The 144,179-nt window shown below is 42.0% G+C and overlaps 4 protein-coding genes across 7 annotated transcripts; 1 reads left to right on the top strand and 3 right to left on the bottom strand.

Moving 5' to 3' along the window:
* Positions 1 to 28,734: 28,734 nt before the first annotated feature.
* On the bottom strand, positions 28,735 to 47,581 carry esr1 (estrogen receptor 1; the record flags this gene model as incomplete). The annotated part of the gene is made up of 9 exons (XM_083790229.1): positions 28,735 to 29,527; positions 31,963 to 32,146; positions 33,367 to 33,500; positions 36,052 to 36,190; positions 38,401 to 38,554; positions 40,628 to 40,830; positions 42,861 to 42,977; positions 43,484 to 43,737; positions 47,136 to 47,581. 9 exons carry the CDS (start codon positions 47,579 to 47,581, stop codon positions 29,254 to 29,256), a joined length of 1,905 nt encoding a protein of 634 aa, XP_083646355.1. The 3' UTR covers positions 28,735 to 29,253.
* Positions 47,582 to 50,466: 2,885 nt separating this feature from the next.
* armt1 (acidic residue methyltransferase 1) lies at positions 50,467 to 65,075 on the bottom strand. Of its 3 annotated transcripts, none has more exons than XM_083790316.1 (7): positions 64,941 to 65,075; positions 55,379 to 55,531; positions 54,693 to 54,773; positions 54,281 to 54,386; positions 53,527 to 53,768; positions 52,795 to 52,960; positions 50,467 to 52,214 (listed from the first exon to the last, which is right to left on the bottom strand). In XM_083790316.1, exons 2-7 carry the CDS (start codon positions 55,519 to 55,521, stop codon positions 51,432 to 51,434), a joined length of 1,521 nt encoding a protein of 506 aa, XP_083646442.1. In that variant the 5' UTR covers positions 55,522 to 55,531; positions 64,941 to 65,075; the 3' UTR covers positions 50,467 to 51,431. The 3 variants fall into 3 exon arrangements, with proteins under 3 accessions (XP_083646442.1, XP_083646441.1, XP_083646443.1); XM_083790315.1 differs by having other exon boundaries at positions 55,379 to 55,540; positions 64,941 to 65,069; XM_083790317.1 differs by lacking the exon at positions 64,941 to 65,075 and having other exon boundaries at positions 55,381 to 55,494.
* zbtb2b (zinc finger and BTB domain containing 2b) lies at positions 59,720 to 66,867 on the top strand. Its single transcript, XM_083790314.1, has 3 exons — positions 59,720 to 60,097; positions 63,562 to 63,742; positions 64,171 to 66,867. The coding sequence occupies exons 2-3, from the start codon at positions 63,570 to 63,572 to the stop codon at positions 65,546 to 65,548; spliced, it is 1,551 nt and encodes a 516-aa protein (XP_083646440.1). The 5' UTR covers positions 59,720 to 60,097; positions 63,562 to 63,569; the 3' UTR covers positions 65,549 to 66,867.
* Positions 66,868 to 71,325: 4,458 nt separating this feature from the next.
* Positions 71,326 to 134,166, bottom strand: akap12b (A kinase (PRKA) anchor protein 12b). Of its 2 annotated transcripts, XM_083790310.1 has the most exons (4): positions 133,890 to 134,166; positions 101,478 to 101,553; positions 75,473 to 80,173; positions 71,326 to 74,309 (listed from the first exon to the last, which is right to left on the bottom strand). In XM_083790310.1, the coding sequence occupies exons 1-3, from the start codon at positions 134,007 to 134,009 to the stop codon at positions 75,477 to 75,479; spliced, it is 4,893 nt and encodes a 1,630-aa protein (XP_083646436.1). In that variant the 5' UTR covers positions 134,010 to 134,166; the 3' UTR covers positions 71,326 to 74,309; positions 75,473 to 75,476. The 2 variants fall into 2 exon arrangements, with proteins under 2 accessions (XP_083646436.1, XP_083646437.1); XM_083790311.1 differs by lacking the exons at positions 101,478 to 101,553; positions 133,890 to 134,166 and adding an exon at positions 84,966 to 85,253 and having other exon boundaries at positions 71,327 to 74,309.
* Positions 134,167 to 144,179: the final 10,013 nt, after the last annotated feature.

Raw genomic sequence — 144,179 nt, 5'->3', positions numbered from 1 at the left:
GCACGCCGTTTTTCATCATTTTTGAGGATTTGAAAAAAATGAAAAAAAAAAACCATGGGTTATAGCCCATCGTTTTTTGAAATTTTGAAAAAAAAAATAACCTAGTTTTTCATCATTTTTGAACATGGGCTATAGCCCATACCGTACGGCATACTATAGCACGCCGTTTTTCATCATTTTTGAGGATTTGAAAAAAATGAAAAAAAAAAAAAACATGGGTTATAGCCCATCGTTTTTTGAAATTAAAAAAAAGAAAAAAAGAACTAGTTTTTCATCATTTTTGAACATGGGCTATAGCCCATACCATACGGCATACTATAGCACGCCGTTTTTCATCGTTTTTGAGGATTTGAAAAAAAAAAAAAAAAAAAAAAACATGGGTTATAGCCCATCGTTTTTTGAAATTTTGAAAAAAGAAATAACCTCGTTTTTCATCATTTTTGAACATGGGCTATAGCCAATACCGTACGTCATACTATAGCACGCCGTTTTTCATCATTTTTGAGGATTTGAAAAAAAAGAAGAAAAAAAAAACAAACATGGGTTATAGCCCATCGTTCTTTGATTTTTTTTATTGTATAGCAGTGGCTCACAGCCTCAGCCTGATGACCTCAAAAGTCTCATATCTCCCCTGAGCCATAGGCAGTTGCTTTGGCTTAGTGGTTAAGATGTTGTCCTTCAGTGCAGGTGACCTGTGTTCGATTCCTGGGTGTTACACTCTGATGAACGTGATTCTATGTTCAACTCTTGATTCTTTCAACTTTACTATCTGAAGGCTAACATACAAAAGATCGCTTCAACAGTACAAAGAGGCAGATGTTACTGAGTGATGGTGTAGTAGGGGTTATTCCGCACAGAGAGTTCATTTTCAAATCCCACTCTTCCTAAAGTTTAATGCTAGTTATTGAGCTTCATTTACTGCTATTCTAGCAGTGGCTCACAGCCTCAGCCTCAGCCTCAGCCTGATTACCTCAAAACTCTAATTGTCGTAGTGGTTAAGATGTTGGCTTTCCACGTGGGAGACCAGGGTTCGATTCCCGGCTGTTACACTATCATATAAAAGAAGACCTCAACAGCGCTAAGAAACATCTGATTAATATGATTCTGTGTTATTTAAACTTTACTAACTGAAGGCTAACGAACAAAAGATCACTTCAAAATGACCAGGAGACTTTGCCTGAGAGTGTCTGACTGATGGTGCAATGGTCTAATCATCAGGCTTTCAGTACAGACATTCCATGTTCAAGTCCTGTTCCTCCTACAGCTCAATGCTGCAGTAATTTGAACTTTTCAAGGCTTGAATGAAAAATAAAAACTCAAAAGCACCAGGAGACATCTGCTGAATGCCCAAAGGTGCCTTGGCGTAATGGTGTGGAGCGCTTGACCCGTTGCCTCTGCTACAGACAGTTGGCAGGTTCAAGTCCCATGTCATGACATCAAGGTGCTGGAGGACTCTCTCCCCCTGTTTCCTGAGATGTAATGGTTGGGGCTTATGTCTGAAAGAACCCTGTCCAGCTAACCTTTTACCATGAAAATGTCCAATTTAACATAAATGGTAAATGGTGCATGCACAATCTCTGTAAAGCACCTTGGATAAAGGCGCTACGCGCCTTTATCCAAGGTGCTTTACAGAGATTGTGCATTACATTCACCCATTCATACACCGATGTCAGCGGAAACCATGCAAGGCACCAACTAGCACATCGGGAGCAATTAGGGGTTCAGTGTCTTGCTCAAGGACACTTTGACAGTAACTCTGGGGGAGCCCGGGTTTGAACTGGCAACCTTATGGTTACCATCCAGGCACTCTACCCCTGAGCCACTGCCGCCCCACAAGGCACCTTGGGGCATTCAGCAGATGTCTCCTGGTGCTTATGAGTTTTTATTCTAGCCTTGAAAAGTTCAAATTACTGCAGCATTGGTTGAGTATTAGTTTTGAACCAGTAACCTTTGGATTATGAACCTCAGATTTATCTTTTGAGCCACATCGGCATGTAAGGTACAATCGGGAACTTATATTTAACCAGCCGTTTAGAATTTAGATGGACAGTGAAAATGTTCTTCAGGAGAATTGAACCCGGAATGTTCTGCTTATAAAACCCAGGTTTATCGACGGTGCCACACTGGCATGTGAGGTACAATCGGGAACTTATATTTAACCATCCGTTTAGAATTTAGATGGACAGTTCTGTTTATAAACGTCTAAAACAAGTCTAAAAATAGACGTGTTTTAGACGTCTGTTTTGAGGATATGAAAAAAAACATGGGCTATAGCCCATACCGTACGGCATACTATAGCACGCCGTTTTTCATCATTTTTGAGGATTTGAAAAAAATGGAAAAAAAAAACCATGGGTTATAGCCCATCGTTTTTTGAAATTTTGAAAAAAAAAATAACCTAGTTTTTCATCATTTTTGAACATGGGCTATAGCCCATACCGTACGGCATACTATAGCACGCCGTTTTTCATCATTTTTGAGGATTTGAAAAAAATGAAAAAAAAAAAAAACATGGGTTATAGCCCATCGTTTTTTGAAATTGAAAAAAAGAAAAAAAGAACTAGTTTTTCATCATTTTTGAACATGGGCTATAGCCCATACCATACGGCATACTATAGCACGCCGTTTTTCATCGTTTTTGAGGATTTGAAAAAAAAAAAAAAAAAAAAAAACATGGGTTATAGCCCATCGTTTTTTGAAATTTTGAAAAAAGAAATAACCTCGTTTTTCATCATTTTTGAACATGGGCTATAGCCAATACCGTACGTCATACTATAGCACGCCGTTTTTCATCATTTTTGAGGATTTGAAAAAAAAGAAGAAAAAAAAAACAAACATGGGTTATAGCCCATCGTTCTTTGATTTTTTTTATTGTATAGCAGTGGCTCACAGCCTCAGCCTGATGACCTCAAAAGTCTCATATCTCCCCTGAGCCATAGGCAGTTGCTTTGGCTTAGTGGTTAAGATGTTGTCCTTCAGTGCAGGTGACCTGTGTTCGATTCCTGGGTGTTACACTCTGATGAACGTGATTCTATGTTCAACTCTTGATTCTTTCAACTTTACTATCTGAAGGCTAACATACAAAAGATCGCTTCAACAGTACAAAGAGGCAGATGTTACTGAGTGATGGTGTAGTAGGGGTTATTCCGCACAGAGAGTTCATTTTCAAATCCCACTCTTCCTAAAGTTTAATGCTAGTTATTGAGCTTCATTTACTGCTATTCTAGCAGTGGCTCACAGCCTCAGCCTCAGCCTCAGCCTGATTACCTCAAAACTCTAATTGTCGTAGTGGTTAAGATGTTGGCTTTCCACGTGGGAGACCAGGGTTCGATTCCCGGCTGTTACACTATCATATAAAAGAAGACCTCAACAGCGCTAAGAAACATCTGATTAATATGATTCTGTGTTATTTAAACTTTACTAACTGAAGGCTAACGAACAAAAGATCACTTCAAAATGACCAGGAGACTTTGCCTGAGAGTGTCTGACTGATGGTGCAATGGTCTAATCATCAGGCTTTCAGTACAGACATTCCATGTTCAAGTCCTGTTCCTCCTACAGCTCAATGCTGCAGTAATTTGAACTTTTCAAGGCTTGAATGAAAAATAAAAACTCAAAAGCACCAGGAGACATCTGCTGAATGCCCAAAGGTGCCTTGGCGTAATGGTGTGGAGCACTTGACCCGTTGCCTCTGCTACAGGCAGTTGGCAGGTTCAAGTCCCATGTCATGACATCAAGGTGCTGGAGGACTCTCTCCCCCTGTTTCCTGAGATGTAATGGTTGGGGCTTATGTCTGAAAGAACCCTGTCCAGCTAACCTTTTACCATGAAAATGTCCAATTTAACATAAATGGTAAATGGTGCATGCACAATCTCTGTAAAGCACCTTGGATAAAGGCGCGTAGCGCCTTTATCCAAGGTGCTTTACAGAGATTGTGCATTACATTCACCCATTCATACACCGATGTCAGCGGAAACCATGCAAGGCACCAACTAGCACATCGGGAGCAATTAGGGGTTCAGTGTCTTGCTCAAGGACACTTTGACAGTAACTCTGGGGGAGCCCGGGTTTGAACTGGCAACCTTATGGTTACCATCCAGGCACTCTACCCCTGAGCCACTGCCGCCCCACAAGGCACCTTGGGGCATTCAGCAGATGTCTCCTGGTGCTTATGAGTTTTTATTCTAGCCTTGAAAAGTTCAAATTACTGCAGCATTGGTTGAGTATTAGTTTTGAACCAGTAACCTTTGGATTATGAACCTCAGATTTATCTTTTGAGCCACATCGGCATGTAAGGTACAATCGGGAACTTATATTTAACCAGCCGTTTAGAATTTAGATGGACAGTGAAAATGTTCTTCAGGAGAATTGAACCCGGAATGTTCTGCTTATAAACCCCAGGTTTATCGACGGTGCCACACTGGCATGTGAGGTACAATCGGGAACTTATATTTAACCATCCGTTTAGAATTTAGATGGACAGTTCTGTTTATAAACGTCTAAAACAAGTCTAAAAATAGACGTGTTTTAGACGTCTGTTTTGAGGATATGAAAAAAAACATGGGCTATAGCCCATACCGTACGGCATACTATAGCACGCCGTTTTTCATCATTTTTGAGGATTTGAAAAAAATGAAAAAAAAAAACCATGGGTTATAGCCCATCGTTTTTTGAAATTTTGAAAAAAAAAATAACCTAGTTTTTCATCATTTTTGAACATGGGCTATAGCCCATACCGTACGGCATACTATAGCACTCCGTTTTTCATCATTTTTGAGGATTTGAAAAAAATGAAAAAAAAAAAAAACATGGGTTATAGCCCATCGTTTTTTGAAAAAAAAAAAAAAAAAAAAAAACTAGTTTTTCATCATTTTTGAACATGGGCTATAGCCCATACCATACGGCATACTATAGCACGCCGTTTTTCATCGTTTTTGAGGATTTGAAAAAAAAAAAAAAAAAAAAAAACATGGGTTATAGCCCATCGTTTTTTGAAATTTTGAAAAAAAAAATAACCTCGTTTTTAATCATTTTTGAACATGGGCTATAGCCAATACCGTACGTCATACTATAGCACGCCGTTTTTCATCATTTTTGAGGATTTGAAAAAAAAGAAGAAAAAAAAAAAAAACATGGGTTATAGCCCATCGTTTTTTGATTTTTTTTATTGTATAGCAGTGGCTCACAGCCTCAGCCTGATGACCTCAAAAGTCTCATATCTCCCCTGAGCCATAGGCAGTTGCTTTGGCTTAGTGGTTAAGATGTTGTCCTTCAGTGCAGGTGACCTGTGTTCGATTCCTGGGTGTTACACTCTGATGAACGTGATTCTATGTTCAACTCTTGATTCTTTCAACTTTACTATCTGAAGGCTAACATACAAAAGATCGCTTCAACAGTACAAAGAGGCAGATGTTACTGAGTGATGGTGTAGTAGGGGTTATTCCGCACAGAGAGTTCATTTTCAAATCCCACTCTTCCTAAAGTTTAATGCTAGTTATTGAGCTTCATTTACTGCTATTCTAGCAGTGGCTCACAGCCTCAGCCTCAGCCTCAGCCTGATTACCTCAAAACTCTAATTGTCGTAGTGGTTAAGATGTTGGCTTTCCACGTGGGAGACCAGGGTTCGATTCCCGGCTGTTACACTATCATATAAAAGAAGACCTCAACAGCGCTAAGAAACATCTGATTAATATGATTCTGTGTTATTTAAACTTTACTAACTGAAGGCTAACGAACAAAAGATCACTTCAAAATGACCAGGAGACTTTGCCTGAGAGTGTCTGACTGATGGTGCAATGGTCTAATCATCAGGCTTTCAGTACAGACATTCCATGTTCAAGTCCTGTTCCTCCTACAGCTCAATGCTGCAGTAATTTGAACTTTTCAAGGCTTGAATGAAAAATAAAAACTCAAAAGCACCAGGAGACATCTGCTGAATGCCCAAAGGTGCCTTGGCGTAATGGTGTGGAGCGCTTGACCCGTTGCCTCTGCTACAGACAGTTGGCAGGTTCCAGTCCCATGTCATGACATCAAGGTGCTGGAGGACTCTCTCCCCCTGTTTCCTGAGATGTAATGGTTGGGGCTTATGTCTGAAAGAACCCTGTCCAGCTAACCTTTTACCATGAAAATGTCCAATTTAACATAAATGGTAAATGGTGCATGCACAATCTCTGTAAAGCACCTTGGATAAAGGCGCTACGCGCCTTTATCCAAGGTGCTTTACAGAGATTGTGCATTACATTCACCCATTCATACACCGATGTCAGCGGAAACCATGCAAGGCACCAACTAGCACATCGGGAGCAATTAGGGGTTCAGTGTCTTGCTCAAGGACACTTTGACAGTAACTCTGGGGGAGCCCGGGTTTGAACTGGCAACCTTATGGTTACCATCCAGGCACTCTACCCCTGAGCCACTGCCGCCCCACAAGGCACCTTGGGGCATTCAGCAGATGTCTCCTGGTGCTTATGAGTTTTTATTCTAGCCTTGAAAAGTTCAAATTACTGCAGCATTGGTTGAGTATTAGTTTTGAACCAGTAACCTTTGGATTATGAACCTCAGATTTATCTTTTGAGCCACATCGGCATGTAAGGTACAATCGGGAACTTATATTTAACCAGCCGTTTAGAATTTAGATGGACAGTGAAAATGTTCTTCAGGAGAATTGAATCCGGAATGTTCTGCTTATAAACCCCAGGTTTATCGACGGTGCCACACTGGCATGTGAGGTACAATCGGGAACTTATATTTAACCATCCGTTTAGAATTTAGATGGACAGTTCTGTTTATAAACGTCTAAAACAAGTCTAAAAATAGACGTGTTTTAGACGTCTGTTTTGAGGATATGAAAAAAAACATGGGCTATAGCCCATACCGTACGGCATACTATAGCACGCCGTTTTTCATCATTTTTGAGGATTTGAAAAAAATGAAAAAAAAAAACCATGGGTTATAGCCCATCGTTTTTTGAAAATTTGAAAAAAAAAATAACCTAGTTTTTCATCATTTTTGAACATGGGCTATAGCCCATACCGTACGGCATACTATAGCACGCCGTTTTTCATCATTTTTGAGGATTTGAAAAAAATGAAAAAAAAAAAAAACATGGGTTATAGCCCATCGTTTTTTGAAATTAAAAAAAAGAAAAAAAGAACTAGTTTTTCATCATTTTTGAACATGGGCTATAGCCCATACCATACGGCATACTATAGCACGCCGTTTTTCATCGTTTTTGAGGATTTGAAAAAAAAAAAAAAAAAAAAAACATGGGTTATAGCCCATCGTTTTTTGAAATTTTGAAAAAAGAAATAACCTCGTTTTTCATCATTTTTGAACATGGGCTATAGCCAATACCGTACGTCATACTATAGCACGCCGTTTTTCATCATTTTTGAGGATTTGAAAAAAAAGAAGAAAAAAAAAACAAACATGGGTTATAGCCCATCGTTTTTTGATTTTTTTTATTGTATAGCAGTGGCTCACAGCCTCAGCCTGATGACCTCAAAAGTCTCATATCTCCCCTGAGCCATAGGCAGTTGCTTTGGCTTAGTGGTTAAGATGTTGTCCTTCAGTGCAGGTGACCTGTGTTCGATTCCTGGGTGTTACACTCTGATGAACGTGATTCTATGTTCAACTCTTGATTCTTTCAACTTTACTATCTGAAGGCTAACATACAAAAGATCGCTTCAACAGTACAAAGAGGCAGATGTTACTGAGTGATGGTGTAGTAGGGGTTATTCCGCACAGAGAGTTCATTTTCAAATCCCACTCTTCCTAAAGTTTAATGCTAGTTATTGAGCTTCATTTACTGCTATTCTAGCAGTGGCTCACAGCCTCAGCCTCAGCCTCAGCCTGATTACCTCAAAACTCTAATTGTCGTAGTGGTTAAGATGTTGGCTTTCCACGTGGGAGACCAGGGTTCGATTCCCGGCTGTTACACTATCATATAAAAGAAGACCTCAACAGCGCTAAGAAACATCTGATTAATATGATTCTGTGTTATTTAAACTTTACTAACTGAAGGCTAACGAACAAAAGATCACTTCAAAATGACCAGGAGACTTTGCCTGAGAGTGTCTGACTGATGGTGCAATGGTCTAATCATCAGGCTTTCAGTACAGACATTCCATGTTCAAGTCCTGTTCCTCCTACAGCTCAATGCTGCAGTAATTTGAACTTTTCAAGGCTTGAATGAAAAATAAAAACTCAAAAGCACCAGGAGACATCTGCTGAATGCCCAAAGGTGCCTTGGCGTAATGGTGTGGAGCACTTGACCCGTTGCCTCTGCTACAGGCAGTTGGCAGGTTCAAGTCCCATGTCATGACATCAAGGTGCTGGAGGACTCTCTCCCCCTGTTTCCTGAGATGTAATGGTTGGGGCTTATGTCTGAAAGAACCCTGTCCAGCTAACCTTTTACCATGAAAATGTCCAATTTAACATAAATGGTAAATGGTGCATGCACAATCTCTGTAAAGCACCTTGGATAAAGGCGCTACGCGCCTTTATCCAAGGTGCTTTACAGAGATTGTGCATTACATTCACCCATTCATACACCGATGTCAGCGGAAACCATGCAAGGCACCAACTAGCACATCGGGAGCAATTAGGGGTTCAGTGTCTTGCTCAAGGACACTTTGACAGTAACTCTGGGGGAGCCCGGGTTTGAACTGGCAACCTTATGGTTACCATCCAGGCACTCTACCCCTGAGCCACTGCCGCCCCACAAGGCACCTTGGGGCATTCAGCAGATGTCTCCTGGTGCTTATGAGTTTTTATTCTAGCCTTGAAAAGTTCAAATTACTGCAGCATTGGTTGAGTATTAGTTTTGAACCAGTAACCTTTGGATTATGAACCTCAGATTTATCTTTTGAGCCACATCGGCATGTAAGGTACAATCGGGAACTTATATTTAACCAGCCGTTTAGAATTTAGATGGACAGTGAAAATGTTCTTCAGGAGAATTGAACCCGGAATGTTCTGCTTATAAACCCCAGGTTTATCGACGGTGCCACACTGGCATGTGAGGTACAATCGGGAACTTATATTTAACCATCCGTTTAGAATTTAGATGGACAGTTCTGTTTATAAACGTCTAAAACAAGTCTAAAAATAGACGTGTTTTAGACGTCTGTTTTGAGGATATGAAAAAAAACATGGGCTATAGCCCATACCGTACGGCATACTATAGCACGCCGTTTTTCATCATTTTTGAGGATTTGAAAAAAATGAAAAAAAAAAACCATGGGTTATAGCCCATCGTTTTTTGAAATTTTGAAAAAAAAAATAACCTAGTTTTTCATCATTTTTGAACATGGGCTATAGCCCATACCGTACGGCATACTATAGCACTCCGTTTTTCATCATTTTTGAGGATTTGAAAAAAATGAAAAAAAAAAAAAACATGGGTTATAGCCCATCGTTTTTTGAAAAAAAAAAAAAAAAAAAAGAACTAGTTTTTCATCATTTTTGAACATGGGCTATAGCCCATACCATACGGCATACTATAGCACGCCGTTTTTCATCGTTTTTGAGGATTTGAAAAAAAAAAAAAAAAAAAAAAACATGGGTTATAGCCCATCGTTTTTTGAAATTTTGAAAAAAAAAATAACCTCGTTTTTCATCATTTTTGAACATGGGCTATAGCCAATACCGTACGTCATACTATAGCACGCCGTTTTTCATCATTTTTGAGGATTTGAAAAAAAAGAAGAAAAAAAAAAAAAACATGGGTTATAGCCCATCGTTTTTTGATTTTTTTTATTGTATAGCAGTGGCTCACAGCCTCAGCCTGATGACCTCAAAAGTCTCATATCTCCCCTGAGCCATAGGCAGTTGCTTTGGCTTAGTGGTTAAGATGTTGTCCTTCAGTGCAGGTGACCTGTGTTCGATTCCTGGGTGTTACACTCTGATGAACGTGATTCTATGTTCAACTCTTGATTCTTTCAACTTTACTATCTGAAGGCTAACATACAAAAGATCGCTTCAACAGTACAAAGAGGCAGATGTTACTGAGTGATGGTGTAGTAGGGGTTATTCCGCACAGAGAGTTCATTTTCAAATCCCACTCTTCCTAAAGTTTAATGCTAGTTATTGAGCTTCATTTACTGCTATTCTAGCAGTGGCTCACAGCCTCAGCCTCAGCCTCAGCCTGATTACCTCAAAACTCTAATTGTCGTAGTGGTTAAGATGTTGGCTTTCCACGTGGGAGACCAGGGTTCGATTCCCGGCTGTTACACTATCATATAAAAGAAGACCTCAACAGCGCTAAGAAACATCTGATTAATATGATTCTGTGTTATTTAAACTTTACTAACTGAAGGCTAACGAACAAAAGATCACTTCAAAATGACCAGGAGACTTTGCCTGAGAGTGTCTGACTGATGGTGCAATGGTCTAATCATCAGGCTTTCAGTACAGACATTCCATGTTCAAGTCCTGTTCCTCCTACAGCTCAATGCTGCAGTAATTTGAACTTTTCAAGGCTTGAATGAAAAATAAAAACTCAAAAGCACCAGGAGACATCTGCTGAATGCCCAAAGGTGCCTTGGCGTAATGGTGTGGAGCGCTTGACCCGTTGCCTCTGCTACAGACAGTTGGCAGGTTCAAGTCCCATGTCATGACATCAAGGTGCTGGAGGACTCTCTCCCCCTGTTTCCTGAGATGTAATGGTTGGGGCTTATGTCTGAAAGAACCCTGTCCAGCTAACCTTTTACCATGAAAATGTCCAATTTAACATAAATGGTAAATGGTGCATGCACAATCTCTGTAAAGCACCTTGGATAAAGGCGCTACGCGCCTTTATCCAAGGTGCTTTACAGAGATTGTGCATTACATTCACCCATTCATACACCGATGTCAGCGGAAACCATGCAAGGCACCAACTAGCACATCGGGAGCAATTAGGGGTTCAGTGTCTTGCTCAAGGACACTTTGACAGTAACTCTGGGGGAGCCCGGGTTTGAACTGGCAACCTTATGGTTACCATCCAGGCACTCTACCCCTGAGCCACTGCCGCCCCACAAGGCACCTTGGGGCATTCAGCAGATGTCTCCTGGTGCTTATGAGTTTTTATTCTAGCCTTGAAAAGTTCAAATTACTGCAGCATTGGTTGAGTATTAGTTTTGAACCAGTAACCTTTGGATTATGAACCTCAGATTTATCTTTTGAGCCACATCGGCATGTAAGGTACAATCGGGAACTTATATTTAACCAGCCGTTTAGAATTTAGATGGACAGTGAAAATGTTCTTCAGGAGAATTGAACCCGGAATGTTCTGCTTATAAACCCCAGGTTTATCGACGGTGCCACACTGGCATGTGAGGTACAATCGGGAACTTATATTTAACCATCCGTTTAGAATTTAGATGGACAGTTCTGTTTATAAACGTCTAAAACAAGTCTAAAAATAGACGTGTTTTAGACGTCTGTTTTGAGGATATGAAAAAAAACATGGGCTATAGCCCATACCGTACGGCATACTATAGCACGCCGTTTTTCATCATTTTTGAGGATTTGAAAAAAATGAAAAAAAAAAACCATGGGTTATAGCCCATCGTTTTTTGAAATTTTGAAAAAAAAAATAACCTAGTTTTTCATCATTTTTGAACATGGGCTATAGCCCATACCGTACGGCATACTATAGCACGCCGTTTTTCATCATTTTTGAGGATTTGAAAAAAATGAAAAAAAAAAAAAACATGGGTTATAGCCCATCGTTTTTTGAAAAAAAAAAAAAGAAAAAAAGAACTAGTTTTTCATAATTTTTGAACATGGGCTATAGCCCATACCATACGGCATACTATAGCACGCCGTTTTTCATCGTTTTTGAGGATTTGAAAAAAAAAAAAAAAAAAAAAAAACATGGGTTATAGCCCATCGTTTTTTGAAATTTTGAAAAAAGAAATAACCTCGTTTTTCATCATTTTTGAACATGGGCTATAGCCAATACCGTACGTCATACTATAGCACGCCGTTTTTCATCATTTTTGAGGATTTGAAAAAAAAGAAGAAAAAAAAAAAAAACATGGGTTATAGCCCATCGTTTTTTGATTTTTTTTATTGTATAGCAGTGGCTCACAGCCTCAGCCTGATGACCTCAAAAGTCTCATATCTCCCCTGAGCCATAGGCAGTTGCTTTGGCTTAGTGGTTAAGATGTTGTCCTTCAGTGCAGGTGACCTGTGTTCGATTCCTGGGTGTTACACTCTGATGAACGTGATTCTATGTTCAACTCTTGATTCTTTCAACTTTACTATCTGAAGGCTAACATACAAAAGATCGCTTCAACAGTACAAAGAGGCAGATGTTACTGAGTGATGGTGTAGTAGGGGTTATTCCGCACAGAGAGTTCATTTTCAAATCCCACTCTTCCTAAAGTTTAATGCTAGTTATTGAGCTTCATTTACTGCTATTCTAGCAGTGGCTCACAGCCTCAGCCTCAGCCTCAGCCTGATTACCTCAAAACTCTAATTGTCGTAGTGGTTAAGATGTTGGCTTTCCACGTGGGAGACCAGGGTTCGATTCCCGGCTGTTACACTATCATATAAAAGAAGACCTCAACAGCGCTAAGAAACATCTGATTAATATGATTCTGTGTTATTTAAACTTTACTAACTGAAGGCTAACGAACAAAAGATCACTTCAAAATGACCAGGAGACTTTGCCTGAGAGTGTCTGACTGATGGTGCAATGGTCTAATCATCAGGCTTTCAGTACAGACATTCCATGTTCAAGTCCTTTAATAAGTAATTTGAACTTTTCAAGGCTTGAATGAAAAATAAAAACTCAAAAGCACCAGGAGACATCTGCTGAATGCCCAAAGGTGCCTTGGCGTAATGGTGTGGAGCGCTTGACCCGTTGCCTCTGCTACAGACAGTTGGCAGGTTCAAGTCCCATGTCATGACATCAAGGTGCTGGAGGACTCTCTCCCCCTGTTTCCTGAGATGTAATGGTTGGGGCTTATGTCTGAAAGAACCCTGTCCAGCTAACCTTTTACCATGAAAATGTCCAATTTAACATAAATGGTAAATGGTGCATGCACAATCTCTGTAAAGCACCTTGGATAAAGGCGCTACGCGCCTTTATCCAAGGTGCTTTACAGAGATTGTGCATTACATTCACCCATTCATACACCGATGTCAGCGGAAACCATGCAAGGCACCAACTAGCACATCGGGAGCAATTAGGGGTTCAGTGTCTTGCTCAAGGACACTTTGACAGTAACTCTGGGGGAGCCCGGGTTTGAACTGGCAACCTTATGGTTACCATCCAGGCACTCTACCCCTGAGCCACTGCCGCCCCACAAGGCACCTTGGGGCATTCAGCAGATGTCTCCTGGTGCTTATGAGTTTTTATTCTAGCCTTGAAAAGTTCAAATTACTGCAGCATTGGTTGAGTATTAGTTTTGAACCAGTAACCTTTGGATTATGAACCTCAGATTTATCTTTTGAGCCACATCGGCATGTAAGGTACAATCGGGAACTTATATTTAACCAGCCGTTTAGAATTTAGATGGACAGTGAAAATGTTCTTCAGGAGAATTGAACCCGGAATGTTCTGCTTATAAACCCCAGGTTTATCAACGGTGCCACACTGGCATGTGAGGTACAATCGGGAACTTATATTTAACCATCCGTTTAGAATTTAGATGGACAGTTCTGTTTATAAACGTCTAAAACAAGTCTAAAAATAGACGTGTTTTAGACGTCTGTTTTGAGGATATGAAAAAAAACATGGGCTATAGCCCATACCGTACGGCATACTATAGCACGCCGTTTTTCATCATTTTTGAGGATTTGAAAAAAATGGAAAAAAAAAACCATGGGTTATAGCCCATCGTTTTTTGAAATTTTGAAAAAAAAAATAACCTCGTTTTTCATCATTTTTGAACATGGGCTATAGCCAATACCGTACGTCATACTATAGCACGCCGTTTTTCATCATTTTTGAGGATTTGAAAAAAAAGAAGAAAAAAAAAAAAAACATGGGTTATAGCCCATCGTTTTTTGATTTTTTTTATTGTATAGCAGTGGCTCACAGCCTCAGCCTGATGACCTCAAAAGTCTCATATCTCCCCTGAGCCATAGGCAGTTGCTTTGGCTTAGTGGTTAAGATGTTGTCCTTCAGTGCAGGTCACCTGTGTTCGATTCCTGGGTGTTACACTCTGATGAACGTGATTCTATGTTCAACTCTTGATTCTTTCAACTTTACTATCTGAAGGCTAACATACAAAAGATCGCTTCAACAGTACAAAGAGGCAGATGTTACTGAGTGATGGTGTAGTAGGGGTTATTCCGCACAGAGAGTTCATTTTCAAATCCCACTCTTCCTAAAGTTTAATGCTAGTTATTGAGCTTCATTTACTGCTATTCTAGCAGTGGCTCACAGCCTCAGCCTCAGCCTCAGCCTGATTACCTCAAAACTCTAATTGTCGTAGTGGTTAAGATGTTGGCTTTCCACGTGGGAGACCAGGGTTCGATTCCCGGCTGTTACACTATCATATAAAAGAAGACCTCAACAGCGCTAAGAAACATCTGATTAATATGATTCTGTGTTATTTAAACTTTACTAACTGAAGGCTAACGAACAAAAGATCACTTCAAAATGACCAGGAGACTTTGCCTGAGAGTGTCTGACTGATGGTGCAATGGTCTAATCATCAGGCTTTCAGTACAGACATTCCATGTTCAAGTCCTGTTCCTCCTACAGCTCAATGCTGCAGTAATTTGAACTTTTCAAGGCTTGAATGAAAAATAAAAACTCAAAAGCACCAGGAGACATCTGCTGAATGCCCAAAGGTGCCTTGGCGTAATGGTGTGGAGCGCTTGACCCGTTGCCTCTGCTACAGACAGTTGGCAGGTTCAAGTCCCATGTCATGACATCAAGGTGCTGGAGGACTCTCTCCCCCTGTTTCCTGAGATGTAATGGTTGGGGCTTATGTCTGAAAGAACCCTGTCCAGCTAACCTTTTACCATGAAAATGTCCAATTTAACATAAATGGTAAATGGTGCATGCACAATCTCTGTAAAGCACCTTGGATAAAGGCGCTACGCGCCTTTATCCAAGGTGCTTTACAGAGATTGTGCATTACATTCACCCATTCATACACCGATGTCAGCGGAAACCATGCAAGGCACCAACTAGCACATCGGGAGCAATTAGGGGTTCAGTGTCTTGCTCAAGGACACTTTGACAGTAACTCTGGGGGAGCCCGGGTTTGAACTGGCAACCTTATGGTTACCATCCAGGCACTCTACCCCTGAGCCACTGCCGCCCCACAAGGCACCTTGGGGCATTCAGCAGATGTCTCCTGGTGCTTATGAGTTTTTATTCTAGCCTTGAAAAGTTCAAATTACTGCAGCATTGGTTGAGTATTAGTTTTGAACCAGTAACCTTTGGATTATGAACCTCAGATTTATCTTTTGAGCCACATCGGCATGTAAGGTACAATCGGGAACTTATATTTAACCAGCCGTTTAGAATTTAGATGGACAGTGAAAATGTTCTTCAGGAGAATTGAACCCGGAATGTTCTGCTTATAAACCCCAGGTTTATCGACGGTGCCACACTGGCATGTGAGGTACAATCGGGAACTTATATTTAACCATCCGTTTAGAATTTAGATGGACAGTTCTGTTTATAAACGTCTAAAACAAGTCTAAAAATAGACGTGTTTTAGACGTCTGTTTTGAGGATATGAAAAAAAACATGGGCTATAGCCCATACCGTACGGCATACTATAGCACGCCGTTTTTCATCATTTTTGAGGATTTGAAAAAAATGAAAAAAAAAAACCATGGGTTATAGCCCATCGTTTTTTGAAATTTTGAAAAAAAAAATAACCTAGTTTTTCATCATTTTTGAACATGGGCTATAGCCCATACCGTACGGCATACTATAGCACGCCGTTTTTCATCATTTTTGAGGATTTGAAAAAAATGAAAAAAAAAAAAAACATGGGTTATAGCCCATCGTTTTTTGAAAAAAAAAAAAAAAAAAAAGAACTAGTTTTTCATCATTTTTGAACATGGGCTATAGCCCATACCATACGGCATACTATAGCACGCCGTTTTTCATCGTTTTTGAGGATTTGAAAAAAAAAAAAAAAAAAAAAAACATGGGTTATAGCCCATCGTTTTTTGAAATTTTGAAAAAAGAAATAACCTCGTTTTTCATCATTTTTGAACATGGGCTATAGCCAATACCGTACGTCATACTATAGCACGCCGTTTTTCATCATTTTTGAGGATTTGAAAAAAAAGAAGAAAAAAAAAAAAAACATGGGTTATAGCCCATCGTTTTTTGATTTTTTTTATTGTATAGCAGTGGCTCACAGCCTCAGCCTGATGACCTCAAAAGTCTCATATCTCCCCTGAGCCATAGGCAGTTGCTTTGGCTTAGTGGTTAAGATGTTGTCCTTCAGTGCAGGTGACCTGTGTTCGATTCCTGGGTGTTACACTCTGATGAACGTGATTCTATGTTCAACTCTTGATTCTTTCAACTTTACTATCTGAAGGCTAACATACAAAAGATCGCTTCAACAGTACAAAGAGGCAGATGTTACTGAGTGATGGTGTAGTAGGGGTTATTCCGCACAGAGAGTTCATTTTCAAATCCCACTCTTCCTAAAGTTTAATGCTAGTTATTGAGCTTCATTTACTGCTATTCTAGCAGTGGCTCACAGCCTCAGCCTCAGCCTCAGCCTGATTACCTCAAAACTCTAATTGTCGTAGTGGTTAAGATGTTGGCTTTCCACGTGGGAGACCAGGGTTCGATTCCCGGCTGTTACACTATCATATAAAAGAAGACCTCAACAGCGCTAAGAAACATCTGATTAATATGATTCTGTGTTATTTAAACTTTACTAACTGAAGGCTAACGAACAAAAGATCACTTCAAAATGACCAGGAGACTTTGCCTGAGAGTGTCTGACTGATGGTGCAATGGTCTAATCATCAGGCTTTCAGTACAGACATTCCATGTTCAAGTCCTTTAATAAGTAATTTGAACTTTTCAAGGCTTGAATGAAAAATAAAAACTCAAAAGCACCAGGAGACATCTGCTGAATGCCCAAAGGTGCCTTGGCGTAATGGTGTGGAGCGCTTGACCCGTTGCCTCTGCTACAGACAGTTGGCAGGTTCAAGTCCCATGTCATGACATCAAGGTGCTGGAGGACTCTCTCCCCCTGTTTCCTGAGATGTAATGGTTGGGGCTTATGTCTGAAAGAACCCTGTCCAGCTAACCTTTTACCATGAAAATGTCCAATTTAACATAAATGGTAAATGGTGCATGCACAATCTCTGTAAAGCACCTTGGATAAAGGCGCTACGCGCCTTTATCCAAGGTGCTTTACAGAGATTGTGCATTACATTCACCCATTCATACACCGATGTCAGCGGAAACCATGCAAGGCACCAACTAGCACATCGGGAGCAATTAGGGGTTCAGTGTCTTGCTCAAGGACACTTTGACAGTAACTCTGGGGGAGCCCGGGTTTGAACTGGCAACCTTATGGTTACCATCCAGGCACTCTACCCCTGAGCCACTGCCGCCCCACAAGGCACCTTGGGGCATTCAGCAGATGTCTCCTGGTGCTTATGAGTTTTTATTCTAGCCTTGAAAAGTTCAAATTACTGCAGCATTGGTTGAGTATTAGTTTTGAACCAGTAACCTTTGGATTATGAACCTCAGATTTATCTTTTGAGCCACATCGGCATGTAAGGTACAATCGGGAACTTATATTTAACCAGCCGTTTAGAATTTAGATGGACAGTGAAAATGTTCTTCAGGAGAATTGAACCCGGAATGTTCTGCTTATAAACCCCAGGTTTATCGACGGTGCCACACTGGCATGTGAGGTACAATCGGGAACTTATATTTAACCATCCGTTTAGAATTTAGATGGACAGTTCTGTTTATAAACGTCTAAAACAAGTCTAAAAATAGACGTGTTTTAGACGTCTGTTTTGAGGATATGAAAAAAAACATGGGCTATAGCCCATACCGTACGGCATACTATAGCACGCCGTTTTTCATCATTTTTGAGGATTTGAAAAAAATGAAAAAAAAAAACCATGGGTTATAGCCCATCGTTTTTTGAAATTTTGAAAAAAAAAATAACCTCGTTTTTCATCATTTTTGAACATGGGCTATAGCCAATACCGTACGTCATACTATAGCACGCCGTTTTTCATCATTTTTGAGGATTTAAAAAAAAAGAAGAAAAAAAAAAAAAACATGGGTTATAGCCCATCGTTTTTTGATTTTTTTTATTGTATAGCAGTGGCTCACAGCCTCAGCCTGATGACCTCAAAAGTCTCATATCTCCCCTGAGCCATAGGCAGTTGCTTTGGCTTAGTGGTTAAGATGTTGTCCTTCAGTGCAGGTCACCTGTGTTCGATTCCTGGGTGTTACACTCTGATGAACGTGATTCTATGTTCAACTCTTGATTCTTTCAACTTTACTATCTGAAGGCTAACATACAAAAGATCGCTTCAACAGTACAAAGAGGCAGATGTTACTGAGTGATGGTGTAGTAGGGGTTATTCCGCACAGAGAGTTCATTTTCAAATCCCACTCTTCCTAAAGTTTAATGCTAGTTATTGAGCTTCATTTACTGCTATTCTAGCAGTGGCTCACAGCCTCAGCCTCAGCCTCAGCCTGATTACCTCAAAACTCTAATTGTCGTAGTGGTTAAGATGTTGGCTTTCCACGTGGGAGACCAGGGTTCGATTCCCGGCTGTTACACTATCATATAAAAGAAGACCTCAACAGCGCTAAGAAACATCTGATTAATATGATTCTGTGTTATTTAAACTTTACTAACTGAAGGCTAACGAACAAAAGATCACTTCAAAATGACCAGGAGACTTTGCCTGAGAGTGTCTGACTGATGGTGCAATGGTCTAATCATCAGGCTTTCAGTACAGACATTCCATGTTCAAGTCCTGTTCCTCCTACAGCTCAATGCTGCAGTAATTTGAACTTTTCAAGGCTTGAATGAAAAATAAAAACTCAAAAGCACCAGGAGACATCTGCTGAATGCCCAAAGGTGCCTTGGCGTAATGGTGTGGAGCGCTTGACCCGTTGCCTCTGCTACAGACAGTTGGCAGGTTCAAGTCCCATGTCATGACATCAAGGTGCTGGAGGACTCTCTCCCCCTGTTTCCTGAGATGTAATGGTTGGGGCTTATGTCTGAAAGAACCCTGTCCAGCTAACCTTTTACCATGAAAATGTCCAATTTAACATAAATGGTAAATGGTGCATGCACAATCTCTGTAAAGCACCTTGGATAAAGGCGCTACGCGCCTTTATCCAAGGTGCTTTACAGAGATTGTGCATTACATTCACCCATTCATACACCGATGTCAGCGGAAACCATGCAAGGCACCAACTAGCACATCGGGAGCAATTAGGGGTTCAGTGTCTTGCTCAAGGACACTTTGACAGTAACTCTGGGGGAGCCCGGGTTTGAACTGGCAACCTTATGGTTACCATCCAGGCACTCTACCCCTGAGCCACTGCCGCCCCACAAGGCACCTTGGGGCATTCAGCAGATGTCTCCTGGTGCTTATGAGTTTTTATTCTAGCCTTGAAAAGTTCAAATTACTGCAGCATTGGTTGAGTATTAGTTTTGAACCAGTAACCTTTGGATTATGAACCTCAGATTTATCTTTTGAGCCACATCGGCATGTAAGGTACAATCGGGAACTTATATTTAACCAGCCGTTTAGAATTTAGATGGACAGTGAAAATGTTCTTCAGGAGAATTGAACCCGGAATGTTCTGCTTATAAACCCCAGGTTTATCGACGGTGCCACACTGGCATGTGAGGTACAATCGGGAACTTATATTTAACCATCCGTTTAGAATTTAGATGGACAGTTCTGTTTATAAACGTCTAAAACAAGTCTAAAAATAGACGTGTTTTAGACGTCTGTTTTGAGGATATGAAAAAAAACATGGGCTATAGCCCATACCGTACGGCATACTATAGCACGCCGTTTTTCATCATTTTCGAGGATTTGAAAAAAATGAAAAAAAAAAACCATGGGTTATAGCCCATCGTTTTTTGAAATTTTGAAAAAAAAAATAACCTAGTTTTTCATCATTTTTGAACATGGGCTATAGCCCATACCGTACGGCATACTATAGCACGCCGTTTTTCATCATTTTTGAGGATTTGAAAAAAATGAAAAAAAAAAAAAACATGGGTTATAGCCCATCGTTTTTTGAAAAAAAAAAAAAAAAAAAAGAACTAGTTTTTCATCATTTTTGAACATGGGCTATAGCCCATACCATACGGCATACTATAGCACGCCGTTTTTCATCGTTTTTGAGGATTTGAAAAAAAAAAAAAAAAAAAAAAACATGGGTTATAGCCCATCGTTTTTTGAAATTTTGAAAAAAGAAATAACCTCGTTTTTCATCATTTTTGAACATGGGCTATAGCCAATACCGTACGTCATACTATAGCACGCCGTTTTTCATCATTTTTGAGGATTTGAAAAAAAAGAAGAAAAAAAAAAAAAACATGGGTTATAGCCCATCGTTTTTTGATTTTTTTTATTGTATAGCAGTGGCTCACAGCCTCAGCCTGATGACCTCAAAAGTCTCATATCTCCCCTGAGCCATAGGCAGTTGCTTTGGCTTAGTGGTTAAGATGTTGTCCTTCAGTGCAGGTGACCTGTGTTCGATTCCTGGGTGTTACACTCTGATGAACGTGATTCTATGTTCAACTCTTGATTCTTTCAACTTTACTATCTGAAGGCTAACATACAAAAGATCGCTTCAACAGTACAAAGAGGCAGATGTTACTGAGTGATGGTGTAGTAGGGGTTATTCCGCACAGAGAGTTCATTTTCAAATCCCACTCTTCCTAAAGTTTAATGCTAGTTATTGAGCTTCATTTACTGCTATTCTAGCAGTGGCTCACAGCCTCAGCCTCAGCCTCAGCCTGATTACCTCAAAACTCTAATTGTCGTAGTGGTTAAGATGTTGGCTTTCCACGTGGGAGACCAGGGTTCGATTCCCGGCTGTTACACTATCATATAAAAGAAGACCTCAACAGCGCTAAGAAACATCTGATTAATATGATTCTGTGTTATTTAAACTTTACTAACTGAAGGCTAACGAACAAAAGATCACTTCAAAATGACCAGGAGACTTTGCCTGAGAGTGTCTGACTGATGGTGCAATGGTCTAATCATCAGGCTTTCAGTACAGACATTCCATGTTCAAGTCCTGTTCCTCCTACAGCTCAATGCTGCAGTAATTTGAACTTTTCAAGGCTTGAATGAAAAATAAAAACTCAAAAGCACCAGGAGACATCTGCTGAATGCCCAAAGGTGCCTTGGCGTAATGGTGTGGAGCACTTGACCCGTTGCCTCTGCTACAGGCAGTTGGCAGGTTCAAGTCCCATGTCATGACATCAAGGTGCTGGAGGACTCTCTCCCCCTGTTTCCTGAGATGTAATGGTTGGGGCTTATGTCTGAAAGAACCCTGTCCAGCTAACCTTTTACCATGAAAATGTCCAATTTAACATAAATGGTAAATGGTGCATGCACAATCTCTGTAAAGCACCTTGGATAAAGGCGCTACGCGCCTTTATCCAAGGTGCTTTACAGAGATTGTGCATTACATTCACCCATTCATACACCGATGTCAGCGGAAACCATGCAAGGCACCAACTAGCACATCGGGAGCAATTAGGGGTTCAGTGTCTTGCTCAAGGACACTTTGACAGTAACTCTGGGGGAGCCCGGGTTTGAACTGGCAACCTTATGGTTACCATCCAGGCACTCTACCCCTGAGCCACTGCCGCCCCACAAGGCACCTTGGGGCATTCAGCAGATGTCTCCTGGTGCTTATGAGTTTTTATTCTAGCCTTGAAAAGTTCAAATTACTGCAGCATTGGTTGAGTATTAGTTTTGAACCAGTAACCTTTGGATTATGAACCTCAGATTTATCTTTTGAGCCACATCGGCATGTAAGGTACAATCGGGAACTTATATTTAACCAGCCGTTTAGAATTTAGATGGACAGTGAAAATGTTCTTCAGGAGAATTGAACCCGGAATGTTCTGCTTATAAACCCCAGGTTTATCGACGGTGCCACACTGGCATGTGAGGTACAATCGGGAACTTATATTTAACCATCCGTTTAGAATTTAGATGGACAGTTCTGTTTATAAACGTCTAAAACAAGTCTAAAAATAGACGTGTTTTAGACGTCTGTTTTGAGGATATGAAAAAAAACAAAAAACATGGGTTATAGCCCATCGTTTTTTTAAACTTTGAAAAAAAAAAAAACTCGTTTTTCATCATTTTTGAACATGGGCTATAGCCCATACCGTACGGCATACTATACACTGACACGAAACAAGACAGGAACGCCCAAAAACGTCACAGCCGGTTTTTTAACAAGACAGGAACGCCCAAAAACATCACATCCAGGGTGTTTTACCCTGGGCAGAATTTTCTATGGCTGCCAATGCAACTTTTTCCAATCCTTAATCACATACGGCAAACACCTATGCCGATAATATCTAACTTGCGGAGGTAACGTGCCTTGTCCGCGGGCAACAGATCTTTCAACGTATGGCATTGCAAATACGTTAGATAATCGCTACTCTGCGCAATATTGTTTTGAAAATGCCGCAAATTGCATTGCAGTGAACGAGAGCAAATCACAAATCACAAATCTTACCCCGGGGGGTGGGCGGAGCCGCGGAGTCGCAGCTGACGCCCCTCCCTCCGCTCTGATGACGCGTTGTTATGTCAATGTATAGCACGCCGTTTTTCATCATTTTTGAGGATTTGAAAAAAATGAAAAAAAAAAAACATGGGTTATAGCCCATCGTTTTTTGAAATTTTGAAAAAAAAAAAATTAACCTTGTTTTTCTTCATTTTTGAACATGGGCTATAGCCCATATCGTACGGCATACTATAGCACGCCGTTTTTCATCATCTTTGAGGATTTGAAAAAAAATAAAAAATAAAGATGGGTTATAGCCCATCGTTTTATGAAAAAAAAAAAAAAATTGTCCTCGTTTTTCATCATTTTGGACCATGGGCTATAGCCCATATCGTACGGCATACTATAGCACGCCGTTTTTCATCATTTTTGAGGATTTGAAAAAAAATTAAAAATTAAAAAAAACGTTGGGTTATAGCCCATCGTTTTTTGAATTTTTGATTTTCTTTTTTGTCCTCGTTTTTCATCATTTTGGACCATGGGCTATAGCCCATATCGTACGGCATACTATAGCACGCCGTTTTTCATCATTTTTGAGCATTTGAAAAAAAATAAAAAAATAAAAAAACGATGGGTTATAGCCCATCGTTTTTTGAATTTAAAATTTTTTTCCTAGTTTTTCATCATTTTGGACCATGGGCCCATATCGTACGGCATACTATAGCACGCCGTTTTTCATCATTTTTGAGGATTTGAAAATAATAAATAATAAATAAATAATTTAATAATTTATCCTCGTTTTTCATCATTTTGTATGTAGGACTAGTGCAGCATGCCAAAGTTTGTGCTATTGCCATAGAGAATGCATTGGGCGTTTAAGTTAAATAACTCAGAAACTATAAAACATTTCAAAGTAAAAAAGTTCCAGCATGTGTCTCCACAGTAAGCTGAATAATAAAAAGTGTGAATCGAGTTTCTAGGTGAAAGTGTTTTTTGACGTGCCAATGTCTGCCATTGAGCCCCATTGTAAATTTGAAAGCACTATATTTCTAAAACTATGAAACATTTCAAAGATTCCTTTTCAGGCAAACATGTCCACCGTAAGATAAACTTAAGTAGGCTAGAATGGGGTTGCTAGGTGTAAGTATGTAGGACTAGTAGGGTAATTCTCACGAAACCAATGAAATACCATGTTTCTCATCCTCCGCAACACCCATTCTCATACACCGCCATACTTTTTTTTTTTTACCAGTCGGGTGCCCAGAGTCGGGTGCCCAGACAGTTACGCCACTGCCTGGGCAACCGCCATACTTTTAAGTATGTTGTGGTAGAGAGAACGTCTGTTTCGGTAATGATAATTTAATAATGTCAGACTATATTTTTAAATAAATCATGTTTATATTTTTTATCAACTATTAATTTAAATATTATTCATTAACTAGTTATTTTCTTTATTTCCTGTTTCATAAAAATAAAGCTTTAGAGCAAAGACTAGGCTGTCAAAATGCAGAGAGAAATCTGCTAACGCTTTCTATGAAGCCCATGCCTATAATACATTATAAAAACTATAATGCACTATAATCTATTTTTAATATGGCATAATTCAAGTAACATTATACAGTACTTCATTGTTGGACACTCACTGAATTTTTTTAATCCTCGTTTTTCATCATTTTGGACCATGGGCTATTTTTGAGGATTTGAAAAAAATGGGGAAAGAAAGATGGGTTATAGCCCATAGTTTTCTGAATTAAAAGAAATAATATTTATCCTCGTTCTTCATCATTTTGGACCATGGGCTATAGCCCATATCGTACGGCATACTATAGCATGCCGTTTTTCATCAATTTTGAGGATTTGAAAAAAATCTGTCTGCCATTGAGCCCCATTGTAAATTTGAAAGCACTATATTTCTAAAACTATGAAACATTTCAAAGATTCCTTTTCAGGCAAAAGGGGTTGCTAGGTGTAAGTATGTAGGACTAGTAGCATGCCAAAGTTTGTGCTATTGCCATAGAGAATGCATTGGGCGCAATTACACCATTACACTTATTAGTACACTATACAATATTACACTTATTACAGTCTTACACTATTACATTAATTACACTAATTACACTATTACAATAATTAGTACCAGTAAGATGCCCTGAGGGCGAGAAACGATCTCACCCTAAAGGGCATATGAACATATGGATTATGGAATGTCAGAACACGTCAGCTCCATATATGAAGCTCTAAGGGTGGCAGTGTCTTGAGTGTACAGGGTTTGATGAGGTTTGGCCATATATGGAGTGTGTCTTGACTGTACAGGGTTTGATGAGGTCAGATCAACATATGGGATGTCAGAACAGGTCAGCTCCATATATGGAGATCTATGGGTGGCAGCAGGAGCAGTGTCTTGAGTATGCAGGGTTTGATGAGGTCAGATCAACAGATGGAATTATTCTGTGTTGGCCATATATGGAGCATGTCACGAGGCGTGACGTACTGACAGGTTTTCATAGTAAACTGTGACATACAGTCGTAATTAGAGGAAGAAGAAAATTGGACCAAGGATAGAAACTTGTGGGACACTACAGGTCAAGGGAGCTTCATCTTCTGCTGGCATTTAGTAGTACTAATAGTACAAGTAAGACGCGCAAACGCGGGAAGCGAACACAGCTCGTAAAATGGCAATAACAACAATTAGAATGAATTACATACTTTAAGGTTTTCTTTTTAAAGTTCTCTTTTTTGTGTTTTTTTAAGATTTTTTTTTAAGTTAAGTGTTTTTAAAGTTTTTTTAAGTTAAGTTTTTTTGTGTTTTTTTAAGTTTAAGATTTTATTTTTAAGTTAAGTTTTTTGAAGTTAAGTGTTTTTAAAGTTTTTTTTTAAGTTAAGTTTTTTCTTTTTCATTTTAAGTTAAGTTTTTTTTTTAAGTTAAGTTTTTTTTAAGTTAAGTTGTGTGTGTGTGTGTGTGTGTGTGTGTGTGTGTGTGTGTGAGTGTGTGCGTGCGTGTGTGTTTTGTGTGATACAGCTGCGCCCTCTGGTGGCGGGTGGGTGGTGTAACAGCGGGACAGACACACACACACACACGGACACACAGACATGATCTGCAGGGTCTCATAGTTAGTGCTCAGTGCGTTCGCAAATAGTATAGAATTTTATATCACACCCAACAATGATGTAGTCTACATAAACTTGTATCAGTATAAACTCAGAACTGTACAGGTCTGATGCTGCTGACAGTTAAAACTGAATCATCAAAGTGAGAATTTAAAAGATTTATGTCCTACCCAGGATTTGAAACCAGTGTTTTGGACAAATGAATATATACAACTTGAAAGTATAGATGCTGCAAACATATGGCTGTCAAGTGAGTTACCACTACACGTGATGACTCACATGATGCAATGAGAGGCATTTATCTTACCACAGAACAAATGTGTTTTGTCCATTGTGTTGCATGGTCTTCTCTCTGTGAAACATCTGATACAGGAACACATTTGCAGCTGGTTGAACTCCCAGCGCTCTGCTTTGGGAGGTAATTATCTTACCAATGGATTTCATCCATTGCCTTGCATGCTTTTCAGTGAAAGATTAAAGCTAGATACAAACTTTGAAAAACTCGACACTCGAACCGAATTCAGCTGTATGGTCCTAGCGCCCAGGTTACCTATATGATACCTACATCAGTAGTTCTCAAACAGGATCCTCAAATTGATACCGTATATTCTTTAAAAAATTATAGAAAATTACATATTCTCAAAATTAGCAGATGAACAATGCGCTGTGAGCTTGTATACATGCTATTTCGAATAGCCAATGCAAAATTCTAAAATGACACAGATGCTTTCCCAGTTTGAATGGGTTAATTGAAAAAGGTTACACAGTATGATATTAACGTGTGCAGTGAACTCTCTATAATGAAAAGTGTTAAAAGGTGAGCTGTCGAAACCCCAGCGACTGCCGTGTTGATGATAATAGTAAATGGTGCATTTACATAGATTGTGCATTACATTAATCCATTCACACACATATTCATGCACCAATCGTGGAGGAAACCATGCAAAGCACAAACCTGCTCATGGGGAGCAATTAGGGGTTCAGAGTACACTTCGACACTAACTCTGAGGGAGACCGGGATCGTACTGGGAACATTTCGGTTACCAAGCGGCCACTCTACCCCCGACCCTGAGCCACATCATTCGAAATACTATACAGCTTGTGCAAGGAGTCAAGGACACGCTGTGATTGGCCAGTGCACTTGTGGAGGGACACCCTGCGATTGGCCAGTAGCCACTTTGAGTGTGGGAAACACTCACCAGAAAATTATTTACAATTCTGTGCCACAACTCGAACGGCCCTGAGTCGGCTAAATCGAACTCCGCAACGTTCGGCACGGCAACTTGCTCGCTTTAGCTTGCTCGGTGGTGCTTCACGTAGATCAGGTTTGCTTGATACGGCGGCGTCCGTCGCGGTCAGAATCGACCAGTTGCAGTTGTTGTAGGCGAGAGGCACTTCCGCAACAATTACAATTTAGGCATTTAGCAGACTCTCTTAATCCAGAGCGATTTACATTAAGCAAGAACAAAAGCATGGCAATACATCACATACATAAAAAGTAGTTATCATGAAACATGCGTAAGATAATAACGTAACAGTGGAATATCTATATAATGAAACTATACAAACTATACATATTATAAACTATACTATACTATACTATAAAGTGCTATGACTACATAAAATGCAATTCTAGTGCTGTCTACGTAACATGCTATAAGTCTGTATAAAAAGCTATCTAAGTCTACATAAAGTGCTACCTAAGGGGCTAGGGCAAGTGCTATGGGCCATGATGGAGTCTGAAAAGGTGGGTTTTCAGACTCCCGCGGAAGATTGGGAGTGAGGCTGCAGTTCTGATTGGGAAGTGCATTCCATAGTTTTGGAGCCAGAAGGGAGAAGTTTGGGAAGTGTGGAACGTTGTCCCGGCGGTTTTAGTGAAGGTACTTCCAGCTTCCCTGGGTTGGCTGATCTGAGTATGCGGGAGGGTTTGTAGGGTTCGATCATACTTGCAAGATATGGAGGAGCCGTACCTTTGGTTGCTTTGAATGCCAGCATCAGTTTTGTATTCTGTGCGGGCAGCGACCGGGAGCCAATGGAGGGAGCGTAGGTGGTGTATAGTATTCAGCACGTCACCCCTAAGCCACTGCCGCCCACATACTACTAATGTTGATGAGATGTCATGCAACCTCTGGTACAACCAGGTCACAGTTTTTGGCAAATTAAACTTACCAAAGTAAGTAATATACAAAGATATCCAATCCTATGCCTCACCACTAGTTTATACCATCGGTTGTACCATACGTTTCATGATACATTGTGTGATCTGGGTATGAGTGATGCATTGTGGGTCGGGATGAGTCCACTATATAAAATTGTTTAATAATAATCACTATGGCAGCATGCACAAGAAATATGATGCATATTGGCCTAATAGTTTGCATTCGTAGTTTCAGACAGACGTGTTTGCGCTCGCGCACGCACGCACGCACGAGCACACACTTGCTCTCCTACTCTCAGATATAGCTAATAGTAAATCAAAGCAGCAGTATCTGTCAAACTTGGAGCCAGTTGTAGTTCTTAACTTAACCACATCTAATATCACACTCACTGCTCACTCTTGTTCACACCAACCACACACTGTACTTGAACAAGTAAATATAGAAAAGACATCTGCTACAGGCGGAAAAACATGTAGATTGGGTTAAATTACCTGCAAACCTGCAATTATTTTATTACTTAATATGCTCCAACCTTTGGCTCTGTAACTAATTTAGGTAGTCAGAATTCACTTGTACAGAAGATAACAACTATTGTACGTTTTCCGATATCTGTATAATTAACTTGAAATTCTGTGCACATTTACAGTAAGGCACCTGACATTTGATGGCATTGGCAGTTTAAACAAAAATAAATGTACAGTCATAGTTTACACTGGTTAGCCTAATTTGCCATGTAGTGAAAACAATGCCCATAGCCCCTTGACCCAAGAAGTGCAATTTAGTGAAGGCACCACTTATAATTCCAGAAACAAACAGACACACTACATAAAGACTCACAAAAGTTAAATTAGCTGCTCTCAATTTAGAAACACTGAAGCTGACATGAAACAATATATATAACACCTGCTGTTTTGGGAACAATAAGCTGTACTGTGTGTGAACATAATTTAAAGACCAACACATAAGTCACAAAGGTTAGGAAATTCAGGATTAAAGATAGGCTGCGATGGAGCTTAGACTGTAGTGAACTAAGGCTGTCTAAGAGAATGCCATTGTTTAATAGACCAAATTGTCTCAGTAGCCAAAACTGTGAAACTCACTTAAATTACAGTCATCAAATATAAAATAACTATAGTATTTCAGTATAGTATTTCAACACCCTTGGGCCTTGTGCAATACATCTGTGTTAATTTATCAATTTGTAACACTCTGAGCGGTATTTGTAGACTCTCAGAGTAAAATTAATACACAGTCAGGTTTACACTGTGTACACATCTTGGTTTGTTCCAGTCCATCTCACTGAATGGGGGTGCAGTCGGGACGGGGAACACCATAGTGGAGTACGCCTGGGCCAGAGGCTCTGCTCTGGGTTTCAGGGCTGCCTCGGGTGGATACGGTACTGGAGCTGCTGCTGGTACCAGGAGGGGACTCTCTCTCAGGCTGTTCCCAGGGATGGACCACTCTGATTGGGTGGTGGAGACGATGAGCATCCAGCATCTCAAGGAGCAGGTCATACAGAGGCACTTTGTTCTTGCACTTCATGCTGTATAGGTGCTCCATGCCTTTGTTACTGCCATAAAGAAGACAAGGATTTATTGACTCATACACTCATATATAAATCATATGTGACCAGATTTGACGGAGAGACTGCCATTGGAATTTTCTTTGTTCTTTCACGTCATATGAAAGCAGGGAATCATATAGCTTCAAATTGACATATTGGTTTTGGAGATATGGCTTATAGAGTAATGTCTTGCAGAAAACAGCGAGTTGAGAAAACAGGCTTGAAAGGTTCACTTCTGTGGTCTCTAACATTACACCTTGCTACATGTTTAAGCATTTATTTCATATTTACATGTCGATTTCAGCTCTGACACTTATTTCAGACATGCTCTAGTACAGGGTTCCCCAATTACTTTTCCTCAAGGGCCATATTTTGACTACGGTACCAGGTTGGGGGCCGAGTCGGCACGCGCGAGGTCGAGGTCTTGCCCTGAAATTAATGTTCAGGGCAAGACCCCATTTGAAAAGGACCCTCAGTTTGACATGCAGAGGCTACTGACCCCAATTGAATGCCATTTATATCTGGGACCCCCCCCCCCCTCCCCCCCGTTTTTTTTAAACGAGTTAATAGCACAGGCAGACTCTTTACATACTAGAGTCTAGTATGTGAAGAGTCTGCCTGTGCTATTAACTCGTCCTAAAAAAAAGAAAAAGTTTTTCTCTTGTTAAAAGCTGTAATTTGCGCGATGGCAGTCTCTCAGTCAAATCTGGTCGCATATGGTCATTATCCTTAGCAACAAAAAAGGGGGGAGGGGCATAAAGAATGGACATAGAATGGTTTGCCCTTCTCAAACTCAAACTCTTTAGTCTGGCTTTAGTTTTCTCACTGAATTCCCGTGTTTCCATTACACTCAGCACACTCAGAAATGTATGGAAGCATATTATTATTAATGAATAATTATTAATAATAATAATTATTATTATATTGCTTTTTCCACTTAACTAACAGGCCAATGTCAATTTCCAGAGTTGCTTTTCAGTCTGTCGATGCAGACTAAACATCCTGCCTTTGGATTAAGTCAAAGACCTAGCATGCCAGCTTTAACTCACACTCTTTATTCCCCACCATACCGCAAACCACTGAAACAAACTAAGAATAGAGCCATGGTTATTGTCACGGGGCAACGCAAGCCCTATATACATATATACATAACACTGCTCCCTATAACATGAAAGGACTAATGTTTTAAACTTGTGTGTTGGGATTTAAATGTTCACTGATAGTTTGCTAATTTGCTCTCCTGCACTGCTGGTGGCATTTCCCTTGAGTAGGAAGGGGCCAAGTGCTATGCAGGAGAAGGGTGTTTCTTATGCTTTCTTATATTTAATCATTGAGTGTTCATGCTGATTTATACTTATAATGCTTCATGCTGATTTATACTTATAATTGTAATGCATTATTGAGAATGTTTAGGTTACTTTTATGCAAGGGATTATTTATGGGATTATTTATTATTTAAGTATTTGAGAAGAAATGTACGTGCTAATTGAGTCTGTGTCCAGGATCCACTCCTATTTAAAGGAGGCTGCAGGGACAGGCTAGTTAGTTAGATGTGGGCAATTACACAGGTAACATCCCTGAGGGAGAGCTACAGGGCCTTGTGTGATCAAGGTACAGCCTGAAGTTCTTATCCAGTTGGGTTTAGTAAATTAGTGTTTGCTCAAGTGTTTATTTCATTTCGTAATTTTTCAATTTATGGCCAGTATTTAGTTTTGCTATTTGAATTGTCTTTTGCACTGAAAACTGTCTGGAGTTTGGGAAATAAAAAACCCTTTAAATGACCATAGGGCCAATATGATAGTAAGTCAATATGATAGTATAGTGATAGTTCAATTAGATATTGTCTGTATGTCTTTTCCAAATGTTCCAATACACCAACGATCATTGCAGCTCGACCAAATCAACCTACTCAACAACCTACTGTTGTTGCTCTGGATTAAGAGCGTCTGCTAAATGCCTAAATTGTAATTGTAAATTACAAGACGAGTTTGACAAATTATCTATAAAACAGACAGAACGACTACTATTAAAAACTAAACAATACTATGAACATGAAGAGAACGCCCGGCAGACTATTATGCCATCAATTTAAACAATCTGCGATACCTGATATCTGGTTTACGCCGGGTACAACCTCCACACCCAGATTATAAATCAGAAATTGAAGGCATATCACACTGAATTAGATACTTCCCAAAGCTCCGCCAAGGTGCAGAAATTGAAATATTTATTTCCTGAAAAATGAACATTTTGGAGTTAGGTGCCCCGTTTCTGCCCGACAGCAGAGATATGATATTGACTAGGCGCGCCGCTCGGGTGTCGCTGTGGAAAAGTGCCTGCCCACCACCATGCAGCTTGTGGGTTTGTATCCACCGTGGTGCATCCGGCTTGGGAAGGCCCATGGACTATTCTGGATAAGAGGGTACCCAGTTCTTCCTCACCTCATGTGCCTTATGTGGGAGAGCAAGAGAAGCAGCTGAGCCTGTCGTCTTGACTTCTGCTGAACCGAGTATCCTGACTGGCCAATGTGATATATCAGAGCATCGGTAATGGTGTCCAACATGCTTTGCACAACTGAGCTGTTATGGAGGGGCTCCATTGTGCCTGTGCAGAAGGAGAAGGCACCTGAGAGAGGGGGAGAGAGAGAGAGAGAGAGAGAGAGAGAGAAAACTCATAACAGTATCCAACATCCTTATGTCCCTCTGTTCTGAAGAAGAGCAGCTGGGGAAACTTCTGTCCCGTGTAGCACAATTTTGTCATTATGGCTACAGCAGCGCGTAAAAGTAAATGATCCCCGAGCACACACACTCCCCCTTCAGACACACATACACATCAGATCCAGAGACAAGTATCACCTGCAATACTCGGTTTTTATGCTTCCAGACATGATGGGTTCATCTCAAATGATTATAACTATTAACTACAGATATACATTTTAGGCGATCATCTGAAATATAATTCCTCGTTCTCTGATTGGCACTGTAGACCTATTGTCTGACATGATAGAAATAGTATGTAGCACAAGTTAACAAGCATGTTGAATCAAGCATTAGGTTCGTTGAGTCAGGTCTGATCCATTCGGTTACATCTGTACACTTTGAGAGTGAAATCAACACTGAGGATTTGACTGTGTGTGCACTCATGCACTGCACGGCAGACATGAATGAAAGTACATGTAAGTGAGTAGAGTCCATATTGATGTAGTTAGTGTTGCCCACACAGTAATGAAGTGCACAACAGGCCACATCAGTTGTGTCACTGTCATCCTGGAGGCATTTCTGTCTTTTTCCATTACTCATACAGAATGCCTTTAATCTCCAAGATTAACTATGACCGTCTCCGTTGTCTCATGTTGCCAAGGGAACAGTTATTGGGTTTACTGGCGATACAGGCCATTTGAGAACACTCTGTTCGACTAATGTACTTCTGTGGCATTCGGAACTACACTCCTGTGGGCGTAGTTTGACACAGTGTGCATTATTGTTATACAGGAACACAAGCAAAATGATAAGGTGACTATGCATACAGCAGATATTAAACTAAAAGAGCAATTGTTTAGAATTAGGTATGTGGATCCACTCTCCACTGTCATATTGTCAGCATCAGCTGTCTGTGAAATAAGGCATGGGAACCCCTGGTTTAAAAGCTGGCAATATGACAGTGACAGAGTTTCATACTGTAACTCCAATTGTTTTTGCCATAGTCTCAAATAGAAAAGTGTTGGCATGCCCAAAATAGAGATGCCAGGTCGAAAGTGTTTAAATAGCCACAAATGTTTGTACAATAGTCACACACACACACACACACACACACACACACACACACACACACACAGTTTAACTCACCAGCATTGAGCAGGATGATGGCTTTGAGACAGACAAACTCCTCAGCCTTTAATTGGAGCATACGAAAGCGTGAAACTGTGGCCAATAGCATGTCAAATATTTCAGCCATGCCCTCCACACAGTCCCCTTCGCTCCTGTAACAAATGAACATAACAAAATCTGTGTAAAAAACACTTAGCCACATGATCCCTACCTCTATTGCAATTGATGGGTATGTCATAATAGGCAAAGATTCTGTGAAAACAGCTCACAACGATATATTTACTTGCTCACAACGATCAGCTACTGTCGGTGAAGAGATTTGGTGTACAGGGGAACAGCAGGGGACCAAGTATATACCACTGTCGGACCCCGGTCAACAAAGTATATAGGTTTAAATCACATGAAGTCCAGAGGGTCTGGGTAGCACAGTCATGTGAGAAAAAACGGAACGGGGGGACGCCCGATTTTCCGGCGCGGGAGGCCTTGAAGAAAGCTGAAAATCTTTTACCAGAAAGAAATAATGGCCCTGGATGTCACTGTGATTTAAACATGATGGGAGGAGATGGATAATATCCGCTGCGTGAGGCTCCAGATGAAGCCAGACGGCACAGAGCACAGAAAAGTCGTCAACGCTCACCCTCAGCATTTTAGCCATCATCATGTCCAATTCGGGAGGACACTCATATGGAGCACATTTTTACAGGTAATATTCTCTTACGTCTCTGGATCAAATGGGTCCATCACGCACAACAGAGAGTAAAAGCACCCTCTGCCTCGGTCTGTCTCTCACATCCTCTCTTTCTCTAGTTTTGGTGTGTTTACTTTGAACTGGGGGAAGAACAGGCTGTGCCTGCAAAACAACTATGTCTCCCCACACTCTGTCTCTCTTTCTCGGCTTGCCTCCCTTCCCGCTGTCTCTCCAACGTTTCCATAATTGTGCATTGAGATTTTGATTAAAATCTCTGCATTGGTTGCCAGCTCAGAAGTATAAAGCTGAGGTGATATTCCAGGTTAGAGTGGCTCTTTTCTCATCTCCATGTGGAACACATCATTACTCTCTGAAAGACCCCCATTACATAAGGCACAATGACTTACTGATGCACATAGGGATGAGAGGCATTAACCCCTCCAATGCATGACTTTTGAAGATTACGTGATATGTCAGCCAAGTCTATGGGATTTACTACTGGGTGGGGGGGGGGGCAGCGGATTTCTTCCTTCTATGCATGAGTAGTTCAAGCTGCTTCTTTTCATGGGGGGGAGTTTCCCCGGCCGGACGTAGCGCATGGAAGGAACACGTTATTCTGACAAGTTCCTTTCCCCTCCGTCAGGCGCCCCGGCTGGCCAGGGGGAGGCAGTTTAGAGACCAGGATTACTGCATGTTTTTGTGAGGGTACTACCTACCCTAGGGGACACAGGGAGAACATGCAAACTCCACACAGAAAGGCCCTTTCGCCAACACCGCCTCAGGTATGGGCACTGATGACGCGGAGGAGAGAACACGCCCCCAGCGCCCACAGCGTCCCCAGCGGGAATCGAACCCAGGATCTTCTAGCTGTGAGGCGACAGCACTACTGACTGTGCCACTGTTGAGTCTTTTTACAAATTATATATTACGTGAGGCGACAAATTATGAACAGAACCAGTATCTTTTTGTATTGGCCAGTTGTGGCTGACCACCATCTAAAATTAAATGAAGATGACAAAACGTACAAATATTTTTGCCAATCATTAAAGCAACCATTAATTGATTGATTGAATCTAAAATATCGGAGTTGGAACCTGAGACCTTGACCAGCCCCATTTTCCCGCTGGGCTTAAGAGGTTTTAAATGGCTTTACGTTATCAATAGTACTGTAATAATTACGATTAAAATCTCCATGTTCCTTGTTTACCCGGGCAGCGCTGGTTGGCAGGTATACATCAATACAATTTTATTATACCGACATGTTTGTGCCAGCATGGGTGATTAGATTTATTTCATGATCACCTATTATCTTGATTGTTTAAACATGCTATGGTCGATAACAGGCTCGATAAGCCCGAAGCTTATTTGATACCGGGTAAATTTGTTATCGAGTTTGTTCAGGTATCGGGTTTCGAGCTCCATCCCTACTCGCACGGTGCAAAATGGAGAATCTACAGTAGCTACGTTTATATGGATTGATTGATTGAAATATTTATTAACAGTTTGCAGAATTACAGTACAATTCAAGCACAACTCATGAACTCAATACAAAGACTGTTAACTGTGAGTGGACAACCCAATAAAGCATTACACATGCTTACAAGAGGGTCCACCTTGTTCAATTCATCAAAGACAGATACAGTATATTCCACTTATTCAGGCTGCTCATTCAAAATAAAAAATGCTCATTTGAACACCTCAATTAGAATAGAATACTCAATGCCGGTCTGACCCAAATAAATTTTCATCCGGGTTTGGAGGGGTGGTATAAACCGTTTGAATCGGGATATATTTAACATATAAACACTTTATTCCAAACGCTCCTGAGAGTTTGGAATACATTATTTTACACATGTCTGCCCATGTCTAAAGTTATATTCTGAATGAATGCTTTGGTCATTGTAAACGCACGAGGAACGAGGAACAGGTTCAGGTTCCATGAAAACAGTTGGGTATGAATCTCTGTTTGGAATGAATTAATTCTGAATGAATAGATATTGTCCATATTATGCTACCTGTCCAGGATGAGGTCCTGTGCGAAGATGAGCTTGCCAGGTGACTGGATGGACCTCCAGACGAGGCCGATCATCAGAACCTCCAGCCAGGAGCTCTCAAGCAGCTGCACCTGGTCATGGAGTGAGAGGTCCAGGAAACCTGAAAGGCGTGCGCATGCACGCACACGCACACGCACGCACACACACACACACACACACACACACACACACACACACACACACCATAAGTGCCTAGGCAAAATTATTTATAAAAAGTTCAAACTGATCAAACTGATGCATGCTGTAGTCATTGTACCTTTGGTGGTAACGTAGCTGCAAACGTTCTGCAAACCTTGTTGCTAGCATATAGTGCCTTATCGCTAGCACTCAGCTGTCTCAATTCACCTCTAATTACCATAATTTCTCTCTCATTGTTGCCATCTCCACATTGGACCTCTCGCAATTAAAACGGTGTGCCTTTGGGGTTTTATTGACACATGGTCCTAAATTAGAAATTACATTTAGGCTCTATGGGGTGCCTGCAAATTGGACAAACAAACCTTTCAAAGGTGATGAGTGCAATTACCACCCCAGAATGCAACAGTGTGTTTACGCGCGTGTGCACACTAGTTTTGACTTCACTCAGTTTTTTGTTTTTTTCGTTTTGACTTTTTGTTTTCAATTTCAGGTTAGTTTAAATTCTATTTAAATTTTTAAGTTTTAGTTTTCATTACTTTTTTGTAACTTTTTTCCACCCTAAAACATGATCATCATCAGGTATTATTATATAAGGAGGAAGATGTTTTTCAATAAAGCGTACAGTATTTGTGGACACACCCACCAGTTCATTAAGTATGCCTGGTTTGCCTGGCATGTGCCTGGTGGGTGGTGATGATCCACCTGAACTGAAGCCACACCCAAGTTTTATTTATTTATTTTCCCCAGGGACCACCTGCAATACCTTCGAGGACCACCAGGGGTCCGCGGACCCGGTCTAATGGACGATTTGCAATCCTTGTTCAAATCCTCCTGCCACCACGATTTTTTCAACAACCGCAGACTTTTTTATTCATTGGACAATATAATAGTTTTTGGATTAAGGTTGGTGAGGGATACATTAAAAAGACTGGATTAAGGTTGGTGAGGGATACATTAAAAAGACTGGATTAAGGTTGGTGAGGGATACATTAAAAAGACTGGATTAAGGTTGGTGAGGGATGCATTAAAAAGACTGGATTAAGGTTGGTGAGGGATGCATTAAAAAGACTGGATTAAGGTTGGTGAGGGATGCATTAAAAAGACTGGATTAAGGTTGGTGAGGGATACATTAAAAAGACTGGATTAAGGTTGGCGAGGGATACATTAAAAAAACTGGATTAAGGTTGGTGAGGGATGCATTAAAAAGACTGGATTAAGGTTGGTGAGGGATGCGTTGCTCCCGTGCTTGCGGTTATGTTTAGGTTAGAGTTAGAGATAGGGTTAGTATTCAACACAGAGCTGTACATTAATTTAAAATGTCGGTAGGGCAGAATTAACGACCCCCAGAGGGGAATAAATGTCATGGCATCAGTAGCTAAATTGAATATTAGTATTTGTGTGTGCGTGTGACGATATTTATACTTAGGTCCAAGTTTATCCATTAGAGCAGGGCTATAGTGTATAATAATTAATAAACTGTACAGTGCTGTTGTTTAAGTGTAGCGAAATTAATAGCACAGGCGAAAGATTAATAGGGTACTTGAAATACTTTGCTGCCCATTTTTTAATCACAGTCTCTGATGTAAAATAAATATATTCATATTAGAAAATGTAATATTTATCGCTCGCGACATCACATGCATTGCCGGTTACAACTAACCCGTTGGCCGGGTTAAAACTCACCTGTGGCTCACGACATGCGTGGCAGGTTAAAACTAATCTGTGGCTCCCGAGATGCATGACAGGTTAAAACTAACCCTGGTAGAATGTCACAAGCAAGGCTCTGATTGTTTTGATACAACAGAGTTAGAGTTACATTACTACCCAAAACCCAAACCCTAAACATAACCTCACAGGAAGCCACAGGTTAGTTTTAACCTGCCACGCATGTCGGGGGCCACATATTAGTTTTAACCTGCCACACATGTCGGGGGGCCACATATTCGTTTTAACCTGCCATGCATGTCAGGGGCCACATATTAGTTTTAACCTGCCACGCATGTCGGGAGCCACAGGTGAGTTTTAACCCGGCCACGGGTTAGTTGTAACCGGCCATGCGTGTGATGTCGGGAGCGATAGTGCTGTCGGAATGCCTGTCGGACTGTAAGTATGTCTAACCAACGTATGCACCCCCATTACTGTTATACTGTTGTGTGCTACATCTGCTCCCACCTGGCACCTTCTTGGCCCAGGCGATCATGTGAACCAGCTCCTTGTCAGCCATGCTGGTGAGCAGCGTCATCATGGTGACTTCTGTGTAGGGTCGGCTCACCTTCTGACGGGAGCACAACACCGGGGGCTCTGCACCCTGGAGCAGAAGCAGAACCTAGTGGGACGGGGGCAAAAAGGAGTTGAAAGAAACCACCTGAAACCTAGCGTCTGGCTATGTCATATTGGGCGAACATTCGGCAAAAATAGCAGCTATACAAGCTAACAATGCGTTGCAATGTGACGTGTTGTTGATCGGCAAAGATATTTGGGGTTGAGGGAAAAAAAGAGGCGGACCACCAGGTACAGAGCCTTGGAGCACACACCCTGCAGGGTTAAAGGCAGAGAATCAAAGCCAAACAGTTCAAGTGTCTTAACTAGGGTTGGGCGATATATCGGCAATCACATCGATATCGATATACATTTTTAATCGACATCGGTCCGATATGAACAACCGATTGATTGCGTCTGTCTAGTTCAGTGGTTCCCAAAACTTTTCACTTGAAAATATTATGCCAGGAACTCCCATAAGAGAAGACTCGGCTCTAGCAGTGTTTCTCAACCTGCTCAATTTCAAGGACCCCCCGGTTTGACATGCATTAGTCTACGGACCCCCATTTAATGGCATTTCTATCTCTGGGACAGAGATAGAAATTGTATTGTAAAATCTATGTTAATTTAACTCTGAGAGTGTCCATTTGTACACTCTCTGAGTTACAGACCCGTAATGGTCCATTTGGTTCCAAACTATATGATTTAGCTGGGGTCCCCCTAGAACTCCCTCAGGGACCCCTGGGGGTCCCCGGACCCCACTTTGGGAACCACTGGTCTAGCTGCTGCAGAAGTCTGTGTCTGACCGTCATAATGCTGTTAGTGTTTACAAAGAGTCAGGACAGCCTGACTCAGCAGGGAAGCTTACCAGGAAAAGTCGCCAACGTCATTTTCTCTACCCTGCAATTCCAGCCTGCAGATTTGTCACACTGGGTGGCAAACTGCTGTGGAAACTCTAGTGGAATACATTGGCGTCAAGTGGACAAGCATATGAACAAATACTATATCTGAATATCTGAGACATTTATAAAATAAAAGAAGGCATAACACATTATTGTCTGCTGTGTTGCTTTGTGATTTGATGTGAACACTGTGATTTTATAGAGGTTTCCTGTCTGGCAACCAAATCTCGCAATACAACCAAGACAAAAATGATACCTGCCGCTGTTTAGATGCCTCAATAAAATGATTGACTGAGCACATCGAAAAGCAAGTGATTAGAAAACAACCTGTGATGTCTTCTTTTATATTCCTGAACTGATTAAATAGTGTTTGTTCACGAGCTAGTCCAACCAGCTCCATCCCTTGCCATGTATTTCATGTAACTTCCGGTGCAAGGTTTGCCACCGATGAGTGTCACAGCGCATCCCCAGCATCCAGTTGTGACTTCACGTCTCTTCCTTTCATTACTTTCCTTGGTCAACAGTGCTTTCCTGATGTTTCCCTACCTGCTTTATATGACATGGTAGCCAGCCACACATACATACATTGTTGAACAGCAAATTGTGCTAAATACTGTATTTATTCATGATGGTAGTATCAGTATACTGCCTGCTTGCTTTTGTGGTAAACTAATCACCAAAACAAACAGGGATGGCATGGCATGTGCGTCTTTGGCCAGGGTTGCCAGATTTTGTGCTGAGAGAGAAACAAGCAATCAGGTCTATGAAAATAAGTCTAAAATAAGCAACTAGGGGCCACACTGGCCCCCAATATTTTAAAGCAACTTTAGAGACCCAACACAGATCACAGACATACACTGCCCAGTTCATTGAGGGGAAAATATGAAAGCTGAATTAATAATAAATAGCTTAACATAAAAACAAACTAAAATAATGACATCCAAGTGCATCGTTTGGGAGCCGACAGACATCAACGACAGATCTGTTACATGTCTGCTCATGAGGGGCCGCAACAGCACAAGCCGAAAAAAAAGCTCAACACAATCAGTCGCGGGCATGTGCAAGAAATGAGCATGCGCGTGACAATTTCACAGAAACGCGCCCACGTAAATACGCTTGGGTTGTCGCCCCTCGACTCCTCCGCTCATAAAAAAAGCGCAGGTCTCATTGAAAATTAATTACTAGTCACGTTAATCACTGCCCATCTGAAAAGAGCTTCAGTGTGTTTGCGGTGGCACCTGGTCAGGGGCCATGAGGATTTCTGAAGCTCTTCCCCCTCTTCCTTCTCCCTCCGCTCTTCCTCTTGGGCTGTTGTATCTCCTCTCGTCCAGAAGGGGCCCTGAGGCTCTGTTCTCTACCTCTCTAGAGGGCTTTTCTCTCTCAACAGTGCCACTCCGCCGCTTGTCACGTCGCATACGACTCCCACGGTCTTTTCGCATACCTGCAATGTGGTGATAAGACATTCACCATATATATATTGTCCCTTTCAGGTGGAAACCTTGTATGTCCAAAACTGTTACTTTTCAGAAAATGAAAGGCCAGACACACTTAACCATGTTCAGTTTCATAGTCAAACTTAAAAACATGGTGAAAATAGCCGATCTATAAGCTCACAACACGCGTTATGAGCTTGTAGATTGGCTAATTTTGCTAACTTTGGGTGACACTCTTGGAGTCTTGTATGGTACAGTAGGGCATTGATTTACGAAAACATTAAAAATTAAATACAAACTAGAAAAAGTGCCCCCCCCCCCCCACAGGTCTCCACCAGGCCAGGTCAGGTTGTGGCCTCCTGGTGGCGCTATAATAAGCCAATGTGAAAAGGGTGCCATTTCTTCTTACGCCTTTGATGGCAATTGGATGATTTGAGGCATTTTGTTCCAAAAATGTGTTTTGCAAAAATCCACCTGTTGGTGGCACCATAACAGGCCAATGTGAAAAGGGTGGGACATATTCCTCAGCCTAGTAGGAAAGTCGCGTTCATGATTTGAGGCTTTTTGTTCAAAACGGGCCAATCCTGCAAACTTTGAAAGCCAATGTTAGCCAATTAGGATGGAATATGAAATATCGGACAGATCCATCTTGAGCACATGACTATAGAGATACGCCACTCCTGGTGGCGCTATAAAAGACCGTTCTGGAAAATGTGGGGTAGAGGTTCATCGTTGGCATCTAGGGAGTGTGTGTGTAAATTGTGGCATCGACCGGGTTAACAGTGCCAGAGATTAGCTGTACACAGACGGACGGACACACGGACCGACGGACCGACAGACGCATGCACGCACGCACGGACGGAGTGCAAAACATACTCTCTCCCCATGCCTTCGGCCTGGTGGAGACAATAAAATGTTGAAATACGGAGATTAGTTTCCGTCCGACAGCAATGATAGGCCTACGCATATTAGAGACAAGAAGTAACATACGTGTGAGCACACAGGCATAGTACAAATGCACATGAACCACTACATGAATACTAACCTCGTGTCACCAGGCTTTCCACCTTGGAGTTTAGGAAAGCTTGGTCTGTGTTACTTTGTCGTGTGAGCGGATGATATCTTACGTCATGTTGTAGTCATTGTTTTATAGTCATCAGGCCGGAACCCTCAAACCAGAACTTACTTTCCCTCAAATCAGAAAGAACAATACCTTCCCAATAAAAGCGTAGTTTCGCTGATTTCTAAAATACAAAATAAATATAATTGTGAGTGTGCTTTCCAGAGACTATTTAGCGTCTGTATACCTTTGTCATCCCACGGGGACATTCAATTCTCATCGCAGGCTATGAGAGCCTGAGTCACGCTTTTATTTGGAATGTATTATTCTTCCTGAGGACTACACAACAATGAGTACAACATGACGTAAGATATCATCTGCTCTCGACCGGATCATAAACCCAAAAAGGAATGCTGCCCAGGCTACATGAATACAACTACTTATCAGGCCTCCACTGTAACACCCCCACAGCCCACGCATAACTTTGCATCCTGTCCTTGCCGTAGTATCAAAAGTGTATTTAGATTGCTATGTGATTCAAGAGGTATGAAAAACAAAAGTCTGGGTGTGGGCTAATAGGTCGTTGAACTCCAGGAAACCCACTTCAATCAAGGCCACATTAAAGTTAGTCTCAAGCTCTTCTGAATTCAGCAACCGGTAAGCAGGACTGCAATAATGGCAGAATGCTCCATAGATGGCAATTGAACACAAGCAAATGAGGACATTTGTCATCATCCAATCCAACTATTCTATAGAGAATAGAGATAATGATTGTGAGCGATGTGAGCAAGGACTTTTTGGGGTGTTATCCTTTTAGACCAAGTGTTTGACTATCCATCAGTCCATCATTGTCCATCATTTACGTTGACTCGACATATAAAAAAAACATTTGCTTCTCAATTATTTGGAATGAACAATAACAAAAACAATACAATAATCGCTAACAACATAATGGATAGTTGCAGCCCTACTACCCACCTCCTTTCATCATGCCCACTTCACAGCACTTCCTAAGACGACATGCCTGACAGCTCTTCCTTCGGTTTCTGTCAATGGTGCACTGATTGGTTGCTGGGCACATATAGTCATTGTGACCTAAAAAGAGAAATAGCATAATAGCATAATTACCACATAATAGTGCCACATCCAGTCCATCACTCCGAGTAGATTCATGTAATGTAATATGTCATTAGTATGCAGGAACAGTAGTCCAAACCCTTTACAACAACAAAAAAACATTGTATCTGTGCACAATCATTACCAGAGACCGTTGCGACTGTGACTAGTCTTTTGATGGATAAATCCCAAATGTATATATTATTTACATTTCAGAGCATTGCAAGATGATGCACATGAAGCTTTTATGTGCAAAAGAATGTTACATTGAGGTTCCACACCATGTTCTTTGAAAGGTTATATAACACACTATAACAATGACTTTTACAAGGACAGGTAAAAAAAAGTAAGTATGCTGTAACAGTGCACACAGGCTGCAGACATTCAGGTAGTGATTTTTCCTTATTCTACAATGATGAAATGGTTTCAGAATGGAAAACCATTCATCAGAGATGATAAAGAAGTAGTTATAAATCTCGGCCTACCTTGGATGCTCCTCTTGAAGAAGGCCTTACAGCCCTCACAGGACCACACACCATAGTGGTATCCAGAGGCATAGTCACTGCAGACAGCACAGTAGCGTGTCTCTTTGACCATCTCAAATGCCACTGCCCCCGACCCTGAGCCCGCTCCTGGCCCTGGCACTGACCCCACAGCACTGTACGCCTCTGGGCTGTCCGTGGAGCCACAGACGTCCTCCCTTGATGCAGGTTGAAGACTGGACCCTGGGACGATGGGCCTGACACAGTGGATCACATTGTAAATCATTTCATCATTTCACACAATCAAAAAGAACTGCCAAAAAATGGTGGGAAAAAATGCATGCTTAAAAGAAAGGGGTCATTCTCTGACTACTTCCCCTTCAGAATACAGCTTTGATGTGGTAACAGTTTTTGGGCAATTATGGTAACTGGTTGTGACAGCTTCATCGTGAGTAAACAGAGTATGGCTGAACACGGATTGTTGTTTTTTCAACAGCTGCTTCAAGCCCAGGAGTTTTGCTCAGAATTGTATTGAACCCCTTGAGATGCAGCATCTCATTTTAGAGGGGGTCCCATACACAGGGAAAAACATTACATACAGTACAGTGCAGTTACACAAATAGACAGTGCACAATAGACAATACAGACATGTACAGATACAGTTAGCTTGCTCATCCTTGTTGTGACTTTGTACTATCATGGTGTTGTTGCCTAGTGCTGGGCCACCTGTAATTCTTCAGTGTGAGGAAAGAGCCCTTGCATTTGATTGGAATCATGTGCAGTTCTATCCTGAGGGAGAACAGAAGATGCGTCATGTTAGAAGGTTAGGGAGCTGGTCAACGATGAGGGTGGTGAGCTTGTAGATCGGCCATTTACAATAAACATGCGTGCGTGCGTGTGTTTTCTCTGTCATCATTTTCAACACCTCAAAGAAAGCCTGGTGACGTCAACCCTATTTAATTGGGACATCCACAGAGGTTTAAGCCCAGCTGCAAAGATGGAACCGACCACAGTCCGGTCGAGCTTCTAGTAAGAATAAGAATAATTATTATAATAATAATACAATGTTTCATGGTCATGTGTGACTCTGTATTTCTGATAATAATGTGTCTGTAATTTCCCTTCAGTTACATTCTTTGATCTAAATCCAGATACAGTACTCTATCGTGAGACAGTTGTCTTCACAGTCTGTTCAACACCCACATCAAGAACAACACATAGCACATAAGACCAAGACGATACAAAAACATGAGGATCCCACTGCATACAGAACCATCCTCTATCATACATGTACGATGTATACAGAACCAATGCTGCGATGGCTGAGGGGACAAAACTGAAACACATATTTTTCCATTGGTGTATGGATAATAGTAGGTTTTAACTCTGAATTGTATCTAAGACTAGTAAACTTTAATATAATTTGCTGGGGTCCCCAGCAAATTACAAGTTAATTGATACTAATAGAGAATGTACCAATAGTTTCACCGTTATCTGTACTTACTTACAATGCATAGACATACCTTATATCATGAAATATTTCAAATTAACCTGTTTAATTTTATAATTTTAATGATTTATACATTTTTACCCAGATATGTGTATTTACCCATAGAATGCTCAGACATAGAATGATTGTACAAATCTGTAGAATATTTTTTTGAGCGTCACTAGCCCCTCCTATGTCCAGCTTTTAGTGTGTGTGCACAAACACACACACACAAACATTGTGTAACACAAACATTGATGACGAAGGTGAGGACGCAAATTGTGATTGGCCGGAATGATGTATGATGATGTACGATGATAAAAGCGCCTCTCACTTCACACAGATTTCTCTCTGTCTCCACAAGGCCGAAGGCATGGGGAGAGAGTATGTTTTGCACTCCGTCCGTCCGTGTGTGTGTGTGTGTGTGTGTGTGTGTGTGTGTGTGTGTGTGTCCGTCCATCCGTCTGTTACTAGCCAATCTCTGGCACCGTTAACCCGGTCGATGCCACATTTTGTACACACACTCCCTAGATTTGCACACACTCTCCCTTTTTTGAACGTTTTGAACAAAAAGCCTCAAATCATGAACGGAGTTACGGAGCATGTAATTTACGTGACATCTTTCACTGACTTTCCTACTAGGCTTTCACATTGGCCTGTTATAGCGCCACCAACAGGTGGATTTTTGCAAAACACATTTTTGGAACAAAATGCCTCAAATCATCCAATTGCCATCCAAGGCATAAGAAGAAATGGCACCCTTTTCACATTGGCCTATTATAGCGCCACCAGGAGGCCACAACCTGACCTGCCCTGGTGGAGACCTGTGCCCAGAGGGGCACTTTTTGTAGTTTAATCATGTCTTGGAGCTCTGCGATTTTGACACCCCTTTGAGATAAATAAAGATATAATAAAATACTTTTGACATTAGTCATCTGCACTGGGTCTGGCCGAGTATTCTTTCTTGTATATATTATTATATGTCTTTAAATGTCTGGATGAACTGGTATTCACTCTTATTATCTGGATAATAACAGTGAATAATGAATGAATAATTATGCAAAGTTTATCTACATTGAATTAATTCATCATTAATTAAGAGTGAATGCAAGTAAATAATCTATGAGCAACCCAAAAATGACTTCATCCTCCATTAGTGACGGGAGATCATGAGATGTGAACATTTGATGCAAATAGTTTTCACTTGAAAACCGTCAATTATGACAGGCGACCACACACACGCACGCACAAATTAGTGTGTTTTTTGAGAGTGGCAGAGACAAGAGTAATATTTTCCACCCAAGTCAGAAAACAAGCTGTTTGTGCTTCTGTTGTTCTTTTCTCAAGATCCTTATCAAAGTCCTTAATCACTGGCATTAGGACCTGGCCAGGGTTGATCCTTTCATTAAGATAATGATAATATTTTGTAACCGGAGATAAATTACAAAAAAGGAATGTTATATACATACAGTATATACAATGTATATTATACAATAGTTTTTATGAGGAATAGGAGTTTACAAAATAGGTACTAGGTAGTTTAAATTAGTGGAAAGATTTTGCATTATAATACATTATTGTTTGTGTATTAGTCTATGAATTGTATAATCATGTTACAATGAATATCATTTTAGATGTATACTTACATATTGATTGATTGAAGTATTTATTAACAGTTTGTAGAATTACAGTAAATTTCAAGCACAACTCAATACAAAAACTTGGGGGGGAAACAGATTTACCCTTTGTGAGCTACCATATCATTGACGACATGACGTCATGAACCAGAAATATTTTGTCTTGATTTCATTGTCTGTAGCATTTATATAATCAACAAAACACTGTGCCGAAAACGGATTAAACAACTCAGTTCATTTCTGGCAGTGGCATCCATTACCATTCAGCAGAGACAAATGAATGGGGTCAGAATAACTTTCCCTTCTACTCCTACTGTACATCATTTCTAAATTTAGTTCATTTCAAGTTCATTTTCTATTTGAAATGATGTGTGTGTGTGTGTGTGTGTGTGTGTGTGTGTGTGTGTGTGTGTGTGTGTGTGTGTGTGTGTGTGTGTGTGTGTGTGTGTGTGTGTGTGTGTGTGTGTGTGTGTGTGTGTCTTCTGCTGTTGACTCAAGAGGAATGTTGAAGAGGAATGTACAAACTTACCTATAGATGGGTGTTGAGGTGGTCTCCAGATAGTAGGGCTGGCTAATCAGCCCCGGGTTGCCAGGTGGATGCAGAAAGGGGCTGAGCTGGGGGCTGGAGGGTACAAACACAAGTGGACTGGTAGGCCCACTTCCCAGGGACTGAAGGCTGCCATCTGAGGGCGGTCCGTGGGCATCCGAGGGGGCAGAGAAGTAGCCAGTGGTGGAGTGGCTATAGAGAGGAGCCGTGGTGGCGTAATCATACGCCCCTTCCAGGAAGTCCACAGCAGCAGCCCCTCCCGGTCCCCGGCTCTCCTCGGGGTACATGTCGCTGAGGGGGGCGCGTGGCTGCGGTGAGAGTCTCGGGGGGGAAGGGGTCTCCAGCGCTGAAGCAGCTGGGTTGGTCCTGAGACGGAGCACTGGTCCGCGAGGCTGCCTGCGCTGCACCGGGCTCTGGCTGGGTAACATCACAGCACGACAGCTCTGATAAGCTGCATGCTTTACACTGGCTCACCCAATCGTGGGAGGGGGAAAATGAGAGAGGAGTGTTGCTCTCCCCGTCTATTTCTCACTATCTCACTGCTTTATTCTCTCGCCTTCCCTTGTGTTTGTCTCCCCATAGCAGCCTGTTGGGCTGTATAGTTGAAGGTGAGCTCTGGACCTCACCTTCACTCAGTCTTTGCCATATGCCTTAATGACAAGTTATTTCCCTACATTTCCACTACTTGGGGGAAAAGACAAATCTAAAGACTCCTCCCAGCTTGCATATAGACCTTTTCTTTTCTTTTTTAGGAGCAGAGCCTTTACTCTATTTTTTGTTTTGCTCTATCACATAACTGGTGTGGGAGGAAAGCAAGGCATAGAGTCCAAAAAGGAGAGCAAGATACATATCCTATCATTTCATTCCCGTCTTCTGTAAACATAGTAGCTTTTTGTTTTTTATTTTCCACAAAAACACAGTTAGTGCAGACAGCAAGGTTGAAAGCCCCTCTCTGAATACGTATCATTCATTTAGCGGATAGTTGGCGCACTACAGGAATAATTAATGACCAGCCCAAGTCCCGGTAGCCAGACTTATCGAATACACCTGAGACTTTCACACAAATCAAATCACTGTGGAAATTAGATAGATTAAGACTGTTTTCAAACTACAAAGGGGCCTTGCAAAATAAGACAAATCCTACTGTAAGCCCAAGTGATTCCACACTCACCTATTACAGATCAATCATCTTCATTTTGTGTTAAGTCTTTTGAGCGTCGGCGTCGCTAGATGGTATCGGATGAGATAAATCTCTCTAGGTTCTCTGCTTACCCGTCTCACTGCCTTCTGCTTCTGACTCACAGGCATCTAGCTTGGCTAGTTGAACACAATGGGAACGATAGGTTTGGAGAAAAAAAAGAAAAAGAAAAAAAGGATAAACAAATTAAAGATGCTGCCAAATCGATAGTGATGGTGTATTTCAGTGCCAGGTCACCATAACACAGCAAACAGAACATCAGGTCAGCTCTCACTCCAGCAGCCAACGTTACACAATGGCAATTTTAGAAAAGACACATTAATCAGACATTAAATGACTCATATTTCATTTCTTCTAGCAAAAAGATTAATACAAGAGACCAGAAGTAAAGAATAGATTCCTAGCATTGCATGAACAGCGGGTCACACATGCAATTGAAAACCTTTATGGGAAATGTATATCAAGTCAGTCAATCATTACTTGATGAACACATATCTAACAGAACACTAGGTACATAAACAGAGTGGAAAAACAGTTTGTACGTATGGTTTTAATGCAATGCATTGTCATGTTGACAGGACTAAAGTTCCAAGTGAGTGGTTTTCAGGAATTCCTTCTGCATGAGTGCACGTTTTTAGACCATAAGTCAAGGTCAAATGTTGACCTTGCAAGATGAACCACAAGAACAAAATAGCAAGAACAAGGAAGGAAGTACTGTACTGCATCCAATCAAAAGTTGCATTTTCAATCAAAAGTGCATTGTATTATCTATCAGTTAAGGCTAATAGAGGTGCTACTGCGGATTAGTCCGACAACCCGTTAATCCGACTACGTGGCCGGTTAAGACTCACCCCATGGCTTCCATGTGCGGTTATGGTTAGGGTTTGGGGTAGTAATGGGTCAGACTAATGAGCGGTCGGAACAATGACACGTTACCAATAGAGGTAATTATGTGGACAATTAACTTAAAGAAAAAAAAAACATTGACAAAATAATGAATTCAATTGATTTAATGTCGTTTTTGTTCAACTTGTAGCTCTATGATTCTGGGAGGGTAGTCATTGCTAGTGCTTTTCTTCAGTAACAGGGCTCAGCTGCCTCGCCTGCTCTTTAGTAAACATAAAATACATTTCAACACCAGGATGCCAATTTTATCCAATCAGCAGAGAGAAGTCATACAGGAAGCACAAACAAATTGAGCAGACAAATTTGAAACTGAAACCCTAAAATTGAAGCCGATATGGGTACTCGCCTGATTGGATAAAATTGGCAATCCACCTGAAAATGTCTTTTCTGTTTTATTAGTGAGCTAGAGACAATGAGACCTGTAAAACTAACTGAACAAAGACTAGTCTATAGCCATGATTACCATCAGAATAGATTTAATTTTCAACCCAAAAATATCACGTTACCTTTCATTTAAATACCTCCCCGATATGCATCACAAAAGAAATAGCTTGTAAACTTATTTGGAAAATTGTGCAGCATAATAAGCAACCAATCAACTGCCAAATCAGAGGGAGATGTAATACTTTGCACCAAGACTTCATTCTCCCATTTCATTGCTACGTCTCTTCAGTAAACACCACAATTTCTGGACATGTCATGTCATGCACAAACAAGTAGCCTTACTGACAGAACTATTTCCTTTTTTACATTTTCCTGTGCCAAACTTTTGGCACGCTGATGATGATAACCCAAATTATTTAAATGGGTTAAGTATTATGGTTCATTTAATTTTCTTAATGGAACCCATTAATTCTACTCCTCTCACCATATACTCTTTATTGAAAGGATTGCTGTGGAGATAAATGAAGACCAATCAAAACTATTAAATTAAGCCAATTTTGGAATGATTATAATTTACTCTTTATTTATCTATTGAGATATACTGTAGGCTGGGTTGCTATTTTTGAGGGGCGCTAGCCCCTCCTATACACAGGTTTAATGTTTGTCTTTAGTTCAATGTTTGTTTGTTTGTGTTTGCACCGTTTGTTTTACATCACCATTACATCACCAAATCAACATGAGTTAGACTTTAATATATTAGTGCCCCTCACTTCACACAGGTGTGATTTTTTAAAATATTAAACACTGTTAGTGTTTAACTGCAACTTTTCGGAAGTGACACCATCATGCACCAAAATATACTAGTCTTTAATCTGCCACAGTGTCAGTCTACCATCTTTCACATTAGGAAACCTATCCATTTAGCTCATGAGTGGGGTTGTGATATTAGTGGTGCCTGGTGGTACGCAGCACACAGAACTGGAAAAAGAATGTATAAGAAGCCACTTCCTGCCCACACAAGCAGAAATATGTAAACATTACAATTCAATATAGTAGTGCAGTCATTTACATTTAACTATTTCCATGCCAATGACATTGACAACCTTCTTTTAAAGGGATTGTGACATTAAAAAAAAGGTTTTGGAATTGTTCTTGTTTTTTTTAGGTTTTCTAATCTCAATTGCACCCAAAGAACATGAACTTTTAACATTCAGTAGATTTTCTGTGATCTGGGGTTTTCTGGCTCAAACAGGTGCTCTGATTTGCCGGCAGTAAGTGACATCACTTACTGCAAATCCCATATATGTCAATGGGATTTGCCAGCAGATGTCACTGTTTCACTGTGTTGCCTGTTTTCATTGTAGCTCAAAAGGCCCAAAAACCCCCAAAGAAAACTTCAGACCACAGAAAATCCACTGAATGTTCAAAGTTCAGGTTTTTTGGGTGTAATTGAGGTCATAAAACCTAAAAGGAAAAAGAAAAAGAAATGAAAATGAATGTCATAAAACCTTTAACAGTGATCTTTTTTTTCTCTGTATAAAATGCCACTGTAAAGAATAGGTCCTGTCGGTCTTAAAGTGATGAGATTGTAAGTGAGATGTATGAGGGGAAAATCATTAGTGAACATGGCTGGCACTGCCTTAACAAAAAACATGACATTTCTAGGCCTGATGAGGCAAGAACCATATTCCCATAACCACCACATCTTATGGTTTACAGACTAACTGTCATTGCATGCTCAGTGTAACTTTGTTGAATGCCTGCCTCTCCAGTGCCTTCCCATGACCAGTCTATTGTTCTCTGTGTGGGCTGTAGAACTGAATCACTGCATACTTGCCACTGGTCATCCAGTCTGGGTCTTGGGAGCTTAGCTTCTCACCTTGACCTGGCTGCAGACCAACCTGTAAATTGGCCTTCAGAGTCCTCAGGCTACACAGTGGAGCAGGTCCGAAACCCCTCAGCGCCGTCTCAAAGGCCACTGCATGGTCCCAATCGCGGTCCCCCGTCAGCTTCCTGTAGTTGAGGTCTCCTTTGAACAGTATCAGGTCTGCTCCCTGCAGAGTGGTGTACAGGTCAGGTGCATCGGCTGCCATGTCGCAGAACTCATGGGGCTGTGTCCAGAACGGGTGGTCATGATAGGACCAGACACCCTCCCGTACATAGCTCTGCCACTGGACACCCCTTTTGGACATCCACTTGTGATTGGCTGCCATGGTCTGCCGGATGGTCCACTGGAAATCACTGGCTGTGACATCAGAGACAAACCAGGGGATGGATTTGCCATGAAAGTGGACCTCACGCGCGAGACCGGCGGAGAGTAGGAAGTCTGCTAGGATCAGATCAGTGACCAGCTCGAACCCAGCGTTGTCTAGGATAATGTCTACTCGGCCTGGGGTAGATTTACTGGACTCTCCTGGCCTCTTAGCAGATATAAGTGCCGACCATACCTTGTTGGAATCATCTACCAGGATGAAGGGTTGGAGTTTAGAAAGGGATTCAATGGGACTTGCCTTCTGGGAGTTCTCTTGCCCAGCAGAGATAGACAGGTCACACTTGTTTCCCCACAGAGACACCTGGAAGGAGAAATGGGCTTTACTGTGACGTTCTCTGGTGTACTATTTAGTTGCTTTTGTGCTGATACCTCTGGCAGTATGGCAGTGTACAAGGAACTAAGGAAGGACGCACAGTCAGCCCATGCTCCATATAACAATCTTGAAAATCGAACTATTCAAGGGTAATATAAGACTGTCATAAGAAATGTAATAAATATTATTTTGCTATAAATATAATTTTAGTTCTCCACACTAGTGTCTTTTCCTAAAGGATTAGCACAATATTATGTAGAAATATGTTTAGGGATTAGAACTCTAAATCTATGTTATTGCTGTTCTAGAATCTACATATTGACAGCCAGTTGAAGAAATTGCAGATTGAGGTTTTACATGACCTTTATGAAATATCTAAGGCAATTAGGGTTTTATAGAACATGCTTCTGAACATCAGTTTACAATGTAAGAAATACATATCTAGAACACCAGTTTTACCCTTGCGTGGCCAGACTATAACTATAATATCCGCGCACCGACAGATTCGAGTCTGGCCACACAAGTCTACACCAGTCTGCCACTGAACTATTACATTTGAGGTTTTCACCTGTAACAATTTGTAGAACTGCTCCATCAGCTGTGTCTCTGAGAGTACTTCCAAGTTACTGTAGAGGCCTTGCAGATATGTACACAAACCCATCACCGCCTGCTGAGACTCAAAGAAACCCTGAGTCTTTCCTTCATTGAATGGATCAAAGTCACTAATGGGTGGACTGTAAAGAAAGAAATAGAAAAACAAGTTATGTCTGAACAACATACATTTGAGTAAGTCTGCTCATTCTGGATAAGAGTTAGGATTAATGGTCATTTGAGATAAATTACATACGTGCCTCACAAACACACACATAAGTGTCCAGTCCAGTGTACAGATATAGGCAACAGCATAACGTTTGCATACCTTTATGAATGTGCACAAAGGTCACTATGCTATTAATCAAGAGTATATGATAAGTCTTCTGTTATCAATCAATTGTACTAAAAGCCTGATGAGCTGTTACAAACAGACCCCAAAACTGGACTAGCCAACATCCATGTGCTCCTATGAATAAATAAATTGCCATAGGATATTAGCTCATATTTGTTATGTGTGGGTGTATACTGTATATGTATGCTGCATTTGCATGAGACAATGCACACACCGTGGCACACACAATAATATACGGTTTACTTATAACTATGCACCCACTTTTTTACTTGTAAAACTGATGTGACAATAAAGATGATTCTGAACTTTAATCTAAGTTAAATTTAAATGTAATGTCATTATCATCATCCTCACTTGAGCCAAAGGGCCTCCTGTATTCTGCGGTACATATAGCACTCGACGTAGAGCCATGGAGATTTAAACCAGCTGACAGAGTCTGGTTCCCCTTGCAAAACCTGATGTCTCTGCAAGTAAAGGTTCCATGAGTCTGTGTCTTTCAGACCATCCACCAAGGGCAGGACTGTCTTGTCGGTTTGCAGTTCATTCCTTAGCTTTGACAGCAGACCAATCGTCGCCTTCTCTGACTGGACACCCTCCTGTGGGAAATGTATATGTCAGATTAAATATGGCTTTCGATAAAGTTTATCTTCTGTGGAAGCCAATGGGGTTTAAGTAGCATGGACAGACGGTAACAGGAGGAATGGCCACCTCAATGTGAAATTGGGCACCTCAATGTTAAATTGGCTAATAATGAAGTATTGTATGATTAGAACAACTTCTACAAAATTTGCTATGAAACCCGTAGACTCCTAACCAGTTATTTAAACAACAATAGGGTACACTACATTTCGTTCTGATAATGATGTACCCCATATGTTCAAAACATGTAGGCCTACTGTATTACTGTACTTTACATTAGCTACTTACATTTAAATGTATATTTTTTTACATTTGGGGGGAAATTGCCAAACATCTAGGTGTTCCTTCTTCCTTGGTGCCCAGTGCCCACTCTTCCTGTATCCGCATCATGGGCAACTTAAAATTTGCCAATTATGTGCCAGCATCCAGACTGTGGACCCACGTCACCCTGGGCCACCATAGTCCTTACCTCTCCATACTCTTCAAAAAACTTGTTTTTGTTGCGATGGATGGTGTCGATAACTTTAGTCAAGATGGTCGGCAATCTGTCTCTCACAGTCAAATAAGCAAATGACCTGTGAAGACATCAGAGCCACAATGACAGACCTGAGTATATCAAACTTAAACCGGGCACATCAATATAATCACGATGCTTTCTAATAAATGGCTTGTTAAGAAGGCGTAATGATCAGAAACTGTAATTCTCCGCAGGCCAATTGATTCATAACACTGCTAGCAAGTAAGCTAATGCTACTGCTGCTAGGACACTATAATCACAGTTGTCAGATAAGCCTCCCGGACGGGTACATAGCGTTGTTGCTTGTTAACCGCAATATGATCAATCATATTATATAAAAGCTTTATAAATCCGCTGTCATTACCCAACCACTTTAGCAGACAGGGAAGGAGGAACTGCCTGCACAGCTTGATCAGTCGCCATCATCATTGCACAGGTGGGAAGACTGGGAACCAAAATTCAAGTTAAAACTTTATTAATGTCCTATTCAGAGCAAAAGTTCGCACGCAGTCTGCTAGAATTGCATCAGTTTTCTTATGATATTTTCTAAGATCATATATATTATAAACTATGGCTATCGGCTAAATATAAATTCGCTGCGCATACCGGTATATTTGTTTTTTATTTCTGGTCTTGTTTCCTGTTAACTGTTAGCATTTATCAACCAACACTTCCATCTAGTGGTAAATGTTTAGAATGCAAACTGCAATTACATACTGTGACTGGATCCTCATAATTTGACATGCTGCATTATAGCAATTACTATTATAACCATCATAACCATGTTAGCCTTACAACGATGTTCTATATAACCATGAGTCTTGAAAACTGAAAAATAATGTAAATAATATTAAATTTCCAATTAAAATCCAAGAAACCTGCTTTTAAGTTAGATGCCACATTTGGAGGTAGCGAAGAAGCACAAAAAAGCAAGCACATCCACTCACTGAAAACCAGGTGCCGAGTTTAGAATAATAGAAAAGAAAGATAAGGTCTGCACAATGGATGATGCTCAAAACTTAAAATTTTTATTAAATGGTTCCTTTTTACACCATGGACGTGATGTTTCGATCCTCTCGGCTCTTCATCAGACATTTGGACGTAGCCCCTTGTGTCAGCATCCTTGGGCATCCTTTGGTGTCGAGGGCAATGGTTGTCATGGCGATGGTAGGCAGTCTTTCAGGAAACTGCATAACGCCAACCCTAAAGGCCCTTGGCGAGAATAGGAGGAGGGGTTGGGTAGAGGGTACATTTGTTGTTGAAAGAATTTTAAGTACATTTCTGTGACTTGGGTGGGTGTGTTCACCACATCTGTACAGCTTTTATTATTCATGCAAACTAAGCACAGCCTTTATTCCCATGAGCTGTTTTCATGCACTTCAATCCAATTCACTTCATTAGTTATAAGGGGGGGAAAACCCTGAACGTTGAACAGTCTATTTTGAGTGAAGTTGCTATGCACAGACTGTGATCTGTGATCCACCCTTCCATGTTTACAGCCCACTCCTCTCTCTCTCATGTTGGGAAAGGAATGGGCATTCTGAGGAGTTCTTTTCTGAACTTCAATTCCCGCTTTTAAAGAACATGACAAATTGATTTGATACACTTACAATTACAAGGGCGGAGAGATAAGCATATTCCTTTAATTCTGATAGTACCCCCCCCCCCCCCCCCACTCCCACCCTTTGCCTCTCAAATCAATTGCTGAGAAAGAGGTCACCATGGGAACCTTGAAGCCCATTGGCAGGATGTGGAGTCCCGTAGTGTCCTTGGGAGCGGTGTCCAGCTGTGTCAATCTCCGGTGTTCTTCTACATCCCCTCCCCCCAGCAAGCCTGGCCGGATCTGTTTTCCTTAACCGAGAGGGCTCAGTTGAAGGGGGGTGGTTGTGAAGTGACTCACCACTCCGGTTTCAAAACAGGCCATGGCCAGAGGGTTTAACATCAAGGGCCATGTTTAAACAGGTGCTTCTGCTCACCACAACCTCTCTAATTACACAATTTGAGTAAAGTAATAGAGCTTATCAAGGCCTGCTTAATTCATTATTTGAACAAATTAAAGGGGATATCGTGTACAAGTTGTTTAGAATAGAACACAGACACCAACAGTGTCGATATACACTTACATCTGACTATGTTTTTGAAAGAAAAAAAGGGCTTGGGTTTAAGAGAATGTATGCAGCCTACTGTATGTTATTGGCATGGAAGCTAAATCTTTATTACCTCTGTAAAAATCAATTTGGTGGAAATCAGTGTTGGGGCAGTCATGTGAAAGTCCAATGTATGTCTCTTTTGGAAGCACTGTTCTGACTATCTGTGTGTGTGTGTGTGTGTGTGTGTGTGTGTGTGTGTGTGTGTGTGTGTGTGTGTGTGTGTGTGTGTGTGTGTGTGTGCACGCGTGCGTAGGGTGTGTGTTACAGTTTTATGGTCTGGTAAAAGATTATATTGATTAAATTGATCTCAAGTGTGAATGAGAGTGAGCCACTAATCAGTGTTTATCTACTCTGCTACTTCCAATAAGCCTCCTACTGTGGGACAATCAGCATTGTAAACATGCTTTTGTTCCACTATCATAATGATCACCTCTCCTACAGTGCCAGTGATCTCAATCACTGTATGCTAACCTCTAAGTCTAGTCTCTTCTAGTCTGTTGTGAAATAATATTGGACAAGTTGTATGTTGTTGTTTGTTAAAGGCTTCAAGACTTTAAAGGGACCCCTTTTCTGTCTCTTCTCTTCCCATTCTCTTGCTCCTACCGTTCAGCAAACATTTTCAGTAAAAGACAGAGTGGGTCTTAAGATTGAGTGGGTGACAATATTATCACACGAAAAGATTTAATTACATACAGGTAGGTTCCACCCTGGAGGCGAATCTTTCCGTTGATAAAATGGCCACCAACGTAATCAAAAAAGTCAACCAAAGAACAAGATTCCTATACAGGATCTCCTCACTGGTCAAAACACCTTAAGGACCCTAACAGGAGCCCTCGTACAAGGTTTCTTCGACTATGCATGCACCTCTTGGTACCACAGCACCTCAAAGGCCCTTAAAACAAGGCTCCAGACTTACCCAAACTTACCCAAAACTCGTCAGGCTACTACTGGGCTTTACCCACCTCACCCCTGCCCACTTTGACAGGCTGGAATGGCTTAGGGTTGACGACAGAGTAAGTACAGCATCTTGCAATGGGTCTGGTCCACAAGATTAGATACACCACCAAGATACCCATGTACCTGTCTAAATACTGCCTTAATGTCAATGAAGTACACACCCACAGACACCAGAGGGAGTTCAACAAACCATGTGCAACCCAGATTTGGCACAAACAAGGGACAAATTTAATTTCGCTCCTATGCCACAAAAATGTGGACGCCCTACCAACTGTCATTAAGATATGTGAATCCCTTGACTCCTTCAGAACCGCTCTCAAAGGGCACCTACGGATCCTTTATGATGATTTCCTGTTTTTGGATATATAGAATATATAGTATGTGTATATTTGTAAGTCTCTAAATGTTATGATGAATTTAAAACATTGGACCTTCTTGTAAACAGGTGAAATGCTTTATGGTGTCGTCCACTCTCAGTTAACAGTTTTTATATTGAGTTGTGCAAGTTCTGCAAACTGTTAATAAATACTTCAATCAATCAATCAAAAGTCTTGTGCTCCCTCAGTCAATGACGTTCTACAGCTTCATACTCTCTTGCCTGTATGCTCTAAACCTGAAATGCAACCATGGAAGACAGGTCTGCCAAAGACGCTGTTTGCACTGGGAAAATATCCACCCTGCAAACAGGTGGATATTGTCCTCTGAACAGTCTAATGACAACATACCGGTGTGCCTCCAGAACGTGTCAGTATCAAAGGTACCTCCTACTCTTCTTGTCATGACAGATAATGGGGCAGTATGTAGGCTACAGACTGCTGTCCCTTCCCACTTAAGGCTCTGTATATTTATTCTTTCTTGCATAATGTTTCCCAAAAAAAAAAACATTGGCAAATGTGTTCTTAGATTTTTTTTGCAGATCAATGACCCCAACTTAAAAACACGCAAAGACGATTTCACATTATATAGGCCTACTTTACGTTCAGTAAAGGGTGATGATTTCACTTTTAGTTTAGATACACCTACTCTTAAATAAAAAAAATTGTGGGGTTTTTTTTAGACTCCTTAGTCTGTTTAATAGGAAAGCCCATTTTATTAACATGATTTTTTTTTGCAAAGCAACTATGAAGAGCCCAGTTACTGGGCCTCATAGGCTACATTGTAGTAGCCATAGAATTGATTGATTGATTGAAATATGTATTAACAGTTTGTAGAATTACAGTACATTTCAAGCACAAACTCAATACAAAGACTGTCCACATTGTTCAATTCATCAAAACATTTAGAGACATACAAATAGACACTTCTATGTAGTTAAAGAACAGAACAGGAATTCTGGGGGGTGGCGGTGGGGGGGGGGGGTGGCTCTTGTTGTTACATACAGTATAATTCTTCTTTTTAGACTACAATGTAGCTACAATGTTAGACCTAGAATGCCTGTGATCATTCTAGGTCTAACATTGTAGCTACATTGTAGTCTAAAAAGAAGCCTTGAAATGTAGTACGAGTCGACTACTAGCTGCAAGTTGTGTATCCAGTCAAAACCTAAACCTATGGCCAGAATGTCTGGAACAACACTCTGAAATGGGATGTAGCATGTGTGTTCTCTTCCTCTATTTCACATCCTGTTATCCTTAGCCGACTCTGCTGCAGTGAGGGGATGTCACACTTATTGAAAGATAGACGTTAAACAGGAGAAAATAAAAGTAATGAACGACAGAAAATTATAAAGTTCCACACAGTTAATTGCAAGTTGCAAAGACTGACAAACATTGAGATATTAATTAATGCCCATAGACTATAGTTTAAAATAAAAATCCACAAAATATATATTGGTAGTATAGCCCATATCTGCTACTGGATTTATTTTTTACACCACCTAAGGTAGGATATTTGTCTTCTAAATCACTTAAAAAAAGATGTATCATTAAAATAATTATAGTTTAATGTGTTTACTTTTGTTGTTCAGAGGCTAATTGGGGGAAAAAACAGCCCATGATACAAGTATTAAGACACATATAATCTTTGTTCCAAAATAGTATTTCATTCATCAATTTTCACATGGAAATATGTGTCCACATGAGGGGCACATGTTTGCTCACGTCGGCAATATAACTGTCTCACTTGTGGGTCTCGCTTCACCAGTTGAGAAACACTGGAGATGCAGCAACCGAAAATGCAAATACAACGACTGTGGGGGCAAGGCAACGTTATTTGTCAATGTGCATGCATGGGTGGGTGGGGGGCAGGGAGAACGACCCCCTTCCTTTAAATCGGTTTACGCTTAACGTGCCATTACCGGGGGACACGGAATGAATTATTCTTCTACTGTGGGAGCCCGTTCACACTGAACGTATGTGACCCGTTGCTTGTCAACTAGATTTCATAGTTGACACTCGCGGCGGTTACGCTCGGGGGGGATTACCAGACGCTCTCCCAACGAATTTTACAACTGCTCTTTTTTGGTGCTTTTTACACAGTCAAGTCATGTGATTGTAACGTAACCCGACCGGAAAACACCGACGGCGACCATCGCCGCCGCCAATGCTGCGTTTGCAAGGAACAGAGAGAGCAGCAGCTGCCTGCGCGCGAGCCCAACGGACAAGTCCCCGGTAACAAACAACAACACGTCAAACTCCACGTAATAAGACCGCGGTGGAACACGGTACGTCTGCTTTTATACTTGTTAACGTTCATTTTACCGCTTGTATGCAACGTTATTTACAAACGGGGGTTCGCCGCCTGTAATTGTCACGCTGAAGTTAAAAGAAACGTATTCGTGACCACCCCATCCCCCTTGTGCGTGCGTGTGTGTGTCGCGCGCGTGTGTGTCCGTTTCGAAGCGATGCAGAGGTCCCGTGGCGCGCTTGTTTTTCTATCTCGGGAGCGGTGTTGATTAACGTGTAGAATCTTTTGCTTATCTTGTACAACTTGCTTTAATGCCGAAAATACGCATGTCATCTGACTGCATGGGTATTTACTACGATCGTTGGGGACATTTTCAGTTTTTAGAAATAAAACGCACTACGGAAGTGTCTCGAGTGTCTGTGTGGGGTACTGACTGTTCCACGTGTCTGTATTAGGGGCGGCGCTTTAATGTTACAAACATGTTACTATGATGAACACATGGCAAGTAACTACTGATTACGATAGCCAATGTAGTAACTGTTATTATCTTTGATCAATCATCGTTTGTTGCCTTACAAGGATGTCCCGGTAGTCCACTAGGTTCATCACACACTTGTGGATCAGAGATTCATTCATTCATTCTAATATCTCATTGGATGATTTCTTAAGAACAGAGATGGAGACATTGCAGTTGTGTTTCTAATCTATTAACCACAATGCATGCAGTCAATTGCGAATCATTTGTTTCTAGTTGAATTATGTTGTCACTACCACTATGATAAAGATTTGATTATACACTACTTTAGAGCAGACATAGGCTGGGTAGGCTACTGAGCAAGATTGTCTTGAGGGGCAGATCAATAATTGAAAGCTAGCATGAGCACTGAAGAGGATTTGTTCAAATTCTTTGGACTATTGTGCAGGCACAAACTGCTACCTTCAAGCTCAATGGGTGACCGTACTCTGTGTGTGTGTGTGTGTGTGTGTGTGTGTGTGTGTGTGTGTGTGTGTGTGTGTGTGTGTGTGTGTCACTGTAGGAGGCCCATGCAGATATACACATTAAGATCAGATAATCTTGTGTAAACTTACGATAATAAAACTATCTTGTTCCATTGTCTTTGCTGGCTATGGGCTTAGAGGGGGAAGAAAGTGTTCTTCTGTCTGAGAAAGGAGATTCACCCAGCCCGCCCCACAGGCTCTTTCCAGTCCCTGGTGGAGGGGGTGGAACTAGTACTGCCTTAGGAATGTGTGTCGACACCCGTAGCCCTGGTCATGTGATGGCCTGGAGCCCTCACAGTCAGTCCTGTGCAGACCTTTGGGTCAACAGCAGTCATCATACACTTCAGCCAGCACCAAAATACACTTTGAGTTAAGACCAGTTTCCATTAGTGTCAATTCACACCAGTTACAACAAAGTGCAAAGTTAAGTGTTATATATATACACACACACACACACACACACACACACACACACACACACACACATTTTTGTTCTGGGGGTTTCTCTTTCTGACATAAGTTGTTTGTTCTCCATAATTGGGTATTAGCCATGTGTGTGTGTGTGTGTCTATGTATTATATAGATGTCACATTAGGCTTCAGCGATAAAGCTTTCTTGGACGCACATCCAAAATCCAGACCTGACAAGTATTCATCATTGTGAACTTCTGTAAAAAATGAGAATGAGCTCTTGTCTGCAAGTTTTCATCAACATATCCCTATAGGGATAGGCATAATAGGGATCCATAGGGATAGGCAACAGGGGCTGTGTGAGATGCATAATTCACAACGACACGGCAGTATGGTTGTGCAAAAACCCGCCCGCCTGCCTCTGATTGGACCTGATTGACCCCCCCTACTAGTAGTAGGGAGGGGATTCGCCCACTAATGCAGCCTCCAATTCTGCCAGCCAACTCACTAGTCTAATCGTTCGACTCTGAATCCACACCTCCCCGGTTCAAATCCTCCCGCCGCCACTATTTTAGCAACAACCGCAGACAATTTTTTGTGTGTGACTACGACGAAAGCGAGGTGACGTCTCTAGAGCTAGAGCCTACTCGGCTCCGTTCGAGTTGCAACCCAATATGGACAGAGTAGCCTAGTAAATTATTACCCCCCCCCCCCCCACTACGGACTCGTAGTAACCTTGCCTCACCAAACTTTCCACCTCAGAGGACAGGTAACCACGGAGCAAAGACGGGTAGGCCAATCAGAGGCAGGCGGGGGCGGGTCTTTGCGCAACAATTTTGCGTGAGATTGGCCTAAAGGAAGTTGTCATGAGGTCAATGAGAATGCCAGTCTCTTTTCCTATGCACTAACTAACCAACTGCTTAATAGGCTAAAGGAAACTGTTACAGGAAACCCCATGACTCTTCTGGTTGTCATTGATTATTTTTTCAAGTTCTGAAGGCTACTTAAAGCAGCAATATTAACCATGTTCCTCTTCCTGAATTCATTTTAGATGAGCAACTTTTAGTCCTCGCTCGCTTTCACTCTAACCACTCAAATCAGCTAAGCGTTAAGTGCCTTTGTTACATAAATTTAAACAACAGAAATTGTCTCCATTTGACACAAATTGACTCTCTACTGTTGTGTTATGGCTCCTACACACTGCACGATATTTGCTCCGATTATGCTGTCGGGAGCTTTTTTTGGCACTCCCTGCGAAACCCCTGATCTGACGCAAGATCAGGCTTTGATCTCAGAGGTTTTTCTCACTGCGTGTGAAAGGCTCTGCGAAAAGATCCAGCGGCGATAAAAGCGCAGAAAGTCTGTCTGCATCGGTAGATAATACCATATATAACCTTTATTCCTTTGGTAAATCCAGGTGTCATACATATTGGTAGCTATATCAGCCTAATATTTCTGTTAAATAGTCCAAACCAACGCATCTCACTTGAATAATGTTGATACATTTTTAGATCATGTGCGCTGTGTGTGCGCCCGCTCACATTATGGTGAGAGCCGCAGAGACCGAGAATTATTTAATGAAAATCAAGATTGCGTCCAAGCTCCTGCCTCACTCTATTTCGCCCTGTGTGTTCGCACACGCGCGCGCAGAGAGAGACGTCCTGGCGGTCCTGTGCATGTATCGCGCAATCCTGCACCTACGAGAGCCGTCAAAATGAAATAAAAAACAAATGTAGCCTATAATAGTACATGTATCAGGTCTGGATTGCATCTTGGTCCTCTTGCATTGTGTGATCCCTAGTCGGCAATCAATCGTTTAGTGTGAAAGCCACAAAGATATGACAGTCGATTTAAAATAAAAGACTCCTGTAGTGTGAAATACTTAACGATCTGATGACTCCCTGACAACTTTAAAACTCCTACAGTCTGTAGGGGCCATTAGGCTGTGCTTCACAAAGTCGTTAGATCACCCCCGTCTGCCTGCCTCTCTGTGGTCACAATAAGCTCTGGTCTCCTTCCAGACAGGAAACTGACTGTTGTGTGTGTGTTTGTGTGTTGTGTAACTTCTATGGGTGTGTATGCCTTTGTGCAGGTTGAAGAATGGAGTTGGCCAACCATGGTCTTATCCTTCTGCAGCAGCTTAACGCTCAGAGGGAGTTTGGCTTCCTGTGCGACTGCACTGTGGCCATAGGAGATGTCTTCTTCAAAGCCCATAAAGCAGTCCTAGCTGCCTTCTCCAACTACTTCAGAATGCTCTTCATCCACCAGGACAGGTATAGAAAATTTGTAAAATGACATATGATGCAACCACAATCTTCGACATATACATGAGAATGGGTGTACATACATACATTATTACACGATCCACAAACTGATATGTTAAGTTAACCCTATGGCAAGTGAGGCCAGTGTGCTCCCATCCCTGAATCCAAATAGCAATAAAAGTTTACATTTAAAATCAGGTACTCAAACCAAGGGAACACAGTGGCAAGCTACAGAGGGGGATCAACACTAGAATCCCCCATAAGTGTCACACTCTTCACTTTTTTGAGTACCCAAGTTTTTATGTATCTTGGGATACTTTAAATGTAAATGTGTTAATTGCCATTTGGATTCCCTTTAACAATCATGTGAACCATGCATGAATTTGAAGATGAAAAGTTATAAGCTGCTGTAAATGGACACATTGTTTCTTTTTCAGTGACTGTGTTCGACTGAAGGCTGCCGACATACAGCCAGATATCTTCAGCTACCTCCTGAACCTGATGTACACAGGCAAACTTGCACCTCAGTTGATAGACCCAGCACGTTTGGAGCAAGGGGTCAAATTCCTGCATGCCTACCCTCTCATACAGGAGGCCAGCCAGTCAGTCTATTCCCACCCCGAGCACAGTCTGAACCTCTCCACATCACTGTACGGCATCCAGATCTCTGACCAGCAGGTAGCGCTGTCACCTAGAGTGCCTGGGCGTCGCCAGCTGACTTCGCCCTTTGACGTGGACCAGCTCGGCTCAGAGGGGAAGTATAGGCCAACGCCAGCAGTCACACCAGCCTACACCAACTCATCTGCGTCCAAGCATGCTTCTTCACCCCCAGAGATGGAGGCTTCAACCAGTCATCATCAGCCAATGACTGAGGAGCTGAGTACAGACTTGCTGACTGGGGAGAGTCCCTCAATCAATGCTATTCTCCACGTCAAACCCAGTATCATGAAGAGGAATGCCTCTTTCAGGAAGCATTACTCCTGTCATCTGTGTAGGAGCCGCTTCAACCAGAGGAGTGTGCTAAGAGAGCACCTCCTCCAACACACCCGGGCCCTGCAGCATACCCTATCTGAGGCCAACAATGTTATGCAGGGGGAGCACACTACAGTAGATGATATGATGAAGGGGAGCAGGAGTGGGTCAGCCATGCTAGTGGAGGTCATCAGTGACAGTGAACAAAATAAACAGTTTGCCAACTTGGACTCACCCCGAGCAGAGGTGACCACTTCCAACTGGGGGCTGAGTGGGTCTCAGTCTCAAGCAGACACCCCTCCCCCATCAGACATCGCCGACATCGACAACCTTGAGAGCGCAGACTTGGACCGGGAGGTGAAGCGGCGGAAGTACGAGTGCTCCACCTGTGGACGTAAGTTTATCCAGAAGAGCCACTGGCGTGAACACATGTACATCCACACAGGCAAGCCTTTCAAATGCAGTGCTTGTGGCAAGAGCTTCTGCCGTGCCAACCAGGCAGCACGCCATGTGTGCCTGAACCAGGGGGCTGATGCCTACACCATGGTGGACCGGCAGAGCATGGAGCTGTGCGCTGCAGGAGATGACAGCAGCCAGATGGATTCACTGTTCCTGGGTTCTGCAAGGCCCTACAAGTGTAACATTTGTGAGACCACTTTCTCTAGTCCTAACGAGGTGATTAAACACCTCTGCTTCAGCCAAGGTGCATTAGCGGGGCTGCAGGGGCAGGTGGCAGCGGGGCTGACCCAGCAGGAAGAGTTTCCCAAAGATGAAGGTTCTGATTTGTCCTCTGCTGGCACAGTACTAACAGCCATAAAGACTGAGGAGATCCTTGTAGAATAGTGCCAAAATTATATTTCTTTTTTTTAGGGTAAATATTATATTTTTTTAAATTATGGTTATTAGATGAGCTAAAGAGGAAGTTAACCTGGGTATGAATGTTGCGCCTGAAATGTATGTGGAAATTTCTTTCGGCCTGGTACAACAGTTATCAGCTGTTAAGTTAAGGTTATGGGAAGCACATCATAAAAGCTTAATAAGGTTATGTTATGTATCATTGAGGGATAGACCGACTTAACCCAAAGAATGAAATACAATTTAGCTTAAGGTTATGTTACAAACCAGTGAGGGAGTGGAAAACACTAGGGTTTATTTTCATCTCATTATTTCCACATGGGTGTTTTGCACTGTATTAGACCGTAACATACTGGTGTCTCTATTCTAAGTTACCATTAACTGTGGTCAAGCTGTGCACGCATGATTGTCAACTCAAAAAGGAAGGGGAAGCTCAAACAGTTCCGGCGGGTGTAGTGTGCTAGAGGTAGATGGTTCTCCAGATTCCAGAGCAAGAGGTGGTGACTGTAGCTGTGGGCTTAGTGCTTGTGTTGGCCAGTCTTCAAACTTTTTTTTTTAGTCCATGATCAAAGTTATTTTTAGCCTTCCATCTATGGGCACAGCACATTTTCAAGCCTATTTGTTCATCCATATAATCACTCCTTTTGAGTTGGTAGCCTCAGCCTATATTATGTAGGACACCGAGTCTTCCATTTGCCAGAGTTGCCAGATTGCTGAGTGAATTAAAATGTTACTCCATGGCCATATTGCCTTATTTTATCAGTGCATCTTGTGAGCAGCCTTTTAGTTCTTTGGCTTTACTTATGCCAGGGGCAAGTATGATGTGATTTAAAACAATTGAATAGTCATCTTTTATTCAGCTGGATACAACAAACAGAACAATCACTTTTATCTGGCAATGTTTTCAGTTGTTTACTATAAGTGCATCAAACTGGTGCCCATACCTTGAAGGGTGCATTCCATCCTGTACAAAATGTAACTGCAACTTTACATCTGATCATTTGCTTGAATCAGTCCCGAAAAGTCCTTAATTTCCATGTCATTTTCAAATTTTATATACAGTGCTATTTACAAAAAAAGTTATATTGCAAATTTGTATATTAGTAGGCTAATATCTTTGTAGACAAGAACTTATAAGGTAGTGCAAATTTATGTGGGATGGATATAACAAATTGGTCTTTCTATGAATCAAAATGGAGGTTAAGATTGATTTTTTTTATCCTTTTTTAGCTATTTTAATATCCTAGTTTACTGCTGTATAATTTATGGGATTATTCGGGCTATTAAATTCTGCCTTACATTCTTAATTTTTTCCCCCCAATAATTTGTGTCCTTGTTGCTGTTAACAGTTTTTTTTTTTTTGCCATTTATTGTGTTAGGTCTTAGTATCACACAATTACAAACATGTCGGAATGCTGTTCTAAAATAAATGCTTTATTCACTCAAATGTGGTGGAATGTTGTGATGCTGAGGGATGTAATAGTAAAAAGTTGACTAATCTAACTAGAGGAAATACAGTAAATGAGCAGGTAGAGTAGAGCCAACAATTATGCTTTTGCCAAAACTCGCTACCCGTGGCAAAACTAGCCAATCTTCAACTTGCATGTCATGATGTGATGTTTTGTGAGCTTGTAGATCAGCTATTTTGGGATGTTTTGTAAACCTTTCATCTATGGCAAGCCCAAAATAGGTGTGCAAGGTTGAAAGTGGTTAACAGTATTAACTTAGCCTTCATTGTGCAATTGGTACATAGTCATGGCTCCATTTGCAAATTATGACTGTCAGGATATCCAACAATAATTTTAAAGTATTGGCAAAACAAGTTTTCAATTATGAACCATGATATTGTCCTATCTGTAAGACTGTAAATGTCTGCAATGCTTTTGAAAATAAGCCTAATTTATACTCAAATGGTGTGGCTTATCAACGAGAACTGATCTACAAGCTAACAATGCAACAATTCCGAGTATAAATTAAGCTTTAGTTTGATTTTTGTGAACTGTGAAAGCCGAGGAAATCGTACGTTGTCAGATGGTGGGGTAAATGGTTTAAATTGTGAAATATCCCTTTCATGAATTCTGAACAAAGGAAAATTCTGTTGGGGCCAATTAGTCATAAGAAACAAACTTTACATGCATAATTGTGTAGGCTAACAGTGTAAAGAGTAGATTAGACAATATTAAAGGGACATTTATAACATATTTATCACAAAAAAAAAACCCAGATGTGTCAAATAATTCGTTTTTTACATTAGCTTAAGGCCCTTTTAAAAATGTTCTACAACACTGCTCATGTGATGCACAATAACAACCTGTTGTAAGCTTTCACCATTGGCTTCTTTGATTTTTTTTTGCCTGAAGGATTAGCCAATTGTTTTTATTTTTATAATATTCCCCATTAGCAGACAGCTAGTTATCCTGGAGATCAACAAGCACAGAAAACGAGAAAATGTATTTACATACGGTATGCCACTATTTTGACAACAATTGGAGCACATATGCTACCAATCATTGTGTGATTTGTGCCATTTAATGGACTAATAATAGCCTGTCTTGTGAATTAGTAGCCTCAATCAATTAAATCTAACATTAATTTGTGAAGAAATACCCATCATTACTAGGTGTAGTATGTGATATGTATATAAGTTGTATCGTTTTGTTTTTTCCTTATTTTTTTTTCATTGAAAATCTATTATTGGTTGTTTATTTTCATTCAGACTGCTGTAAAAATACTTTGGAGGCAAGTTTTATTTTGTCTATACGTATATCAAGTGTGACGCAGAAGAGCCGATCCAATAAGCTACTGCTTTGGTGCTCTGATCTCCAATGACTGGAATGACTGGCAAGACAGGTGGCTAGCTGTTTACTTGCTATTTGCCATTTGTGGGCTAGATGGAGCTATTTTCTTGGGTATATTGCCCATTCTTCTTTACTCAGGTCTGGAATAAGGGAAGGGTGGCAACATTGAACTCATCCTTGATGTCTACTAGTGCTGTCTTTTGCCAGTAATATGACCATTTTAACGAAATGTAATATTTCAGGTGACTAGAAAAATGCAAACGTCTACTTTATATAACTTGTCTACAGAGCATGTGTGATGACAAAATGTGGAGATTGTCTCTTTGCTCATGCTTGTTTTATTTAGGCATTGTGAAACGCTACTATTACTACTGACATTCATTTCTCAGAAATTAATGGATGCATAATTACACCCAGCTACATACATGCAGTCTGAAATCATTGAAAATCTATGTTCTTCAACCACACCAGTCCTAAGTGAAAGTGAACTATTGTCATTTTTAATGATTCATTAGCATTGTTACCTGTTTATTTAAGATGGGGAACAGAACCCCCCCACCCACACACCCCAAAACCTGATAGCACAATACCTCCCCACCCCAAAACTGTAGTTAGATGTCTACTGTGTTATATTTGTGTTCTCAGGAACATATGTAGTTTTCTGTGTAAACCATTTTACATTTTTACAATGAAGAACAAAGAATAAATAATGTTTTACATAATTCTACATTGTTGCGTCCTGACTTTGTCTTATGTCCGTTATTCTTTTCTTTTTAAAAGTAATGATTCCTAAAATTGTATACTGGTTTTAAATCAATCATGCACCTTGTTGAAAATCTTGCTCTTTTTTCAGGCTTGTCCTGGGAATACTTAAGTCAATCTTTTGGTATTTGTACTTGAGTATTTCCATTTTCCAATACTTTTACTTCTACTCCTACAATTATATGAACTTACTAGTTACTTTGTAGATTTTGATTATTACAAAACATTTCATTTCAGCCATTTAGAAATAGATCTACAGTGTGACGCATTGTGAGCTTATAGATCTGCTATTTTCAAAGGATTTTGATACATTTAAAAACTTGAACTGGGACATTCTGCATAATGAGTATTTTTATTATGTTAGTATGATGCCAATACTTTTGTATTTTTACTAAAGTCAATTTTGAATTCTGGACTTTTACTATTTCTATATTGCTGTATTGATACTTTCACTTAAGTTAAGTAAAACATTTGAGTACTTTTTCCACCACTGACTTTCTGATAGAAAAGAAAAAGAATACGAAATACTATTTTGTCATTTTATAGGTATAGTCTAGTATAGTCTAACCACACATAATGCACATGACGGATACATATATGGGCCTTCAAAGTATTACCCCGGCCCTTACATTGATGCTCAAACATATGAATGTAACTTTTTGACTATGTATGTGCAAAATCGTTCATCAAACCCGTAATCTCGTACCTGTAATGTGTGGGGCACACTTATCCTTCCTCGTCGACCTGAAACATCTGCACCTGATCTCAAATTCTTAATCTCCCATATATACACTTGCCAGAATGTGAACCTGGACAAGTACACCATGGTTTTATGATAGAAATGTTGAGTATGGGTCCCCAGCATGTAGAAACTGCCGAATGCTAACTTGCATATGTTGAGCAATTTTCATAATTCGCATAGGCGAATGAAATCTAAATTTCATCATACTTTAAGTAGCATGTGATGTGTCAAACTAGGGGGTTTTCATGATGCTGGATTCATTCCAAGCATTCGTTTTGCACAAAAAACACTCCTTGGGCTAAAACGGCCATAGGCAGCCATCATCACAAATGTGATGATGTCAGCACATTTGTTTTTTTCAAAACTAATGCTTGGAATGGATTCAGTTTCAGCATTATTTTTGCCTTCTATAGGTTGTTAATGGTATGGTCACATATATGAGAATTATGAAAATTGGCAATTTCTACATGAATTTCTAACATACGTTATTATTATACATACATTCACACGGCAGCCATGCTGGTAGTTTGCATTGAAAAAGCAAGGTGGCAAGTTGCGTTCGGAAATGCGCACCGGGAGCGCACTCGCCTATTAGTTTGCATTGCACAGTGCGCTCAGTGCGCTATTTCCGAACGCGCACTATGGCAAATGGCATAATGGCAATATGGCCGCAGTGTGGATACGGTCTATCGGGCTGGCAAAACTAATATTGTTTACACCAAACAAAAAGCTTGCAATTGTGGGCACATCGTGAATGCTTAAAAAATGATCATTTTGGATTCTGGATGAAAAATAAAACAGTGGCATTTACCCTTCTTCCATCCTTGCTCTGCCACTGCTAGAGCTGCTTCCATCCTAGCCCTCCAAGCAGAACCCAATGGTACTGAAGTCTCTCGAAGTTTCTGACATTTTTGACGACACAGACATCAAAATTTCAGAAAAGCTTTATGGAGGGTTCCGAGAGGGGCTACTTCCATCCCAAATGAAAATAGCATGCCGTGATGAGTGATGACTGATCTAAGTTTAGACCAATCTTATTTATATTATTCAGTCTTACTAAACCTATAGCCCCACAAGTCAGAACCCAATGGTACTGAAGTTTCTGACATGTTTTAGTTCGGATTGGGCTGACCCAGGGGGTAAACCTATTGTAATGACTGGTAGGGTTCGCTTCCCCAGAAGACATGACAACCGTCTCAGAAATACTTTTTCTTTAATGAACTATTGAACAATAACAGTGTAGAAACAATATAAGGCACAGTGAACTGAACTCCCCGGCTGAATTCTCTCGAGCGAACTTATTGCTAGCGAGCTTCTAGGCATCTAGCATGCTAACAACAACAACAACACGTTACGCTAGACTTCCCGCTTCCGGTCAACCTAGGAACGGAATCCCCCCCCCTTTCCCCTTGCAGGGGCCTATTCAAATATACTTTATTAAAATTAAAATATACTTCTGGATAGCTTCTGATAGCATAGCTTACTGGGGCCCCAGTAAATAAAATAAAGTCACATTTAATTGTACTCAATGTCTAGTTTGTTGTGAAAACAAATTGATGAATGAATAATGGTAAACACAAGTGTTAATTTTGCTAGCTTTATTTTGAACGAAATATAGACAAGTTTTTTACGTTTTCTTACTATTAACAGCTCGGACAATATAAAAGACAGAATTTAGTCCATGCTACACATATAATGTGCTAAATATGCGTATATGTTATTTGTTATTATTACAACAATATGATTTTTAAGTACATAGGTATACAATCTGTACAAATGTTACCAGGCTCACAGTCAGCTGTTACAAAAAGAATGCTGGAAGACTGAAGATGGGCATGTGTCCCAACCAAATGCACTACTAGACTAAGCAGCATAAGCAATAGCCTTCTTAATTTAATTCTGCATTTTTTGCCATTTTATTTTACAATAAGCTAATATTTTGGATGACACACCCATATACAGTCAACATTTAGTGAAGTTGGCCAAACATGGCATATACTTCCTTGAGCTTTGTGGTTTTGTCATACAGCTTAGCCAAAAATGTACGAGCTGCATTTCATGTATGGTATTCGCGTGATTTTACCTCAATTTACAGTTAATTTACAGTTTATTAGCCAAATGTTGTGAGAAACAACAAAACATACCAGTAGCCTATAATCAGATAACTATTTTATTTGTCTGTTCAAACTTAACACAAAATTGATACCTGCAGTTTTATTTTATTTTTTCAAAATCTCCCAGTAAACGTGTAAGATTTGTAAAGTGGACTACTCCTAAATAAAACACTCCAACCTCATGAACTGGTAAAATTGTATAAGTCAGTCAAAGCGACCTGAGTCTATTTTTATTTTTTACGGTTAACTGGAATCTCATCCTATGAGCCACAGAAACCATAACTGCCTAACTTGCTTTATTTTCTAGAATAAGACAAAAAGGGTGAAGGTATTTTTGTCTGGTACCATGCAATGTCGAGTGTTTGTGCTATCTCAATCCTCCCTGGTGTCAGTTTGGTGATAATTTCTGAGTGGGGAAACACACTTAGCTTCCAATACCATAAAATGTTCCAGATATCTATGCAAGCAAATTTTCAGTTTGTAAAAAACAAAAACAAAAAAAAACAGTGAAATACTGACTGAATGGTGTACTTTTCATACCATACAACAGAGGGTGCCAGGGTTCTTTGCAACCAGAGGTGCATACATATTGCCAAGCTGTTTGATCTCATTGAAGTGCTGTACACCGTCACTATGCAAGTGAAACCATCAAAGAAAATTGGTCCTCTAACATTGAGAACATGACATGTAGGTTTCTATCACATGTATGATCTTACCTATAGAACTCATAAATACACATAACTACTCATTCAACTGATTCTGACCAACTAGTTCTCCCACATCAAATCAGGATGAAAGAATAGTATTTTATTGTATCTCTACATGAAACTCATACTTGAGTAACAATACTTTTTCACAGTACAACAGGCAGTACCCCCCCCCCCCCCCCCCACATCTACACAGTGTTAATGTAACCATTTGAAACTCAGAGTGTACAAATGTTACATTTGTATACTCTCAGTGACATTAACACTGGTTTTATTTTTTTAGTGGAAAGTCTTTTGCTTGGGTGGAGAACGAGGCGAAATACAGTTGTGGTTAGACAGTCAAACAAATAAAAGTGGTGCACGTCTATACTGTACATATCACATTCACCATAGTCCCTGTCTTTGCCCACAGTAAAATCCTCCTTTAAATTTAACTCCGAGAGCCTGAGTTCAAATAACACTGAGGGTTTTACCGTTTAAGCTGTGTTATCATGAGCTCGTTGGAATCACATCTGTACCGTGATTTAGTTTTTAGAATCTCTGCGATAAATGTTTAAATCTCAGTCTTGGGGGTTTCTTTGCTATACACTGGGCCACATTTCAGGCATTAATTGTTCCTCTCGCCCAGACAAATTCCATGGTCAATTTTGCCTGGTGAGTCACAGCCTTTTACTCAAGTATAAAAAAAAGACATAAAATTCCTTACAATCAGGAATAGAGAAAAAAACAAACAAAAAAGAAATATTGGAGGTATGGGTCGGACAAGAGAATACTTAAGATATAAATACAATATACAAGATAATAATCCTCCAACTCTTCAGCTGTACACATACTGTCTCATGCTCACAGTCTCTCTTCTCTCTCTCACTCACTCTCTCTCACACGCACGCACGCACGCGGACACACACACACACACACACACACACACACACACACACACACACACACACACACACACACACACACACACACACACACACACACACACACACACACACACACACACACACACACACACACACACACACACACACACACACACACACACACACACACACACACACACACACACACACACTCTCTCTCTCTCAATCTCTTGTTTTTCTCTCTCTCTCTCTCTCTCCCCCTGTATACAGACTCCTGCCACAGTAACACCGGCAATGGAAGGTCATTAAGACAGCAGACGTGCATCACATTGATTACAAGCCAGATGGGATGCCTCTGAGGAATAGAACAGTGAAGCATGATGCGTGTGTGTGTGTGTGTGTGTGTGTGTGTGTGCGTGTGTTTGTGTGTGGCTGCGTGCGCGCATGCGCAGGGTTTGGGACGGTAGGGATTGGGAGGTACGGTTGGTCTAGCTTTGCCCCTCACGGGTGGACTCTGGAGAAGGGATGTCACCTTTGTGGGACGGGGCTGTTGCTGCAGGACGAAGAAGGGAGGGGATGGTGGTGTAGGAGAGAGGGGTGGAGTTGTCACTCAATCAGTCCCTCTGAGCAGGGTGGGGCGAAGCCCAGTCTCAGTGTGTTTCCACAGAACAACCTCTCTCGCTCTCTCTTTCTCTCTCTCTCATCACTTGCTTCCTGGTCCAGACATTTTGTCTCCCAGGCAGTCTTGCTTCTTGGGAAACTGTGGAGACAGAAATACAGGGGAAATTCAGTAAATATTCACAAAACAGACACGTTTAGCATAGGTGAACAAATGTTTGATCCATTATGTTTTGTTGTATTTCTCAGAGATGTAAACAGTTAAGGGTAAAGCATAGACATTTTCTGTTTCTTTAAAAAACAAAGGATAATTAAAAGAAAACTATATACAGTATCTTTAAAAAGGAGGATATTTAACCATACCCATCTCCTACAACCTTTTTTTTATTTTAACCTCTAGTTTTTCTTCATCCTTCCAGGTTAATTTACATGACTCAGCAATAGACCAAGTCTAGGAGAAGGCTGCTGCAACACTGCTGCTGTACGTCCCTCAGCTTCCCCTGCTCTCTTCATCCCTCTGCTGCAGAGCACCAGTGCTGCTTATTACACATTAAGCCGAACCACACCCAATACTCTGCACACTCCACTCCATTGTGCGGCTCAAATAACCATCCACTACTGTATGAGATATATATATTAAACAGTATGATAACATCTTCAGACACATTACTTCTTTTTTAAATGCAGTGTGTAGGGTAATGTAGTGTAATAGGGTAATGAGCATGACTATACATGAAAATATAATTCAGTAGAGCAACAAAATACAACTCTTTGAGTCACTGTAATTAAATCTGCCAAATGTGTGCTCTGACATGCTTCCTTGACTCCATATCGAGTCCCTTGTGGAAGGCGAAGAGGAGGGAGAGGCGGAATCATAATCAGTCTGTCAGCACAAGTTCATCTGCCCCTCACACACTGCTTCCCTTCAAGACCCCAGCCTACAAAGCAGGGGTCAACGGCGGCATTCCTGCTTTGATATCAAAGGTCCCCCGGTTACTCGTAGCCCGAACAAAAGCTTTTTCATCTGGCTAGCGGGCAAATCCTCTCCCCCCTAATAAAAGTAGGGCCCATTGATGTTTTAAAAAAGCCACCATGAGAAGATTGGATGATAGAAGGAATTTGGAAAAGAATTTCCCCAAATGTTCCTTGTTTTATCTTACCCTTTTATTATATTATCAATATTACATTGGTTAAAAATAATATGCCATACAAATATTTCCAGTTAAACTAATGAGTGAGATCATTAATGACATAATTGTGTTAACCTCTCCAATCAACGTGTTATTATCAGTCCAGTAGTCTTACCTGCTCATGATGATGCTGTAAGCTCTGTGGAGACAGGTTCAATCTCCTTCACTGCCTCTTCAATGACTTCGATCACCTGCGCCATCACCTCTGCACATTTCCCCGATGACGATACCATCTCCGTCTCTGTTAGGCTGGTGGCTGTCGCTGCAACTGGGGCCTCTTGACTGGAAGTGGCCAGCTCTGTTGAAGCATTCGTTTGGATCTCCTCCAGCAGTGTTGGAAGTTTGTCTGACACTGGTTTCTGATCACAGGAGCTGTCTGCATTCACTTCAGTTTCTTTGGCTGGTGCCGTGTCATTCACAGGGCCATTGCTGTCAAACTCCACCACAGCTTCTTCCTCAGCCTTAGGATCTTCCACCATGTGCGCTGCCTGCAGGACAACCTGGTTTGGAATATGGATCTCAGGAATTTCTTCTTTCTTTTCCTTTTCTGGGGTCTCTGCCTTAGTTTCCTCTGCCTTACTTTCCTCTGCCTTACTTTCCTCTGCCTTACTTTCCTCTGCCTTACTTTCCTCTGCCTTAGTTTCCTCTGCCTTACTTTCCTCTGCCTTACTTTCCTCTGCCTTAGTTTCCTCTGCCATGGTTTCTTCTGCCATGGTTTCTTCTGCCTTAGTTTCCTCTGCCTTAGTTTCTTCTGGTTCGGGAATCACTTCCTCACTTGTTTCCTTGAAATCTTCTGGTACAACTTTGCTCTGTTCCTCTTCAAGATTTCCACTTGGCTGACTTTCTGTATTCAGTTCTACTACTTCTTCTGCCAGAACAATCGCTTCACTTTCTTCTACTTCCACGGTTTCCTCTAATCCTTCTGCTGGTTTAATCTCCTCGTCTGTTGAAGCATCAATGCTCTGCTCTGTGACCTCAACCACAACTGAACCAATGGCTTCTATGGCAACATGAAGTGGTTTGGGTGACTTTGGTGTTTCAACGGGTGCTGGGGTTTCATAGGTGACAGGAACAGGGGTGTCAGTGATAACAGCTGTTTCTAGCTCAACAGTTTCTATTGTTGACAAAGCCTGGACTGGTGATTGGACATTGGCTGTGGAGGTAGTAGGATCCTTGTGTTCAGGCTCAGCTTCCTTCACCTCATCCATGGCATTCTTGATAACAGCCTGGGCAATAACCATGCTTTGTTCCTCAATGGCATTCGCCTGCTCAAGCTCTAGCTCGGCATCCACCACACTTGCACTGTGTTCAATAACAGAGGTACCGACTTCATACGTGGCTGCACTAATGCTATCATTCACCACACTCTCAACCACAGTTGTACACACTGGCATGGTTTCCTGCACTTGGATTGGTTCATCGCCAACAGTCTTTAAGATTGGGATATGTTCCATTGCTGTCTCAACCTTGGTCTCCAGTTGTTCCACATTTTCAATGAGAGGGGTGACTAGGGCTACTGTCTCCCGGATAACAGCAACCTCCCCAACAGGGACCGCTAAAGGAATGACTGGCTCAGAGACCTCAGTTGTGGTGTTTTTCAAGGTGTCTGGTATGGCTAAAATGATCTCTTGGGAAATAGCCTGAGCCATCTCTTTCAATGGAGCGTTTTCTTCAATGGCGGCTTCAACTGGCTCCACACCCACTTCTATTTCCTTGGTTTCCACGTCTGGTTCAGTAACTACTACACTCTCAGTGCAGATAATGGCTTCAACAGTTGGTGTGATGGGATTCACAATGGTTTTGGGAGAGTTCTCAATCAATTCTGAGGACTGCACAACTTCGGACTGCTGAAGCAGGGAGCTGACAACTGCGACAAGCTCAATGTCAGGTTCTTCGCGTTCAGTGGCGGTTTCAATGACAGGAATTTCACTTTTATCAACAGGAGGGATGTGCTCGGCGGGGTCCACTTGATGCACTTGAGCCACAAACACTGGAAGGTCTTTAACAAGAAGCTCTTCTCTTTTTGGTTGCATGTCTTCCACTAAAGGCAATGTACAAACGGCATCACTGGTCTCAGGGAACCACTCTATTGTGGCAACCACAGGCTTCTCTAGAGTCAGTTTGGCAATCTCCTTGGTCCCCAGGCCAGTACAAATGGCTACGGCCTCCTTCATTTCATGTAGCACCAGGATTGTCTTTAGATCTTTGTTTGATTCAGCCTGCTCAATGGGTGGTTCATACTCTGTTTCAGCAGTAGCCACATCTATGGGTGTGTCTTCAACAGTCACAGTAGTCTGGCAAGGGATTTCACTGACTTGATCTGCTAACCCTTCAAGAACCATCTCAGCAGTTTCTGACTTGGGTATGTCAGGAATAGGTGTGGTACCTGTGGTTGTTGTGTGGACCTCGGGCTGGGTCTTCACTTCTGCAGTCTCAATGACATCCTCTGCAATGGTGGTGTCAGCAGACTTGGGTGTGGCAGCGTTTTCTGCCTCTTCTGGGATGTCACTAAGCTGCTTATCATCATCCTCTACAGTGGCTGGGATCCATGAAGGGGACCTGTCCTCTGCCGACACTTTAGTCTGGGTTATTGCTTCTTCTACTGCTTCATTCTTGGCTGGCTCAGCATCATACTCAGAGAGGGGAACCACAGCTGGGGTGTCAGAATCCTCCTCCACTTCTGTGGAGGACTCAATCTTCTTCTTCCTGCGGCCAGGGAGGAACTTTCTGAAGGAGAATGAGGACTCCTCTTTTGGCATTTCAGTTTCTGAGACAGCTTGTTCTGTGTTTTCCTCTGCCTTCTCGTCGGTTTTAGCCTTCATCTTTGGCATGACGAAACGTTTCAGTAGGGCCCAAGTAGTTTCCCTTTCAGGGAGGGTGCTCACAGCTTCAGGTTCAGAAACTACCTCGCCTTCAGCACCTTCAGTTTCAGTCTCTTGGGTGGTAACTACAGCAGTCTCTGTAGGTTTACTCTCTGGCTCCTCTCCTCCTTCTGCTGCCGGTGTCTCCTCTTCAATCTTGGTCTCATCATCGTCAGAGTCAGAGGTCTTCCTGGTCCGTTTCTTGGCTCCGCCCATGCACATTAGAGCCTCCCAGGAGACAGAGGTGTCCATTTTCCTTTTGGACTCCTCGGTGCTGCCCTCCAGTTTCTCTGTGGTTTCTGTCTGCGGCTCCTCCTCAGTGGGCTTATCTTCCTCTTCCTCGTTGCCCTTTTCTGTGGAAACAGCACTCTCTGTAGAGGATAGGGTGGCTGATTTCACTGGCTTCTCCACCTTCTCGGTTGTAGCCTCATCTTCACTGTCAGAAGATTTCTTTACACGCCTCTTGGGTGTAACCATTTTTTTGAAGGAGGACCAGGGAATGATGCCTTCTTTTTTCTTTTCACTGTCAGAAGTGACTTCTCCCTCAGCTTCTTGGTTTTGCTCCACCTGGAGGGCATCCTCCGCGATGACATGCTCCCCTGAATCTTCTGGAGATGAGGCTCCGCTTGTTGGCTTTGTGACCTCTGCTGACTCAGTGGAGGATTGAAGCTGCTCAGCAGTTTGTTCCCCAGACTCGGTAAGCTTGGACTCAGCATCTTTCTTCGGCTTGGATTTCTTGGTGGAAAGTTTCTTCAAGCCAGCTCCAGTGAAGAGTTTCTTTAGGGGGCTTCCGTGCGCCTTGGTCTTCTCCTGCGATGACAGTATCTCAGCTTCGGTGGCCATCTCTTCCTCTGGTGCAGCTTTTGCCTCCTCTGCTGGTTTGGGCTCATCAGTGGTATCTAGTGCAACGACCTCAGCCTCTGGTTTCACCTCCTCAGGTGTGGTTGCTGGTGGCTCCTCTTTAGCCTCCTCTTGTTGTGCCCCAGCCTTCTCTTCCTCACCGACCGTCTCAGCCTGAGCAGTCTCCCCGGCCTCTGCCGTTTCTCCTTCAGCCTCTTTTTCCTTCTGTTCCTTGATGCTGTTCTTCTTTCGCAGATTAGAGAAGAGTCCTCCTGTGAAAAGCTTCCTGAAGGGGAGCAGTAGGCCCTCAGTAAGTGATGGACTGCTCTTGACCTCTTCAGATGCTGGACTGCTCTCTGCCTCTTCAGATGCTGTACTGCTCTCTGCCTCTGGGGGTACTGGACTACTCTCCGCCTCTGGGGGTGCTGGACTACTCTCCGCCTCTGGGGGTGCTGGACTACTCTCGGCCTCTGGGGGTGCTGGACTGCTCTCGGCCTCTGGGGGTGCTGGACTGCTCTCGGCCTCTGGGGGTGCTGGAGTGCTCTCTGCCTCTGGGGGTGGGGGGCTGCTCTTAACCTCCGGGGGTGGGGGGCTGCTCTTAACCTCCGGGGGTGGGGGGCTCTTCTCAACCTCCGGGGGTGGGGGGCTCTTCTTAACCTCTGGGGGTGGGGGGCTGCTCTTAACCTCCGGGGGTGGGGGGCTGCTCTCCTGATCTCCTTCGTCCTTGGCTTCAGCATCAGTAGCTGCAGCTTCCTCAGTAGCTTCTTTAACCTCCATCGCTTTGGCCGTGACCTCCTCTCCTGCAGGGGTGACCTGCTTTTCCTCCTTATCTTTGACTGTCAGCAGGGTCACAGGGTTCTTCTCCTCGTCCTTGTCTTTCTTCAGTGTGAACTTGAAACCGGCGAAACGGAATATCTTCTTGAAGCCCAACTCATTTGTCTCGCTCGGCTTCTGCTCGGCCGCCTTCTCCTCAACAGCTGTGATCTCGCTGCCATTGGGACACTCTTTCTGCTCCTTCTCTCCGTTCACGTGAGGAGCCACTTCATTCTGGATGGTGCCCATGGTCTCTGCAGCCTCCTCCTTTGGAGCAGCTGACACGCTTTCTGTCTGGCCAACTGAAATGAGAGAGAATGAAAGAATGCCAGTCAGTTTATATACTTCAACTGAAAAATTACTAAGAATATATGAAGAATACATTACACAATCTACAAATGCCTTCTAACCCTGTTTTCTGAAAAACCTATATCAGTGGTACTCAAACTTTTTCATATCAAGGACCCCATCTAAAGATATTTTGTTCCGACGACCCCCAGAAGCAAAGTTTGAGTATTTTTTTTGTTGCTTTAAAACATATTCAAAGATTAGCATTTTTGTAAAATAGCACATCTACAAGCTCATAGCGTGGCACGAAGTGACATGTTATGAGCTTGTATATCTGGGTTAAGTATATCCATCCAGCAAACTGATGCAAAAATATAACCTTAGAAAGGAAAGGACCAACTCTGGCACAAAACAAACAACTCTGTGTGTGTGTGTGCGCACACACACACACACACACACACACACACACACACACACACACACACACACACACACACACACACACACACACACACACACACACACACACACACACACACACACACACACACACACACACACACACACACACACACACACACACACACACACACACACACGAGAACAGCTGATAGATCCTGACCCTTTAAGTTGATTTAAACAAGCATATGACTATTTAATTGCAATCAGATTGAAATTTGTTCCAGCCAATCCTATTCTGTGTAACAATGCCAGAAAATAATAGCATAGACATTGACACGAATAAACAGCAGGCAGAAACCCCCGAAGGGTTGGCTTTGCACAAAATGTTACACAATGCTCTTTTGCACAAAACCTATTGCCAGTATATGGATAAAAATGGAGTGTGAGCAGAGATTTGGACCAGGGTGCCCTGTGAAACACTTAATATTCTACCTAATTCTGCTTGGCTATATTGCTGTGAAGTTGTTTGACCCATTCCCTGTTGGTGGCAAATAAGATCAAATGTAATACTGACACCTGGGATGAGAAAAAACACAGGCCCTGCTACACACAGGCACTGCCGCACCACACATCACACCTACATGCCACCCACAATTCCTGCAATGTCAGTCTGTGATTTGAAAGGAAGGCATAGTAGGGGGGCTACGATTTCACAAGCATCATCTTGACTCATCTCTTTCCTTTTCCTCCCCTCTCTCTCTGTTCTTCATATTTCCATCTTTCTTGACATCTTACTGTAGCAAGGCAAAGCTCACATCTGGTGGCCAAAGCTTTTTCTCTCAGAACCAACCATTCAACTCTCAAAACAAATTCACAGCTTTTAAGGCATGGATATCAGCTTACCTACACAGCCAGACAAGGTAACACACACACACACACACACACACACACACACACACACACACACACACACACACACACACACACACACACACACACACACACACACACACACACACTTAACCATAGACATATGCTCATATCCTCAATGCACTACTAAGGGACCCCCCCCCCCCCCCCCCCCCGCCCTGCCCCTGTCAATCACAAGCAAAGAATGCACACATGCTCTATTCCTAACACTCACTCAATCCCACCCTTGGAAAATAATGTTCCTGCTTCATAGTTCATACACAAAAATACAATACTGTGCAGTGCCATCGAGAGTTTATCCTCACAGCTTGTCCACATCCCTTCTCTAAATTACAGATTGCAGAACTATGCACGGTGGCCCAGCATTCTTAGGATATTGTGGTTTTGAAAAGAAGCAAAACCCTGTCTCATTCATGGGTTAAAATAACATGCTTGACCAAAGAAAAAACAAAACAAAACACAGCCGTGTCTCATGCTAAATCTGTGCTGCAGTACAACAAAGTGCTAAGTGTCTATTGTTGGTAGGACTCGATACACCCATTTTCTATGTATGGATTTTACTCAAGGAATGTCAGCTATGTTGCGCACTCCTAGTTTGGGTGAATTATTTTAGGATGCTCTAAACACAATGTGGAATCCAACAGCATGCAACTTGACAGGAAGAAAAAACAGACAGAGGTGTTTATTTGTCTCTCTGTCGTTACAGCAACATTCTGACTACGAATCAAATATGGGCCTCTGACCCTTTTCAATACAAGTTCTTCTTCCCAATCCCCTTGACCCAAATTCCACCACAGCAGGATGGACGAGAACCCACCCCCTTCCCTGAAGGCAAACACAATAGATCTCTAAACCTCTCTGGTCTTAGAAAATAAGGATGTGGGGGTGGGGGGGTCAAATTTCTTATTGTCTAGAAGCATCATAGTGCCAAATATATGTACAATTTGCTGTACTCCCACCAACTGCTAAAGTCGATAACAACATTTAAAATGACTACAACAAGGGGTAGACCTAGTCATTCTCCATAGCCTTGGCATTGGGGAAGGGGTTATTTAACGGGGTCACAGCTGTATTGTGTGTAGGGGTGGGTGTTACTCTCACATAGTTGTTATTGTTAGGGTAGTCGTTACATTGGTGAGCCACACTATTGTTAAGCAAACAAGTCAAGACAGCCACTGCGAAGCTCACATAAAAACCACACCGGGCCATCTAATATGAAACCTAACCTCTAAATTTGTTTGACAGAGTACAAGCTCAGCGGCACCTTAGCAGCAAATCATTGCAAATGTATGCAATTACATTATCTCCCCATACAGTTAAACGGGGCTGTTTCCAGTGAAGCTCATCAGGACTGTATAAGCAGGGGGTGTGGGATGCAAGTGGGCCAGACTAGGCCCTGAGTATCTATACAGATAATAAAACAGGAACCATGTTGATTTAACAGAGTGCAGGCGTCTGCCGACTCTTTTTGATCCTTGTTTTCCGGACTGTTTTTTCTTAATAGGCACACACAACTTTTAACTTGGTTCGGGCGGGTTAGGGGTTGAGGGCTTGTGGGACGGGGGTAGGGCTCTCAAGGCTTGAGTGTAAATGGGGGGGGGGGGGGGTCTTGAGTAATGACTGTACAGGGTGGAATGTGAGGGGTGAGGCTAAAGGGGCTGAGGAGGGGACACTGAAGAGATGAAGGGGCAAGCGTTGTGAGGGCAGAGTTGAGGGGAATTGATGCCTGCCCCAAGGCTGAATGTCTAACTCGGTCTCTGACACTCACTCATTCTTTAAATGCTTCTCTCTGCTGGAGACAGGCTTTGCTTGTGTGTGTGTGTGTGTGTGTGTGTGTGTGTGTGTGTGTGTGTGCGTGCGTGCGCGCGCACACTGTAAGACTGCGAGCTCATATTAAAAAGCATCTCTGTAGCCACCAACCACTTGTTGTAAATCTATCATTATTCCCCAGTGTCTCTAGTGAGATGGGGAATCTGATAGGCTTTCTGTTGTGGCTGTTACAGCGATGAGTACTGTGTGTGTGTGTGTGTGTGTGTGTGTGTGTGTGTGTGTGTGTGTGTGTGTGTGTGAGAGAGAGAGAGATATGTATCCGGACGAGAAAGGATGGGGGCAGGGGCAGGGGCAGAGTAGTAGATGACCACAGAATGGATGCTATTCTTCAGAGACACTACAACAAACTTAATCGGTCAAATATATGCAAATCCTTGCTCCAATTACTATTGTCTGCGGCAGAAACCGAATAAACAAAAGAAGTCAGTTAAGAGAGTCTAGGGTTACAGAGCCCCCCGTGAAGGCTAGATTGAGGCCAACAGCCCCTCCCAACCCCCCACCTCTCTCCCATCTATAGGTGTGGCCCCTCTGTCTCTGAGAGCCCCTAGATGTCACCAATCAGACCCGTCACCCAACATCTATTGTCCCACCATTTGCCTTCTTCCTGTATCAGGCATAGTCTGTAACCGCATATTGTTTTAGTACAAGATGCTAGAGAACACTGCACAATGTCAACATAATTGTTTGGCATGCTATCAAATATCGAATGCAAACATATTAATTCATGTGTAAAGCGAAACATTCCAGCCCTGCTTTGTTAAAAACCATCACTCTTTAGTTATATGTCCCACAGAGGAATCAGCCCTGGCATGTAATTAATTCCATATAGGCCCCTTCCTCCTCCCTCCCCATCCTCTGTGGCTAAGCTGAATAACCCCATTGGGAGTTCAGATCCCACTTCATCTAATTGAAATACTTCACATGAAGAAGAGACATGCACATCAGCCCCAGATGGTGGGGTGGGCTAAAGCAGGCTTTGAAAATATGTCCCCAAATACGTTTCTGTGTATTTACGTCTGCCAGTTGTCATGTCATGTGTGAAATTCTTTTCCCACCAAGGAGATATGTGCATGGTGATATTGGATGGTGATGGGAGTTTTGAGGAAATTGGACTGGGTATAATCCTAATAGTTTTGGTACAATCACCACCAATGTCTTGATCTTAAAATGAACATATTTTTACTTAAGAACTATGGGAAGTTGTCTAGGAAATACACGATGAAAAACAAACTAAACTAAACCAATTTGTAGAAAAGAGAGCAATATTATTAGTGTAAATCCTGAAGTTCTACAATATGTAAATAGTGGCCATCACTTGTCCTTGTCAGCCAGGACAACTTCAAGCTAACCACACCCTCAAGACAACAATGCCTTTGGTTACACTCCACTGTCTAGGGAGAAACCACAAGTTTGATGCAAGATGCAAGTTCATCTAGTACACATTTACTGCAAACATACACCAAATAAAGCACTTTCCCGCCCTACATCTGGTAAATAAATAAATCATATACAGTGTATGTGTATAACATCTAATTAACTAATTAATTAATTAATTGATTAATTACTGCACTGATGTCTAAAGTCAAATCATTCAGTCTAGAACCATCTACTTCAGAGAAATCCACTCAAAATTGCAGCGCTTACCTGTTAATGTAATTGTTCCAAGCATTGGTAAAACTCCCAAATACTTTCCTCCAAAAAAAGAATTATATATATATATACAAAAATAAAGTATCAAAAATAGATCCTATAATTTTGAGGGTGAAAACCAACCAAAAAGTTAAAAAAAAATAAAGTCTCCACTCTCCAGTCACTATATATTGTTTCAGTTCTCTGCCTTTACGCTTAGTGAAACCTAGAGAGTGTGCTTGTCCAAGAGTTGGTTCCCTCTTAACGTCCGTCTATGTCTCAGGTTCTTTCTCCCTCTCTCTTTCAGGCAGTCAGCGCTTGCTCCAGTTGGTATGAGGAGAAATAGTGGGCTACGTGCACATTTCAACACACTGACACGCATGTCATGTTAAGACCACCCCCTCCACCCCTCGCCCTCCCACCTCCTCCCCTTTTCTTTCAGCTGTTCTGAATGAGTTTTGCCCCCCCCCCCCCTCCCTCCCCGCCCGTATTCAACCTCCCCCATTCCTCTCTCTTCTCTCCATCTCTCCCTCAGCTCCCGTCCGGGGATGGCTCATCATGTGATCTTTCAGGGAAATGACTCTCTAGCTCCCCTTCGCCACCCCCAAACTATCACTTGCTTGCACACACACAATGTATGGGGAATACACTGTGTGTGTACAAACCCCATGCAAGCTTGATGACCCCATCTCTCTCAATTCAATTCAAAGGGCTATATTGGCAAGAGAAAACATACGTTTACATTGCCAAAGCAAAAAGTGGAACAATACAGTCAAAACAAAATGTATGAACATTATTGAATGTCAGAATCTCCAATAAATCAATTTCTATGTACCAAGATCACTCGATGCAGATAGTGCGGGGATACACACAATGATTTGTCTTTAGGGTGGTTGTGTTCCATTTGATATCCTTCTCCTTTCACAGCAGCTCTCTCTCTTTCTCTCTCTGACACACACATGCACGCACGCACACGCGCACAATAATGCACAAACATAAACGCACTGAGGCTGGGGGTGTAGGAATGCTGGGTGGTGGCCGGTGTCTAGGTGATGCCTTATTAAAGACAGATCTCATTGTGGTGGGGGGTTGGGTTTGTCCACCCTAATACCCATGTGTCCTTAAAAAAAAACACAGTTTAGAAAAGTGAATGGAAAAACGCTGGTCCTGGAGGCCCAGTTCTCTTTTCACCCACTCCCTGTCTCGGGAGACACAGCAGGACTCTCCCCCGTATCTCATGGCTCATGTCACCGCTCATACAGTGGAATGTTGACAGAGGCCGACCACAGAGGGAATGCACTGGCTATAGGAAGCCTAAGGGACTTTATGTTTTTCATTTCTTTCTTTCTTTCTTTCTTTCTTTCTTTCTTTCTTCAGGGTTTCAGCATGTTTTTTCAGGCTGGGTGTCCTGAGTCCATGCAACACTCACAAACCAAGTATGAAGTATTTCAAGTTTTCACCACATTTACAATAATAGCATTAGTTTTGATAAATGTTTACCATGTTCTGTTGAAAGGTGCAGTCACTAGGTGTGCTACTGCTAAGCACGAATAAAAATTATCCTGATGAAAACGACTATGGTGTGCAATGCATATGTGTATGCATACATGAATGGAAAATACATGAACGTGCGTGCATACTAGTTTTGAGATAGGGTTTACCCATTTTCAACCAATGTTCAAATAGTCGGTCACTCACCAATGCTCATTATAAGATGGTACCAAATCTGCCTACCAGTGACATCATCGGTAGGCAGGTTTGGCAATTGTTAAATGAGAAATGGTGCCATCTTAACACTTTACAGTTTGCAGAAAAAAACACGGGAAAGTACAGTTCAATACAAGGTCTGCTAAGAGGATTTAAAACCCAAGAAAACCTATATGGCTTATTTCCATTGGGGTGAGTTAATATGCACATATGCACTTTTAATGGCATACAAATATACAGTACTGTGCAAAAACCTCATGTAAACGGTTAGAAATCAAAAAGAAATAATATATAAACAATTACATTGCAACAATTTCCCAACTGACTTAGAGGACAGTTTACAATCTACAACACCATGAGTGCCCACACGCTGCTGCCTGTCTGTGTCCCCCAGCTGTGAATGCTAATAGACCATTCTCAATGAAGTGAGACACATTTAATTCAGCTTTTGTCTGCGAAAAAATAGACACTAGAGAGGAATGCGAATAAGTCCTCAGGTAAATACCTGAACAATCAGTCGCTCACACACTTCGACACTGTCCACACTGGAATGTGTGAATTCCACCTGGAATGCCCCCAAATGGCTGATAGCACTAGTAATTAAGTGCTGTCTGGCAGACTTTTTTTTGGTGTACCTGTGTCCCACTGTGTGTGAGTTCTAAGTAAGTCACAGCAATTACATCAATGACAAACAACAAAGAGACGTATTAATTTCTCCTTAACTGTATAAACAATAAATCTGTCAGCAGTGAGCACAACATCATTTCTACACAATTTAATTAGAACTTCTAAGATGACATGGAACGTTTATGATGGAGGTTACAAGCTATTATCACGGCAAGTAAAAATAATGCAACTAAAAACTGTAATTCAAACTAAGTGACAAAACAAAAGTATCAAAGTGACAGCAGGGTTGCTATGGGGGGGGGGGGGGGGGAGAGTTGATTTGGGAAGGGTGCTACAAAGTTTTGAACTTAATTAAAAACAAATGATTGTATTTTCTCATTACTCCGCTATGCTTCCTGTTGTGTGTTTCTTCAGAATCAGTGAACTGAGGGAGTCATGAATACCAAGGTCTGCAGCCATGAATGGAAGTCTTCATGGTCTCACCAAGGCTTTAAAAAGAGGAGAGGTGAATACATGTGGGGGAAGGGAAGAAGACACTCTCACGTCAAGTCTCTCTCTTTCGTGCTGTACCTCTTTAGGAGAGGCTGATGGATATTCATTTCATGCAAAAATAGGGTTGTCAAAATGACCTTTATAGAACATAAACATAAAGGCCTGCTTTGTTCAGCCAAAGTAGAAAATTGAGTTATGTCTGTTTTGCAAGCTGCTTCACCAGAGTGTACTCATGGACACCACTGTCTGGTCAAAATAACCCCATTCCACTGACTTAAAATCCAAATGAATCTACTGAAAGCATATTTTTCTTTACATTTACGAGAATTAGTAAATGACAATAAAAGGTCATGCTTATTATCTATTTTGCCAGTGGTGGGACAAAACAACCAATAACATTTGACTGGTGATTCCTAGCCTGAATCAGACAATGATTCTGAATGAGAAACAAAGTTTTGATATTCAACAAAGACACAGTGGAATCTGGATATATTGTGAGACAGACACCCTTCCTCCTGCCCCCAGTCATTTTAACAGTCATTCACCAGGAATGTGGTTATGAGTTATGACACACCAGCAAAGCCCGCTATTATTGATGTGACTAAGTGGGTGGATATTTCTCCCTCTCAACAGCACATTCACCATGCTATGCCACACACACCTTCACTTACTATTACTACTACAGTATTTTATGCTGAGTGGCCAGCGAGTCACACTGCTTCCTCTACACATGGCATGAGTCATCAACACTCCATGTTCCTGGACTCGGATACTGAGGCATTTAACCACATAAACCCACCCCAAAGTGTCTCTATTCAGCTGCAAACATTGGCAATCTAACTCAAAATATGACACAATGTGGGCTTGTAGAACGGCTATTTTCAGCTAAAATATTTTTGTTTAAAGGGAAAAGGCAATTCCAACCTGGGGTGGGGTCTATGATAGACCCCAGGTTGGACTAGGGTCAATGGTGTATACAGGGTTTAAAATTTGAATAAACACACAGCCTTGGGCCTTATAGTTCCTCGTCTTGTGGTTCACGTGGTTGACACATTGCTCAGACTGAGATTTTGGTTAACCCCCCCCATAGGCCACCCCCACTTCCTTGTAGTTCCCGATGATTAAAACACGCTGCCATCACAGACCTCAATGATTCGTGAATCGTGAGCGTATTGTGTAATTAAATTGTCATTATGTTAAGTTATGATAACGCAGAGCCAAGACAGACACTGGCGGTGACGCCTTGCATATCTCCAGAATCTGAAAACATGCCTCCATGCAGGAATGTTGTGTGTATGTGGAGGGGAGGGGGGGCTTAAATACTAGGGTGGGGGGGGGGGGGGGGGGGGGGGGGGTTAGGGTCTTGGGTGGGGTGGGCTTTGTAGCCTGTAAAGAAGTGTATGACATCACTGGACACCATCGACCGAATTCCAAGAACCGTGTAGGATGATGTTGAAATAATTGGAGGAAAAGGAAATGAGGGCCATGTATTAGGTGTGTGTATGTGCACCAGATCAAATAATTTGCATTTTGTCGCCTTTCTTCTCCAACCTTCTCATTCTTTCTCTCTCTTCTCTCAAATCCACACCCCAAATGTCGAATCGCTCTCCCTCTTTTCTCTCTCTCTTGAACCCCCCATCCTTCCCCACCTCCTGTATGCGTGTGGACCAGGGGGGCGGATAAGAATGTCGGACAGGAAACTCCGTCAATCCTTGACATCACTGCTTCCTGTCCTACGTGCCCGTTTCCTAGAGTTACATTACATGCACTTTGTCCTACAACCCTTCCGCCTTTTCATCCTGGTTGACAATTAAGAATGACTGTAGTTTACGGTTATTAGTGAAGTGTTTCTTGAGCAAGTTGCGTGGCACTGTGATGATTATGTGAGATGTAGTCATCACACACAAATTAATGTTGGTTATCAGTGTCAGTTCCATAAACAGTTATAGCATTTTAGGTGGCATGCATTAGGGATGCATGTTCCTATGTCTGTATTACCACCGCCGTGCTATATGACAGTCTGGTGTGTTGCCGTCCTATTAAATTGTTAGCATTAAAAGAAGAAAAGGAGGGTGGCTAAACTCTAGTTTACTAAAGTTTTCATGCCCTTACAACCCACAAAACACTTACGAACATCGAACCACACATTGATGAAGGCTGAATGGCCATAAAAGGTTTGGGGTCTTGGTATTGGTCACCCATTCTTTGTATCCAGATTTCACTGTGAAACCAGGAAGCTGAGGGTGAAACAGCTAACTCATAACGCTTTTAGAAATGGCCCACATTTACAAACGAATAAGATCCAAATGAGCAGGAAATGCCAGCTCAGCCACTAGACACAACTGTAAAGATAATGTGTTAAGCAAGGCTCTACAGTTGATATGCAGTTTGAACTATAGAAATTGGCCGATAGATCAAAATGTTGCTACTCGTGTTTTAACTGGTAAATGAGAGCAATTCCCCCATCCCTGCGAGTTTTAGAATATATTTTAATTTACTCAGACAAAGCTCACTCTAGGATGAATAATACATGTGGCTGTGCCTTTTCCATCAGGACCCATGCAAGATTTGGAACGAAACTACATCAGTATCCTCTTTCAGATCATTCCTGAAAGACTGGCTTTTATATAGAAGCCAGTTTCAGACCTATTTCTTCACTCTCACTTTTAGTTGATTTTTAATTATCTGTGTTGTTATTCATGTCATCACTGTTTTGCCAAATTCACTGCCTTTTTTTGCTATTATTGTAATGTTGTTCATGTCATGAAAGGTGCTATACAAATAAAGTTTATTGTATTATATTATTATATGTATAGTGTTGCCCTTTAGTTACTTTCCTTTTCCTTCATCATGACCCTTTATTATCTAATATATTACTTATCTCTAACTAATTAAGCAATAGAAGACGAGAGGGAGTGTGTTATGTAACGTCACAGGCCTGATCGCAGACACAAGCCGACCACAGATTTCATACATATCTGATTTACTATGACGAATTATGGTACGATATCAAGGTTTGAAGAAGAGCTCATTCTGCTCTGTTTATATGTGTTGCTAAGCAACTCCTAGCCTTTATGATAGAGCAAATAGCTCACGGCTCTTGGCCGATCAGATTGCTTGATCAGAATCTTGTTTCAACTCATTTTCATGCTATGTGATTTGTTTCATTGTGCCTTTTATTCTATAAAGCACTTTGTAAACTGGAAAGTGCTGTGCTACTGTATATAAAACATGATAATGATGATGATCGATAGCAGCAGCAGATTCAGTAGTAGTAGTATTATGGCATAGTAAATGTAGCAGCTTTATAGGAAGCTTTAGTTTGTCAACAGTCCAGTTATTATTATTATTATTATAAATGTGAAGAATGGGGGATTGAATGCCCACTAGTACAAATCACTTTCACACACCCTTGAAGCGGCTCACCCTGCCTAGAAGCCAGAGATGGCATCCCCTCCAAGCCCCCTCTGGTTTAGAGATGAGACCCACTCCCAGACCATCTGTATTTCATGGGAATGTGCCAAGAGCTTTCTCCACGACTGCTCTTTTTCCGTGGTCTTTCTCACTGCACATCAGCTTGGCTAACCTCGGTCTTGAGATTCGATTTCACGTATTGGGCCTGCTTTACATTAATAATGTGTTCCATTAAGTCGCAACCGGGGTAACAGTGGCCATAATGCTATTAAAGTACAAGGGGGAAAAGGGGGGGTACGGCCACATTCCTGGCCTATTCTCTCGATCCTCCTTGTGTTTGGGGGAGGTTAGGGCGGGGTTGGGGAGGAAGATTAGGCTTGCAAAAAGGTTTACACATCCAAACTATAAATACTAGGTGCTGGACAAACATTATAGTAGAGTCCATACAATAGATCACTGTTTCCCAAACAGTGGGTCAGGACCCATTTGTGGGTCACAGGCCAATTTTTATGGGTCACAACTAGAGTAAAAATCCCATTTTCTTTTCCTACTGTACATTATTTATATATATTATATATATGTCTCTCTATTGCTGTGGTATTGCTCATTGCCATTAAATTATATGACCACCTTTTTAGGTGAGCAGAGGCTCACATGCAGAGCTTTACGTGCAGAATGGAACTTGTGGTATAGTATACTCATAAATTATCATGGGAGCATTATCTAGTGTGCAGACACTATTGTATGTTACCGAGGAAGATCAGGTTCCCTGATGTCGGGAAAAAGTGAGTGGGAGGCTGCCCTGTCTGACCCTGCCATTATACAGTAATGTCCGACGTGTCTCCTCTAAAGAGTTTTAACATGCTAGTATACTACTACTGATGAAATGCTCTTTCCTTGGCTTACATGCCCTAAAGTAGCCTCCAGTAGTGAGCCCACTTCATAACAAATGACGATGCAAACATTGTTTCCTAGATGGGACTTAATTTAAACATTGACTGCATAGTGCCTGACTGTATAGAGCGTCGCAGTCCCGGCTGTAAAGCCATATTTATAGGTGTAGGTAGGGTAGCCCATCGCAGTGCGTCACGTTGTGAGCTTGTAGATGTTCTGTTTATCGGTGCATAACATCACCGTGCAAGTAGGCATGTCAAAATGATTGAATAATCGTCTGATCGCAATTATTTGAGATGATCGCAATTCTTTTTGCATAATCGTTTCAAAGTTGAAACATTTCCATTTCAACATTTTTCAAATATTTAAGAGAAAAGTTGAAATAGCAGATCTACGAGCTTGTAGATCAGCTATTGCCGGGATTTATTTATTTTAAGTAATTATTAAATACTGTATATCAGGATTGTCTTTGTATATTCAAGTTATTTGTCATATATACCCTTACCATTTTTTATTACAAAGCCTAAAAGGCTAAAAGCCTAAAAACAGAAATGTACTTTTATTCTAATGTTCAGTACCAAAAACACAAAAAAACGTTAATTACAAATTAAATGTTGTGATCCATGACAGCCCTACTTAAAGCACATTTGAACTGTGCCTTGCCTAAATAGTTTAATCTGAGATGTGGGATCCCATCCTTTCCATAGAGGGTTAATGCATCATTATGCTAGCCTAAGCATGTAGTAAGATGGGAGATAGATGCAGTGTTTGAAAGTGAGCAAACCGACAGTAAGGCATCTTCTTTCTGTAAGAACGCAAGACGATTCTTCCTAATACTAGATGCAAAGAAAGAGACCACCTTCTTCAAATGGAAATGTTGACTGCAACCGCTTGCATCATTTGGAATATAAAACAAAGTTATGGGCAAAATAACAACAGAAAAAGAGCCAGCGGCTGGACTGCATTATGACTTATGAGGCAGTACAGAGGGAAGCCATATTGGCAGAGATTTGAAATAACTAGAGTGCTACAACAGAGGGAGGGGTCTCTTTCAGAGGCATGATGAAACATTTTGGCCATGAGTAAATGTCTGTCCCATGGCACCTCGCCTAAGAACCACACGCACAGGTACTGGAATCTGCAAAAGATGCAGATTCACTTTCAGTATGTCAGTAAGAAGACTAAGGTCAAATGGTTTACAAATAATAAAGTTGGCTTTAACCTGTTTGAAGTACCACCAAGTAAGATAAGACAATGAGTAGAGCAGAGGAATGTTTAGTTTGGTAGAACTTATTTGACAAACGCCTTATGGGGGTAAAACCCCACCAACGTGGTAGTCCACATGGGTTCAAACAAATCTTCACTATTTTGGCCAACAATATTTGACTGATGTTTGAAGTTCAAGCCAATAAATAAACTGTGTGTTGAGCACACAATGGTAAACTCTCTCTCTCTCTCTCTGTGCAGCCTTCCATTAAAGACTTCATCAGTCCTCTGAAGCGGGACTGCCAGCCATCTGGGAGGGACAGGCTAGGCTCCGGCCAGTGAATTAGATCAGCTATGATGTCATGCTCTGAACCCCTCACTGTAGCCCATCACTCCCACCCCTGGAACCTAAACACACACACATGCACACACACACGCACGCACGCGCACGCGCACACACACACACACCAAAGCACAGCCCTAACCTCCAATCCACACACACACACACACACACACACACACACACACACACACACACACACACACACACACACACACACACACACACACACACACACACACACACACACACACACACACACACACACACACACACACACACACACACACACACACACACACACACACACACACACACACACACACACACACACACACAAAGCACAGCCCTAACCTCCAATCCAGCTGTTTCTAAAGGAATTCATTTATGATACCAGCTAGCTTCATTTCAAGGGCTTTGGTTATTTATTTCCTCATGTAATATTTACATATTTAGTTTCCTTTCTGCTAAAAGGCCCAGGCATAAAATAAATTGTGCGTGTTGCCAAAACCAGGGACTTGTTTCTGTGGCTTCTCAAAGGACCGACTCTCGCAGCATTAGGCCTGACTCACACGTGCACAACAGATTGCACAACATTTTTGCTGTATGAGGGGGAGGGGGGCAGTCGAAACACAGCCGAAAGCCGTACAACAAAAACATTGTGTCAAACCATGTGACTTCCATTGGAAATGCATTGGGAGCTTGCAAAGGAAAGGAAAGGTATATGTTTACCCAGGGTGGACTAAGCTCAAGAACTTGTTTACAGCCAGGCCCTGCTCATAGAACATTTCATGGTAGAGGTTCAATGCCTTGTCCAAGGGCACTTCAGCTGTGGTAATTTTAACGTGCCGGTCCGGGGATACGAACTAGCGACCTTCCGATATCAAGACCGCTCCGCAAACCGTTCGGCCACCGCGGACTCTAAAACATTGGAAAGTGGTGGCATCAGTAAACAAGTCTCATACAGTGAGTAGCCTTAGGCTTCACTCACACCTTTCGATCTAGCATACAAATTGATGCATGCTAGATGTAAGCAAAGGGTTTGTTTACATCTTGCCCCAATGCATTTCCAATGGGAGTCACATGGTTTGACACAACATTGTGTTGTACGGCTTTCGGCTGTGTTTCGACTGCCCCCCCTCCCCCTCATACAACAAAAATGTTGTGTCAAACCATGTGACTCCCATTGGAAATGAATTGCAGGCTTGCATCAGTCAATAAGTCTCATGCATCAGCTATACATCAATCTGTTGTGCACGTGTGAGTCAGGCCTAATGCAGAACACCACTCCCACTTTAAAGTTGAGCTGACTGATGACAAATGTTACGGTTTGATATACTATCTTAGACCACCACTTTCCAATGTTTTAGTGTTATTTTATCAATTTCTGTTTAAATCAAATTGAAAAACATTGATTTGATAAAATTAAACTTATCATCAAATAAATAAAAATAAGCACAAATAATAACTTAGATCAAAACAAGTTCAGGTTCAGGTTTATTTGTCATGTGTATAGATACAGAGTATAAATACAATGACATTTATTTTGCTCAGAGCACTCTCAGTCTTACATATTAAGTATATACAGTTTAACCACGTGAGCCACCTATTCCGGCCTAGACATGTCATAAGCCAATATGCAGTGAAAATGTAGAATATTTGCTTCAAATCTACAAGCTAACAATACATTGTGTTGTGACCAAGCCCCCAGTAAGGCTATCCAACGTTGAAGCTGCCACTACCTACTGGCGAAAAGTGGAACTGCAGCACGTTCATGGAGGTGGACGGACGTTCATGACATCATGTGCATAACGTGCGTCATCCCAGGACCTCAAATTTGAGGTCCGGGCTTAACTTCCGCTCACTCGAGCCATTGAGTTATAATTGTACTTCCGACAGTCTTCCGGGTGCTTCAAAACGCCACTGAGCAACTTCCATCGAAATGAATAGCGTGTGGGGCGGGGCTAACGCTCCGGTTCGGTCTCTATCCTTTTATTACTCTATGGTTGTGACGCGTTGTGAGTTTGTAGATCAAAGTATAGACCCCTGGGGGACCCTGGTCAGCTTAAAATAACGCACACATTTATCTAACTACTCTGAGATGTTTTAAAAAATATATGTTTTTCACTTTTAGAACATATCCATTGTCATAACAGAGATATAGTTAACAACACAGGGGGGGGCATTTGTATGTCAATAGTCAGGGAGTCATTTCATTCACATGACATCCAGACAGTGCATTCCAGTCATTCCCGTTTGTAAACTTAAGGCATCTTATGTGTCTAAAAACATTTGAGGTGAGAAATAGGCAATTCAGTAACAAACATGCTTCAGTATTGTCTGTCTCTCTCTCTCTCTAGCCAAATTCCAAAACTCTTAACTTCCACTCTCACTTCCTCCACTCACACCTCAGTCCGCCTTCGAGCGAGGAGGTGAGGATTTTGAGAGTTCAGATGAACCAAGTTGGATTGAATAGCCAAATTCCAATACTCAATTTCCTCTGTCCTCCATATGCCATGTTCTATTGGACGCTGTATTTCCAATATGCTTAGGAATTGTGCTGTTTGACATGCATTCTTCCACAGCCATGCAAACAAACAGCGATTGTGTAAATAAAGATCAATGAAACTATTATTTAATTAGCTGCTTTGGTAGTTTAATCAATGTTAATTATACATATATACATACATACTGTACATACACATACATACATACATACATACATACATGCATACACAGTATATGTATTCGTTCTCGTCCCAAAGTTAATTAGGGACAAGAGCGATTTCCGAGTCACGCTGGAGGACGTGAGTGTAGGAGGCCAATCGGCAAAAATTAAGGTAATGGAATTTGGCTTCTCTTCTCTCTGCCTTGCAGTGTGCCTACAATTCACCTATAATGACATGCTCAAAATTGGGATGCCAAGTTGAAAGTGGCTAGAAATAGAGACACATCAGCTGTATAATTGCTGATACTGATACCAATTTCATCACAAAAAGGCAAATATATATTGACCAGAACAATATATTGTTTGGGCTGCGGCTCTACTTTAACCCCATGGACCTACTATTCCTATGTTTCTATTCTGGGGCAAACATTCAGCGATAAAAGCGTACACTACAGGCTCACAGATGTATTGTGAGCATGTTGAGAATGCAGCTATTTCCGGCCAATGAAGTATATAGGGTGGATAAAGTGCTCTTACAGACAACAGCCCAAGACACAAAACAGTTTATCTCACTGGGTTATCCGAGGACTTTCAAAGATTGCTCCCGCCCCCCCATGTGCTGTGAGGTCAGCCTGCATGCAGGAAGACAAGACGTTGAAGCCCGACACACATATCCTTTTTTCCTTCCTCTCTTCCTCCCTCATAGCTTCCTGTGGGACTGAGTGGCAGAAGGGACTGATAGACCAATCTAAAAACCGTGGAACGATGGAACAAATACAAGCATTCACATGATAAGGACCTTCTATACTAGTTGACTATTAAGATAGATAGTTAGTTATTTGGATAATGATGTTTAAGCACATGAAACATAGTGTGTATGTGCATGTAATAATGGGTGAACATCCGGCCGAAATAGCCTATTTACAAACTCACAAACATTGTAATGCCACAATATGTGAGCTTATTGTAGATCGGGTGTTTTCAGCAAAGGCATTTGGTGTGTAGAGGAAAAAGGAAGAGGGCCAAATAGACCCCGGGGGCTCCCCAGTCAACAAAGTATGTAGGGTTTATGTCAGGGGTGTGGAGTCCATAATAGGTAGGTAACACACTAGGACTAGGTAAAATGCCACTTCATGCGGGCCAGACCAGTTGTGCATGCGCAAACATGCATGCACATGCATGCGCACACACCCCTACCTGCTCTCATGTGTCTCAGTCTTTGCTATAACTATAAAATGAGTGTTTTAAGGAAAGCATTATACTCAATTCTCTCTCTCTCTCTCTCTCTCTCTCTCTCTCTCTCACATCTTTCTTTCTATGAGAAATTGGGGGAGAATCAAGTGGAAACTGGCAACAACAATGGTGTCCTAAGCTTGCAAATGGTGAAAAGGAGAGGCACAACAACTTGAGGAGGCAGGGGCATCGTGTGTGTGTGTGTGTGTGTGTGTGTGTGTTCAATAAAATAGAAAACAAATGTTTAAGAAGTAGTGAAAATAGCCAATCTACAAGCTCACAACGTGGCACGAAGTGACGCGATGTGAGGTTGGGTCCCGGGATAATTTCTCTTTTTGGGAGTCTGGGAACCACTGTTCTACCGAATGGGAGAAAGAGAGAAATATATTATGAGGTGAGTTTTTTATGATATGAGATGAGGTTTGTAACTTTACAAATGGCCGTATGGCACCTGCGTACATGTGTCTTTGATGTGCAGCCTGTTGTTGTTTTGTTGTTATCAGTGAAATGTTTCCTCAGTTCTCCCACAATTCCTTGCTGTCTTTATCTGGCTGGCAGAGGCAAAACAGTGCTGGGATAGTATGTACTCCTCCATACCTTCTGCTCTGCTATCTTCGCTCTCTCCCACTTTATACCTCCATCCTCGACTCCCTAGAGCCTCGAATGTCCTTCACCTTTGATTGTTTTCTATATCCAAACTCAAGTATTTAAGGTTAAACTATGGATATTTCCATCTTCAGTGTGACCTAGAAATTAAACCTGATTGGAAATTAATAAAAAATATTGAGCACAACAGCCTGTTTGGTCCACTTTACTCTGACTATGTTGTCTCCTCGTTAATACTCATGTATGGTTTGTGCTACAGGCATTATCAACAACCAGTGAAAATGTGATGGGCTGCCTCAGCTATGCGAGGAGACAAGAAGAGTCTCCTTTGTGTCTCCATAGGGAACCTGTTGGTCATCAAATAATTGGCTTAAGAATGCGACAAAAACTAAAATCTATCCATGAATGAATTCAAGTCTCCATGGGGTGATAGAAAAAAGTCATTTTTATGGTGAACTTTAGTGCCCACTTGGTTTCCTTTCCACAAGCCATAATGCATATCTGTGGGTTGACTGTGCTTTCATTAGGTGCACACAACCTACACAAATGACTTTTGAGGCTTGCAAATGCACACAATGCCACACCTGCTTGGACATGCAAACGCGTTGCACCGTGCAGTGAGACATAACTAGATAAACAGCCAGCCACAGATTTGTAGAATAGAATAAACACACAGACAGACATAGATACAAACCGTAAACTGGCTCCCTAAAGAGTCCTGCAGCCCTAACTTACAACACAAACCCAAAAGCTTTGGTTTTAAAGGAACACTTTTTCAACCTCATCTTCATATAATCGGTCCTCTCTAATGCTCATTATAAAATGGCACCATTTCTGTCTGCTAACTGTCGCAGAAGTGGGCTGGTGGACAGTTCAGAAACCTGCCAACCAATGATATCACAGGAAGGCATTCCAAGGTAATGTTAACTTGCTAAAAGTATTATTTTGATAACATATTTTCCAAAAATGGGAGCCAACCCAGGGCAAAGCCACAGTGCGTCTACCTACGTAGACGCACGTAGGTAGACACACTGCGGCGTGACAGCTTAGCTAACAACACTGTAGAGCTCAAGAACCTGATGTTAGATAGGAAAGTGTGGAGGGCAGCGATCCAGGAGTCCTGAGTTGGTGTTGGCTTGATCTCACTCTCGCAGTAACTAACTATTTGCAATAACATGGAATCAATCCTTCCTGTTCCTCAATCACAGAGAAACAAAGATGAAGTTGATTGACAATGTCTTGTACTTAATTGCGACCGTACGTCGCATTTACTATTAAAACGTGCATTGTTTCTTCTCCCTTCTCGCCCTCAGGGCGTCTTACTGGTATCATCATGACTAGGTAGCTTTACAACGCAAGGTTCTATGAAGATCAATGTTCAAATACTTCTGGGTATGTATGGGAGTAGTGGTAATGTGATAACTCTGTAGCAAGCCATCCCTGCCAAGCCAACAAATAATATACTGCTACAGTACATAATGTATGACTGAGTAGGGAATTTTTCCTAGAGTTGTACATCTGGAGCAATATGAAATACATTCCAAGGCATTCTTCCACTTAGGCTTCAAAATGTATTTATTTTTCAATAATGCTCTACAGTAGCCTAGATTTATGAGCATGCAGGCCCAAATGGAATCTGCAGACATTTTTCTGTGGCATTTCTGCCACAACATAAATGGGAAATCTGTGAATTGTGTCTCTTTTTGCTTTCAACATGCACAATAACAATTTCCCAACACCCCCGTCCCCCCAAAAACAAATTGCATGCTAAAGGACATGATTTTATAAACATAAATGTCTTTCATAGGTGAATACTATAGTACTCAAAATATCCATGTATGGTTGGTTTCCCCCTCCTCAGTCATACATATCTCTCTACAAAACTAATGAACTCCCATGCAGTGCATCTCCATAAAAGTGTTTCAACAAGTAAATTATTCCACACTAGTCTACATACCACATCCATCCATGCTCTCTATCTATCACTGTCTCCTCTAAAGAGGGTATAGAGTTACTCTATAAACGTACAGAATCGCTTCATTAAATAGCTTATTAAATAGGTTATTTGACGGGGCGGTATGTGACATATCGCTGTGTTTAATGTAGTATAGGGTTACTCCCTCCCATGGGCTATGCCGTCTTATGAAGTGTAGCGCAGGTCGCTTTGTGCTGGGCTCAGGTCATGGCCTGCTAAATATTTATGGAGGGAATACACACCCCTATAGCCCTCCCAAATTGAGGGAGATCCTTTTTAGAAAAAAAAAACGAAAAAAGAAAGAAAAAAAAAAAAAACACACACACACATGGACATGGTGATAGGAGGTCATCAGATGGCTGTTACAGGTTATAACTGCGACATACTTTATGGTGAAAATGTCTTTTCCCATTTACTTCCCCCCCCAAAAAATCTTGCCATTATTCCAGTAAACCCCCCAATGTGTGTAGTCGGTGGCATTGCTTCAATGCTAACCCTAGTGCTTGGTCTTGCGGACGGTGTAGAGACAACCATGTCTCGTCCGACACAGTCTCCAGCCTTTTCTTTTCACCTGACCCGAGTTTCACTGGGAGGGCGTGGCGCGATGCGAAGGAACACGATATTCCTCCCAGTTCCACTCCTAATACAACAACAGAGATCTGTTGTTGCCAATTGTGTTTGTTGTAGTGGCCGCCCGGTTAAGCTGGTGGTACCAGAGAGAGAGAGAGAGAGAGAGAGAGAGAGAGAGAGAGAGAGAGAGAGAGAGAGAGAGAAAGAGAGAGACAGAGACAGAGACAGAGAGACAGAGAGACAGACAGAGAGAGACAGAGAGAGAGAGAGAGAGAGAGAGAGAGAGAGAGAGAGAGAGAGAGAGAGAGAGAGAGACAGACAGTGAGAGAGAGAGAGTGAGAGAGAGATTTCTAAAACTGTCAAATAAAACTATGTAGGTGTCCCTCCTGTGTTGACAGGAGGATTAGTTTGGGATCAAGCTGATCTCAGGGAGCCATAGCCACAGGGGTCTGCAGGCCAGAGTCTTAAAGAACACCCATGTACACAGTAATACACACACGCACAAACGCATGCACACACACAGGTTTGTATTTTTACCCCTAAGCCTAAAGCTGGGACATTGCACAACTAATAACTCAGAAATATCATGTCTAAGCCTATATCCTCTACATGGATAAAAACAAAACGACAACAACAACAATAATCTTGGTCATCTTGTGAGGACCAGGAAAATGGTCTATTTCTCAAATTCTACTATACTCGTGAGGACATTTGGCTGTGTCACAAGTATAGTAATACAAGTACGCACACACACACACACACACACACACACACACACACACACACACCAAATACCTTCTGTCAGAGTGTTGTCTTCCACGTGGTCATTCAAGCTGCTCATACTGGAAATCTGGCCGTTCTTCTGCAGTGGCTGCAGGACAGATGGAAACATGACAATTTCAGTCAAGAAATGTTTTTTTTTAAGAACAGTCACTCACTGTAGTATGTAGAATGCATCTGCCCTCAAGACAGATTGCTTGCCGCAACTTTGTTTTGAAAAGTGCGACAAAACACTAGTAAATCACACAGACAGAAAATGCATGTGGTCTCCGAGGCTACACAGACAGTGATAATTACATACTAAACATTGCACATATTAAATGTTTAGCTTTTTCAGTCGAGTGTAACTTGTAAAGCTACAGTATACTTTATTGACTCATGTGGGAGAGTTCGTCCTTTATATTCAACCACTTAAATGAGTGAAAATAGCAGATGTACAAGCAACATGTCGCAATAGGCGTTTTTCCATATGTTGAAGGGCACTGGCAAGAGTATACATGTGTCTTTTTTGGTGTGAGAGGAAACCAGAGCACTCGGAAACCATTGTGAACATGGAGAGAACATAACAAACGTTTAACGTTGAAAATGGTTCCCCACTTTCACAACACATCCTAACAGCCTTCAAACAAGCCTAGCAGACACAGCCCATCCCTCCGTCTGTGTCCTTATCAGCCAAACTGACAGGAGCTCTTTTGGCAAAGCCCAGCTCGTCCTGACAATATTACAATGTGGGCCAGGCCAGGGCTTTGTCCGTCTGGGCCGGGGGGAGAGTGAAACTGAGCCTCCCCGTGGAGTGGCTAATCTAACTAATGGACGACGCTCAGGCACCATTCCCAGAGGCTGAGGCTTCTCCAGGAAAGCCCTGAAAAATGATACCACAGGGGAGAGTCGTGGAGGATGAGAGACACAGTGAGACAGAGAGAGAGAGAGAGAGGTGGGAGGACACTGGCCACTATTTATCAGTTCTTGCCAGCGTGTTGATGTAACCGTTTGGTAGGAATACAGCAATGAACAAAGACGAGAGGATTGTGTGTGTGTGTGTGTGTGTGTGCGCGTGCGTGCATCTTTTTTATCTCTAGGAGAAAGAGGCAAGGAAAGAGAGAATGAAGAGGGCTTACGCAGGAGAATGAAATGATAGAGACTGCAAAGTGTTTGCGTGTCATGTATGTCCAAACATTTGGAAAAGGCTACATGCACCCTATTGGTGAGCATGGAGTAGTGACTGAAATTGAGTAATGATTAGCATAGCAATTCCCTGCTACTGGTTTTGTACCATTAGGTGTTTAGCTTGCTTCACCCAGTGTGAGATGGTATAGTGTCATATTATGTTCCGTAAAGACCCTCAGCCCTGATCAGCTTTGGGTGTGAGCCAGCAGCTGACCTAACAACCTCCAGTGACCCCACCCTCCTCTGGCCTACCTCATGACTAGCATTCCCAGCATTCCTTGCCCTCTCCACTAAATTCCACAGATCGGGGAAACTGACCCACCCCCCCCCCCCCCCCCCACCCCACCCCCACACACACACACCCCCCCAAACCCTGGCCTGCCTTCCCCTCACCCCAGGCCAGGGTTTCTTTCACGCCCTCTCTTGAACCCCTTCGCCACATCAAAATATCACACCGTCCGATGGGTGCTAAAAATGCTGTTGCTAGATTCTCACCCGGGTGCTACGCATGGCCTGATGGCTCCTCTCTTATCCTCAGAGTGATACACCACATGTACACAGTACAATCCTCAGCATTCATTTAACCCCGAATAGAGCACAAATGGAACCAAATGTAAAGTGCCTTGGATAAAGGCGCTACATAAATGGCACCATTTACCACTTATTTACCATTTGAAGCTTTTACTCTGTATCATCCATTGTGTTACTTAGAAGGATGGGAGAATTGGAACAACAGTGCACAGTCAAATCCTGAGCATAACTTTCTTTCTGAGAGATGCCTGGGAGATGAAATGAGCTGTATGTACATCAGATATGAAGACTACCACATGCACATCCGTATACAAATGGAAATGAGATGCATTTCCTTTGCCATTAAGCTTAGATGAGTAGCATTAACAACAACAGGATCCGTCGAGGTGACTCTGTAACTGACAGTGTAGCCTTAGCCTACTACAAATGGAACCAAAGGACCCTTTTATAACAATAAACTCTGATGGAACTACAAATGGACTGTTATGGGTCCATTTGGTTGTCACTCTCAGGTATAGCACATTCTCCAAGCCATTATATGTCACGCCTCAACGCACAGCTGTCGGCTGTAGTGTTGACGTTGGCTTGGTAGGTACAAAGAACATCTGTCATGTGTCAAAATCGCAGGGGTCCGCGGATCGGCGGGTCCAACGGGGGTCCCCGCGGTAGTCTGCGTGGGGGTCCGAATGTGTTACTGTTAAATCAGCGGGTGTGCTCCGGTGTGCTCTGCTTTGCTTTGCTGAGGCATCATGGCCACGCACGCGACCGTTTCGCCGATGGCCTCTATGGGTTGCGTAGAAAGGCAGCCAATCAGAACTACGCGTCAGTATGACTAGCATGTCGAAATTTTCATGGGTATTCATAGACCAATGCTTTTCAAGCCACTGGTAAAAAAGACACCCTCTCCCTCACAGATGCATGCACAGGCGTGCAATCGTGCATGCATGCACACGCACAAGGATTCTGATCTCTTGCCTTTAACGAATCACCCAACATATATAGTGTAGTTCTCCAAAAGAGAACTGAAACATTCTCACAAGAACTTGGGTCTCAGAAACTGTACACACACACACACAAATACACTGAAATAGCACAAGAATAGCCAACATATACGGTATGCAAGCACGGTCAGACGCTAAGGTGAAAACTATGTGGAAACATTCTGTGGCTCTTGATTGAGCAGGTTGACAATTACAGTTTGTACATTGTGTTCAATGTTTTTGAGTGGTGCAACCACTCCAAGGAACAGCAATGTCCGTGTTAACCTATGTGACTATGTATGTTTGTGACTTTAATGAGTACCAGTAGGGGCGCTGTTGTGCCAGAAACAGAGAGAGAGATAGTGCTACACTGCTAATGAGAGAGAGAGGAGGAGAGTTGCACCACTCAGTTCACACGGGTGTGATTCTTTCCATGCGACAAGGTCAGGGAGAGAAGCACAAAGCTGGCTGCACTGCGCCAGGCACTCCACCTGATGGAGAGTGAACTGACACTGGGAACCAAACTCAGGTACATCTAGGAGGGGAAGCACCACCTACATAGACACACTGCAGTGTGACAGCAGCAACACTGCACTGCTACTGGTAGAGCATAACATCATTCCATGTTTAACACTAGACATTTCTCCATTAGATAGACAGATTGGATGCTCAATTCATAAAATACATTTTCCTTAGGAAAAAAGGTCCTTGTCAATAAAACTATTGAAATGAAGGCTCCATCGTCATATAAACTGTACAGTTGGGAAGGTTACATTCAGTAATCACAAATCAGCAGCATAAATACTATTAATCTTATTACTTCAAGCATTTTGGATTACTCAAAAATCAATAGAATAGAATGAAGTAATCCAAAGGTTACTCAAAGCAAACAGACTTAACTCTGATTGCAATTACATGCAGATAGTTTGTAATCTGTAACTGACTACATTTTTAATGTAAATCATCCAGTGAGTTGTCATCAGCTCTCAGCCTTGACTGCACTGTGCTCAACATTCCATTCGTAAATTTCCAGAGTACGTCAAAGTACCACTGCCAAATGTGCATTTTTACTCTACTTCGGACACAAAAAAGGTTTGAAATTATACAGCCGAGTTGACCTTGAAAGACAGAACAGGAATGCTATAAGTGTGCAAAGACGGAGCCACATATATTCAGCTGCAGAACAAAACAACAGCAGGAAAAACAATGTGCCTACTTGTCATCTGTTTGTAAGTAAGTACATTTTATTTATTTATACTTACTCATCTGTTTGTCATCTAATTCGAGCGCATTGGTGCGTCATTATTTTCATTTATGTACATATGTCAATTCTTTATTCCTCCTTACAGCATTCCAACGATTATATATAACAGGGTGAGAGAAGTTGAACACTGTCCCGAAATGAACTTCAAAGCTAGACAGAGTCAGAGAGAGTTTGGTCAGACCTGATTAGACCTTTCACATAGGTGTGACATCAGTCCCAGTGTCTGAATATATTAAAGCGTTCATCTGTGTGATTCTTGGCAAAGAATCACAAATGAATGCCCAATTTGTCACGCAAAAGTAGAGATACTAGCTGATCTACAAGCTCAGGTATCATGATGAAAAAGCGCTTTGAGCTTGTAGATTTTCTATTTTGCTTTTTTTAATCGCTTATGTGGGGATGGGGGGGGGGGTCATCTTTAACAATACTGATCAGTGAGATGCTGCTTAAAATAGTCAGTGTATCTGAGCATATATGACAGCCAAAATAAAAAATGTACACAGTTTTTATATGGAAACTTTGCATGGCAACAGTGAAGTGTCACCGTCAGGTTACTGCACCTTCAATGCAGTAATGGTTGGCACCATTTGGCTTGACTGAACATTTTTACCAGCTGCAAAGCTGGTCATAGAATGGCTATGAAACTTGCACGACCAGACCGACACCAGTAGTCTGTGGGTAGTAGTGGTTGCCAAGTCCGCTTATTTCCAGCCAAACTTGAATTGTTTTTTTCCTCACAGTTGCTTGGCTGGTTTTTGGAGTATGGTTAGCTTTTTTCTGTCACGACAGTTGCCAACACTGGCAACCATACTGACAAGTACTTCCGATTGCTGATTGGCTGCCTTGTCTCCAGCAACAACCTATAACATCCCATAGTCTGCACGCCATAAAGAAGAGTCACAACATATACTAGCCATGTGGAAATTGAAGCCAGCAACCAGGCATGTGGAAAATAAACCATGCGCATTGTTGTCACGGAAACGGTGGATGGCATGGCATGACGTCATGTCTCCCTATAAAGTGTGGTGCTCAGAAGCACTGAAATATATATAACAAAGGTAAATATCTTATACTACTAAGTATCTCATATTGTAAGTAAGTAGTCATATATCAAGGAGGTACCTAAATCATTGGGCTGCTATTGACTAGTTCACCAGCTCCCTCCCCCAACGCCTAAGGCAAGATACAAGTCCCCTAAATCATATAAGGCCACAAGGCCTTCTCAACACATCCTACTGACAACCCCTACAGACATAGGCATTCTCAGTTACACGCATCAACATGAACGGCATGACGACACGCATCGCAGACTACCGCGGACCCCCACGCTGACCTCCGTGGGGACTGGGGACCCCCCTTATCCGCAGACCCCAACGCAGACTATCACCGACCCCCGCACCGACCTCCGCGGGGACCACCACGCCAACCTCCGTGGGGGTCTTTGGGAAAGAATTGGGCTATAAAACGGTATCGGTACGTTCATGACATGAACGGTAGATCTGCTACCGTTTGGGGGCTGCTCTGCTGCAGCCTATCAGACCTACGGTTTATAGAACGAACGTGCTGTGCATTCTAGCCATGTGGAAATTGACGCCCGCATCAACGTGAACGTCATGACGTCACGCATCGTAGACTACCGCGCCGACCTCCGTGGACCGCGGGGACTCCCCTTATCCACGGACCCCCAGGCAGACTATCACAGACATCCGCACCGACCTCCGTGGGGGTCCGCGGTATTCTGCGCGGAGGTCGGCGAGGGTACAACCAAATGGACCCATAACAGTCCATTTGTACAGTCTCAAGAGTTTATTGTTATAAAAGGGTCCATTTGTAGTAGGCTAAGGCTACACTAGAGTCACCTGGACACATCCTGTTGTTTCCACACACATTAAATACAGATAGACACAGATATTTACAGTTCAGAGCACAATTCTGGAGATGTACGGCAGAAGCTGGTTATTAATTCATAATGTCTTCTGCTTCTTTTTAGCACAGCCCTAACCTCCAATCCCCCCACACACACACACACACACACACACACAACAGGTTTAAAAACTCCCTGTGGGGTCGTAGTTTGTTCACGACAGTTAACCTCCCGCCCTTCGACCTCCAAGGTGTGGATAGAGTCCCAGAGTGGGGAAAAATACGACAGGGGGAGACACAAGGGAGGGAGGAGAAGACATAAAGATGGAAAGGTGAGAAGGAGTGAGAGGAGGTGAAAGAAGATTTGTGGAGATAGAGAGGAAAGATAGGGTGTAAACTAAAACACAGAGCAAAGAGCAAGAAGATGCGAATGTTATAGAATCCATAACAGTCTGTCGTGGGTTTTTCACGGCGAGGCAAGGCAAATTCATTTTTATAGCACATTTTGCACAAGGCAATTCAAAGTGCTTTACATGAGGCATAAAAGGGCATTTATGTTCCTTGCATGTCAGATGATGTTATTTTATGTCAGATGTTCTTTCATGCCAGATGTCAGATGGTCCTCCGTGGCAGATGTCATTTTGTCAGATGTATTATATCAGCTGTTACTTTATGTCATTATTATGTTCTTTATGTTGTTGATGATGGAGCATATGATGCTCCATCATCATCAATTTTCATTTACAGACAATAAGTTAAAAAAAGAAAATCTAAGGAGAAGTAAAGAACAATTTCAGGGCTCATGCTTGCAGATTTGGTAACTGTTCCAAGTCATATAGCCTATACACAATACACACATATATATATATATATATATATATATAGTTAGTGAACTTAGGGTTACAAAGGTAGAATTGACGAGTGTCTCAATAGCTTTTCAGTCATTGAAATCAAGCATGTTTGATTAGTCAGCAAAATCAAGGGACCATGAGCCATTTTACAAAAGAGGACAAGTTGTACACATCATCTGAGATCGGGCTTAAAATCGGGGGGAATTTAGCATCAAGTGAGAAACAAGCTTCAGTTGCCATATCTGTCTCCTGCTCCCTCTGTCTCTCGTCATGTCTCTTCACCCCTGCCAGTCTATTATCCCTGACCCCTACATTCACTACATACCAAAGATCAAAGCATAACAAGACCCCCGGAGAACACTCTCACTGTCTACAGAAGCTGATACCTCCACTCAGGTGCTGGGATGTGTGTCCATAGGAGCAAGTGTATGGATCGCCTTTTGACGCCTTCTGGTCAAAATGCCCACCTTGCCGAGATCACCTTTTCACGTCTTATTTAATATCAATTGATTACGGTTCACAACTGTATTCTGTATGCACTCGTAACACTACGGGTGAGGTACGACAAAACAAAAAATGAAATGAAAATTCTATGTGAATGCAGTTTTTTATCTTGGATTCTTCTTTTTGGACAAAAACAAGCTTGATTTGCGGCTCATTTCTCTAAACGATATATCCTCGGTTACAAAATGTATGTTTTGGGTGAATTAAATAACATTCACGGGACATGTTACATTGCCTTTTCACTTCCTGACTCGCAGTTTGAGGGTAAAATGGATTTCAAGCTAAGACGGTTTAACATTGAAGTGAACAGATGGCGATCCGTGAATTCCTTTTCAGCCACTTTATGGCAATTTTGGCTGTAAATTAGTTAAGTTCTTATTTCTTCATTCTTTTGTTGTTGATGTTGGAAATATGAAGAGGGGATATCTACTCATGAGTTTTACTCCATTCTCTGAGTCTGAACCCATTGTTTAGGAAACAGTGAGTTAGAACACGGTCAGCCAGCACTTTGGATGGGCTTAATTACTGGAAACCTTCTTCGAAACCATGAACCTAATCTAATACAACTCTACCATATTAAAACCATGTTAGGCTGAGCTTGTTGTTTCTAGCTGACCTTAACTGTCTCAATGTGGGAACATTTGGAGCTTTAGCTAAATCTGGCAAAAACAACAGTCGTGTTTTTACCCCGATAATACTGAACAATAAGTAGCTTTCTGATTTTATTCCATAAATAATCTTTAGTATGTAGCCCTCAATAAAGTAAGAGAAGTGCACCCTCAACACATGAAACATGCATGTATACTCCCAGTAAACAGACCAACACTATAAGACAGTACAGCAGATCAAAGCCGTTTTGAAGTATCAGTGGAAGACAAATGAGTTTCACTCTACTCTATCCAGTATCTGTTTAAGAAAATCTGTATCTGTATCTATTTTAAGATGCATTCACAGATAGTCACTGGAGCCTCACTCACACCAAACATTATTTAACTCATTTAGGCCCAATTTAGACTAGATACGACCATGCTGTTGGCCAAAATTAATGGAATCAGTTGTTTTTGGCGAGGGAGACAGAGTACAAAGTGTAAAATACCCATACATATACATATAGTAAATAGATCATTTCATCAATCCAGATTAAATCCTTTTGTTTTGACATTACGTTTGTGCTGCTTCTACTAATGGCTACTTTATGTAGGTAGAAGGCGAGACGTAATCGCCATAATCAAAGCCTGACTCAAATTTACATGGGCACAAAGTATATACACACATGTAATATCAGTCAGATTTGTGGTTGTGGCTCAGTAACAGATTGTCAGAAAGTGTAGCCCACCACACTATCTCTTTCGATCAGAAGGAAGATGTTATCAGATAGAGCTCAATTGGGTAACTCTACGCCGATCTCGGTGTTTACATGAAGATTAGGTATTCCAATCAAAGCATTATAAGATTAGTGCCTGAATATTAAGCTCCCTGAGAACATAGCCACTGAACTCTCTCTAATTCTCCTAACTGACCAGCAAAACGTCAGAGCAGCAAAGGTAACAGAGAGAAAATGGGAGTGTGTAAGAGAAAGAGAAAGTATGAGACACTTAACGGAGCACTATGGAACTTTCCTCTTCTACCCCGGATTTGAACCTGGTATTCGGCTGTGCTACGTATGTGTGTCTCTGGCTGTGGCTGTCCCTGGCTGGCTGGCTGGCTGCCTGTGTCCGTCCGAGCACGAAAATAGCTTTTGGTTTGTTTTCACATCCACGGTTCACTGTTGCGCAGCCTAACACACACACACACACACACACACACACACACACACACACACACACACACACACACACACACACACATACGTATTAACTGTATATATGATGATTTGGGGTGTTACAGTACAGTACAGTGACAGTACAGTAAAGTTCCCACCTGGGGACCCCCACACAGTAACTATCATTTCTCAACCGTTTCGGACACGGGGTGGCTCGCCAGAACCGGGCCAGCACCCTGGCCGCGTTTCTGGGGATCTGGATGAGTTGCACCACTCACTTCACACAGGTGTGATTTTACTGTTGCACTTGCTTGCTTGGGGGATACATTTAATCTACGCCATCAGGTCAAAATTCGTCAGATCCTGTGTCTAGGTTAGACATGACCTTTGACACAATCTAAATGTCAGAGCAGGGAGACTAAGGTGCTGTCCAGACGAGGACGTATTCTGTGTTACTCGGGCAAGTATTTAGCCGATCTGCCCATTTTGTCACACAGAGACGGCGTTTTGGGGGACTTAACCGGCTCATTTTGAAACCACCTTCCAGAGTGGGAAAGTTTGGAGTTTTGGACTTTGTCATCTCCGTGTGTACAGAGAATGCCACCTATTTGCTGAAACGGTGACGCAATAGTCCGCTCGCCCCCTCCAAACTAACCTCACGTCACCAGGCTTTCCATCTCCAGTATCACTCACAGCTATTTTATATTTGCAAATAGGCCTAATGTCTATAAATCTCTTCTCCGAAAATAGCCGATCTGCAGCCATGCAGTGAGCTTGTAGATGAGCTGTTTTCGGAGAACAGATATAGCCTAAATTATGGTGATTACCAATCTGGAAAGAGAAGAAAAAAAACGGATGATCTTCTACATTATTGTTACTATTAAATGGTGTAGTGTAGAATAGATTAGTATATAGGCTATACAAGATAAGCAGCACAGCCACCGCGCTGTCTGTCTGTCCATTCCTCTCAGGCAGGTCTGACTGCAGTGCACACTGCACAGTGCACACTGCACACTGCACAGTGCACACTGCACACTGCACACAGCACGCATGGACCTCGATCATCAAAGTGCTTCTCTTCTTGGGTGGAAATTAAACATTCTTTGTGTAACTTCAAAACGGCTTTGCATTGAGAGCCCCCAGGTAGGATAAACACATTGTTTACTGTCCATATTCCTCTATAAACGGCCTGTTTTCACTGTTTCCAATTGCTCTTTTTTATATTTTTGTATAGCCTATGTGCAATGTTTAGCGCTGTGCTGTGCAGCAGGTGGAATCAATCTAAACGAGCAATTATCTGACATCTGTTGCGCACCAGCGAATATACTGTATATTCAATCTCCAAAGTCAAACTCATAAATTCACAATGCATCATGCCGCCCCTCGTTTTAAGATCTGCAAACTATTCATCTCATGCTTATGTATACTTTGTAGCCTACTTCTGGCAGAAGAGGATATGAGAATATTAGTAGGACTATGTAAAATCGTAATGAATGAATTGTAATGATTTGTAATGAAAAGAAAGAAAAACATCAGCTAGTTGATTATGCCCTTGCCTGCCTACTGAATGATTATGCCACAATGCCACATTATGCATTTAGCCTACAATACACGCAGCTTTCTCTGGGTGTCCGGAGCTCTACCGCTCTTAACATAACTGCAATATGGACGAAGGAAAGTTTTATATCGTTTACAAAACAGCCCGAGCTGTAAATACAACCACCCCAATTGTATACAGTACGTTGTTGTATTCTTTGTATTTAATGTACTCTACCATAGGGTTGGGCCGGCTTAGCGGTCCAGGCGCCTTGGCTGGTAATCCAGCATGACAGTGTGTCATGGGTTCGAGTCCCGATCCCGAAATAACTTTGCTGTGTGTCTTCCCCCCCATCTCTCTCCCCATTTCCTGTCTAGCTATTGTACAATTATCAATTAAAAGAAATCCCCAAAAATATCTTACAAAAAAAATATATACAGTATATATATACTTTACCATACATATTGGACAAAATGTAAATGTATTCATAAAGAAGAAGTTATATAGTGAGGCTTTAAGAATAAGAATACTAAGGGAGGACTACAAAAATAATATCATGAGAGAGCGAGAGAGAGAGGGAGAGAGAGAGAGAGAAGGAGGGAGGGAGGGAGACAGAGAGATCTGATAATAAATGAACATTACATCTTTGTGGCCCTCCAGAGGAGGTTGGTAATATGCCATGCTGTTGGTCTGCTGTTGCAAAGGTTAGAATCAGCAACCTATTTGAGGTTACTCAATTAACCTCACCAAACATTACCTCAGCCCTCAATATTTCATTAGGATGGACATTAGGATTATTTTTTATTTTTATTATTATTATTTTTTTCTGGCTTTTTTGCCTTTTGCAGTAATGTGATAGGAAAGGGGGAGAGAGATGGGGGGAAGGCATGCGGCAAGGGCCATCAGGCTCGGGACTCGAACCCACAGCACGCCGCCAGGCTGGATTACCAGCCTAGGAGCCTGAACCGCTCAGCCGTGGCCCAGGCCTCTGTCTTTAACTCATGGTCATGTTCATGACTCCTTTGCCTTTTACTTGGACTGCTTTGGCGTCTCTTCAGAGGCTTGCTAAGGCAACTACTGTTAAAACCATTTTACTGTGGTTAGATTGTGGTCCTTATCATCTGTGACAGCCCGACACGCACGCACGCACGCACGCACGCACACACACACACACACACACACACACACACACACACACACACACACACACACACACACACACACACACACACACACACACACACACACACACACACACACACACACACACACACACACACACACACACACACACACACACACACACACACACACCTACTACTACTACCTACTACTACTACTACTGTCTACTACTACAATACTAGGAAAAGGGCTCCCTTTGCCAAAAGGGCCTTTGGACATTTGCCTTTTCCTATGCTACATGAAAGGCACCTGTACCCCCAAACATAGCCAGGCCTGTAGTCACTATTCAGTTATTCCCTCGTCCCCCAATAAAAATGCTGAACTACATACTAGTCCAACCGACATCTGACGGAATGTTGTGTGTGATTGACACTTGTTGTGCTTGACACTTATTGCACATCTCTCATCAATGCACCGCTTTGAAGAAAGGTACTCCGTATATGCAGTCTGTATTGACTGTCATTGCTGTTTTACAGCGGCATCATGTTCAGAAAATAAACAACTGTCTACATATCGTGTCGTCTGTGTCATTGATTACACATATATTTATATAAAAGCTGCATACACAACCAGAAAGAGCACAGTTTGTCCAAGCCAGAAATGGTCTGGATCCAGGCAAGCGGTATACAATTCCAGGGCCATTGAGATAGCAGAGTTGCATCCATGAGGCATCAGAAACGCTACGTTTGGGGGCCGATGGAGAAAGGAAATGGCACAACTTTCTCAATGACTCTGGGCTCCCTAGTGGTCAAAATATGGGGCAAAACTCAACGTAATATGGGACAAAACTCAACGTACCAAAAGTAGCCGGTTGAACTGCCAGACCCATGACCGACTGTTATAATACGGAAATATATACCGGTACCTTACTTACACACTCATACAAACACACACGCACATGCATTGCATGAACTCACACATACACACACAGGCCATACACCACTAGGCTATGGCCATATACTACAGTGTATAGATTGTATATTTCTCATTATGCACTCTTGTTTGACTGTTCATTGTTACACTCACTAGTACTACTGGCCGGGTAGAGATTGTTTATGTACATTTTAATGTATGCATCTGTCTATCCGTTAATAATATTGTTAATATACTGTATCTTATATCCTTATCTGTCCTGTGTTTCATAACAGCAGCACTCCCATGACAACTGTAATACCCCGGTGGGAACAATTAAAGTCTATCTCTACAATAATTAGAGATTTCCTTCTGGTGACTGGTCCACATAACAAGAGAGCCAGTGACATCAAAAACGAATTAGATAACTAAAACATTAACAGGGTAGAAATAAACCAAGAATCAAGCTAACGTGCATGCGTGGACTGTGGAAGAGAGAGGGAGAGAGACCTACAGGTATGCAAGTGTGTGTACACACCTGCTTGGAGCTATTTTAGGACAACGGGTCGTATACCAGGATTTGTTGAACCCTAAATTAATCCATCATTCCCTAACCCTCACCTTTTAACCTCATGTCTATATACCTCACACGATTTGTCTATTTTTCAATCCCTTGTCCCTTCATCTGAACGGCTGCTACACTACAGGCCCCCCATGTTGAACAGCCAAACAAAGACAAACAACAACAACAGCTTGGTTATAGGAAGACCCCCCACCCCCACCCCACACACCCCCAACAGGCCTGGATCATCATAATTTGGGTCACGCTGGTCAGAGCTTGACCTCTACACTGGGTTGAAATAATAAACCACCATCCCCCATCCAATTGCTAGTCCTTTTGTCATGAATCTCCTGACACCTCTGGTGTTACCATTTAGCTACAGAACCAAACAGAATGTCTGGTTAATCTACAGATATAACAAACATGGGTGCTCTGATCATCTGTGTCACACAGTGGCAATACACTCCATTATTGTACCTTTCATCTGCCTTCAGTAACAGACAGCTGTGTAATATATAAACACAATAAACATAATATGTCAGTTTGATCTTTTCCTTATAAGGAAACAAAAACCAATCCACACAGACATGGATATGCTTGGAATGGCTCTCTGTTCAACGCAGTTGCACACCCGGCCTTGCACAACACATCACCAGAAGACATTGGATAAATTAGGGGCAGACGTTTACCTGCCAGTTTGTTGTGATTCAATTTGGGTCCCAACAAACAAGGAGGGAAAGGGATGCAGCGTACCAGACAAATGGTTAGTCATGCCACGCTAACAGACCTTTTCCTCACATGTTGCCATTTGGCTTGAGGTGCTCTCCTTAATACACTTACAGGAGGCATGTGAAAGAAATCAGCTGTGAGAGAAGATCTCATTTCCCCAAACTCCACCCACCTCACCAATGTTATTCTCCTCCTATCTGCAGTCTCACTATTCTGCTTAACAAAGTGGCAGCAGCATGGTTTGGCAAAAAAAAAGAGAAGAAGAATATAAAAAAAAGAACAAATAAACAATGAATGGCACCTTAAAGATGGAGTGCCACAATTTTTTCCAGTTTTTCATGTGTCTATGAGGTGACTACTTCATTAGACACCCTGGAGACGTTTTTATGTGCAATGATGTATTCCCTTTGTATTTAGGGTTTCTTCCTGGAGAATGAACCCTTGACAGTCAAACGTGCCAAAGAAAAAAACAGTAATATAGTGAAATCACATTATCAGCCCCTCCCCCTGTATCATACAACTACAGCTGTGGGTGCAGCTTAAGTTCAGGTGGATCACCACCCATCACCACCCACCAGGCATACTTAATGAACTGGTGGGGGTGCCCACATAAAAACGACATTTTTACAAATACTGTACACTTTTTAGAAAAACTTCTTCTTCCTTATATAACAACAAGACTGATGACCATGTTTTAGGGTGGAAAAAATCATGGCACTCCATCTTTAAATAAGAAATTAAAGAGTATCCCGCTAGAGAAGTTGGTAGTCTCACAAATTGAAACTATATTACATTCCCGAACAATATGAGAAGAGAGTTTGCCAAAATCTGCCAATGTGTAGAAAATAATCATAACTAGAAATTCACTCTGTCGAGGTGCCAACTTGCGGCCAAGTAGGCCATACATTGCCTACTCGTGCGCAAGTAGAGCACGCAAGTACTGCTACTAACTAATGTCATCATCATCATTTTTCGACCGCGGTCGAGATCATGGATTGCACAATGCCACGCTAGACTTTCCGGTCCTTCATTGCCATCCCCAGTTCCTGCTTACTGATGCATGTGTCCCTAGCGATGACATCAGGGACCTCTGGTCTGCTTTGAGGCAGGATTCCAGAGAAGAAGGGAAGATATAACTTCATTGTCAGCTCTGTAGCAGTGGCCGGTAAACTGTGTTCTTCTGGATCGGACTAGTGAAGAAACACGGGGAAGGTTGCCTTATATTAGATTAGTCGATGGGTGGCTCTTCCAAGACAGATTTTGCGCTCTCATTAGAAGGCGTTGTAAGTGCCGTTTCTCTAATTTCTTTGAAAGTGTCCATGTCTCGGAGCCATAGAGTAGAATCGGCTCAACGGTCGTCCTAAATATTTTTACTTTTAACATCTTATTAAGCTGGGATGACCAAATGTTATGCATGTCATTGCAGGCTGACTAGGCCATACCCTTCCTAGTTTGAAAGTTATTTTGGGAAGAAGATATATATCAGACCTGGGCATTGTACGGCCCGCGGGCCAAATACGGCCCGCCGGCTGACTCTGACCGGCCCGTGAAAGATTACTTGATAATCCCATTATCCGAAAATAAAACATACTTTCTAATTACCTTATGGGTGGACTAAAACCGCATCGCTTTTATTTTGAAGCCCATGCATTCTCACAGTTCACACAATCTGCACGTCAACTGTGCACATGAATTGCGTGTGATTGAGAACCTGTCTTTCTTCCTTCACCCCCCTCATATGCGAAAATGTCGGCTTTTTGGATTTATTGTTGACTACGTCGGTGAATGCAAATAGCCATGAAGCATGCAGCTCCACAACACGGTAGGCGCAGGCGCATGCTTTGATTACCAAACTTCCTTGCAGGAGGACAAGTTAAATCCCATTATGCTTCATTGCTTTATTTAACCCGCCTCACCAATAAAGTTAAGATGTTTTAAGATGCTGCCGTATGGCGTTGTTGCGCCCAGAATGTGGCATGCTTCTGAAGTTCAGACAGCTTGGGCGATGCGCCATGAGCTTGTGGATCGTCTGTTTTCAGCACACGAGTCGATCGACACCGTTGTACCAACAAGTAAATCTGGCAGAACGAAGGTGCACACATCAACATACAGCGCCTGCCAGGCTGCCAAGTCTCAACAATACCAATTACTGGTTGGCTTATTATTGTTTTCAGAACGTCGTTGTTTAATGGTTGCGATAGTAAGCAGCGCACCATGGATTGTGAAAGTGGCACCTCCAGTGTCCTCCGAATGGAACTATTAAGAGAGCTACCTCTAATGTTCTCATTGTTAAAAGAAAATGCTAGTATTTACAGGACTTGTAACTTAAACAAAAACATAGTTTTCAACTGGGAAAGGAAACGTCTCAAGCCTGCAAGAGTGCAAAAAATCACACCCATGTGAAGTGAGGGGTGCTCTTATTGTACATCATCATGATGTAAAATAGTCACTCTGCCTATAATTTGAGTCAAGTTTCACATTTAGTTTACCATTGCTTTGCAAAACAATGTCATTTACTGCTATTTATATAGAAATAAAATTGATATTATGCATAATTAAGTTCAGCCTTTTTGCCCGGCCCTCCAAAATATTTTCTGTTTCTCATTTGGCCCCTTGGGAAAAATAATTGCCCACCCCTGATATATATGAACCCAAATACTTGCAGTCATCAACCTGTTTCAAAGGAGTGTTGTTTAGTGTTTTTATAATGTAGTTATTGTTGGATTTGCATATATTTACGTATTCAGTTTTCGTAAACTGCTGTTACAACTGCTGTTCTAAATCCTTTAGACCCGTTATTGACCTTATACCAACCTTGAAATGTACCTTAGTTACGTCACCATCAACAGCCAATAAGGGACCACCATTCTTACCCTGACACACGTCACACACACACACACACACACACACACACACACACACACACACACACACACACACACACACACACACACACACACACCACAATATTACAGCATGGTACGTGAACCTCATTTGTAAATTCAGAAGTAAGCTGTCAAAACTGTGCAGGAGCATCAATTTCAAAGTCAGTTAGGAGACTTGTATGCACTCAGAACGCAACAATAACCCTAATGACAACAGATGATGCTTTCTATAATCAAGGTGTTCTTTATGTCTTGTGTACAGGTTTATTTTGTCCTCACACGTTGACACAAATGCTTTGTTTGAGAGTTTCAACTCTGGGGGACGGTACAGGTCAGGATGCCATTGGTAACAAAGAACATCTACAAGAAATAATTAAATACCACTTCTAGTTAGCTTCCTCAACTCGAAGGGCCGGGCCCGAAAATGAAGGCCCGGCCCTCATCAAACCCTGTACACTGCCCCCGCTGCCACCCTTAGATCTCCATATATGGAGCTGACCTCTTCTGACATTATGTTGAGAGACCTCATCAAACCCTGTAGACTCAAGACATGCTCCATATATGACCAGACAGTCTGCCCCGTCACCCAGACGGATGCGTGCACACGGCCTCAGGGCATCTTACTGGTATTGAAGTATTACGTCCTGTCGGTATAATTCCTACACTTTATTTTCTTTGTTATCAAATGTTTTTTATTTTAAGACAAAAATCACAACAAAACACATATAAAACAACACATAACAGCAAAAGCAAGGAACACAAAAACATAAACAAACAATCCGAATACGGGTACGGGTGTTATTTAATGGCAACTGGGATACATCATTTAATAAGAATAGAGATGGGGAGGGTGTGATGTTAACTTGTAGAATAGTCGAAAGGTTAGTAGCAACCAAATTCCAAAATGTGAGGACACTCGGACACTCCCACACCATATGAAAGAATGTACCTATGGTGTTTGAAGTGCAGAAAGTGCAGTTGTGATTATTTAAAATCCGCATAGCACACAATCTACGGGGGGTTAAGTATGTCCTATGAACAAAATTTTGATGAATTTGTTGATGATCAGGATTCCTAGAAGACAGGAATTCCTACACTTTCTAAATGGCAAGTGAGCCATGGTCAAGAAGGTTGCGTACTGGAGTTCAGAAATAATATGCACATAGTTGTGTAACAGCTGAAGTTCATTTTGGTGTTTTCAGCACCCTCTAGAGGACACATCTGCAGAAACAGCGACATACAGTATACATACCTGTCGCAGGCCTAGGCTATGGAACACCATCCCCTACTCTATTAGAACCTCCCCAGTTTTTAAATCCAGGCCCAAAACCCTGTTTTACTCCCAGTCTGTATTTTGTTGCACTCCTAGTTCTGGTCCCTTTTTGGCCAAAAAGTACCTACGTATACGTGTGGTGGGGGTCTCGGAATGCTTCCACTAAGGACACAACACGCCTTTGAATTGGTGAGTAGCAAAAACGTTCTTTTTATTTACGCTAAAGACAAGAGGCTGGTCTGCATTTATGTGAGCCCCGGAAGTCATCGGTAACATAGCTCTAAATGCAACGGCTATGGACCAGAGCTATTGCACTGGGCTTGTCATGTGACAGACACAGACAAACACAGACGGACACAGACAGAACAATACTTTTGCACACAGCACAAATAACTCAATGACGAGTCTAAAGCCTAATTCAGATCTAGATACAAGACCAGACAAAACCGTTTAAGCCTGATTTATACTTTGTCATAATGTGCCGCTCAGCAAAAATAGCCGACCTACAAGCTCGCAACGGTGTGATCTCGTACGTCGGCAATTTTCAGCACACGACAACCTCAAACGACATATAAGTATAATGTAATCATTAGAAATTAAATCATAAACATTTGCAGTGGTCTATCTTACCTGTGTAAAGGAAAAAGCAGACTTTTTTGCTATTTTTGCTCAGGACTAAGCACCTGACTCCATATACAGTATGTCCCTGATTATCCTGAGGGAGCACTATGCATCATGAGAAACCATTTACAATGTAACTCAATAGAGCAAATGGAATAATGTGCCTTTTCAAAATACCATCAGATTGTATAATAAAAAGTTATCTGGTATTTTATTACTTAATATTACAAAACAAACACAAATGCATCATCCAGCACGGTGTGGCTTTGTAGGAAAGAGGAGTTTAGATTTACTTACTAAAGTCTATGTATGGGACTATGGGTAACCTAACCTTGTAACTAAATTCAACATTATCCCATGACACGTTCTATTTCTAGTATTACAATAGCAATCCTGTTTTCTCAGGGTAAACATTTCTAATTTAGGAACAAAACACACTGCTTTCCTCTAATCCCCACAACTATACAAGACATCAGATATCACATTATTACAACCTCACACAAAACAAACACCCTGCTTGCCTTGAGTGCTATTGTCCATATAGGACCACAATTCAGCCTTAATGCCTTACTGTACACTTCAAATGATTTTGATACTATATTTAAACATTTAGCTGAGTACCCCCCAGGAAACCCCTCAAGGAACCCTGGGGGTCCCGAGGCCTGGAACCACTGCACTACAATACTCCCCCCAGGAGAGCTCTAGTGAAGGGGGTGGTGATGTACGAGGCGGGTGTTCCATCAATACAGTAAATCTTAGCGACTTTACTGCATAGGAAAGCCACCCCGCCCCTTTATCAGTATCACATGCCAAAGAGCAGCATCACAGACGGTGCAGATGCTATGTTTCAATGATTTGTCCTTCACATACCCAGTTCTCCCCCCCCCCCCCCCCCCCCCGCAGGCACTTAAGACCCACACGCACAAACATACACGCACTCACGCGTACGCACACGTCGCACACACACGCACAGGCATGGATGTACGCATGAATGAACAAAAGACAAACACATGCACCCATTACCGCACGCACACACGCACACACGCACACACGCACACACACACACACACACACACACACACACACACAATTATTCCACTGACATCTTCTGTGCACAGTACAGCAAGTGCTGCATCAGGACCAAAATTGATGAAAAATGGATGTGGGAAAACGGTAGAGGGTGCAGAAAAAGAGCTGAGAGCCTGCAAGGTGTGCTATAAATAGAAATAGTGTGTGGGTCCAAGCTGCTAACCTGTTGAAGTTGCAATTTGCAAACACACCGTTTTTTTCTTGGTATGCAATTACAATGTTTTTGTATCAGAAGTGATGAGCTCAGTGAGGTGTGTAAGTGTCTAGACAAAAGAAGGTATTTCCCATGGAAGCAATGAGTTCAATTCAGCAACAACAACCCACTACGCTCAGTACGCTGAAATACAAATAAGTTGGCAGAGCTGGCAGACATGTTTCAGTTCTACACGCACACGCACACGCACTCGCGCACACACACACACACACACACACACTCACACTCACACTCACACTCACACTCACACTCACACTCACACTCACACTCACACTCACACTCACACTCACACACATCCTATATAAGCAAGGGATAATCAATGGGGAGCAGTTATTGAGAAATAAACACTGACAGAATGATTAGACCTCGACACGATAGCGTCACTCATATCACTATGACACAACTGTAATGCACTTCTCACCGGGATACCAAGCAAGAGCCTTCAAAGGCTCCAATACATCCAGATCAGAGCGCTGCTAGGATCCTGATGAGAGCATATCACACACATACCCCTTCTCCACTCACTGAACAGGCTTCCCATCTCCTCCGGCACAGAATACAAAATCTCCCTGTTACCCACCAATGCAGCTATATGTCTACGGTAATGCCCCCCCTACCTTCAGGGACTGCTCAAACCACAGACCTCCACTTGCAGCCTCCACTCTGGAAACACTAACTGCCTCCAAGTCCACCCCACCAAGCTCTGCACCATGGGCGAGCCATTTGCTCAGCTGCCCCTCTGCTGTGGAACTCACTCCGGGAACAGCTAATTTGAACATGCCCAAAATAGGACCATCAGGTAGAAAGTGGTCTGGCTGTGGATTTTATAAATATTTAACCAATGGAAAGTACTAAACAAGCGTAGTTACATAGTTACATAATAACTAACAGTGCATTGGAGCCACTGAATGTCACGTTTTCTTTTTCTTCATTTCCTGAGAAGTAACAGTTTTTCACATACGATACGCAATGTTGATACTCATAAGAGGATTGTGCAGATTTAGCCTATAGGATTTCATGGCATCTTTATAACGGCATACAGTATAATGTATACCCCTAACCCTGCTACACAAAAACACAGAAAAGAGAAAAACGAGGCATTAAACAAAGACTGTCTACCAGATAGGGACGCTGATGTGGCAACAGATTTTCCAATCATGATTGATTGATTTGGACAGAGTGGCTGTTAACCTTCCCCAGGGAACTGTGAATATGGCAAACCCTGTTGGCTAGACCAGGGCTACTCAATACTGCATCATCACCACAAGACCAACGCCTCTCATGGGCCCTCTGCCCGGGGGCTCCGTGACTCCTCCACGTTTGAGCTCAGAAGATTGGAGGAAATCGATGTTCCTGATTACGGGCATGCAAATTGTGTGCGAGGAAAGACACATGGGGGAGTGTGTGTGTGTGTGTGTGTGTGTGTGTGTGTGTGTGTGTGTGTGTGTGTGTGTGTGTGTGTGTGCGTGCGTGACATTTTCCTCATGTTACATGTTTCTCAACACCAAAACTCCATGGAATGTCTAGAATCTCAAGCAGATGAACAACAGAGGTTCAACCACAAGTGCCTCAAACCACAGAGACAATAATGTAAGGATGATCTCTTGAGTAATCTACCCTAGTCTTTTAAAAGTCTATACTCATGGATGAAGGTTTGGAGACGGTATGTTTGTTTATCACAGGATTGGAATTGAAGGGATTCTTGTTCCAATGGGCCTTTTCGGGCAGGTCACCACTTACAGTACAAAGAGCAATGAAAGCCTGTTTACTGCAAAACAATGGCAATAGATACTGACATATGAAATAGAAAGCATATGGTCATGATGAACATAGTTGTTCATTGGACAAATGGATACGGCACTTTTTAAGTTAGACCTCTGTGTTGTTGTTTTGTGCTCTTATTTCTATTGCTGTAAATGTAATAGCAAACAGTAACACACAATTGGGGTTAATTGAGGTTCTTCGTATTTGTGCATTTATGATTCCTCTGCTGCCTCGATAATAAACTGAACACAAGTTGGAAGACTCTCAAAGAAACTGTAAACACAAACGAGCCCATTTGTGGAACCCTAACAAGAGAGGAAAAGCGGGTCAAAGATGTATTGACAAAGGGTGAATTTTGGCAGTTGCAGATACATAATAATAGCACTGATTACCTAACATAATTATGAAAATATTTCTGCAAGAAGCATTTCTGTGAACTAGCACTCAATCAAGGGACCGCTTTGGACAGTTTCAACCTAATATCAAATATAATTGGTCTCCACTGATGCTCATTATAGATGGCACCATTTATGTCTAGTCACTCTGACTGACTACTGACTACCTGACTACTAGTGACATAGTCTGTAGGCAAGTTTGGTCATTTCAAACAAGTTTTTTTGTGGCTTTCGCCTTTATTTTATATATTTTATGGAGGGACAGACAGTAGGCTGACAGGTAATGGGGAGAGAGATGAGGGGAAGACATGCAGTAAAGGCTGTCGGGATCGGGAGTCGAGCCCGCGGCACACTGCCAGACTGGATTACCAGCCAAGGTGCCTGGACCACTGAGCTATGGCCCAGGCCGTAAAAGTTTTTTAAATGCCATTGATACAAGACCAAAGGCTTCTATTTCAGCATTCTAAAGTTCCAATAAGAGAAATCGGTTTATATATTATTATATATATTTTTTTTAAAGCTCCAGCTGCTTTAAGCTTGGAATCCCCATTGATGATACCATTGGTAGGCAAGATATTTTGGGGCCTTTTTATGCCTTTATTGATATTGGTAGACAGTAGTGTGACAGGAAATGGGGAGAGATGGGGTGATGACACACAGCAAAAGTCGTCGACTCGTCGGGATTGGGACTCGAACCCGCGACACTCTGTCAGGCTGGCTGCCTGCCTAGGTGCCCGGACCGCTACGCCGGCCCGGGCCACTAGGCAGGTTTCTGAACTGTCCATAGATCACTAATGAGACACAGAGTGAGTAGACAGAAATGGTGCTGATTTAAGAACGTGGTGGGTGGAGACTGGGGGAGTGACTCATGGGAGCAGTGCCATGCTTAACTACACACACACACACTCCCTCTCTCTCTCTCTCTGTGTGGGAGATCAATACAGTGCAAAAGCTTTAACAAACACTCAACAATTGTTTCAGCAACAACCAGTAGCACTCAGTGTGATACATTGACATAATGGACAATTAAGGATGGGGACTTTTATCCAGTTACATGGTCGGTACTCATGCAATTTCGTCCTCAGTGGTTGGTATAATGGTATATTGATCTGAACAATATTGAAGCTTATTTTTAACTTTTCCCAAATTTAGGATACTTGGAACGATGCAAGTTAAAAATGAATGCCCCACCCAGATATCATGCGTTGGAGCCTCTACAGCTGTGCCCGTTGGGCACTGGCCTACTTGAAACGATGCAAGTTGGAAATGCATGCCCCTCCCAGATATTATGTCTGTGTCCATGTTATGTCCATATATGCAGACGTCAGAATGATGTCAGAACAGGCCAGCTCCATATATGGACCCTTGGCAGGGGCCCTGTCCAGAGGCCGGGCAGAGGCCTTTTTGGGGCGGTTCTGGACAACCGTGGGTCCGACCGACTCGACACCGGCCACTGCACCCCCTGTGGTGGTGTGGAACGTGCGTGTCGAATTTGAAGTCGGTGGGGCAAACGGTTCTCGAGTTACGTGGATTACACACAGACAAACATACAGAGACTTGGTGCATTAGTATAGAAGATAGATTTATTACCATTTTTGTCATTGGCTATGTTGCAGTCTCAACTCTGCACATCGTTTGGGTGCGAGTATGGACCAGTTATTCAAATTCTAATGTAATCATCACTTTAATTAAGTGAAGTGTAATTGGAAGCGATGGAAAGGGGTAGAGATGGGTAAAAAAGCTTTTGTTCTTCTTCGGATGCCCAAACACATCAATTATTTTATTGGTAAAGGAATTGGAAGGTGATCTGAGAGATGGGTGACAGACGAGCAGAGGATGGAAAACCAATTAGCAGACTAGCAGTGCCAGCTGCCAGGTACACACTAAAAATGGCTGGGAAATTTAACCCATATTGGGTTATTTTTAACCCCCCTCCTGGGTTACAAAGGGTCCTATTCAACCCCTGGGTTATTTTGACGCAACAAAATGGGTTATTCATTTTGGCCCATAAATTGGGTTATAACTTGGGTTATAAAAATAACCCATTCAGAGGGTCAACATAACCCAACTTCCAAGTTATTTTGACCCATAATGTCGGTTATGAATGAAGCATTATTGGTTCAGTCAATCAGTCAATCAATCAATCAATCAATCAATCCCAACTCTCTGAGCCAACAATAAGGTTACTCTCCGAAAAATAACCCAGAAATCTTATAACCCATGAATTGGGTCCCTATATATCCCAGGAAATTGATATGGCTGGGATGGGTTACATAAATATATAAAGTGTTTTTACTGTGTATAGTTGCCTGCAAGAGGCATGAAAACTCTTTGTTGGAGCAACCATCAACAACAAACCCTTTCCAACAGATACTATACATATGAATGGGAAAAGGGGAGAGAGACTGACCAAACAAACAAATGGTTTTGCTAACAAATCACATAAAACAACATATCACCAAATAATACCATAACAAAACACTAAACACAACGACCCATAACATACACAATCTAATATTCAAATAATAACACATATAAGAACAATAACACACGGTCCTTGGCACCCCAGTGTATGCTGGGAAATGGACTTCCTCTAACCACTCCCATGGTGTGTGACCTATCCGACCCAACAATTGGGTTACCCTCAGAAAAATAACCCAGAAATCTTAACCCACTTTAAAAACCCATGAATTGGGTCCCTATAACCCAAGGAAGCTCTTAGAAGGAAGTGAAGTGGTCACGTGACTGGGCTGCGCCATGACACTTTCATGGACACTTTCACGGGAGCCAAACTACACCCGGAAGTTCGGCAGAATGCACTGGAGTCAATGAGAGCTCAGTGACCAGCTCATGAACAAACATTATTTATGAATGACTGAGAGTGAGACCTTTTGTAAAGTGATCGCTTCTGGAAAATAAAATAATATATATAACACGTTATTTTAGGCTGTCTTATTATTTTATGTGCATACTACTTAATGTGATTTATTTTTTCAAAGAGCAGAGAGCAGCCCAGGCAGAAAACTTACTATGTGCTCTTCTATAAATACCTCAATAAAAATAAATAGTTATTAAGTCGAAAAACAACCACTCGGAAAAAACGTGTGATATCACTTATGTCTTCTTTCATATTCCTGAACCAATTATATGACAAAGCTCGCAATCGTTCATGTATAATGTTTGTTATGAGCTGGTTCAGCCGGCTCCATTCACTGCCATGTATTCATTGCACTACTGGTGTGAGTTTGGCTCCCATGAAAGTGTCCATGAAAGTGTCATGGCGCAGCCCAGTCACGTGACCACTTCACTTCCTTCTAAGAGCTTCCTTGCTATAACCCAGGAAATGGTTATGGCTCTGGAAAATAACCCAGAAATATAACTCAACGCAAGTAACCCAGGAATTGAGTTACAGAAATAACCCACATGTTTTTAGTGTGTACTTCCCCTTTCACCTCCGACCAGAGAAGAGAAAATTCAATTATGATGCTTATTTGATTATCTTTGGGGGGGATGTTGGCCATGAATTAATGGTCAAAGGCAAAAATTTTGAGTTAATAACTACTTGAACCCTACCATCCCTATTCCTATACCACAGACTTCCATCCCTCTAAACAAATTACCTTTGTTGCCTGGCTTTTTTGCCAACATAATTAAGTCATTTACTTTACGCCATCTAAACAAACCAGATTAAACACTGAACAATACTTCCACTGCTTACCAAAACAACATTATTGTCATTGTCATACAACAACTAACAAAGGTTTATATCAGTTTTCAGGTGTTCATTCTGTTACAATTATTATTAAAAAACAACAACAGCAGACTGTTATTCAATCTCTCTGAGGTTGACAGAGAGAAAGAGGTCTTAAAACACCCACAGTACACGCACGCACGCATGCGCACACGCACGCACGCACACACACTAACACACACACACACACACCCTCAAATGTGGGCCTCCTCTGTCATCGGTGTCCTCTTAACATCGGGTAGGAGGCGGGAGTAAGGGAACAATCGGCTGATTCATCCGTTTTTATGTCACCCTGGCAGGTCCCTCTCTCTCTCTCACTTGCTGCCGTCTTCCCCCTCTAGGCTCCTCACCTGTACACTCTTCCCCTGCCCACCCAAAACGCCTCAGCCCCATCTGGGGGCACCATTGGTTCCTTCCTGTTTTGGGCTGGCGCACACGAGGGGCCCCAAGCCTGTCCCCCGTCTCAGGCCCATCCTCAATGGTTCCACTGTTTGACCCTTTAAACACACAAACACACACACACACACACCTCCCTCTCCCAGCCCCTTCTACCAGGCCCCCATCACAGCTAAACAGGATAATCAGTGTCATAGCGGTGTCTGATCAGCCGTGGCTCATTATTTAGGAACGTAAGAGCCCTTCATCCCGTGCCCCATTACATTACATAACATGGTGTTAGAGCAAGGGAGTCACCTGGTGCCACTGCTGCTGCTTCTGGTATGGAGCCCAATGTGTGACGCAGGTCAGACCTGAGGACGATTCTACAAATGTCTTCTAAATCCTGACAGTTTTCTGAAAAACCCTGTTTCTATGTCAGTCGTTCTCAAACTATTCCATGTCAAGGAGCCCCAGAATTATATGTGATTGGCCGCCGACCCCCATCTGAAAATATGTAGTTCCAGGGACCCCCAGAAGCAAAGATTTGAGTTAAAAACGTTCGCTCTGAAAGAATATATATTCAAAGATTTGTGCCACATTTTCACGATTTTTCAAAAATAGCAGACCTATAAGTTCATTGTAGATCTGCTATTTTTCAATAGCTAAAGTATAACATAAACCCCGAAGGCGGGGTTGGCGAAAGGGCCTTTCTGTGTGGAGTTTGCATGTTCTCCCCGTGTCCCCTAGGGTAGGTACCCCCGCTACGTCCAACCAGGGAAACACCCCCCTGTCAGGTGCAAAGGAGCAACTTGGACACTCAGGCATGAAGGAAGCATGAGTTCAAGTCCGTTGCTCTCCCCAGGTTGGCGGAGGGTGTGTAGAGCCCAGGATCACATTAGATGACTGACACAGGGGTGAAAAATGGGTTACAAAATCGTGGGATAAAAAATATATTTAAGAGAATGGGTTAGGGTCGAGATTGCTGCATCTGCGTGTGATTGGGATTGTTTGTTTCCGAGTCAGTACGGGTGTGTCTGTCAAGAGTTTGTAGAATGTGCAGTTTCCTGATTTAAACAACTGCCTTTGTGGGTGCATAGCAAAAACAATGTATAGGCTCCCACCCAATCAGAGCACGAGAAACGGAAGTGGTCGGGGAAACGATGGTGGAATGGAGAGAGAGAGAGAGAGAGAGAGAGAGAGAGAGAGAGAGAGAATTTAAGAAATTCAGAACTGATGTGTCTGGGGGATCGACTGGTACACATACACATTACACACGCACATGCACGTGCGCGGGAGAGAGCACTGCAGGCGAGACAGTGTTTTGGGCTGTGGGAATTGTCTGGAGGCACATAGGTACACTCAGCGCTTATGTTCTGACCTACCTCTGAGCACAATGTGGGGGAGAGAGGGAGATGTGGGGAGCATTAAGGAGGTGTGGATAGGTGGCAGCTACTGGGAGAGAAAATGGTGTTTGTGTATACAATATTCCAAGATGGATGCTGCAGGAGGAAGGAGGCCAAAATAGGTTTTACTCTGTACCTGTACACAAGATGTAACAATAAAGTACAACCTTGAACCTTGAACCTAGAAAGGGGTGGAGAGAGCAAAATATTCCTCCATAAAACAGGAGGAGAGGGTGTTTTATTGAACGCATATTAAGCAGGGCGGATGCAGCCACTCTCATTGCCATCCTACACCTTCTCTTTCTATAATTTCTAAACAAAGCAGATCACGTGAAAGATAGAATGCAATACATTGTTGATTATTCCACATTTTATATCCACATCAATCACTGAGAGAGGGAGAGAAGCCTTGAGACAGCTGACACATGGATTGTGCGGAATACAAAGTCAGGAAGCTGTAGGCTATCCCATTAAACATGGACAAGAACAGAATGCTTGTACACTTTAGGCCTATTCATAGTCTGGATTTTCGGTGGTGAGGTGACCACCGCTCCGGTGGTGAGCTGACCACCGGAGCTGAAATAACGTTGAGCGGTGGTGAGTAAAAACAGAGAGAAGGGCTGGAGCGGTGGCGGTGGTTTGCTCTTCACCGCGGCTCGTGACGTCATGTTGTAGTTCGGTGGTCACCCCACCACCGAAAATCCAGACTATGTATGAGCCTTTAATGTTCACCCATTTCAAATCACTTTGATCTTCTACCTTCATGTGAATCAAAAATAACACATTCTCGATAGACAATCTCTGTAGGTACAAGGAGTTTGTGGTTCAGGCCTAGACCCAATTCCCAAATGGTTATTGTACTCGCCAGCTAACATCTTGAAACTATATAATAGCCTACTGTGCATGTTAAATGCTTTTTCTTTAAAGATCTAAAAATGAGCTAAGAATGAAAAAATGAAAACAATATTTGTCACACTTTTATAGCAGATACATTCTTAAAATACATTATTTTTTGTATTATTTTATCAAAAGTCCAAAGTTCAGACCTTAATTACTTCCTGTCAATCAACGTGACTGATATGCGATTACATCGCCAGATTGGGAACAAAATGATGTCAAGCACCTCTAGTCGGCACTGCCTGATTTGTTGTGAATGACCAGCCCCCATCGCTTTGAACGGCTGAGAAGTCCCTGTTTCACTAGGAATGCATCATATGTGATTTTATTCCTTCTACTCTCACATTAACACGACAGTCAGATGACAGATGAGATGATGCAATCCAAGTAAACATAGGATAGCATCCCAGGTATTAGGCTATAATTAGTGAACTTTGCAGAAAACATTTACAAGGATCTGGATTTGCATTTGGGACATGCTTGGCTTCAGGCAAATTGCCAGAGACAACAGCACAATACTGATCTGTCAATGTGTATCTCAAAAACGTCCAACGTTTACGACTAACCCCCGGCACACATGTAGAGAATGTGCGAAGTCCCGCATACGCACAAATATACATTCAATTGGGGATACCGATATCATCCAATCAGGAGAAAGATCTCAGGATATAAAACTGAAGCTGATAAATTAAACCCCCCTTAAAGTATTATTTTCTGTTCATTAAAGAACAAAAACTCAATGATTACTATCAGACTGTAGAGCTTTAACAAAAACTTGAAACTATATAATAGCCTACTGTGCATGTTGAATGATTTTCCTTTAAAGATCTAAAAATGAGCTAAAAATGAAAAAAATTGAAAAATGAAAACAATATTTCTCACGCTTTTATAGCACAAATAGTCAAATACATTCTTAAAATCTTTCTTTTTTGTATTATTTTATCAAAAGTCCAAAGTTCAGACCTTAATTACTTCCTGTCAATCAACGTGACAGATAGGCTATGTGATTACATCGCCAGATTGGGAACAAAATGATGTCAAGCACCTCTAGTCGGCACTGCCTGATTTGTTTAGTGAATGACCAGCCCCCATCGCTTTGAACGGCTGAGAAGTCCCTGTTTCACTAGGAATGCATCATATGTGATTTTATTCCTTCTACTCTCACATTAACACGACAGTCAGATGACAGATGAGATGATGCAATCCAAGTAGCATCCCAGGTATTAGGCTATAATTAGTGAACTTTGCAGCAAACATTTACAAGGATCTGGATTTGGGACATGCTTGGCTTCAGGCAAATTGCCAGAGACAACAGCACAATACTGATCTGTCAATGTGTACACTATCTCAAAAACGTCTATGTTTACAACGTTTACGACTAACCCCCGGGATACCGATATCATCCAATCAGGAGAGAGATCTCAGGATATAAAACTGAAGCTGATGAATTAAACCCCCCTTAAAGTTTTATTTTCTGTTCATTAAAGAACAAAAACTCATTGATTACTATCAAACTATAGAGCTTTAACAAAAACAATGTCTTAACCTAAAAACTAATACCAGTTTACAGCACCTTTAAGCTCCAAGGAGAGTACAGAACTTCGCCAAATCATTCAAAATTATATTTTTAAGGAGATTGTTGAATTTGTGACTAGGTTTCTAATTTGTCTTAGCATAAAAGCAAGATGAACGTTTTAAAAACAAGGATTTTGTGTAGTGGCATGAGGTAAATGAAACAATATGTTTCTGAAATCCTAGATATGACTAGATACTAATAAACAGAAAGCTGAGGCTAGTGGAGGCATTGTGACAAACAACCTGCTACATGGACATCTGGTCAATGGTATAGTAATAGGCTAGCCTCGCGTAGCCACACTAATATCACTGCATGGGGCAATATGCATTGCAAAAGCAGATTGAAGGCTGGCTACGTGAGGCTAGTAATAGGACACACCACAGAATAGGTCTACAGGTGGACTGGCAGCTTGAAGCGTTTCATATTGAGCATTCCAATGTTTCTTGTCAAACTCTGTCAGAAAGTGTTGCTACAGTAATACATGCAGCTTAAGCATGCATGGCCTACAAAAACATCCTAAAGCCCTGCAGGTGATGTCAGCCCACATGAAAACAACTACACTCATGCCAAGCCAGCAGGTGACGACATGAGCAAACAACGTACTGAGAAAAACAAAACAAGAATAGTACTATAGACGAATAACAGTTTAAGTCCACACTAATTATCCATAATGTATAAATGATGGATAAGGGGTCAGGACAACTAGACCTTTTCATAGAGGGGTCAGAATAACATTTGGACATAAACTGTTATTAGTCTACTTATTAATAAATGCGCTTTTGAGCAAATGTTAATTAACATTTGGTCAAAAGAGCATTCGTTAATTCTTGTTGTTTTGTTATAATTATAATATATATTATTATAATGCTGTTTGCTATGCTACTGCAGTGAAAGACTAATTTCATGTGACCTCTCTGATGACCTTTCAAAAAGTGCAAAGGCCCACAAAATTTGACCTCTTGAACATCAATCAACCAATAAAAAAACATCAATAAATCCAATCCGTAAGGAAGAAAACAGCATGTGGTGAGATCATGGACCCTCTCAATGTTCCATATTACACTCTCAGAGTTAAATTGGATTTTGCAGTGGCTGCACATGCTCATTAGAGCAAATATTCATTCACACTTCCAAGCTATTCAACAGAGGCAATAATGATCCAAAGTCTGACACTGCTCTGACAAAGGCAGCTTTGCCTAGAAAACAGGCTAGCCATATCGATGATAAAGGCTTTTAAACTGTTCCACATTCAAGAGGTTTCATATACTGTATTTCCCATTTGAAACTGTGTAAAATGTAGAATAATAATAATAATAATAATATCTAGCGAGGATGTACACTAGCTGGTAGCCTATCCATTCCTCTCTCAAACATCCATAGCATAATTTCAAGGTAGCGGATGTAACCCCTCTCTAAAGCAATATGAGTATGAAGTCAGAAATATACATTGAATAATAATTTTAGTTGAAGGTGAGATTGTGTGGACAATGTTTGTGGTATTGTAGGCTATATATGGGCAAACATTGACATCCAAGTTTAACTGTCGGCACTCAGCAGGCTTCTTTACTTGCCTTGTGAAAGCCTTCACCACCACAGCAGGTGAATGTGATGTGGACATAAAACAAAACAATGTGTATGGGTTAATTTAATTGGCAGTAAGATATCTTAATTCGATCCCATATGCAAGTGTCTGTCACAAATAAATGCACACATTATCAAAACACAGCATCCAAATTGCATACAAAAATAATTCTGCTTCATGTGCATTCATTTCACACCATGACAAAAACAATCAATTTGAAAATAATTGTTGGTCTAGGTTCAGGTTCCTCCTGCCCTTGTGAAACATTTTTTTTCTTCCTAACACAATGGGGCACATTATTAAACACAAAACCTGTCTGAGTCTGACACTCTGCTGAATCACACAGTCGAGGTAAACTATTAGGAACAATCTGGACCAAAGTGGACAGCTGGCGTAAGCGTTTTATGACTGCGGGACTGATTGGAGCAGATTGGCTGCAGCCTGCATGGCTGCAGAGTGCAGACATGCACCAACCGACCTACGTCCTGTTATTAGTCAGCAAAAATAACACCGAAAGTGACGTACAGAAACCGCACATCCCATCGGCAATGCGCACGGTCCCGCGTCAAAATAATAGTTGAGTCGAGCGCAAGAAAAAATAACATTAATAAAAGACAGAAACCTAGATCTATGTCAGATGTGGACGAAACAGAGGGAACCTTTACCTCGGTATTTATATGAATGCAAAGCTGCATACAGGTGAAGTGCACAACACATTAAAGACTGAATGACTGAATGTCCACTGGCCGGTGTGGGAAGGAAAAAAAAAGATTCCGGTAAAAACGGAGACATTAAAGGGCATCCATTAGCGTTACCTTGACTGGGTCAACGTTGCCTCCCTCCGTCGCATTCACCTCCGCACTCAGCTCTTTGGACGAGGCATCCCCCTGGCTCTTCTCTAGCTCGTCTAGCTGCGTAGAGGTCTCTGCTCCCATTGCGAAAAATCTTCTCTTTGCCAGGGCTCCTTATCTTAAGGACGGGAGGGAGGGGGGGAACAACAAGGCAAAAATACACCCGAGGTAATAACTGTGAACAAGTGTGAAGTCGTTCAAAAACGGCAACTATCCCAGCGTCGAAAATGCACCCAATGGCCGCTCCGGGTTAGGGTGGCTCTGTCCGAAGTGATAAACCGCGATTGCTTGCTGGCAAAGTCTTTCAGGACCCCCTCCTCTCACTCTGTACAATATCGCACGCCAGCTAGTGCGCCTCGGCACGCCTTGCAGCATCACAGCAAACACACCGTAGGCTACTGGAGGAGGGGTGTACAAATTCAACTTTGTGGTATTTAGTTTGTAATTGCATCTTCTGCAGACATTTTTTTCAATGCTACAAAATTAAGTTAGGACTATGAACAACAAGACGTCAGTTACCACGTGTCATTTGAGTATTTGTGTTTATAAGATAACTCATGTTCTTTCAACATCATTTGAACACAAGTGGTCATGATAATCCTCCTCTGGCTCCTCACACACACCACCACAACCACTTTAACAAGGTAATGTAATGCCTGCATTGATATCCAAATCCAAACCACCACAGCACCACAAAAAAATAAGAATCACACCTGTGTGAACTCAGCGGTGCGACTATACATTTATTGTTATAGTTAGTACTGTACTGCGCTCTGTACTGTGATTATTTTTGGAAGAAATCTTTGAGAAATGACAGAGTTACAGCGTGGGGGTCCCCAGGGGGTCCCTGGGAACATCCAGACCCCCAGGAACTCGCCCAGGGGGCCGGCCCGATTCCGGTGAGCCTTCCCGCATCTGAAACGGTCGAAAAATGACATAGTTACCGCGGTGGGGTCCGCGGGGGGTCCCCAGAACATCCCAGACCCCCAGGAACACACCCAGGGGGCGGGCCCTGTTCCGGTGAGCTGCCCCGCGTCCTTAATGGTTGAGAAATGACAGAGTTACCGTGTTGCAGCTTTCCATGCTGGGACGCGTACACTACTGTACATACACATGCATACATACTAGTGATGCGCCGGGCCGGCCCGTTGCCCGCAGGTCCCGCGGGTTGACCCGCTGGGCGGGCGGACGGGGCAGACGGTTTTCAGCGCAATTATCGCTCGCCGGCGGGGCCTCCCAAAAAAGGAGAAAAAAAGCATTCCGGTACCTGCTCTCCATGTGTCTACTGTCTACTCCTCCTGCTGAAACCATCACATTGTTCTGTTGTTCATCAATGTGTTATGAAAGGGTGCTTTAGCCCCTGCCTTTTTGACCATTGGAGAAAAGTGCCCTCTCCGTTCTGAGGCTCTGAACCTGAGACTTGTAGAGAGGCTATTTTGGGTGTGCGGTACCGCCGCCGCCGCGCGGCGGTACCACAATCTAAACTAAAATGAGCACTTGAGATTCATTCATCGTCATGTGTAAGTGTCACCTCTCTCTCTATCTCTCTTGAGACCTGCTCTGGGTTTTTCATACAGTAGGTCATTTTCGACCACACAAACTTTCTGACTGACAGGAATGCGATTATGCGATCCTTAATATTAATAACAGCAAAGCAAGCAACTGCTCATTTTACTTTGATAACCAGTCATTTGGGCTACAGGGCAGACTGGGCAGACACACACATACATAGCTGCGTAATGGAGCGGAGGCACCGCTCAAAAACAAAATAAAGAAAAATCTTGTTGTAGTTCTGAGTAATGAGTGACTCTAGACCAATGTGTAACCTACATTTTCATAACGGGCTGTTGTAGCTAAAGTTCAAGTTTATTAAAATTCCAGTCAGGTGGCAGCAAGTCTTCCTGCAAACCGCAAACACCATGAAGGGCTGCTCTGCAGAGCACATACCCCACCAGGCTGGGATACCATGTTGTAATGTGGGCTGTACATGTTGTGGGTTTACAGCTGTAAGATTGAACGTGCAGGGATAGGATTTCTATGGCACAACTTTTCACATTTAGAAACTGTAGACCTTTAATATTGATCACAACATTCAGACAGATAGCCCACACACACACACACACACAGTAACAACTTTAACTTGTTTGTCAGCCCTCCATGTTGCTATGATAAACACTGGAAGCGTGTTGTTTTTGTCCCCTGGCTTACAATGTAAAGAGATATGTGCTTCAGCGATGGGGAGAGATGATGCACGGGTCTGAGTGGCTATGTTAATTGTGGGTTTGGCTGTGTGCCATTATGTTTGGAATTTCACAATGCACAAATTACAGACCTCCCCCAGCACTCAACGCCAAGTTCACACAGGCCTGGACTGCGGTTCCACAGCTAAACCAAGATACATACCCACTACCCAACACACATTGATGTCAACTGCTTGAAGAAATTGGTGACAAACTTGTCAGAACGACGTATCCATTTATTGCTCTCACAATCACAACACAACACAACACACCTCTTCTGTATCGTCATCCCAAAACCCCAGCCCATGGTGAATTATGGCCCAAGACAGTCACTACAACACTATATATATCTTTTTTTAAAACATGGCCTACTAGGACATTGTTGCTTCAGTCTGTTGTTCAGTTATCCAGATATGAAGCAGTACGCACAAAGTGGCTTATTTATTTTCAAAATACAATATCCCTGATATGAATATGAGCAGCAAATGAGTATGAGTCTGGTCCGGAGAGTACTCTGAGGTCTTGTCTTTTTTCCGCACACTGCTTGTCTGTGGCCTTGCCACGTACAGCTACTGTATGTGAACACTCTTTTAAATAATGGTTGATGCTCTAAAGGTCTACTTTAGAGGTCTATTTTTTATCCCACGATTTTGTAACCCATTTTTCACCCCTGTGTCAATCATCTAATGTGATCCTGGGCTCTACACACCCTCCACCAACCTAGTCCCCATATATGGGGGACAAGGGGAGAGCAACGGACTTGAACTCATGCTTCCTTCATGCCTGAGTGTCCAAGTTGCTCCTTTACACCTGACAGGGGGGAGTTTCCCTGGTTGGACGTAGCGCGTGGAAGGAACACGTTATTACGTTGTTACGCTTTTTGATGAATTGAACAATGTGGACCCTGTTGTAAACAAGTGTAATGCTTAATTGGGTCGTCCACTCACAGTTAACAGTCTTTGTATTGAGTTTGTGCTTAAAATGTACTGTAAATTGTTAAAAACTGTTAATAAATATTTCAATCAATCAATCAATTCCAACCAGTTCCTTTCCCCTCCATCAGGCGCCCCGGCTGGCCAGGGGGAGGCAGTTTAGTGACCAGGATTACTGCATGTTTTTTGTGAGGGTACCTACCCTAGGGGACACGGGGAGAACATGCAAACTCCACACAGAAAGGCCCTTTCGCCAACCCCGCCTTCGGGTATGGGCACTGATGACGCGGAGGAGGAAACACGCCGCCAGCACCCACAGCGTCCCGAGCGGGAATCGAACCCAGGACCTTCTAGCTGTGAGGCGACAGCACTACCAACTGTGCCACCGTGCCCCCTAAAGGTCTACTTTTTACCATTAACATACTGTACTTATTCATTATGGTGTAAAGGCAAGATGATAAACACCATAATTATATTCCACATGAAGCCTGTGATTGGCATTCATTGGAGTCAATAATGTCAGACCATCACTTAATTTCGAGAATACAAGCGGCCAAAATTTGTTTTCTTCGACGGGTGGCTAGCATCTCCCTTAGAGAAATTCAGTCACATGAGAGAGACTCGGAGTAGAGTCACTGCTTCTTCGCCTGGAAAGGAGCCAACTTAAGTGGTTGGATGGATGGATGCTGGATCACTTAATTTATAGTCAATTTACTATTGGACTGGTTTGCAATGAACTCTTCCCATCACTCTTATAACCAAGCTCCTGTAACATTATGCAATATGCACACTGTCACTCAGGGTACACCACTCATCAGAGTTTAATGTTATTTCCAGGCCCCACAGAGCAGAGCTTCCATGTTAACTTTCAAGTCCATCTAACTTGAATGACGCACAGCAAGAAGACTGCCTAATGCACTTAAGAGTTAATATAATATGGGTCCGCTTTGAAGAAACCCCTGTTCAGTGAGTTGAGGCTCATTCAACATGTTCAATGAGTTGAGGATGTGTACTGAGCCCTCTGATGTACTCCCGAATGAAACAGCTTTCAGTATTGCACACATTGTGCTACTCAGCTGTGATCAATGTAAATATATAACAGCAGTATTACAATGAGGGAGTGAAGAACTAACCTGTCATCCTACACCTCGGAACATATTCCTGAACAGACTGCAAGATTAACTCTCCATCACGCATGCACAGAAGTATGACTCAGTCTTGTGTCATTATGGTAACACCTCTGAGTCCCCCTATATCACATATTACCCTGGTGACATCTTTCCCATGTCCATGGCACCTTTGACACAGTCTCAATAAAGAATAATAATGCAAGGGGAGAGTGATTGCTTATAAAAAGCTGGAATCGTGCTGTTTCAGTGTCTATGCAACTCAATCTCCAATTCTTCATGGGCTGGGCCCATTGCCTTTCACCACCACACCACATTATTAGTCAAAGACTAATAACATATGACAACATGCGACTCCAATAACAATGCATAAACTGCCCATTTTGTGATGTAATTTACATGCATCTGGCCAACATCTGGCCAACAGACACTGTGACAGCAAACCTCATAGATAATGTATGGATTGAGTGAGGGGCGTGTACTTAAGGCAGGTCCCTCAGCGCACAACCTGTAAGAACTGCCTGCCTGTAAGAACTGCTGATGACATCTAAAACGATGATGAGGTGGAAGAGGGGGGGCAGCAGGGGAGATAGGGTGCAAGGGCATTCTCATTAAAGTGAAAGCTGCTCAACAGCATCATCAGAGGAAGAGGAAATCACTTAAGGGTTTGTAAAAGGAACAAAGGAAGGCACACACACACACACACACACGGTTAGAATGAAAGTGGGGGAAGCCTGCATTTTGGGAGGCAGATTGGACACTAGACTAAACAGGGTACCACTTAAGATAAAACTTTGAACGTTCCAATCATCAAATGTAACAAAACAGTGAAGTGAAATGTAACAGAAGTGCATATTCTTTAGTTGTATTATTTGATATCAGCAGTGTATTAAACGTTGAGAAAATAGAGGTTCAGGAGAGTGCAAAATATTCCACCAGACCATCTCTGACATGATATTGATGACTTCATATTGATATTGACGTCAGTGTGGAACTCTATATTTGCGCAAGATAGATCAGTGGTTCGGTGGGAAGCTGGGTCTGAGATTATGAATTCATATTATGTGAAGAATATTCATCCTATTCAGCCCAGCGTTTGCAAGATTAGCTGGAAGCACACCTAATTTATTTCCTCTTTTATCCCTTAGGTAGTGACCACAAAAGGTTTATTTTACTCTTTCAGTTTCAGTTAATATGTATCTCTAATTATCCTCCACTATATTTTTGTTTGGAGCAAGTGTCTCACCAATAAAGCCTTTAAAGGCTGATTCTGGATCAGTATAATGGAGTTCCATCCATAGGACAGGATAGGCTATGGGATAGGATAGGAGATGCCAGTTTAGTTTAGAACTTGACCATAGATATTCAAAATAGCGAGCTACTTCTTTCAGATATCTACCTATCTAACGTTACGTTTACCTGAGGGATAGCGTGCATGTAGCTCGACAAACAAGCTACATATAAATAACTGGCTAGTCCATATCTAAACTTTGTGGGACATATGTGCTGGACTTCGTACTGGGTTAGAATAAATTTAAGAGGAAACGGATAGTGAACACTGGTATGTTTGAGACTGAGACAGAGGGAAGTTGAAGAATGTGGGCCTATACCTGGCCCTGGGGCTCATGTCTGGTATGGATATCAGTGTCCTGCAACATAAATGACTCATGTACAGCAGGGGCTGTCTGTCTGACATCTCGTAGATCTGTCAAATTTCTCATGCATGAAACATTAATGAATTGGCTGTAATTAGTTTTTTAATACAGAGCACATCAAATGAGGTAGGCCTATACTGTATGTTAGGTGATGAGTTATTGGATTGAATCCCTTCATACGGTATTGTATGTCCCCTTTTACAACTAGACATTTGCTATTGATAGAGAAGGTAAACAAAGTTATTCTTACTAGTACTACAGTACAATGTTCAACCTGCAAAAATATATAGCTAGAAGGGGACCTGTCCGTGGTACTGAAATTAGTCATGCCATTATGAGTGTTAACAGATAGGGCTTTAAAGGAGCTGAAGCTATTGCAGGTCAGAGGCACTGCATAAACAACTACAAGGTAGGGATTTTCCAGTGCATTGCATAGCAATGACAAAGTCTCCCAAATACCATATCAACAAATCTGTCATCAAAACAAAAGGTTCACTGTTCGCTGTCACACAACGCAACACACACACACACACACACACACACACACACACACACACACACACACACACACACACACACACACACACACACACACACACACACACACACACACACACACACACACACACACACACACACACACACAAATACATAACTATGCAATTAGTGCCTCACTGTATGAATGAGTGCATTCCTGTGGCACTGACAGTAAGCAGCACAAACTGTAGTTAAAGAGAGAGTGCCGGGCTGCCGGCCTGGTTAACACAGAATAACAGACCTACGTAGCAGGGGCCCGTTCCACGAAACTTGGATTAGAGATTAAGCCGGGCTTTAACACATATACTGGTTTAATATATCCTGGATCAGTGATTAACCGGTTTCATGAAAGCTGGTTGATCTTGCCAGATTAATTTAACCAGTTAACCTGGATATGTTGAGGCTTGATTCGGTTTCATGAAAGTGATGCTACATTAGTTACCATGGAAACTAATGCTTTGGACTTGTTATAGCCTGCTCCGGACCAGGCTATAACAGCCAGGTTTAACCTAATCCTGATGTCTTTACTGTTCATTAAGCAGTTAAACTGATCACAAACCAATGATGTTTTCCAGATTTATTCAATTATTATGGGTTTATGTTGCCTTATTTGTATCGGTCTGCATTAAAGGACTAATTTAAGCACTATATAAAATCAAATAACCAAAATATATAGGCTGCACAACATCATGACAGCTTGTGAGCTTGTAGATCAGCTGCTTTTGGTGAATGTTCCCCATGAATAGGTTTGCTGTCGTGCAAGTGCAGTGCACGGTTAAGAAGAATTATTATATTAAATTATTATTATTATTCTTTGTAAAAGTGAAAACCACTAAATATCACCATTACTCATTGTTTTACAACATATTACCATTGTAACGTTTCACCCACTACTAGTCCTACATACTTACACCTAGAAACCCCATTCAAACCTATTTAGGTTCATCCTACGGTGGACATGTGTGCCTGAAAAGGAATCTTTGAAATGTTTCATAGTTTTAGAAATATAGTGCTTTCAAATTTGAGACATTTATAGGCAGATAGTGGCACTTCAAAAAATCACTTTCACCTAGAAACTCCATTCACACTTTGTCAAATTCAGCTTACTGTGGAGACACATGCTGGAACTTTTTACTTTGAAATGTTTTGTAGTTTCTGAGTTATTTAACTTAAACACCCAATGCATTCTCAATGGCAATAGCACAAACTTTGGCATGCTACATGAACCCATGACCCTCACCAGTCTGGCCCCTGTCTGGACAACAACCCCCTTCCCCAAAGGTAGCTCCCTCAGAGGAGGGAGTTATGGCCAAATATCACAATGCGACAATATCATTATGCTTACAATATTAAGAATTCTGTTTTAAGTTAATAGTAGTGGTAAAATGTAAACTATATTTTTGGGGTAGTTAATCATTCAGTCTATCCACTATTGAGAGTATGTTCTCTCTTTAATTACAGCAGCAGTATTTATTTTAGAAGCTTAAGTCCTTGTATCAGTAAGTCTTGAATAGATTAGTAAAGATAATGAGATATACAGAAGGGGGCTGTAATGCAACTATTAAGGATGCAAACTGCCTTAATACCCCATGAAGAAGAAGGATCAGTAAATCTGTGTTCTACAGAATGGGTCTAGAGACAAAAAGCCAGACTGTCTATTAAGCCAGGCTTGCTGATCCCGGCTCGCCAAATCCACCAATTCTGAGCCTCGCTTGGCTTTAGTGGAACGGAATAAACCAGGCTGTAAAGATCAGGATTTAAAAAGCCTGGCTTTGGCCTAAATCCTGGATTAGTTAATCCAAGTTTCGTGAAACAGGCCCCAGGTGTGGAATGGCAGCTATGACAGGTACACAACACAGTACACACATGTGCACATGTGCCAGCTCCATGTAGCAACCATTAATGACAGATGTTGACAACTTGGGCTGCTGCCAGGGGGCCAACCCCTGGGCCTGCTTCCTCAACAGCGATCCCTCCGCAGAGAGAGAGAGAGGAGAGAGAGAGAGAGAGAGAGAGAGAGAGAGAGAAGAAAAACAGATACAGAGAAAGTTATGGTTGAGCATTTGGATGTGTGCATCTGCTGTGGGGCTCACGATTTATATAATGTAGAGTGAATATAATTACTAAATCCTTTTTGTAAATGGTATATAAATGATAAATAGTGCATTCATATTACACTGCCTTTCTTCAAAGTTCTTTACATTGTGCATTAGATCCTCAAACATTCACACACCGACAGCTATGTAAAGCACGAACCTGCTCTTCAGGAGCAGTTAGGGATTCAGTGTCTTCGACACTTCGACACGCAGGAGCCGGGTTTAGAATCGACTTCAACCTTTAAGATTTACAAAAAGGCCGCCCCGATGGGACCCCTCTTCACAAAAAGAGGGGTTTGACGTGTGAGAGGCTTTAAATCGTTTAAGATTATGTTCTGTAAGAAATGTGTGGCATTGAACATATAACTTTTTATTTTAATGAAATACTTTGTTCAGTTTGTTGAGACCAGATGACACTGACCAATCACAATGATTGAGTTGCTCCAAGTCTATGAATGGGTTAACATCCCTATGAATTATTTTGAGCATAACAAAATCATTACTTGTTTCAGCATGCAAAACATATTGGCTTCGATGTCCCAACATGCTTCTACCCTGACACGGACGGTAAGCCCCCCTCCAGGGAGATGAATGCTTTGCTGTGGATAGGCTTGTTATTTTGGTGTCTCCTTGGAGACCGCTGAGACAACAGGAAGTGGAGCATGTGTGTCTAAACAACAGATGGACTGGGCCTCCAGTCACCTGCAGGGTGTGAAGAACACTGATGAACACCAAATTGTGGAGTAAGCAGTACATACAGTTTAATACATTTAAGGAACTGAGTTTTAAACGTACAGCACTCGCACAGTATGCTGAATGTAAAAACTAAAAACATAACAATGTAATATCGTGAGCACGTTTTCTGAACAAATATTCCCCAAGTTGCCATTGTCATTATAATGCAGTTTTGATCACATGGATGGATAGGGATTACATTATTCTTATCATCATCTAATCTGAATTTAGAAAAACACATTTAGAAGTGGCCATGCTTTTATTGTGATAGAAAAGTCTGCATTGAGTTTGGCCTCCTTCAGTAGGACCCTTTGCATCTCCATTTCCTCCTCAGATATCTGGATACGACAGCCCCAGAGACAACACTTTCAACTTTTCTTTGGCCTTTTTAAGTGGTGCAACCATTTCCTTAAGTGACTATGTGTGTGTGTGTGTGTGTGTGTGTGTGTGTGTGTGTGTGGGTGGGTGTGTGGCTGGGTGCGTCTGATCACGGAAACAGCATGGTTGTTTTTCACCACCTGTGCGCAACCTAACACACACACAAACACACACTGTCACACACATATTAACTGTATATATGGTGATTTCGGGTGTGCCAGTATAGTACAGTACAGTGACAGTACAGTACAGTGGAGGGTACAGTAGAGGGACCCCCACACGGTAACTCTGTCATTTCTCAACCGTTTCAGACGTGGGGCGGCTCGCCGGAATCAGGCTGGCACCCTGGGTGCGTTCCTGTAGGTTCCTGGAACCCCCCCCCCCCACACACACACACACACACACAGAGTTGCACCACTTACTTCACACGGGTGTGATTTTTTTCTCCTCCAGTAGTTTCACAAGGTAAAGCATCAGCGAGCTGGCCAGATGTATGGAGAATCGGGATGACTGGAAGCGACGATGGAGGGCTCGAGGACGATCTAGAGAATAGT

The sequence above is a fragment of the Protomyctophum parallelum genome (genome assembly GCF_964188405.1).
Source record: "Protomyctophum parallelum genome assembly, chromosome: 19".
In the NCBI taxonomy this organism is placed as follows: domain Eukaryota; kingdom Metazoa; phylum Chordata; class Actinopteri; order Myctophiformes; family Myctophidae; genus Protomyctophum; species Protomyctophum parallelum.
Note: the sequence above shows the minus strand (reverse complement) of the source record. Positions and strands in the feature narration are given on the sequence as shown.

Bases quoted from the DNA above. Each gene is read 5' to 3' on its own strand.
- armt1 (XM_083790316.1), bottom strand. From the start codon at position 55,521: ATGCAGTTTCCTGAAAGACTGCCTACCATCGCCATGACAACCATTGCC. The intron at 54,387-54,692 runs GTAATGACAGCG...ATGTCTTCACAG, and splicing joins CTGTCTGCTAAAGTGGTTGG to GTCATTTGCTTATTTGACTG. The intron at 52,215-52,794 runs GTGAAAACCTCA...TTCTCCTTCCAG, and splicing joins AGTTCTACAAATTGTTACAG to GTGTCTCTGTGGGGAAACAA.
- akap12b (XM_083790310.1), bottom strand. From the start codon at position 134,009: ATGGGAGCAGAGACCTCTACGCAGCTAGACGAGCTAGAGAAGAGCCAG. The intron at 101,554-133,889 runs GTAACGCTAATG...TCTGTCCTGCAG, and splicing joins GCAACGTTGACCCAGTCAAG to CCACTGCAGAAGAACGGCCA. The intron at 80,174-101,477 runs GTATTTGGTGTG...CTCTCATTTCAG, and splicing joins AGACAACACTCTGACAGAAG to TTGGCCAGACAGAAAGCGTG.
- zbtb2b (XM_083790314.1), top strand. From the start codon at position 63,570: ATGGAGTTGGCCAACCATGGTCTTATCCTTCTGCAGCAGCTTAACGCT. The intron at 63,743-64,170 runs GTATAGAAAATT...TTTCTTTTTCAG, and splicing joins CTCTTCATCCACCAGGACAG to TGACTGTGTTCGACTGAAGG.